Genomic DNA, 144,179 nt, shown 5'->3' on the forward strand with positions numbered 1-144,179 from the left:
TGGTGGACGCTGTGGAGGATCGTGGAGGCGAAATGGACAGGAAACAGCATGGGCAGCATGCATGGATGCCTCTGAGGCTGCCTAATCTTGGGATGGAGCTGGTGGTCCGCTGTCAGGCGAGCTTTCGCCTGTCCAAGCCCCTGTCTCTCGGCTCCTCCCCACCCAAAATGGGCCTGGGGGCCAGAAGCGTTTACTTTGAAAAAATTATAATTTTCAAAGCAGGCGGGGGCTACAAACAGCATTTCTGAGAACCTTTTGTATAAGATCAAGTGTAGTAGTGTTCTTATAAGTAATTGGCTTGGTTATGGCAGGTGAGGGGAATGTAAACAGATGCGCAAGAAGCGCTGAAATAATATCGGTAAATGATAAAAGTTTGGCGGTATATTTTGTGGATAACACAGCAGGGTGGCGACAGAGTTAACAAGTTTGATGTGGAAGCCGTGAAAACAACCCAAAATTCTGCTCGTTTGCTAAGGGGACGATGTATGGAGGCAGCTATATGGACAAATTTGGGAGGCAGCTATGGAGATGATGTGTGGAGGTAGCAATGGAGACAACGTGTGGAGGCAGCTATAAAGACGATGTGTGGAGTCTGCTATGGAGACAATTAAATTTGGATAGAGCCTGTATGTGGCAATCCAAAAAAGTTTTCAAACCAGAGGAGCAGGTAGCTGGTCCTCCAGATAAATTAAATAGATTGAGTTCCTGTATGTGGCAGTCCAAAAAAGTTTTCAAACCAGAGGACCGGGTAGGTGGCCCTCCAGAAAAATTAAATAAATAGAGTACCTGTATGTGGCACTCCCAAAAATTGTTTAAAACAGAGGACCGGGTAGGTGGCCCTCCAGAAAAATTAAATGCATAGAGTACTATAGCTAGAGCCAGTTGGCCCTGGCAAAGAATAGCCAGTTGCTTCTGCTTTAGTGTACAAAGAGGAGGAGAAGGAGGAAAATGAGGAGGAGGAGTGCATACATTATTCAGGTTGAGCTTCTTTCACCTGGTGGAGAACGGAAATCCTGAGAAATCCAGGCTTTATTCATCTTGATAAGCATCAGCCTGTCAGCGTTGTCAGTCGACAGGCGTGTACGCTTATCGGTGATGATGCCACCAGCTGCACTGAAAACCTGCTCAGACAACACGCTAGCGGCAGGGCAGGCAAGAACCTCCAAGGCGTACAGCGCCAGTTCGTGCCACATGTCCAGCTTTGAAACCCAGTAGTTGTAGGGAGCTGTGTGATCATTTAGGACGATGGTATGGTCAGCTACGTACTCCCTTACCATCTTTCTGTAAAGATCAGCCCTACAATGCCGAGACTGGGGACAGGTGACAGTGTCTTGCTGGGGTGACATAAAACTGGCAAAGGCCTTGTAAAGCGTACCCCTGCCAGTGCTGGACAAGCTGCCTTCTCGCCTACTCTCTCTCGCTACTTGTCCCACAGAAGTATGCCCTCTGCCGCTAGCGCTGTCAGAAGGGAAATACTGTTTCAGCTTGTGCACCAGGGCCTGCTGGTATTCATGCATTCTCACACTCCTTTCCTCTCCAGGGATGAGAGTGGAAAGATTTGGCTTGTACCGTGGGTCCAGGAGAGTGAATACCCAGTAATAGGTGCTGGAATAAATTCTTTGAACGTGAGGGTCACGGGATAGGCAGCCTAGCATGAAATCTGCCATATGCATAATTCACTCCCCTCACTGGCCTGACTGTCCATTTCCTCCTCCTACAACTCCTCTTCTTCTGCCTATACACACTGAATAGTGAAGGACTGAGCAATGCTCCCCTCTTCTGTCTCACCAACATTCTTCTCCTCTTCCTCCTCATCCTCCTCCACCTCCTCCGATATGTGCTGTGAAACAGACCTGGGGGTGCTTTGGCTATCAACAAGGGAATCTTCTTCCCCCGTCTCTTGTGACGAGCGCAAAGCTTCCGACTTCATGCTGACCAGAGAGTTTTTCAACAGGCCAAACAGCGGGATGGTGAGGCTGATGATGGCGGCATTGCCACTGACCATCTGTGTTGACTTCTCAAAGTTACTCAGCACCTGACAGATATCAGACATCCACGTCCACTCCTCATTGTAGACTTGAGGAAGCTGACTGACCTGACTACCAGTTCTGGTGGAAGTTGACATGTGGCAGTCTACAATCGCTCTGCGCTGCTGGTAAACTCTGGATAACATGGTTAATGTTGAATTCCACCTGGTGGGCACGTCGCACAACAGTCGGTAAACTGGCAGTTGCAGGCGGCGTTGCGCTGCCCTGAGAGTGGCAGCATCTGTGCTGGACTTCCTGAAATGTGCACAGATGCGGCTCACTTTCGTGAGCAAATCAGACAGATTGGGGTATGTCTTGAGGAATCGCTGAACTATGAGATTTAACACATGGGCCAGGCATGGCACATGTGTCAGTCTGCCGAGTTGCAGAGCCGCCACCAGGTTACGGCCATTGTCACACACAACCATGCCTGGCTTCAGGTTCAGCGGTGCCAGCCACAGATCAGTCTGCGTCGTGATGCCCTGTAATAGCTCTTGGGCGGTGTGCCTTTTATCGCCTAGACTCAGCAGTTTGAGCACCGCCTGCTGTCGCTTAGCGACGGCACTGCTGCTGTGCCTAGAGCTACCGACTGATGGCGCCATGCCCACGGATGGTAATTCGGAGGAGGAGGTGGAGGAAGGGTGGGAGGAGGAGGAGGCATAGTAGGCCTGAGAGACCTGGACAGAGGTAGGACCCGCAATCCTCGGCGTTGGCAGTATATGAGCAGCCCCAGAGTCAGACTCGGTCCCAGCCTCCACCGAGTTAACCCAATGTGCCGTCAGCGATATACAGTGGCCCTGCCCGGCAGCACTCGTCCACGTGTCCGTGGTCAGGTGGACCTTGTCAGAAATGGCGTTGGTCAGGGCACGCATGATGTTGTCTGACACGTGCTGGTGCAGGGCTGGGACGGCACATTGGGAAAAGTAGTGGCGGCTGGGGACCGATTACCGAGGGGCGGCCACCGCCATGAGGTTGCGAAAGGCCTCGGTCTCTACCAGCCTATAGGGCAGCATCTCCAGGCTAAGTAATTTGGAGATGTGGACGTTGAAGGCTTGGGTGTGTGGGTGGGTGGGTTGCACTGTACTTCCTCTTGCGCTCCAGCGTCTGGGGTATGGAGAGCTGAACGCTGCGCATGGAGACATTGGTGGATGCTGTGGAGGATCGTGGAGGTGTGGTTTTCGCACGGGAGGTGTTTGGGCCGGGGTCCTGGGCAGGGGGCTGACTAGCAGAGGGAGCAGATGACACAGGGGAAGGAGCATTGGTGTGCCCGTCCGGAGGTGAACGGCCTTGGTTCCATTGAGTGGGTAGTTTAGCATTCATATGCCTGCGCATACTGGTGGTGGTTAAGCTGGTAGTTGTGGAACCCCTGCTGATCCTGGTGTGGCACAGGTTGCACACCACAGTCAGTCGGTCATCTGTTTCTTTAAAGAACTTCCAGACTTCCGAAAATCTAGCCCTCGCCACGGGAGCTTCACTACGTGAAACATTTTGCGCTGATGCACCAGCTCTGGCCCTGCCTCTCCGTCTGGCCCCACCACTGCCTCTTCCAACCTGTTCTCATCGAGGACTCGCCTCCGTCTCAGAAGCACTGTGTTCACCGGGCCTATCAACCCAGCTTGGGTCTGTCACCTCATCATCCTCAGATCCCTCAGTCTACTCCCCCCTCGGACTTCCTGCCCTGACAACTACTTCACCACTGTCTGACAACCGTGTCTCCTCATCGTCCGACACCTCTTTACACACTTCTTTCACTACGCCAACAATGTCATCATCACCCACAGACTGCGACAGGTGGAAAACCTGGGCATCGGAAAAGAGCTCAGCAGCAACCGGACAAGTGGTTTGTTCCTCAGAGTATGCCGGTTCAAATGCCAAATTTTCCAGGGAGGGGGCAGACAGGGGGGAAGGAGGCTGAGGCGGAGGAGCTGGAGGAGTGCTGATTTCGGTGACATGGGTGGACTGCGTGGAAGACTGACTGGTGGACAAATGGTTAGAAGCATTGTCCGCAATCCATGACATCACCTGTTCGCACTGTTCTGGCCTCAACAGTGCTCTACCACGAGTCCCAGTATTTTGAGACATGAACCTAGGGAGTGTAGCTCTGCGGCGTTCCCCTGCTCCCTCATCAGCAGGTGGTGTCTCACCCCGCCCAGAACCATGGCCTCTGACCCCTGCAGTAGTTGGACGCCCACGCCCTCGTCCTCTACCCCTAGCCTTCGGGTTCAACATTTTCAAAATTAAAGTGTAAACTGTAAATTTTTTTTTTGTGTTTTTTTTGGGTTTTTTAATTTTTTTGTTTTTTTAACAAAACGATGCTATCCTATTGCTATGGCTAGTTTCTAACCTACACTGACAGCACACAACAGGATTTTGTGCTCTGCCTGATAACTTTTAGTTTTGAAAAAAAAAAAAAAGAAAAGAAAAAGCAGACTCTGCCTAATTCAATCAAACCCCTATTAAATTGTCCCACTTAGGTGTTTGAGGTGGATATGTGTGTCACTAAGAGCTAAACAGAATGTTCGCAAGACTCCCTGCAAATTTGTCGCAATATGGTACTAGCTGCACTACTAGTGCCAGCAAGGCCAGCCACAAGCAAATCAACCAAAAATAAAATATATAACGTTATTGTAGCGCTAAGAAGGCCTGTTGGGTTCTCGTATAGCTAGTTTCTAGCCTTAACTGACAGAACACAACTGGATTTTGTGCTGTGCCTGATGACTTTGAGTTATAAAAAAAAAGAAAAGTAAAAAAAAAAAAAAAGCAGACTGTGCCTAATTCAATCAAACCCCTAATAAATTGTCCCACTTAGGTGTTTGAGATGGATATGTGTGTCACTAAGAGCTAAATAGAACCTTCGCAAGTCTCTTTGCAAATTCGTAACAATATGTTACTAGCTGCACTACTAGTGCCAGCAAGCCCAGCCACAAGCAAAGAAAAAAAATATATATTCTAGCCCTAACAAGGGCTGTTGGGTTCTTGTAGAATCACTCCTGCCTAACAGTAAGCTAATATAACACCCTAACGCTATCCCTGCAGCAGCAGCAGCTCTCTCCCTAACGGCATCCAGACAGAGAATGATCCAAGCAGCGCGGGCGGGCAGTCTATTCCAGGCTCACCTGATCAGGCCAGCCAACCACTGCTATCGACGTGTAAGGGTACCACGTCATGCTGGGTGGAGTGCAGAGTCTCCTGGCTTGTGATTGGCTCTGTTTCTGGCCGCCAAAAATCAAAACGGCGGGAGATGCCATTTTCTCGAGCTGACAAAATACTCGTCCGAGCAGCAAGCAGTTTCGAGTACGCTAATGCTCGAACGAGTATCAAGCTCGGACGATTGTGTTTGCTCATCTCTACTCAACAACCAACTGTCTACTTACATCAAGCCAACTTTCTGTCTGTGCATCTTTCTCTTCATGTGAGTCCTTTGTTGACAATGCACTTGAATCAATTAACTCTGTTCACTACTTTTGTCTACAACTATGATACCGTTACAGAGACACATCCCCAAAGATTCAGCGGATGCCGACACCTCGATTTATTGACAAACAAAGAAACTAGATACCAGAGATTTTCTCACAAAGGACGCTATACCAAGTCACTACCTTACTGTACCAAGTCACTGTCTTTCAGACTCTGACTAAAACATGTTGCTGTCCTTCACTAGTTCTCACAGTCACACAAGACCGTTCATACTCCCTGAAGGGAGTGGAATGCACACCTGGCCAGGGCAGGTCTCCGCTGCACGTGCACAAATTGAGCTCTATACCTCTATGGGCATCCCTATTGGCACTAGTCAAACAGTATTATTGACACTATGATAATCTGACAATCACAGAATACCTCCCACTCTAGCATTGCAGATATTTAAGGGTTACTCCTTCCCGTCTCACAGCTTCAGCTAACATCGCAGACTGTCTGACCATCCGTCACTGTCCAGTCACCTTACAAGTGGTTCTTTGCCACAATTACAGTGACCGTACTGTCATATGTGGACATTTAAAGGCAAAGTACATAATATCACACAAGGAAATGACTTTACCCAGTCCATCCAGCCACTGAAACAGAAGTGACAGTAGTCAAGGTGGACAATAAAGTAGACTTATCCTGTGTGCTCTTTGTCAATTCTGGTCACTGGCCGCCTGGACTCCTGCGGAGGTCACCTCGATGGTCAAATGTCCATTCTAGTATGCCGACCCAGGAACGCCAATGTAAATGATCTTTATCTGGGCTTCAACCGCCCTGCAGTTGTAAGATGACTTTCAAATTAACCCTTTTATGGCTCCCGGTACTGGAATGACAGAAGAAACCAAGACACACCATTCTCTTAGAAAATGCAGAATCACAATCTTTATTAGCGAGCAGCCACATATATTAAAAACACATAAAATCAGCTTCATAGGTGGGTGAAAAGGTGATAGAATACTGCAATGCTATAGGCCAGCTGAATATCTCCCCATGAAATAACTTTCCCAAAACATGTAAATGAACTTTACATATTACTTCTCACACAGAGCACTGTCTCCTGTGAAGAAGACTCCGATGGCTCCTCGGTGAGGCCAAAATATAAGATAAGCAGATGCTGAAGCAAAAATATAGGACAAGAGTCAAGGACAGACTGTCTCTCAGCAGATTATACCAAAATTGATGTTTGAATCATGAGATGAATAGACATTTTACAATATAGCTTCTGAGTGGACAACATAAGCTTATTGATTTTCCTATTAAGACCCAGGTGGAGCTAGTTCCATAATTAAGAGTATTAATAACTAATCAAAGTTCATTCTGGTCAACTATCATTATACACAGATCATTATTCATGTTCTCTATGAAATAATATTTATTCAGCACAATCCTCTTAAAGTGAACTAACGGTATTAAGAGGAATAGGCTCTCAATAAGGGGATTGTTAAATATTGTTAAATGTCTCTATTGTTCTATGTATTGGTAAATGTAATGTGATACAGATAACTAGACTTTATGGTGTCAAACTGAATCTTCACAAAATACGCCATTCGGGTGACACCAGAAGGACTCGGGGTATTTCTTATAAAAAGTCTCCTTTATTGGCGTCATCCAGGTTGCAGAATCCAGGATACAAGATACTTGCACAGGTTATCAGTCAGTCTTTCCTTGAGAATATGTTCTGGAGGTGGTTGGGAGGTTTCCATCTTCTCCGGTAGCTCTTCAATTGTCCTTATCCACCTGATGTGTGTTTCATATGTCTGTGAGAGGTGTCCAAGACTTGAGAGCACAGGAGTTCTGGCAGTGAGAGACGTCCAGCTGGCCTAGTTGTCATAGCCTCTCCGTACCAGCCTCTCCATACCAGCCTCTCCATACCAGCCTCTCCGTACCAGCCTCTCCGTACCAGCCTCTCCGTACCAGCCTCTCCGTACCAGCCTCTCCGTACCAGCCTCTCCGTACCAGCCTCTCCGTACCAGCCTCTCCGTACCAGCCTCTCCATAACAGCCTCTTCATACCAGCCTCTCCGTACCAGCCTCTCCGTACCAGCCTCTCCGTACCAGCCTCTCCGTACCAGCCTCTCCGTACAAGCCTCTCCATACCAGCCTCTCCATACAAGCCTCTCCATACCAGCCTCTCCATACAAGCCTCTCCATACCAGCCTCTCCATACAAGCCTCTCCGTACCAGCCTCTCCGTACCAAACTCTCCGTACCAGCCTCTCCATACCAGCCTCTCCATACCAGCCTCTCCATACAAGCCTCTCCGTACCAGCCTCTCCGTACCAGCCTCTCCGTACCAGCCTCTCCGTACCAGCCTCTCCGTACCAGCCTCTCCATACAAGCCTCTCCATACCAGCCTCTCCATACAAGCCTCTCCATACCAGCCTCTCCATACAAGCCTCTCCATACCAGCCTCTCCATACAAGCCTCTCCGTACCAGCCTCTCCGTACAAGCCTCTCCGTACCAGCCTCTCCGTACCAGCCTCTCCGTACCAGCCTCTCCATACCAGCCTCTCCATACAAGCCTCTCCGTACCAGCCTCTCCGTACCAGCCTCTCTGTACCAGCCTCTCCATACCAGCTTCTCCGTACCAGCCTCTCCGTACCAGCCTCTCCGTACCAGCCTCTCCTTACCAGCCTCTCCGTACCAGCCTCTCCGTACCAGCCTCTCCATACCAGCCTCTCCGTACCAGCCTCTCTGTACCAGCCTCTCCATACCAGCCTCTCCATACCAGCCTCTCCATACCAGCCTCTCCGTACCAGCCTCTCCATACCAGCCTCTCCATACCAGCCTCTCCGTACCAGCCTCTCCATACCAGCCTCTTCATACCAGCCTCTCTGTACCAGCCTCTCCATACCAGCCTCTCCGTACCAGCCTCTCCATACGAGCCTCTTCATACCAGCCTCTCCGTACCAGCCTCTCCATACCAGCCTCTCCATACCAGCCTCTCCATACCAGCCTCTCCATACCAGCCTCTCCGTACCAGCCTCTCCATACCAGCCTCTTCATACCAGCCTCTCTGTACCAGCCTCTCCATACCAGCATCTCCGTACCAGCCTCTCCATAACAGCCTCTTCATACCAGCCTCTCCGTACCAGCCTCTCCATACCAGCCTCTCCATACCCGCCTCTCCGTACCAGCCTCTCCATAACAGCCTCTCCGTACCAGCTGCCATGACATTGTCTGTCTAGTGTTGGACATTCTGGGGCTCATATACTAAGGGCTCCGCGGCCGCACTTTCGTCAGGTTTCCCGAATTTTCCCATTTTGCGATGAATTCCGCCGGGATTTTGGTGCGATCGGCGCCGGCTTGCATGCGATGTAATCGGGGGCATGGTGATGGATTCGGAAAAATTGCAGAATTTTTTAAAAAAATTGTGTCGCTTGACACGCACTTACAAGCACCAGGAAGAAGATGGTGAACTCCGGCGGACCTTGGTGCAGTAGCGACATCTGATGGATATCGGGCGCATGACCTTAGTGAATCCCAGCAGGACGTGAATCCACGTCGGACAACACGCCGCGGGATCGTGAATGGACCGGGTAAGTAAATGAGGCCCTCTGTGTCCCTATATATGGTATTCATACATTTAGGCTTGATGTAGTGTACAGCAGCTCATCCCTTACCGGCACAGACTGTGCATGTCAGCAGGGTGCTACCAGTTTAACTCTTAATGGTCTAATACTAATGAATATTGTAGATATATAATATTTAACAGGGATGTATAAGGGGATATAGAATCCATCAAGTACAAAATGTCAAAAGAAAACAAACTCAAAAACACTTGGGTAAGTTGAAGCTTCTAAAGTTATAACCGGATAAAGGGACATGCGCTGGTTTTGAAAAATAGGCCTTGGTCCTCAAGGTGCAAATGAGTTTGGTCACTAAGAGGTTAAGCACTTCATGTTTTTTAAACAAAAGTATTTAACATCTCGAATAACGAGCCCCATTGAAGTCAATGGGAGACTCGAGCATTTTTCAAGGGGACCAAGGCTCTGCACAGGGATGCTTGGCCAAACACCTGGAAACCTCAGAAAAGGATGGAAACACCACGGAAATGGACAGGAAACAGCAGGGGCAGCATGCATGGATGCCTCTGAGGCTGCTTTATCATACCATTATGCCAAAATTATTGGCAACAGCATGGCCATGACAGAGTGACCGAATGAGGCTAGATAGCATCTAAAACATCCAATAATTGACCCTGACACTATAGGGGACGGCATGCAGAGGCAGCGGCAGCAGCGGCAGGCTAGAGAATGTCTCGGCAACATACCCCAAATGGACTCAGGCTTAAAACCAATGGGTGGCAGAGAGGAACCAAAGGAGGTGAGCAAGAAGCGCTCAAATAATATCGGTACATGATAAAAGTTTGCCAGTATATTTTGTGGATTACACAGCAGGGTGGCGACAAAGTTAACAAGTTTGATGTGGAAGCCATGAAAACAACCCAAAATTCTGCCTGACACAGCTCGTTTGATAAGGGGACGATGTATGGAGGCAGTGAACTAGTAGTAGATTAAAGGTGCTGCAGTTAAAACTATGTTAGTTGGATCTTGGGATGGAGCTGGCGCTCCGCTGCCAGGCGAGCTTTCGCCAATCCAAGCCCCTGTCTCTAGGCTACTCCCCAAACAGCACTTCTAAGAACCTTTTGTATAAGATCAAGTGTAGTAGCGTTCTTATAAGTTTAGGATATGGCGGGTGAGGGGAATGTAAACAGATGCGCAAGAAGCGCTAAAATAATATTGGTAAATGATAAAAGTTTGCCAGTATATTTTGTGGATTACACAGCAGGGTGGCGACAAAGTTAACAAGTTTGTTGTGGAAGCCATGAAAACAACCCAAAATTCTGCCTGACACAGCTCGTTTGATAAGGGGACCATGTATGCCTACAGTTCATGCCAGTCGCTGCACTGGCTGCCAGTCTCCTTTCGAATACAGTTTAAAATAATAACCCTCATTCATAAAGCTCTGTATAATGCTGCACCCCCCTAACTCTCCTCTCTTATCTCAGTCTATCGCCCAACCCGTGCTCTTAGATCCGCCAGTGATCTTAGATTAACCTCTACCCTAGTGCGGACCTCCCACTCGCGTCTCCAAGACTTCTCTAGAGCTGCACCAATTCTATGGAATGCTCTGCCCCGGACTATCAGACTAATACCTAACCTCCAAAGTTTCAAACGTGCTCTTAAAACCCATTTCTTTGGGCAAGCCTATAACACTCATTAACTGCATGAAGTTTTAACTCTTCTACTAACCCGTCCTGTGTCGTCCTCCCATCTGTTATCCAGCAACCAACAGGCACCAGACTTCTCTGCAGTCCCATTCACCCTGGACCTGGTATATAAGATGACGGCTAAGTGGTTCAAGCGACAGCAATTCCATTTATTATATTTTGTTCTATTCCCTAAGAAGAATGGCTTGACCATTAAATATTCTTTTACCTCGTGTTACCCCATCATCTTCATAAACCGTAAGCTCTGGCGAGCAGGGACCTCACTCCTGTTGTTCCATACAAATGTTGTGCTCTGTTACATTACATTTGTATTTGTTTCCTATGATTTGTAAAGCGCTACGGAATATGATGGCGCTATATAAATAAAGATTATTATTATTATTATTATGGAGGCAGTAAACTAGTAGTAGATTAAAGGTGCTGCAGTTAAAACTATGTTAGTTGGATCTTGGGATGGAGCTGGCGCTCCGCTTCCAGGCGAGCTTTCGCCAATCCAAGCCCCTGTCTCTAGGCTACTCCCCAAACAGCACTTCTAAGAACCTTTTGTATAAGATCAAGTGTAGTAGCGTTCTTATAAGTTTGGGATATGGCGATTGAGGGGAATGTAAACAGATGCGCAAGAAGCGCTGAAATAATATCGGTAAATGATAAAAGTTTGCCAGTATATTTTGTGGATTACACAGCAGGGTGGCGACAAAGTTAACAAGTTTGATGTGGAATGCCCTGTAATAGCTCTTGGGCGGTGTGCCTATTATCGCCTAGGCTCAGCAGTTTGAGCACCGCCTGCTGTCGCTTAGCGACGGCACTACTGCTGTGCCTAGAGCTACCGACTGATGGCGCCATGCCCACGGAAGGTAATTCGGAGGAGGAGGAGGTGGAGGAGGGGTGGGAGGAGGAGGTATAGTAGTCCTTTGAGACCTGGACCGAGGTAGGCCCCGCAATCCTCGGCGTCGGCAGTATATGACCAGCCCCAGGGTCAGACTCGGTCCCAGCCTCCACCAAGTTAAGTGTAGTAGCGTTCTTATAAGTTTGGGATATGGCGGGTGAGGGGAATGTAAACAGATGCGCAAGAAGCGCTGAAATAATATCCGTAAATGGTAAAAGTTTGGCAGTATATTTTGTGGATTACACAGCAGTGTAATCAACAGATGCGCAAGAAGCGCTGAAATAATATCGGTTAATCATTAAAGTTTGCCAGTATATTTTGTGGATAACACAGCAGGGTGGCGACAAAGTTAACAACTTTGATGTGGAATCCATGAAAACAACCCAAATTTCTGCCTGACACACCTCGTTTGATAAGGGGACGATGTATGGAGGCAGCTATATGGACGACTTTTGGAGGTAGCAATGGAGACAACGTGTGGAGGCTGCTATGGAGACAATTTAATTTGGATAGTGCCTGTATGTGGCAGTCCAAAAAAGTTTTCAAACCAGAGGAGCAGGTAGGTGGCCCTCCAGAAAAATGAAATAGATTGAGTGCCTGTATGTGGCAGTCCAAAAAAGTTTTCAAACCAGAGGAGCAGGTAGGTGGCCCTCCAGAAAAATGAAATAGATTGAGTGCCTGTATGTGGCAGTCCAAAAAAGTTTTCAAACCAGAGGAGCAGGTAGGTGGCCCTCCAGAAAAATTGAATAGATTGAGTGCCTGTATGTGGCACACCCAAAAATTGTTTAAAACAGAGGACCGGGTAGGTGGCCCTCCAGAAAAATTAAATGCATAAAGTACTATAGCTAGAGCCAGTGGGCCCTGTCAAAAAATAGCCAGTTTCCTCTGCTTTAGTGTACAAAGAGGAGGAGAAGGAGGAAAATGAGGAGGAGGAGTGCATAAATTATTCAGGTTGAGCTTCCTTCACCTGGTGGAGATTGGAAATTATGAGAAATCCAGGCTTTATTCATCTTAATAAGCGTCAGCCTGTCAGCGCTGTCAGTCGACAGGCGTGTACGCTTATCGGTGATGATGCCACCAGCTGCACTGAAAACCCGCTCGGACAACACGCTAGCGGCAGGGCAGGCAAGAACCTCCAAGGCGTACAGCGCCAGTTCGTGCCACATGTCCAGCTTTGAAACCCAGTAGTTGTAGGGAGCTGTGTGATCATTTAGGACGATGGTATGGTCAGCTACGTACTCCCTCACCATCTTTCTGTAAAGATCAGCCCTACTCTAAAGAGACTGGGGACAGGTGACAGTGTCTTGCTGGGGTGACATAAAACTGGCAAAGGCCTTGTAAAGCGTACCCCTGCCAGTGCTGGACAAGCTGCCTGCTCGCCTACTCTCCCTCGCTACTTGTCCTGCAGAACTACGCACTCTGCCGCTAGCGCTGTCAGAAGGGAAATACTGTTTCAGCTTGTGCACCAGGGCCTGCTGGTATTCATGCATTCTCACACTCCTTTCCTCTCCAGGGATGAGAGTGGAAAGATTTTGCTTGTACCGTGGGTCCAGGAGAGTGAATACCCAGTAATCGGTGCTGGAATAAATTCTTTGAACGCGAGGGTCACGGGATAGGCAGCTTAGCATGAAATCTGCCATATGCGCCAGAGTCCCAACGCGCAACAATTCACTCCCCTCACTGGCCTGACTCTCCATTTCCTCCTCCTCCAACTCCTCCAACTCCTCTTCTTCTGCCCATACACGCTGAACAGTGAAGGACTGAACAATGGTCCCCTCTTGTGTCTGCCAACATTCTCCTCCTCTTCCTCCTCATCCTCCTCCACCTCCTCCGATATGCGCTGAGAAAGAGACCTGAGGGTGCTTTGGCTATCAACAAGGGATTCTTCTTCCCCCGTGTCTTGTGACGAGCGCAAAGCTTCCGACTTCATGCTGATCAGAGAGTTTTTCAACAGGTCAAGCAGCAGGATGGTGAGGCTGATGATGGCGGCATCGCCACTGACCATCTGTGTTGACTCCTCGAAGTTACTCAGCACCTGACAGATATCAGACATCCACGTCCACTCCTCATTGTAGACTTGAGGAAGCTGACTGACCTGACTACCAGTTCTGGTGGAAGTTGACATCTGGCAGTCTACAATCGCTCTGCGCTGCTGGTAAACTCTGGATAACATGGTTAATGTTGAATTCCACCTCGTGGGCACGTCGCACAACAGTCGGTGAGCGGGCAGTTGGAGGCGGCGCTGCGCTACCCTGAGAGTGGCAGCATCTGTGCTGGACTTCCTGAAATGCGCACAGATGTGGCGCACCTTCGTGAGCAAATCAGACAGATTGGGGTATGTCTTGAGGAAACGCTGAACTATCAGATTTAACACATGGGCCAGGCATGGCGCATGTGTCAGTCTGCCGAGTTGCAGAGCCGCCACCTGGTTACGGCCGTTGTCACACACAACCATGCCTGGCTTCAGGTTCAGCGGTGCCAGCCACAGATCAGTCTGCGCCGTGATGCCCTGTAATAGTTCTTGGGCGGTGTGCCTTTTATCGCCTAGGCTCAGCAGTTTGAGCACCGCCTGCTGTCGCTTAGCGACGGCACTGCTGCTGTGCCTAGAGCTAGCGACTGATGGCGCCATGCCCACGGATGGTAGTTCGGAGGTGGAGGAGGGGTAGGAGGAGGAGGAGTCATAGTAGGCCTGAAAGACCTGGACCAAGGTAGGCCCCGCAATCCTCGGCGTCGGCAGTATATGACCAGCCGCAGGGTCAGACTCGGTCCCAGCCTCCACCAAGTTAACCCAATGTGCCGTCCGCGATATATAGTGGCCCTGCCCGGCAGCACACGTCCACGTGTCCGTGGTCAGGTGGACCTTGTCAGAAACGGCGTTGGTCAGGGCACGGATGATGTTGTCTGACACGTGCTGGTGCAGGGCTGGGACGGCACATCGGGAAAAGTAGTGGCGGCTGGGGACCGAATACCGAGGGGCGGCCGCCGCCATGAGGTTGCGAAAGGCCTCGGTCTCTACTAGCCTATAGGGCAGCATCTCCAGGCTAAGCAATCTGGAGATGTGGACATTAAGGGCTTGGGCGTGCGGGTGGGTTGCACTATATTTCCTTTTCCGCTCCAGCGTCTGGGGTATGGAGAGCTGAACGCTGGTGGATGCTGTGGAGGATCGTGGAGGCGACGATGGGGTTTTTGTGCCAGGGTCCTGGGCAGGGGGCTGACTATCAGCTGACACAGGGGAAGGAGCAGTGGTGTGCACGGCCGGAGGTGAACGGGCTTGGTGCCACTGAGTGGGGTGTTTAGCATTCATATGCCTGCGCATACTGGTGGTAGTTAAGCTAGTAGTGGTGGAACCCCTGCTGATCCTGGTTTGGCAAAGGTTGCACACCACAGTCCGTCGGTCATCCGGTGTTTCCTTAAAGAACCTCCAGACTTCTGAAAATCTAGCCCTCGCCGCGGGAGCCCTCGCCACGGGAGCTTCACTACGTGACACATTTGGCGCTGATGCACCTGCTCTGGCCCTGCCTCTCCGTCTGGCCCCACCACTGCCTCTTCCAACCTGTTCTGGTCGAGGACTCTCCTCCGTCTCAGAAGCACTGTGTTCACCCGGCCTATCAACCCAGCTTGGGTCTGTCACCTCATCATCCTCAGATCCCTCAGTCTGCTCCCCCCTCGGACTTTCTGCCCTGACAACAACTTCCCCACTGTCTGACAACCGTGTCTCCTCATCGTCGGACACCTCTTTACACACTTCTTCCACTACGTCAAGAAGGTCATCATCACCCACAGACTGCGACAGGTGGAAAACCTGGGCATCGGAAAATAGCTCAGCAGCAACCGGACAAGTGGTTTGTGACTGTGGGAAGGGTCCAGAAAACAGTTCCTCAGAGTATGCCGGTTCAAATGCCAAATTTTCCTGGGAGGGGGCAGACTGGGGGGGTGGAGGCTGAGGTGCAGGAGCTGGAGGAGTGCCGATTTCGGTGACATGGGTGGACTGCGTGGAAGACTGACTGGTGGACAAATTGCTTGAAGCATTGTCGGCAATCCACGACATCACCTGTTCGCACTGTTCTGGCCTCAACAGTGCTCTACCACGAGTCCCAGTAACTTCAAACATGAACCTAGGGAGTGTAGCTCTGCGGCGTTCCCCTGCTCCCTCATCAGCAGGTGGTGTCTCACCCCGCCCAGGACCACGGCCTCTGACCCCTGCAGTAGTTGGACGCCCACGTCCCTGCCCTCGTCCTCTACCCCTAGCCCTCGGGTTAAACATTTTGAAAATGAAAGTTATAACTTTAATTTTTTTTTTACTTTTTTGTGTTTTTTTGTGTTTTTTTGTTTTTTTTGTGTTTTTTAGTTTTTAAAACCAAACAATGCTATCCTATTGCTATGGCTATTTTCTAGCCAAGTATGAAAGCACACTGCTATGCCAGATGAGATGACGCTGAGTTATGAAAAAATAAACGTAAAATAAAAAGAAACTGGCAGACTGTGCCTAATTGAAATCCAACCCCTAATAAATTTTCCCACTTTGGTGTTTGAGGTGGATATGTGCGTCACTAAGCGCTAAACACAACGGTAGCAAGTCCCCCTGCAAATTCCTCACAATATGGTACTAGCTGCAAATAAAAAAAAAAAAAGCATAACGTTATTGTAGCCCTAAGAAGGGCTGTTGGGTTCTTGTAGAATCACTCCTGCCTAACACTATTCTAATTGAACACCCTAACGCTTTCCCTGACCAGCAGCAGCTCTCTCCCTAGCGGCATCCAGACAGAGAATGATCCGAGCAGCGCGGGCAGGGGCTAGTCTATTCCAGGGTCACCTGATCTGGCCAGCCAACCACTGCTATCGACGTGTAAGGGTACCACGTCATGCTGGGTGGAGTGCAGAGTCTCCTGGCTTGTGATTGGCTCTGTTTCTGGCCGCCAAAAAGCAAAACGGCGGGAGCTGCCATTTTCTCGAGCGGGCGAAGTATTCGTCCGAGCAACGAGCAGTTTCGAGTACGCTAATGCTCGAACGAGCATCAAGCTCGGACGAGTATGTTCACTCATCTCTAATTATGACTGTACTAAATATCCACTTTATTAGTTCTAAAGAAAAAAGCTGCTCATGTGGAAGGTATAAATTCTGTCAAGTCATCAGAGACATCACAGGAGCATCAGAGACATCAGCACATCCTCAGGTATTGTCCACATTGTAGATGCAGTCACTATGATCCTCTCATTACTAGCGGGTACTTACTGTTGGAGCCATTTTTCAGTTTTCTCCTCCCAGTTGCCACAATTTTTTTTTTTCCATTTTTAAGGCTGGATGAGGTTTTGTCATGTGAGGGATAAGTTGTCATTCACAGTTATGTCAATTAATAGTCTAAGCCTTGCACACGTCATAATTGCATCATTTTCGTTTTAAAGCTTTTCTTTGCTGTTCAATTGACTTCATCCCCTTTATTTTTAGGTTCAATTTAATTATAATTTATAACTTTTTTATTAAGTAGATGTTTTTATTAGAATATAAAATCTAAAACATAACAATTATCACACCAATAAAAATAACATAAAGAATCTTACACAATGGGGCAGATTTACTTACCCGTTCCCGTTGCGATCCCCGCAGTGCGTTGTCCGACATGGATTCGGGTCTGCCGCGATACACTAAGCCCGTGCGCCCGAATTCCTGGATCCGTTGCTTCTGCGCCGAGGTCTGCAGGAGTTCTCCTTCTTCTTCCTGGTGCATGTAAGTGCGTGTCTTGTGACACAATTCTTTTTAAAATTCCGCGGTTTTTCCGAAACCGTCGGGTTTTCCGACGACCACGCCCCTCGTTTTGTGTCGCGTGCAAGCCGGCACCAATGCGACACAATCCGATCGTGTGCGGCAAAAACCCGGGGCAATTCGGTGCACATCGGAATCACAAAACCCGACGGAATCAGACCCTTAGTAAATAAGCCCCAATATTTTCCATTCCCCTCATACAATATTTACAAAAGTCGAAGCACAGAGGAGTTTCTTTTCGGAGTCATAAGAAATGGCGCTGCATACACTTCTCGTAAGTTTAATTGGTGATGTCTTTAGTAATTTGCAACGCGTTTCGATCCTGTACTGGGATCTTCTTCAGGCATTAACCCCTTAAGGACGCAGCCATTTTACAGCTTAAGGCTCAGCCCCATTTTTTGGATTCTGACTTGCTTCGCTTTATATGGTTATAACTTTTGAACTCTGTTACTTATCAAAACGATTCTGGGACTGTTTTTTCCCCACATGTTGTACTTCATTTTAGTGGTAAATGCTGGCTGATAAGTTTTGTGTTTATTTTCCAAAAAAAGAAAAAATGATGAATTTTTTGAAAAATCTCCCTTTTTTTAAATTCAAAATCATTGCGTTTTCAGGCAGATAGATTTACCACCTAAATAAGTTGCTGCATAACATTTCCCATTTGTCTACTTTACATTTTCATAATTTTTGAAATGTCTGGATAATTTATTTTGATGTCGCTCGGCTTCCAAATCGAATAGCGATTTTCCGTATTTTCAGAATTTACTCTTTTGCGGATAAATACAGTTTTGAATGAAATGTTACATATTTAGTATCAAAACCCCCGTATATAATCAACCCATTTTCAAATCTGCCCCCCTCAAACTATCAGAAACAGCTTTTAGGAAGATTGTTAACCCCTTGAGATCTTCATAGTAATTGAATCAAAATGGAGGTGAAATTTAGATTGGTCAAATTGTTCCGGTTATACGTTCATTTAGCCCTAAAATGTACACATTTCCAAAAGATAAAAATAGAAAACCCATCATACAATTTGTTCTGCAATTTCTCCCGAGTGCAGAGACCCCCCACATGTGGCCGTTACTTCTCCCGAGTACAGAGACCCCCCACATGTGGCCGTTACTTCTCCCGAGTGCAGAGACCCCCACATGTGGATGTTACTTGTGTTATGGGGGCACAGCGAGGTGCAGAAGAGAGGGAGGGACCTGCAGCTGCCAGGATTTTAGTTTCCTCTTTGGTCCCTTTTGTAGGCTATAAATTTTCGCTTTTCCGTTATTGGGGTCATGTGAAGGCATTTTTTTTTGCGGGATGAGATGCTTTTTCCAGTGTTGCCATTTTGGGGTTGGTATCTTCTATTGTTGAAAATTTAGAAACTCGTTTTTGAGGGTATGAGTAGAAAAGCTTCAATTCTGTACTGGATGTTTGACTTTTTTTTTTCGTGTTCACCGTTTAGCCTAATAATAATGTTAGCTTTATTCTATGGGACGAAACAATTACGGGGATACCAGACTTGAATATATTTTCTTACATTTTACTAAATCTGTCAAATAAAACCGTAATGTGGGAAAAAATCTATCATTTTTGCATTGCCGTCTTCCAAGTGGCATAACATTGTTACTTTTTTGACTTGGGAGCTGGTTGATGGCTTGTTTTTTGCGGGACATGCTGTACTTTGCAGCAGTATCATTATGGAGTACATATGTTTTTTTGATCACTTTTGATGGAATTTTTTGTAAGATTGAATAGGTAAAAATGTTAATTTTTGGTGGGTTTTCAATAGTTTTTTTTAACGGCGTTCATCGCACGGGTTCAATAATGATTTACTTGTATTCTACGGGTTGTTACGGACGCGGTGATACTATATATGTGGGGTTTTTGTTATGATTTAGACTTTTTTGGGGTTATATGTCTCTTTATATGTTATGGGGCTTATGGGCATTTTTATTGATTTATTACTTTATTTTTTATTGAATAACATTTTTTTTTACTTTTTCACTTTTTCCACCATGGGAAATGACCAAGCAATCATCTGATTGCTTGTTCATGATAATACTCTGCAATAATCATGTATTGCAGGGTATTATCAGTGTTAGCCTGAGCCCAGCACTTCCATAGCAGCGATCGGCGTCCCCCGAAAACGGTTCAGGGGGCCGATCGTGGGGGAAAGACCCCCAGGGGCATGTTAGATGCCGCGGTCGTGCTGACCACGGCATTTAACGGGTTACACACCCGCGATCGGAGCCCACTCCGACCGCGGGTGTTACACTGGGGTGCCGGCACCCCGTGTTTCCCGATGCCGGTTTGGCTCTGATCCAGAGCCGAGCCGGCATATGCGCCGTGGCGGATATATCCGCCACTGAGCGCTAAGTCACTGCTCTCCGTGGCGGATATATCCGCCACGGAGTGTGAAGGGGTTAAAAACCTACATAATCTTGCACTTAAAAGACACATTTTATACAAAACTAAAGTGAAATGACATCAGGTTGTTTGGCGGATTTCCGAAACTTGATTGACAGGTATCCGCAACTAATTGGATGTCTTGTCTTGAGAATTTTTTTCCATTTTTTTCTTATATTTTGTCAATAGTGGTAAAACTTTAATATGTAAGGAATAGAGATGAGCAAGCACTAAAATGCTCGAGTGCTCGTTATTCGAGACAAACTTTTCCTGATGCTCGAGTGCTCGGAACATCTGCAATCTGTTCTTCACTGTGTTCTTTCTGTGCTGTTGGTCCTGCTACAGCCCCGCTCCGCTCCAGCCTCCGCTTCAGCCCCCGCTCTGATCCTCCATGCCCGCTCCAGCCCTGCTCTGCTCCTCCATGCCCGCTCCAGCCCTGCTCTGCTACTCCATGCCCGCTCCAGCCCCGCTCCGATCCTTCATACTCGCTCCAGCCCTGCTCCAATCTTCCATGCCCGCTCCAGCCCCGCTCCTCTCTGTGATGCCCGCTCCTCCATGCCCGCTTTGATCCTCCATGCCCGCTCCAGCTCTGCTCCGCCTGCCCTGCTCCGTGATGCCCGCTCCTCCATGCCCGCTCCGATCCTCCCTGCCCGCTCCTGCTCTGCTCCTCCATGCCCGCTCCAGCCCCACTCCGATCCTACATGCCCTATCCAGCCCCACTCCGATCCTCCATGCCGATCCAGCCCCGCTCCGATCCTCCATGCCCGCTCCAGCCCCGCTCAGCTCTGTGATGCCCACTCCTCCATGCCCGCTCCGATCCTCCATGCCCGCTCCAGCCCGCTCTTCTCCTCCATGCCCGCTCCAGCCCCGCTCCGATCCTTCATGCCCGCTCCAGCCCGCTCTTCTCCTCCATGCCCGCTCCAGCCCCGCTCCGATCCTTCATGCCCGCTCCAGCCCCGCTCCGATCCTCCATGCCCGCTCCAGCCCCGCTCCGATCCTCCATGCCAGCTCCAGCTCCACTCTGTTCCTCCATGCCCACTTCAGCCCCGCTCCAATTCTTTATGCCCGCTCCAGCCCTGCTCCGCTCTGTGATGCCGACTCCTCCATGCCCGCTCCAATCCTCTATGCCCGCTCCAGCCCTGCTCCGCTCCGTGATGCCCGCTCCTCCATGCCCGCTCCAATCCTCCATGCCTGCTCCAGCCCCCGCTCTGCACCTCCATACCCGCTCGGTGATGCCCGTTCCGCTCCTCCATGCCCCTCTCCAGCCCCGCTCCCCTCCACTTCAGCCGCCGCTCCTGCATGCCTGATCCAGCGTCGGCGCTTGTGTCTTTGGCTAAGTGAGCAGATGTTCGGAACATCTGCAATGTGTTCTTCACTTAAATGATCCTGTGTTCACTGTTTTTATTCTATTCTTCATTGTTCTTCACTGTCTTTTCTTAATTAAATGATCGATCTCGAGCAGGGGAAATACTCGTCCCAGCAACGAGCACTTCCGTGTACTCTAATACTCGAACGAGCATCAATACTCGCTCATCTCTAGTAAGGAACCATTTATTGTGAGTGTAAAACCTTTGTGCATATTCTGTTTGTAATAATTGTAGTTTTATGCATTTAAAATGGGGAAAACGATTACCATAATGAAAAGGAAAAAGAGAAAGGAGTTTTTTAAAATTATGTAAACAATCTTTTTAATATATAAAGTGCAAGTGTATATATAAAAGATTAATAAATTAATACAATTAAAAGATACATTTCTAGGGAAATATTTCTATTTTAAACAATAACGTGGACTTAGATCATCTGGCTGTAAATTTCTCAATGACTGGACTGAGAAAGAGGTTCAATGGTCATAGGTAGAGATGAGCGAACATACTCGTCCGAGCTTGATGCTCGTTCGAGCATTAGCGTACTCGAAACTGCTCGTTGCTCGGACGAATACTTCGCCCGCTCGAGAAAATGGCAGCTCCCGCCGTTTTGCTTTTTGGCGGCCAGAAACAGAGCCAATCACAAGCCAGGAGACTCTGCACTCCACCCAGCATGACGTGGTACCCTTACACGTCAATAGCAGTGGTTGGCTGGCCAGATCAGGTGACCCTGGAATAGACTAGCCCCTGCCTGCGCTGCTCGGATCATTCTGTGTCTGGATGCCGCTAGGGAGAGAGCTGCTGCTGGTCAGGGAAAGTGTTAGGCTGTTCTATTAGAATAGTGTTAGGCAGGAGTGATTCTACAAGAACCCAACAGCCCTTCTTAGGGCTACAATAACGTTATACATTTTTTTTTTATTTGCTTGTGGCTGGGCTTGCTGGCACTAGTAGTGCAGCTAGTACCATATTGTGAGGAATTTGCAGGGGGACTTGCTACCGTTGTGTTTAGCTCTTAGTGACACACATATCCACCTCAAACACCAAAGTGGGACAATTTATTAGGGGTTTGATTTCAATTAGGCACAGTCTGCCAGTTTCTTTTTATTTTACGTTTATTTTTTCATAACTCAGCGTCATCTCATCTGGCATAGCAGTGTGCTTTCATAGTTGGCTAGAAAATAGCCATAGCAATAGGATAGCATCGTTTGGTTTTAAAAACTAAAAAACACAAAAAAAAAGTAAAAAAAAAATTAAAGTTATAACTTTCATTTTCAAAATGTTTAACCCGAGGGCTAGGGGTAGAGGACGAGGGCGTGGACGTGGGCGTCCAACTACTGCAGGGGTCAGAGGCCGTGGTCCTGGGCGGGGTGAGACACCACCTGCTGATGAGGGAGCAGGGGAACGCCGCAGAGCTACACTCCCTAGGTTCATCATGTCTCAAGTTACTGGGACTCGTGGTAGAGCACTGTTGAGGCCAGAACAGTGCGAAGAGGTGATGTCGTGGATTGCGGACAATGCTTCTAGCCATTTGTCCACCAGTCAGTCTTCCACGCAGTCCACCCATGTCACCGAAATCAGAACTCCTCCGGCTCCTCCACCTCCGGCTCCTCCACCTCAGCCTCCTTCCCCCCAGTCTGCCCCCTCCCAGCAAAATTTGGCATTTGAAGCGGCATACTCTGAGGAACTGTTTTCTGGACCCTTCCCACAGTCACAAACCACTTGTCCGGTTGCTGCTGGGCAATTTTCCGATGCCCAGGTTTTCCACCAGTCGCAGTCTGTGGGTGATGATGACATTATTGACGTGGTGGAAGAAGTGTGTAAAGAGGTGTCGGACGATGAGGAGACACGGTTGTCAGACAGTGGTGAAGTTGTTGTCAGGGCAGGAAGTCCGAGGGGGGAGCAGACTGAGGGATCGGAGGATGATGAGGTGACAGACCCAAGCTGGGTTGATAGGCCGGGTGAACACAGTGCTTCTGAGACGGAGGCGAGTCCTATAGCAGAACAGGTTGGAAGAGGCAGTGGGGGAGCCAGACGGAGAGGCAGGGCCAGAGCTGGTGCATCAGCGCCAAATGTGGCCCGTAGTCAAGCTCCCGTGGCGAGGGCTAGATTTTCAGAAGTCTGGAGGTTCTTTAAAGAAACACCGGATGACCGACGGACTGTGGTGTGCAACCTTTGCCAAACCAGGATCAGCAGGGGTTCCACCACTACTAGCTTAACTACCACCAGTATGCGCAGGCATATGAATGCTAAACACCCCACTCAATGGCACCAAGCCCGTTCACCTCCAGCCGGGCACACCACTGCTCCTTCCCCTGTGTCATCTGCTAGTCAGCTCCCTGCCCAGGACCACGGCCCAAACACCTCCCGCACGAAAACCCCATCTTCGCCTCCACGATCCTCCACAGCATCCACCAGCGTTCAGCTCTCCATACCCCAGACGCTGGAGCGCAAAAGGAAGTATAGCGCAACCCACCCACACGCCCAAGCCCTCAACGTCCACATCTCCAAGTTGCTTAGCCTGGAGATGCTGCCCTATAGGCTGGTAGAGACCGAGGCCTTTCCAAACCTCATGGCGGCGGCCGCCCCTCGGTATTCGGTCCCCAGCCGCCACTACTTTTCCCGATGTGCCGTCCCAGCCCTGCACAAGCACGTGTCAGAGAACATCATCCGTGCCCTGACCAACGCCGTTTCTGACAAGGTCCACCTGACCACGGACACGTGGACGAGTGCTGCCGGGCAGGGCCACTATATATCGCTGACGGCACATTGGGTTAACTTGGTGGAGGCTGGGACCGAGTCTGACCCTGGGGCTGGTCATATACTGCTGACGCCGAGGATTGCGGGGCCTACCTCGGTCCAGGTCTCAAAGGCCTACTATGCCTCCTCCTCCTCCCACCCCTCCTCCACCTCCTCCTCCTCCTCGTTACCATCCGTGGGCATGGCGCCATCAGTCGGTAGCTCTAGGCACAGCAGCAGTGCCGTCGCTAAGCGACAGCAGGTGGTGCTCAAATTGCTGAGCCTAGACATTAAAAGGCACACCGCCCAAGAGCTATTACAGGGCATCACGGCGCAGACTGATCTGTGGCTGGCACCGCTGAACCTGAAGCCAGGCATGGTTGTGTGTGACAACGGCCGTAACCTGGTGGTGGCTCTGCAACTCGGCAGACTGACACATGTGCCATGCCTGGCCCATGTGTTAAATCTCATAGTTCAGCGTTTCCTCAAGACATACCCCAATCTGTCTGATTTGCTCACAAAGGTGCGCCGCATCTGTGCGCATTTCAGGAAGTCCAGCACAGATGCTGCCACTCTCAGGGCAGCGCAGCGCCGCCTCCAACTGCCCGCTCAACGACTGTTGTGCGACGTGCCCACGAGGTGGAATTCAACATTAACCATGTTATCCAGAGTTTACCAGCAGCGCAGAGCGATTGTAGACTGCCAGATGTCAACTTCCACCAGAACTGGTAGTCAGGTCAGTCAGCTTCCTCAAGTCTACAATGAGGAGTGGACGTGGATGTCTGATATCTGTCAGGTGCTGAGTAACTTTGAGGAGTCAACACAGATGGTCAGTGGCGATGCCGCCATCATCAGCCTCACCATCCCGCTGCTTGGCCTGTTGAAAAACTCTCTGGTCAGCATGAAGTCGGAAGCTTTGCGCTCGTCACAAGAGACGGGGGAAGAAGATTCCCTTGTTGATAGCCAAAGCACCCTTAGGTCTGTTTCTCAGCGCATATCGGAGGAGGTGGAGGAGGATGAGGAGGAAGAGGAGGAGAATGTTGGCGAGACAGAAAAGGGGACCATTGTTCAGTCCTTCACTGTTCAGCGTGTATGGGCAGAAGAAGAGGAGTTGGAGGAGGAGGAAATGGGCAGTCAGGCCAGTGAGGGGAGTGAATTGTTGCGCGTTGGTACTCTGGCGCATATGGCAGATTTCATGCTAGGCTGCCTATCCCGTGACCCTCGCGTTCAAAGAATTTATTCCAGCACCGATTACTGGGTATTCACTCTCCTGGACCCACGGTACAAGCAAAATCTTTCCACTCTCATCCCTGGAGAGGAAAGGAGTGTGAGAATGCATGAATAGCAGCAGGCCCTGGTGCACAAGCTGAAACAGTATTTCCCTTCTGACAGCGCTAGCGGCAGAGGGCGTACTTCTGCGGGACAAGTAGCGAGGGAGAGTAGGCGAGCAGGCAGCTTGTCCAGCACTGGCAGGGGTACGCTTTACAAGGCCTTTGCCAGTTTTATGTCACCCCAGCAAGACACTGTCACCTGTCCCCAGTCTCGGCAGAGTAGGGCTGATCTTTACAGAAAGATGGTGAGGGAGTACGTAGCTGACCATACCATCGTCCTAAATGATCACACAGCTCCCTACAACTACTGGGTTTCAAAGCTGGACATGTGGCACGAACTGGTGCTGTATGCCTTGGAGGTTCTTGCCTGCCCTGCTGCTAGCGTGTTGTCCGAGCGGGTTTTCAGTGCAGCTGGTGGCATCATCACCGATAAGCGTACACGCCTGTCGACTGAAAGCGCTGACAGGCTGACGCTTATCAAGATGAATAAAGCCTGGATTTCTCCGCATTTTCATTCTCCACCAGGTGAAAGAAGCTCAACCTGAATAATGTATGCACTCCTCCTCCTCATTGTCCTCCTTCTCCTCCTCTTTGTACACTAAAGCATAGGAAACTGGCTATTTTTTGCCAGGGCCAACTGGCTCTAGCTATAGTACTCTATGTATTTAATTTTTCTGGAGGGCCACCTACCCGGTCCTCTGTTTTAAGCAATTTTTGGGAGTGCCACATACAGGCACTCAATCTATTTAATTTTTCTGGAGGACCACCTACCTGCTCCTCTGGTTTGAAAACTTTTTTGGACTGCCACATACAGGCACTCAATTTATTAAATTTTTCTGGAGGACCACCTACCTGCTCCTCTGGTTTGAAAACTTTTTTGGACTGCCACATACAGGCACTATCCAAATTAAATTGTCTCCATAGCAGCCTCCACATGTCGTCTTTTTAGCTGGCTCCACACGTTGTCTCCATTGCTACCTCCACACGTCATCGCCATAGCTGCCTCCAAAACTCATCCATATAGCTGCCTCCATACATGGTCTCCGTATCAAACGAACTGTGTCAGGCAGAATTTTGGGTTGTTTTCATGGATTCCACATCAAACTTCTTAACTTTGTCGCCACCCTGCTGTGTAATCCACAAAATATACTGGCAAACTTTTATCATTTACCAATATTATTTCAGCGCTTCTTGGGCATCTGTTTACATTCCCCTCACCCGCCATATCCCAAACTTATAAGAACGCTACTACACTTGATCTTATACAAAAGGTTCTTAGAAGTGCTGTTTGGGGAGTAGCCTAGAGACAGGGGCTTGGATTGGCGAAAGCTTGCCTGGCTGCGGAGCGCCAGCTCCATCTCAAGATCCAACTAACATAGTTTTAACTGCAGCACCTTTAATCTACTACTAGTTCACTGCCTCCATACATCGTCCCCTTATCAAACGAGCTGTGTCGGGCAGAATTTTGGGTTGTTTTCATGGCTTCCACATCAAACTTGTTAACTTTGTCGCCACCCTGCTGTGTAATCCACAAAATATACTGCCAAACTTTTATCATTTACCAATATTATTTCAGCGCTTCTTGCGCATCTGTTTACATTCCCCTCACCCGCCATATCCTAAACTTATAAGAACGCTACTACACTTGATCTTATACAAAAGGTTCTCAGAAGTGCTGTTTGGGGAGTAGCCTAGAGACAGGGGCTTGGATTGGCGAAAGCTCGCCTGGCAGCGGAGCGCCAGCTCCATCTCAAGATCCAACTAACATAGTGTTAACTGCAGCACCTTTAATCTACTACTAGTTCACTGCCTCCATACATCGTCCCCTTATCAAACGAGCTGTGTCAGGCAGAATTTTAAGGTGTTTCACCAGATACATAGTGGAACTCGGCCCATCTGTCGCCGCCATGCTGGAGACCTGAAGTTGCAATCATAGCAGCGCAATATGGATGCCCCATACTGTCGCTCTTAATCATGGAACCATTTCCGTAAAAACAATTAAAAATAGAACCACTATGCTATTCCATTATTCCTAGGTGAAATATTCAAACGACCCGGCCTGCTTTGAAAATTATAATTTTTTCAAAGTAAACGCTTCTGGCCCCCAGGCCCATTTTGGGTGGGGAGGAGCCGAGAGACAGGGGCTTGGACAGGGAAAGCTCGCCTGGCAGCGGACCGCCAGCTCCATCCCAAGATTAGGCAGCCTCAGAGGCATCCATGCATGCTGCCCCTGCTGTTTCCTCCATTTTGCCTCCACGATCCTCCACAGCGTCCACCAATGTCTCATTTCAACTCTCTATACCCCAGACGCTGGAGCACGAGAGGATATGCAGCACATCATCCCCTTATCAAACGAGCTGTGTCAGGCAGAATTTTCAGGTGTTTCACCAGATACATAGTGGAACTCGGCCCATCTGTCGCCGCCATGCTGGAGACCTGAAGTTGCAATCATAGCAGCGCAATATGAATGCCCCATACTGTCGCTCTTAATCATGGAAGTCGTCTCCATGGCTGCCTCCACATGTCGTCCCCTTATCAAAAGAGCTGTGTCAGGCTCATTTTTCGTGTGTTTCACCAGATACGTTATGGAACTTGGTCACTATGTCGCCAACATGCTGTGTTATCGACTAAATATACTGTCAACCTTTTGTTCACATAGGAAATCATTTCACCTCCTTTGGTGAAACCTGAGTCCATTTAGGGTATGTCGCCATGAGACTCTCTAGCCTGCCACTGCTGCCGCTGCCTCTGCATGCCGTCCCCTATAGTGTCAGGGTCAATTATTGGATGTTTTAGATGCTATCTAGCCTCATTCGGTCACTCTGTCATGGTCATGCTGTTGCCCATAATTTTGGCATAATGGTGCAATTAAGCAGCCTCAGAGGCATCCATGCATGCTGCCCCTGCTGTTTCCTGTCCATTTCCGTGGTGCTTCCATCCTTTTCTGAGGTTCCCAGGTGTTTGGCCAAGCTTCCCTGTGCAGACCCTTGGTCCCCTTGAAAAATGCTCGAGTCTCCCATTGACTTCAATGGGGTTCGTTATTCGAGACGAGCACTCGAGCATCGGGAAAAGTTTGTCTCGAATAACGAGTACCCGAGCATTTTAGTGCTCGCTCATCTCTAATCATCTGCTGTCACCTCATACACCTCACACATCATGTACTAGTGTAACCTCAGCAAGTATAACACTGGGGTTACCATGTTATATCATCTGCTGTCACCTCATACACATCACACATCATGTACTAGTGTAACCTCAGCAAGTATAACACTGGGGTCACCATGTTATATCCTCTGCTGTCACCTCATACACCTCACACATCATGTACTAGTGTAACCTCAGCAAGTATAACACTGGGGTTACCATGTTATATCATCTGCTGTCACCTCATACACATCACACATCATGTACTAGTGTAACCTCAGCAAGTATAACACTGGGGTTACCATGTTATATCATCTGCTGTCACCTCATACACATCACACATCATGTACTAGTGTAACCTCAGCAAGTATAACACTGGGGTTACCATGTTATATCATCTCCTGTCACCTCATACACATCACACATCATGTACTAGTGTAACCTCAGCAAGTATAACACTGGGGTTACCATGTTATATCATCTGCTGTCACCTCATACACATCACACATCATGTACTAGTGTAACCTCAGCAAGTATAACACTGGGGTTACCATGTTATATCATCTGCTGTCACCTCATACACATCACACATCATGTACTAGTGTAACCTCAGCAAGTATAACACTGGGGTCACCATGTTATATCATCTGCTGTCACCTCATATACATCACACATCATGTACTAGTGTAACCTCAGCAAGTATAACACTGAGGTTACCATGTTATATCATCTGCTGTCACCTCATACACATCACACATCATGTACTAGTGTAACCTCAGCAAGTATAACACTGGGGTTACCATGTTATATCATCTGCTGTCACCTCATACACATCACACATCATGTACTAGTGTAACCTCAGCAAGTATAACACTGGGGTTACCATGTTATATCATCTGCTGTCACCTCATATACATCACACATCACGTACCAGTGTAACCTCAGCAAGTATAACACTGGGGTTACCCTGTTATATCATCTGCTGTCACCTCATACACATCACACATCATGTACTAGTGTAACCTCAGCAAGTATAACACTGGGGTTACCATGTTATATCATCTGCCGTCACCACATACACATCACACATCATGTACTAGTGTAACCTCAGCAAGTATAACACTGGGGTTACCATGTTATATCATCTGCTGTCACCTCATACACCTCACACATCATGTACTAGTGTAACCTCAGCAAGTATAACACTGGGGTTACCATGTTATATCATCTCCTGTCACCTCATACACATCACACATCATGTAGTAGTGTAACCTCAGCAAGTATAACACTGGGGTTACCATGTTATATCATCTGCTGTCACCTCATACACATCACACATCATGTACTAGTGTAACCTCAGCAAGTATAACACTGGGGTTACCATGTTATATCATCTGCTGTCACCTCATACACATCACACATCATGTAGTAGTGTAACCTCAGCAAGTATAACACTGGGGTTACCATGTTATATCATCTGCTGTCACCTCATACACATCACACATCATGTACTAGTGTAACCTCAGCAAGTATAACACTGGGGTCACCATGGACTGTAGGGATTAACAAACCCAAACCTTAAATTTGGCACTTGACCTTGTACCTTGATCAACCATCCAACCGTTTGGTACTTGACCTTGTACCTTGATCAACCATCCAACCGCTTGGTACTTGACCTTGTGCCTTGATCAACCATCCAACCGTTTGTTACGTGACCTTGTACCCTGATCAACCATCCGGTACTTGACCTTGTACTTTGATAAACCTTCCATCCGTCTGGTACTTGACCTTGTACTTTGATAAATCATCCATCCGTCTGGTACTTGACCGTGTACCTAGACTAACCACCCAGCCACCTGGTACTTGACCGTGTACCTAGACTAACCACCCAACCGTCTGGTACTTGACCGTGTACCTAGACTAACCACCCAACCATCTGGTACTTGACCGTGTACCTAGACTAACCACCCATAAACAGACCGGGAAACTAAATGTTTGGGTAATGTGGGAAGGCCACAGCGTTTATTAACAACTAAGATAAATTATTAAATAATGTTATAAATGAAAACATTTCCCAACTTGCTAGGCCCGCTTGGCATCTTCAAAATCTTGAGAACCGACTTCGCCCGAAATGGCGGCTGCGTCCCTGCAGCCGGCATGTGGGCATCTTCCAGCGCCTTAGGGCCTGTGTAACTTCCGCCTTCGCTGTGACGTCTGTAGGAAAACAGAAGGAAACAGCCAGAACCAAGGAAAGAAAAGCTGAAAAGAAATAATTCTGAGGGCAGGGTGGGAGGGTGACTTCTCGCCTCTTCGTTCCAGGGGGCAGAAGGAAAGAGGCCCCCCCACGTGCTCTCGGACTTTTTAAAACCACCGGGCGGGTCCTTACCCGCCCCCAAACACCACCTCCTGTGACCTCACACAGGAGGAGTAAAGGGGCAAGCCCCACCAGCCTACCAGAAGGCTAGAAACCACCCCCTACAGTCCTCAGCCCCTTCGCTATTTGCTTTGGGGCTTGTTAGACTGTAGGGATTAACAAACCCAAACCTTAAATTTGGTACTTGCCCCTGTACCTTGATAAACCATCCAACCGATTGGCACTTGACCTTGTACCTTGATCAACCATCCAACCGTTTGGTACTTGACCTTGTACCTTGATCAACCATCCAACCGCTTGGTACTTGACCTTGTGCCTTGATCAACCATCCAACCGTTTGGTACTTGACCTTGTACCCTGATCAACCATCCAACCATCCGGTACTTGACCTTGTACTTTGATAAACCTTCCATCCGTCTGGTACTTGACCTTGTACTTTGATAAATCATCCATCCGTCTGGTACTTGACCGTGTACCTAGACTAACCACCCAGCCACCTGGTACTTGACCGTGTACCTAGACTAACCACCCAACCGTCTGGTACCTGACCGTGTACCTAGACTAACCACCCATCAACAGACCGGGAAACTAAATGTTTGGGTAATGTGGGAAGGCCACAGCGTTTATTAACAACTAAGATAAATTATTAAATAATGTTATAAATTAAAACATTTCCCAACTTGCTAGGCCTGCTTGGCATCTTCAAAATCTTGAGAACCGACTTCGCCCGAAATGGCGGCTGCGTCCCTACAGCCGGCATGTGGGCATCTTCCAGCGCCTTAGGGCCTGTGTAACTTCCGCCACGGAGCAGCCTCCTCCCTCCTACCACCGGCTGCGACCCCCCACACGGACCAAGGCCATGGACATCTCAGCCTGCTCCCGCAGGCTGAGAAGGAAATTATTCTAAAATATTAACCTCAATGGAATTGGGATGGACCCCGTCGCATTATAAGAGATGGTGGTTATCCTATGCGTCACTCCACCCAGGGACACCATGTATTGTGATAATCAGGACTTTCCTTGCTCTCTTTATAGCAGCTGTGAATAGGATGCCTGATCCATTAACTGCTCGAAGACATGCCTGCAAAACCCACAAGACTTCCTTCAAGGGTCTAGTTATCCGGGGTGAGATGTGCCTTTTGTGCTACCCAGGATTATCCTTTACCGACTTTAAGTTACTGCATTTACCCAAAACCAGGGACCGAAACCGCAAAAGCTCGCAACTAGTTATGGAAAGTTTTGGACAGTTCCATCTTTCTCTGCACTAAGTCAACCGCCCTATCAAAGGAGACGTACGTAACCGCCACAACCTCCTATATAGCGTCATTGACCGAGGGACCTTTGGGAAAAGACAGGTGGAAGATTAATCTGAACTTTCCGGGCTCCTTTTGGTAACTAAGCCTGGCGGTTCTATAAGGGACCGGCCGTCCTACCCGGGGAAACCTTTCCCGACCTTCTCTAGTGCTAATACTGGATTGAAAGAAATTAAACTGCCGCATTTAACCAACCTTGCGGTGGGCTGGTGGCTAACCTGATGCAGTGGATGGGGGGAGAAGTGCCTTTTGTGCTGCCCAGGATTATCCTTCACTGACATTAACCCCTTAATGCCGAAGCCACTTTTCACCTTCCTTACACGGGCCATTTTTTGAAATCTGCCCTGCGTCACTATAAATGGTTATAACTCCGGAAGCTTTAACAGATCCAAGTGATTTTAAAATTGTTTTCTCGTGACCCCTTGTACTTCATGTTAGTTACAAAATTTTGGTGTTATGTTTTGCATTTAATTAGGAGAAATTCAGATATTTGGTGAAAATTTTGAAAAATTCTCAATTATTTGGTGAAACTTTAGAAAAATTCTCGATTACCGGACTTCAAAATGTTCTACTTCATCCCATACATAGTCAGAACCGCTAAAAATGAAATAACTAACATTCACCGAATGACTAATTTATGTGGACGTGATGCTTTATGCATATTAAATTTTTACAGGATGTTATGGGGCTTTGAATGTTCCGTGCGATTTTCCATATTTTCATAAAAAACGCAAAAACCTGCTATTGCGGGACCTGCTCAGTTTCAGGTCACTTTGAGAGGTCTAAATAAAAGAAAACCCCATAAATTACCCCAATATAGAAAGGACCCCTTGAATGTATGTGAAACAACTTTTGTGAAGTTAGTTAACCCTTTAACTGTTTCACAGGGGTTAAAACAAAAACGGATGCAATTGAAATTTTTTATTTTTTTTTTGACTAAATTAATGTGTTTTTCAAAATGTACAAATTCACAGTGGATAAAATGCCAAAACGCTCCACGAATTTTAATCCCCAATCCCTTCCGTGTATAACAATCCCCCATATGTGGTGGTATTCCGCTGTATGGGCACACGCCAGGGCATGGGGGGGGGGGGGAGCTGCGCCATTCACCGCAGATTATGCATTGTCACTTTTTTTTTTTGGACAATTAAGGGCTTATTCTTTGCATCATGAGATGCACTTTACAAATACTTCATTTTAGTGGGTCTGTAGCTTATTGATGACATTTGATTAACTCTTGAATGTATGGGTGAAAGAAAAATTGTCAATTTTGGTTCCCTTTCTTTTTCTATTTATTGGAGGTCGTACACCGTACACTAAAAATACTATATTATCTTTATTCTATATGTCACTACGATTACGTTAATACCTCATGTATATAGTTTTTTTTTTTTGTTTTTTTTTTGTTTTTACAATTTTACTGAATGAACTAAAATAGAGGAAATCTCATTTGTTTTTGCATCGCCATCTTTTCGGAGACGTAACTTTAATATTTTTTGTTGACAGAGCGAGTTTAGGGCTTATTTTTACGTGTTGAGTTGTTCTTTTCAAGTGATACCATTTTGGCGCTCAATTTTTTTTCTTTTTTTTTTCTTTAAATATGTTTTTATTAAATGTATTAACTCTTATCCCTTTTACAGGTAAGCCTGATCAAGCGATCCACTGATCGCTTATTAAAGCTATTGTTCACCACACACAGTGTAATACAAATGTATTACACTGCGCATGCACGGACCCGGCTCCTGGAAGGAGGATCGCACAGCCCCGGGCACTGGCATTCCCGGGGCTGCGATCCCTAAATGTGTTACCCTGTCCTGCGTTAGCTAAATTCCCTAAGCCCACAGATGTATCCTGACTGGCTTGTAATTGTGTGATCAGTGATCTAATGGACGTGATGACCTCTGTTCTTGTGTGATGAGGTAATGGACGTGATGACCTCTGTTCTTGTGTGATGAGGTAATGGACGTGATGACCTCTGTTCTTGTGTGATGACCTCTGTGTTCTTGTGTGATGACCTCTGTGTTCTTGTGTGATGACCTCTGTGTTCTTGTGTTTGTTTTAAAACTGTTTTTATTAGGTACACAAAAGATCACCGTTACATTTGTCAGTAGCAAAAGGTTTGTACCAGTTTTCTTTTTTCTTTTAAACAAATACCTGAAGAATTCTACCATTAAATGTAACATGAAAGTTTTCATATAAAGCCGACAAAGGTAAAATAACTCGGGAAGGGAGGGGGGAAGGAAGAGGGTTACGTAGGGGAGGAATGGGGGAGGGGATGTGTAAAAGGTAGGTAACTTGAGATGAGAATAGGGTAAGTTTCATTATTAGAGCACCTTGTTTTTATGGGATATCCATGGAGACCAAATGTGTAGGAATTTTTCTCTGGTACCAGAGGACCAGTGTGCCAGTTCCTCAAATCTACATAATTCGTTGACTTTTTCAGTCCATTGCGCTATTGAGGGGGAATTACTAGACTTCCAGTGCCTGGGGATTAGCTTCTTAGCTGCTGTCAGCAGGTGGGTGTGTAGGTGATTGTGTCTCAGTACAAAGCCATTATCAGGGATACCTAATAAAATGGCTTTAGGTGATTTAGGGATAGTCATTGTACAAATTTTCCCGGTTGCCTCCAGGACAGCATCCAAAAAGTTTTCTATTACCGGGCAGGACCACCAAATATGCGTCATGTCCCCTGTGTCTAAGCCACATCTCCAACATGTACTGAGTATGTCTGGATTTATTTTATGTAGCCATAAAGGTGTCTTGTACCATCTAGACTATTTTGTAGTGGTTTTCTTTAATTCTGATGCATCTTGAGTAGCCATTGGAATTACTTATTAGGCCTTCAACATCCTCCTTTGAGAATGGTGTCTGTAGTTCATTTTCCCACTGGTGGACATAGGAAGGGGTCTCTTGCTTACCTAGCCTCAATATTGCATCGTAGCAACTTGACAGGAGTTGTTTATATAAAGGTTTTTTATTAGCTAACGTTAGTAGCCAGTCTGCAGGTTGAGATTTTTGCCAGAAGGAAGTTAAAAATTTGTTGCATATATCTGTGAAGTTACGAATGTGGATGAAGTTTTTGAGTAAGAGCCCTGTCTTCCTAGCTAGGTGGTGTACATCTATGGAATCTGTGTCAGTGAAGAAGGAGGCCACTGAGTAAGGGTGTAGATGTCTCCAGAAGGAATCTGAATGGGGTCTTTCTGGGTAAACCAAGTATGGGAGTAGACTCATAGGAAGTAGTTCAAAGGGTATTCCCCCTGCCCCTAGTTTGTCCTCTGTGTTCTTGTGTGATGAGGTAATGGACGTGACGACCTCTGTGCTCTTGTGTGAGGAGGTAATGGCCGACCACGAGGGGAGGCCACTGAACTCACCGGATGAAGTCTTCGCTGGTGGAGCTGACGTGTCCTGATGAGAAGACTGTGCTTTGTCCTGTTCAGATGGTTGGTGATGTTCAGAAGCTGAAGTGATGCGTTTAGGTGGTTTCTTGATGATGTCATAACTGCGAGGTGGAGCTTGAGAGCCTTGGCTGCCATGACGGGATTACCTCTGGGACTGCAGTGGCTGTAGATGAGCTGAGGATCTGTTTTCGGATTCCTGGCGAGTTGTTGGATGCTTTGATGTCCGCCTGGAGCGCTTGGTCAGGCGGTGAGGGAAGTCTCGGTGACGGGTGCGGGTGTGTGAGTGCGCCACCTCGCGGCCACTGGAACCCGGTGATGATGGGCTGCTGTAGTGTCTGCGACGTCCTCCGTGATGATGATGGCGGCTGTGGCCTGGTGAGAGGAGCTCAGAGCCAGTATCGGCAGCCCGCCTGCGGTATGGCCACTGGGAGTCCATTCTGCTGGGATGTTGCTGCTCCTAGGACGAGGATCTGTTGCTCCGGTCTCTGTGGTGCACCGTGGACATAGAGGTCTCTACCGCATCAAGAGTATGCAGAGAGGACTCGGGGGAGTAGGGAAGGGGAGCTGCCCAGGGGTCCAGAGCTGTGGTGTTGGCTGTGCCGGGGGAGAGGGGGGGAGAGCCTGGGGCTGGCTGGGGAGTAGGCCTGAGGTCTGAGATGGGGCCTAGGGCTGTCAGGGGAGTAAGCCCGAGGCCTGGGATGGGGCCTGGGGCTGTCAGGGGAGTAGGCCCGAGGCCTGGGATGGGGCCTGGGGCTGTCAGGGGAGTAGGCCCGAGGCCTGGGATGGGGCCTGGGGCTGTCTGGGGAGTAGGCCCGAGGCCTGGGATGGGGCCTGGGGCTGTCTGGGGAGTAGGCCCGAGGCCTGGGATGGGGCCTGGGGCTGTCTGGGGAGTAGGCCCGAGGCCTAGGGCTGTCTGGGGAGTAGGGCCGAGGCCTTCAGTCGGCTGTAGGGAAGGCCCGAGGCCTGGTGGGCGGCCCGGGGCTGGCTGGAGCACAGGCCCGAAGCCTGCCGGGAGGCCCTGGCTTGTGAGCCGAGTAGGCCTGAAGCCTGCCGCGTGGTGAAAGGGGGGCCTGTGCGCTGCCAGAATGGCAGGGGGAGAGCCGGACCCGCGACAGAGAGGAGCAGGAGGAGGATCGGTGTCGGGGAGGGCGCCTGGGCTCGCAGTAGGCCCGGACCATAGCGTGGCCGGGCATGGAGGCCGCAGGCATCGGATGGTGCCGGGGTGAGCTGAACGGCAGGGGGAGCGGGATCGCGTGCGCCGCGGAGGTGGGGGGGGCGGCCGTTGCCGGCCGGGTGCCTGGAAGAAACTTCAGGCTGGGGCTTGGTCTGAAGGTAAGGGGACCGGAGCTGTGTGCAGGGGGTGGGGGAGCTCTGGCTGAGCGGGTCGCAGAGCTGGGGTGCGGGGCAGGTGAGCGGGCAGCGGAGATGGGGCGCGGGGCAGGTGAGCGGGCAGCAGCGCTGGGGTGCGGGGCAGGTGAGCGGGCAGCGGAGATGGGGCGCGGGGCAGGTGAGCTGGCAGCAGCGCTGGGGCGCGGGGCAGGTGAGCTGGCAGCAGCGCTGGGGTGCGGGGCAGGTGAGCTGGCAGCAGCGCTGGGGTGCGGGGCAGGTGAGCTGGCAGCAGCGCTGGGGTGCGGGGCAGGTGAGCTGGCAGCAGCGCTGGGGTGCGGGGCAGGTGAGCTGGCAGCAGCGCTGGGGTGCGGGGCAGGTGAGCTGGCAGCAGCGCTGGGGTGCGGGGCAGGTGAGCTGGCAGCAGCGCTGGGGTGCGGGGCAGGTGAGCTGGCAGCAGCGCTGGGGTGCGGGGCAGGTGAGATGGCAGCAGCGCTGGGGTGCGGGGCAGGGGATGCAACGCGCTTACCCTTTGCATACTTCTCAGCAGGGCTCCCACGACGATCCTCCGGGGCAGTCGGTGTCCCACGTGGTCTGGGCGACGCCATCTTCTTCTGGCCCGGGCCGCGCTTCCTGGCTGGTGCAGGTGATGATCTTCCTCAGGGGACGTCCTCCATCTTCTGCCAGCTGCTCCCGTGGAGGAGGTAAGGAGCACTGGGTGGGTGGTGGTGACAGGGTGGCAGGCCGCCGGGCGGGGGTGGTGGCTGTACCCTCCAGGGTGGAAGCCACTGCAGCGGGTTTCGATCCAGGGAGATGGGTGTCCTCTTCAGGGACGTCCGCTTCTTGAACCGACCCCGCAGCAGGGCGCTGCAGGAGGGTATCCAGCATGGCTGAACCCTGCATGGCCGCTTGCTGGATTACTTGTTCTTCTAGGGAAGCCATGCTGGGTATTTGCAGAGGGGTCTCTGACTTCTCGCCTCTTCGGTCCAGGGGGCAGAAGGAAAGAGGCCCCCCCACGTGCTCTCGGACTTTTTAAAACCACCGGGCGGGTCCTTACCCGCCCCCAAACACCACCTCCTGTGACCTCACACAGGAGGGGTAAAGGGGCAAGCCCCACCAGCCTACCAGAAGGCTAGAAACCACCCCCTACAGTCCTCAGCCCCTTCGCTATTTGCTTTGGGGCTTGTTATTATATGTTGTTGTTATCTGCTGTCACCTCATACACCTCACACATCATGTACTAGTGTAACCTCAGCAAGTATAACACTGGGGTTACCATGTTATATCATCTGCTGTCACCTCATACACCTCACACATCATGTACTAGTGTAACCTCAGCAAGTATAACACTGGGGTTACCATGTTATATCATCTGCTGTCACCTCATACACCTCACACATCATATACTAGTGTAACCTCAGCAAGTATAACACTGGGGTCACCATGTTATATCATCTGCTGTCACCTCATACACCTCACACATCATATACTAGTGTAACCTCAGCAAGTATAACACTGGGGTCACCATGTTATATCATCTGCTGTCACCTCATACACCTCACACATCATGTACTAGTGTAACCTCAGCAAGTATAACACTGGGGTCACCATGTTATATCATCTGCTGTCACCTCATACACATCACACATCATGTACTAGTGTAACCTCAGCAAGTATAACACTGGGGTTACCATGTTATATCATCTGCTGTCACCTCATACACATCACACATCATGTACTAGTGTAACCTCAGCAAGTATAACACTGGGGTCACCATGTTATATCATCTGCTGTCACCTCATACACATCACACATCATGTACTAGTGTAACCTCAGCAAGTATAACACTGGGGTCACCATGTTATATCACCTGCTGTCACCTCATACACCTCACACATCATGTACTAGTGTAACCTCAGCAAGTATAACACTGGGGTTACCATGTTATATCATCTGCTGTCACCTCATACACCTCACACATCATGTACTAGTGTAACCTCAGCAAGTATAACACTGGGGTCACCATGTTATATCATCTGCTGTCACCTCATACACCTCACACATCATGTACTAGTGTAACCTCAGCAAGTATAACACTGGGGTTACCATGTTATATTATCTGCTGTCACCTCATACACATCACACATCATGTACTAGTGTAACCTCAGCAAGTATAACACTGGGGTTACCATGTTATATCATCTGCTGTCACCTCATACACCTCACACATCATGTACTAGTGTAACCTCAGCAAGTATAACACTGGGGTTACCATGTTATATTATCTGCTGTCACCTCATACACCTCACACATCATGTACTAGTGTAACCTCAGCAAGTATAACACTGGGGTCACCATGTTATATCATCTGCTGTCACCTCATACACATCACACATCATGTACTAGTGTAACCTCAGCAAGTATAACACTGGGGTTACCATGTTATATCATCTGCTGTCACCTCATACACCTCACACATCATGTACTAGTGTAACCTCAGCAAGTATAACACTGGGGTCACCATGTTATATCATCTGCTGTCACCTCATACACATCACACATCACGTACTAGTGTAACCTCAGCAAGTATAACACTGGGGTTACCATGTTATATCATCTGCTGTCACCTCATACACATCACACATCATGTACTAGTGTAACCTCAGCAAGTATAACACTGGGGTTACCATGTTATATCATCTGCTGTCACCTCATACACATCACACATCATGTACTAGTGTAACCTCAGCAAGTATAACACTGGGGTTACCATGTTATATCATCTGCTGTCACCTCATACACATCACACATCATGTACTAGTGTAACCTCAGCAAGTATAACACTGGGGTCACCATGTTATATTATCTGCTGTCACCTCATACACATCACACATCATGTACTAGTGCAACCTCTGCAAGTATAACACTGGGGTCACCATGTTATATCATCTGCTGTCACCTCATACACATCACACATCATGTACTAGTGTAACCTCAGCAAGTATAACACTGGGGTCACCATGTTATATCATCTGCTGTCACCTCATACACATCACACATCATGTACTAGTGTAACCTCAGCAAGTATAACACTGGGGTTACCATGTTATATCATCTGCTGTCACCTCATACACCTCACATATCATGTACTAGTGTAACCTCAGCAAGTATAACACTGGGGTTACCATGTTATATCATCTGCTGTCACCTCATACACATCACACATCATGTACTAGTGTAACCTCAGCAAGTATAACACTGGGGTTACCATGTTATATCATCTGCTGTCACCTCATACACATCACACATCATGTACTAGTGTAACCTCAGCAAGTATAACACTGGGGTTACCCTATTATATCATCTGCTGTCACCTCATACACATCACACATCATGTACTAGTGTAACCTCAGCAAGTATAACACTGGGGTTACCATGTTATATCATCTGCTGTCACCTCATACACCTCACACATCATGTACTAGTGTAACCTCAGCAAGTATAACACTGGGGTCACCATGTTATATTATCTGCTGTCACCTCATACACCTCACACATCATGTACTAGTGTAACCTCAGCAAGTATAACACTGGGGTTACCATGTTATATCATCTGCTGTCACCTCATACACCTCACACATCATGTACTAGTGTAACCTCAGCAAGTATAACACTGGGGTCACCATGTTATATCATCTGCTGTCACCTCATACACATCACACATCATGTACTAGTGTAACCTCAGCAAGTATAACACTGGGGTCACCATGTTATATCATCTGCTGTCACCTCATACACATCACACATCATGTACTAGTGTAACCTCAGCAAGTATAACACTGGGGTTACCATGTTATATCATCTGCTGTCACCTCATACACATCACACATCATGTACTAGTGTAACCTCAGCAAGTATAACACTGGGGTCACCATGTTATATCATCTGCTGTCACCTCATACACCTCACACATCATGTACTAGTGTAACCTCAGCAAGTATAACACTGGGGTCACCATGTTATATCATCTGCTGTCACCTCATACCCCTCACACATCATGTACTAGTGTAACCTCAGCAAGTATAACACTGGGGTTACCATGTTATATCATCTGCTGTCACCTCATACACATCACACATCATGTACTAGTGTAACCTCAGCAAGTATAACACTGGGGTTACCATGTTATATCATCTGCTGTCACCTCATACACCTCACACATCATGTACTAGTGTAACCTCAGCAAGTATAACACTGGGGTTACCATGTTATATCATCTGCTGTCACCTCATACACCTCACACATCATGTACTAGTGTAACCTCAGCAAGTATAACACTGGGGTCACCATGTTATATCATCTGCTGTCATCTCATATACATCACACATCATGTACTAGTGTAACCTCAGCAAGTATAACACTGGGGTTACCATGTTATATCATCTGCTGTCACCTCATACACATCACACATCACGTACTAGTGTAACCTCAGCAAGTATAACACTGGGGTTACCATGTTATATCATCTGCTGTCACCTCATACACCTCACACATCATGTACTAGTGTAACCTCAGCAAGTATAACACTGGGGTCACCATGTTATATCATCTGCTGTCACCTCATACACATCACACATCATGTACTAGTGTAACCTCAGCAAGTATAACACTGGGGTTACCCTGTTATATCATCTGCTGTCACCTCATACACATCACACATCATGTACTAGTGTAACCTCAGCAGACTGGAGGGCATGCAACAGAACACCTTAGGTAAACCACCTGTAAGGGCACTTTAATTGTTTACCCATAACACAAATATCAGTAAAGTGTAACTTCCAAAATATGACAGACACTTCTTGCTGGGTGGAAAATTAGGTCACAGCTTTATTTATTTATTTTATATATTAACCCGTAATATCCAAAATCAGGCACTTGGAATAGAATCACACATTTTTGAGCTCTGGAAGCTGTATGCCAGCTGGACTCCCAGCTGCCAAGTCGGCCAACCGAGCAATCACCATCTCAAATCTTCCGCCATTCCGCCACCAGCAGATCCGTGTACCCCTACATGGATCTGCGCCCCCACCCAACAAGAAGAAGTGTCTACTCAATACCATCAGAAAAACCCCAGAGGAATATATTCAGGCCCATCTCTTTAAGGTAACACTGTTTGGACACATTACATCTGCATCGTTCCCACTATCTCCCTGTGCCGTACTAGATCACCACACTTATAGTGCATGAAATGGACCATGCCGGAGTTAACCGTATACCCGGCCCACTCCAAAGCAGTAGAATTCCTAGAACCTTGCCAGATAACTCAGGGAACTTTCTTCAAACATTTTTTTCACAATTTCTGGAAGAAGATTGCACACTGGCAAGGCCTGTCTCATTAAGGTCAATAATACAGCCTCTGGGAGGACCTGAATCCATTTTAAGCCCTGTATACACCTCCAAAATACATCTGCCTGTTGAAAAACCCCAAAAACTAGTTCCCGCCAGGGAGACCTGAAATATGTACAAATGACACAGAATGTTGTCATGGGGCAAACATTAACCGGAGAACCTGAAACAATAAGAGGGTAAAAAAGCAATCCCACAATAAATCAGGCAGTGAGCAAAGCATGTAGACCTCCCAAAACTCATAACCTCCACACCTGGGAGGCCGGCTGTAAACCCCTCAGCTGCTGCCCCAATCTGAAAGGAATGGGTGCCCTCATAAGATAAGAAAAGATAGGTAAACCTTTATTAGTCCCACAGTGGGGAAATTCACACCCAGGATTCACATCTTCTTGGGTCCAACCTAAGAACCCCAACATATTTCAAATATCACCTGAAATTAAATATGGGAAAGTGAGGGGAGGAGGCACTTTCATGAACTAAAAAATTGGGACCCAAACCGAGATAACGATAAAATCACCTGAGACACTGTAACCGGGCCAGAGATAGCACCTAGAGACCTGTACAGCTGTACCTGACGATTATCGGGCAACTATTATGCCTATAATAGTATCGTATCGATATACAAACACTTGGGCCTAAGTGAATTATCCCTTAATAAACAGAGGGGGGGAGGGTGGCTGAACGAGAGACAACATCCCTGATACAAATGGTCACAAAACTAGGGGTTAGGCTAAAGGCAAAGGAAAACAAGGTCTTGTATTCTAAGGAGAAAACTGCTGGGTAGCACCTAACCAGGTCATATGACAAGTTGTGAAGAAAATGGCCACCAGGTGGACCCCGGACCTTCCGTAGCCGATATTAGATGCCACTGGTGAAAAGATCTGGAGACTCAAACTGGACAAATTGCAGCCAAAGTATAAAGCACTCAGTACATGTCGGGCCCATTAGGTGATGTTCAACTCCAAACAGCAAAATAGAAGCATTTTACACAAGAGGGAAAGACCCGGAAGGGATGAATAACATTACAACAAGTCAATAACAAATTACAACCCTAAGTTACCACAAATGGGAAGAGATCCAGAAAAGTCAGGTTCTGGTCCGGGACAGAGTCAGATCACTGTGGTGCCCAAGGTTCTCCAGCACACGTCCCCAAATTCCAACCAAAAACCACAGGAGACCCGGCTCTGGCCGTCAGCATGTAATAGCATTGTATGGCAACAAAATCATCACTAAATTGTAAGGTGAACATAAAGACTGGTGATAATATGAATGCGATGTTCTGATATTATAAAACAAGCACAAATGCTGTGAGAGAAAAACTCCCCCAGCGGTGTAACCCTGCGAGCAACAACCACAAAGCCAAAGAGAGAAAACGCACAAAAGACGTGTACAAAGCAATAATAATAGTTAATCCTGCGGCAAATGGCCCGAGCAAAGGCCTCAAGCCTTATCCGGGGGGATATCAAAACTATGCAGGAAAATGTAAACAAAGGGGCACAAACCGCAAAATTACGGGATCTACAGACAAATCATCCAAATAGTAACAGAGCGATAAAAAAGGTGACATATTAGACAACCCCGCCCAGGAAAGAACTAAAATGTTTCCCACTGCAATAACTTTACTTCTCCATGTATAAAATTTTCTCCGTACATGTCCCCCAAGATCCGCAAAAGTACCACACCACAAGATGGCGCTACACAACACCGATCAGCATAGTAATCATATAAAGGAAATGAAGCAATGGTGGGAAGACAAGTATCACAATAATACTCACCGTCCACATAGCTGCTCAATCTGGGGGCACAAACAAGAAACACAAAGCCAAATCAATAACCAACCAGGCCATGGGGACCCCCGGCCGCCTACTGGTGAGGAAACACAACACGAATATAAGGAACATAATATATCTGAGCTTCCTCAGAAAACATCCCGGCATAGACCAACTCTTGGGGAAGGATAGGGGTAAATGAGACAGAACTACCCTGGTTCCTTCTTTGGAACTATCCAAAGGAGAAATGTGCATGTCAAGAAATGGGGAGTGGAGGCTAAAGGGCAGGGGCACCTAAAAGGGGGCCACCACCCTTCCCCGGGAAACTTATTTCTATATATTTTCCAAAGGACACTGGGATGGCCTATTGCAACTGTCCTGAAATACAACCCACACTATTAAACACACATGAAATAAGGAAACAAAACCTAAAAATTGAACACAGTTAACAACCTTAGAAGGATAACCCCAACCCCATGTCTAGAGCACTCACTGCCATCATTTCATCTGCAGGTGCTATCTTAGAAGGATAATAGGAAGCGGGACAGAGACATACAATACGCACATGTGCGCCCCCCACAGAAGAGGCATTAGAGCTTATACTTACAGAGGCAGCGTCCCTTATTGCAGAACCATCAGCTCCGGGTCATAACCAGAACCTGTACATGGTGTCGTATCACCACCAGAAAGGCCACCTGTGTCTTGCGTGAAGAATAAATTGCCTCCCGATATGTGAACATCCCAAAATAACACATTTTCACCCATCACATCTCAAAACAGAGAAAGCCTTGGGGTATTTATTAATAATCTCAGCTCCTTCATGTTAGGGACTTGGGTCCGTGTTGATAGAATGACTTGTTCCTTATCTGCTGTAAGCAGTTCTACTGACAAAGGACCAGATATCAATGTAAGCATTGGCCCATATCCTCTCCCCAATCTATATGGGCTCCATGCGGGCTGCAGTACATTATACACAGTCCTTATGGTCACCTGAGTGCACAGGTGCCGGAGCCGCGCTAATATCTACCAGAGCAGAGGAAACCCGTGTAATAAGGTCATTAGAGTGGGGACTATTCTGTCTCACCATGTAATCGCTCCCACTCCCGCAGCACCTCCATATTGTAGCTCAGCAGTTGGTGCAGGAATAGAAGGACGATCCACAGGAACTGCAGCTGGAACTGAAGTCACTGGAGAAACCAAGCCACGATCCGGGAATGACCCACTGCGGTCCCGCATATGCCGTCCACGGCTTCATGTACCAGTCATCGTCTTAGCGCTCAGGACCCACCGGAGATGATGGGGAGCGCCGCCTTGACGAACTGGACAACCTGGCCGCCGCCTGCGCCAGGTTGAATTAAACTCCGCAGAGCCGCGGCGGGAGCGCCAGCGTAACTCCCGGGCGGAGGAAGGGGATTATGGGTATGAGATCTGTGACCATGGGGAACATCATGGGGTGATACTGAAGTGACCGCAGCCCCTGGCTACAGGGGAGCGACAGAAGAGGCCGACACAGCAAGTGAGGGTTAATTACAGCAGCCCCCTGACTGGGGAGGGCTATACTGACATCTTCTACAAATACAGCACATGAGGGGTTAATTGCAGCAGCTCCCTGACTGGGGAGGGCTGTAGTGACATCTTCTACAAATACAGCACATGAGGGGTTAATTAGAGAAGCTTCCTGCTAAGCAGAAAACTGCAGAGAGAGCCTCTACAGCTGCAGCATGTGAGGGGTTAATCCCAGCAGCCCCCTGACTATGGGGGTGGGGGGGACTGCAGTGGTATCTGCCACAGACACAACTACTGGGGACTTTACTGACCCCCCAGAAACCACCTGAGAAGGTGCAGGGGCATCCTCTGAGGACTGAGCACAACTAGTATGAGCTCCTATTACTACTGTGGGAACTACAGGAGAAATGATGGGAGTGGTAGTGCAGGGAGAGATAATGGGAGTGGTAGTGCAGGGAGAGAGAATAGAAGAGCATGGAGCTGCAGACTCTGAGCAGGGACATGGAGCTGCACATGTGGTTAGTGAAGGAGCAGAGACTAGAGCAGATTTACTACAACTGTGTCTCTGCCTCCAGCTCCATGTATGTGATTACATGAGGAGAAGCAGCTACTGCAGGGTCTCCTCACCTCATGAGAGGCCTGGGGGTGGGGATGGCCGGGGTGAGGCAGGAGCTGGGAGACTACATGGCCTCCTGCCTGGGGATGGAGCAGACACTGGCAGGAGATGATTCCTCACCTTCAGTGTCTGGATGGGGCCTCCATAGATACACAGGGGCCTGAGCCCTGGACACAGCACAGTCCTGCAGCGCACACCAGCCTGACCCCAGGAGAGGGACAGCTTGAGTGTCGCCTAAAAGAGGGAGATATCCTTGAGTGATCAGTCATATATATACCCTCTGGTCCTGTAGGAGGGGAGGACATTATGAGGTAAGCAACAGGGGAGGAGTGAGAACACATCTTAAAGGCACAGATCACCAACCCTCTATTAAAGTGCAATAGTACCCAAACTTTTACCCCTTTGCATCTAATAACATCAGCCCCCAGTCTAGGGGTACCTTCCTTAAACAGTCAGGTGTACCCCACATGTAGTAGATGTGTCCTGCAGTCCTATGTAACAGCACAGATAACACAGTGATATCTCTGAGTACAGATCATGTAGTAGATGTGTCCTGCAGTCCCATGTAACAGCACAGATAACACAGTGATATCTCTCTGAGTACAGATCATGTAGTAGATGTGTCCTGCAGTCCCATGTAACAGCACAGATAACACAGTGATATCTCTGAGTACAGATCATGTAGTAAATGTGTCCTGCAGTCCCATGTAACACCACAGATAACACAGTGATATCTCTGAGTACAGATCATGTAGTAGATGTATCCTGCAGTCCTATGTAACACCACAGATAACACAGTGATATCTCTGAGTACAGATAATGTAGTAGATGTGTCCTGCAGTCCTATGTAACACCACAGATAACACAGTGATATCTCTGAGTACAGATCATGTAGTAAATGTGTCCTGCAGTCCCATGTAACACCACAGATAACACAGTGATATCTCTGAGTACAGATCATGTAGTAGATGTATCCTGCAGTCCTATGTAACACCACAGATAACACAGTGATATCTCTGAGTACAGATAATGTAGTAGATGTGTCCTGCAGTCCTATGTAACACCACAGATAACACAGTGATATCTCTCTGAGTACAGATCATGTAGTAGATGTGTCCTGCAGTCCCATGTAACAGCACAGATAACACAGTGATATCTCTGAGTACAGATCATGTAGTAGATGTGACCTGCAGTCCTATGTAACAGCACAGATAACACAGTGATATCTCTCTGAGTACAGATCATGTAGTAGATGTGACCTGCAGTCCTATGTAACAGCACAGATAACACAGTGATATCTCTCTGAGTACAGATCATGTAGTAGATGTGACCTGCAGTCCTATGTAACAGCACAGATAACACAGTGATATCTCTCTGAGTACAGATCATGTAGTAGATGTGACCTGCAGTCCTATGTAACAGCACAGATAACACAGTGATATCTCTCTGAGTACAGATCATGTAGTAGATGTGACCTGCAGTCCTATGTAACACCACAGATAACACAGTGATATCTCTGAGTACAGATCATGTAGTAGATGTGTCCTGCAGTCCTATGTAACACCACAGATAACACAGTGATATCTCTGAGTACAGATCATGTAGTAGATGTGTCCTGCAGTCCTATGTAACACCACAGATAACACAGTGATATCTCTGAGTACAGATCATGTAGTAGATGTGACCTGCAGTCCTATGTAACACCACAGATAACACAGTGATATCTCTGAGTACAGATCATGTAGTAGATGTGTGCTGCAGTCCTATGTAACACCACAGATAACACAGTGATATATATGAGTACAGATCATGTAGTAGATGTGCCCTGCAGTCCTATGTAACACCACAGATAACACAGTGATATCTCTGAGTACAGATCATGTAGTAGATGTGTCCTGCAGTCCCATGTAACACCACAGATAACACAGTGATATCTCTGAGTACAGATCATGTAGTAGATGTGACCTGCAGTCCTATGTAACAGCACATTGTGAGTCTTGGGCTGTGATGTAGTTGGACACATCTGGGCCGGTTTCTCCTATGGTTCCGGATCTTTTAGTGGAGATGAGGGGAGAATACGGCAGGGACACTCGGATAATGTCTTATAAAGTCGCCCAAACTGAGGTGACACCGGGATAAGGGGGAGGTTTAGTTCTTATATATAGAAAAGTTTATTAATGAATTAGGAAGGTGAATACTTAACCCCATCACTGCCGGATCCTGATGATCTGTATATAAGGGATAAGGAGTCCTGTATGTAGGGGGATGAGGTCCGGGGCGACGCTCCCTATCTCAGGGGGATCGGTCACTCACAGGGGGTAATAAACCTCCTAATAGATAAGTCCCTCAGACATCATCCATCTATCATATTACCTCACACATAAGCGTCTTATAGTCGTTTCTTATATTAACCAATCAAAGCTTAGATATCATATTAATGATCAGTGACAAAATACAAGCTGAGCTCTGATTGGATGCTAGAAGCTGAGCCGTGATTGGCTGCTTTCCCCCCAGTAGATTGCACTTTGATAAATCTTTATGTACATAAGTCTGGATCAGCTCATTGACATTTCCCCCAATCAATAATTGTGTGGGCTGAGGTCACCCAGGACTATATAAGAGGCTCCTATCACCTCTGGGGATACGGCTGGTGAATATCCCTACAGCAAGGTAAGATCTCCCTGATATTAGTTATTAGCACTAGATCTGTATATTATTGGGGGGGGGGGCTGCCCGGATGTAGCAGAGTCTGTAACTACAGATGTAGCAGAGCTGGTAGTGCTGGAATATATCCTGTATACATTGTATCACACAGGTGCAGCTATTAGTAGTAACCTGTGCAGTGTCATGTGTAGGGGTCAGGGTGGTGGGGGGCTCTGGACAGCACTGCTGGGGGCTCTCATACTGGAAGAGCTTTATATACATAAATACAGCACAAGAACCATTCAGGCGCACCGTTTTTGCGCCATTTTTGCGACTAAATGCCAAACTAGCAGCGCAGTAAAAATAACCAGCTTTCCCTCATACATCTTACCAATCCAGATGTTTTGCTGCGCCTAATGATATTCATTACTTGCAACTTTTTCATTTAGGCGCAAAAACGGGCGCAAAAACACTCCAGCCCGAAGGTGGCATTAACTGAGAAGTAGCACTGAGCCCCTTTGCAGAACAGCTCATTTCTAGCAGCAGAGCTCAGCCAGACAGTGCAGACACTAGAACAGATAATACATACATTACATACACTACAGACACTAGTACAGATAATACAGACATTACATACACTGCAGACACTAGTACAGATAATACAGATATTACATACACTACAGACACTAGTACAGATAATACAGACATTACATACACTGCAGACACTAGTACAGATAATACAGACATTACATACACTGCAGACACTAGTACAGATAATACATACATTACATACACTGCAGACACTAGTACAGATAATACACACACTACATACACTGCAGACACTAGTACAGATAATACAGACATTACATACACCGCAGACACTAGTACAGATAATACACACATTACATACACTGCAGACACTAGTACAGATAATACAGACATTACATACACTGCAGACACTAGAACAGATAATACAGACATTACATACACTGCAGACACTAGAACAGATAATACAGACATTACATACACTGCAGACACTAGTACAGATAATACACACACTACATACACTGCAGACACTAGTACAGATAATACAGACATTACATACACTGCAGACACTAGTACAGATAATACAGACATTACATACACTACAGACACTAGTACAGATAATACAGACATTACATACACTGCAGACACTAGAACAGATAATACAGACATTACATACACTGCAGACACTAGAACAGATAATACAGACATTACATACACTGCAGACACTAGTACAGATAATACACACACTACATACACTGCAGACACTAGTACAGATAATACAGACATTACATACACTGCAGACACTAGTACAGATAATACAGACATTACATACACTGCAGACACTAGTACAGATAATACAGACATTACATATCTCTGCAGAAACTAGTACAGATAATACAGACATTACATACACTGCAGACACTAGTACAGATAATACAGACATTACATATCTCTGCAGAAACTAGTACAGATAATACAGACATTAGATACACTGCAGACACTAGTACAGATAATACAGACATTACATACACTGCAGACACTAGAACAGATAATACAGACATTACATACACTGCAGACACTAGAACAGATAATACAGACATTACATACACTGCAGACACTAGTACAGATAATACACACATTACATACACTGCAGACACTAGTACAGATAATACAGACATTACATACACTGCAGACACTAGAACAGATAATACAGACATTACATACACTGCAGACACTAGAACAGATAATACAGACATTACATACACTGCAGACACTAGAACAGATAATACAGACATTACATACACTGCAGACACTAGTACAGATAATACAGACATTACATACACTGCAGACACTAGTACAGATAATACAGACATTAGATACTCTGCAGACACTAGTACATATAATAGATACATTTACAGACAGGAGCTGCAGAATCTATTTACAGTTCATCACCTTCTATTTACAAAACATGCTGCAAAATCTTCAGCTCAAGGCAAGAGAGAAGAGAACTTTGCAGAATGTTGCAGATACTACAGACAAGTGTCCCCCATGTAATTCTGCACAGTATCACCAGTGTGTCTGAGGGGGATACTGTGCAGAATTACAGGGGTGCAGCAGGAGATCAGCACTGGGGGATCCCCCCCCAGGAGAAGCCCCTGCTGAGGAGGTAACTGGGTGCAGGGTGTCACACACCTGGGTGCTGCTGAGGACATCACTGGGTGCAGGGTGTCACACACCTGGGTGCTGCTGAGGAGGTCACTGCGTGCTGGGTGTCACACACCTGGGTGCTGCTGAGGAGGTCACTGGGTGCTGGGTGTCACACACCTGGGTGCTGCTGTGAGTGTCATTCTGGGCTGTGGGAGAAGCAGAGAGGAGCGTGTAGCAGGATCACATGTAAGAGCCTGAATCTAACATTGCGCCTAAACTGTGATAAAGTAAAGTGATTAATAAGAGGCAGGAAATTACCTGATCACAGATGGTTGTAGCTTGTGATAATTCTGGAAAAACAGTGCGCCAGAATTTAGGCGCAACGACTACACTTAGGCGCACAAAAGTGATAAATGTGGCCCTTTATATACATAAATACAGCACAAGAACCAGGATTAGACTTTAGATACAGCACCAGAACTGGTCTCAAATCACAAATACAGTAGAAAAAAAGCTCAGTATATAAATGCATCAGAACCAAGTTCACGGTCCAGACTCAGTATATTAACCCCTTAACGACTTGGCCATTTTGCACCTTCCTGATAAAGCCCTTTTTTTTAAATCTGACACTTTAATATATCCGGGTGATTTTGAGATTGTTTTTTCGTGACACAATGGGGGACGTGTATTATCGTATCTGCGCCTAAAAAAAGGCCGGGATCTTTCGGGGTTTTTTTTTTGGGCGCAGAATTGTAGCGGATCATTTATTGTGAGTTTGCGCCAGAAAGAACAGATATTTCCGACTATCCTGACTCCTCTGTCTTTTTTTGGCGCAAGTGGGCGTGGCCCAACTTTCCACATTATCCGTCACATTTATGTGTATTTTGTCGGCATTTTTAGGCGCAATTTTTGGCGCACAATAGACCAGGAAAAAATTGGTCAGAGATCAAAATTAAAGGACACCTGTCATCAGGTCTGTGTCACTAGTCCTGTCACCTCTACCTGTTGGAGCAGCTCACAAGGATCCCATCCCAGCCTTTATCTAGTTATTTCATACATTATTCATTGTAAAATCATCTATTCTTTATCATGTAAATGAGGCTGGTCACATGGTCAGAGGCAGTGATGTCACCCCTGTTACCCCTCCCCTCTCCTCCCCCTGCTCATGTCTGTGTGTAATGTATAGTAAAGCATGGCTAGTGTGTGTGCTGCATCTGCTGACATGCTGCATCCTCCTAATATACAGGTGAGAGACACAGACATCAGCTACACATGAATCTGACATGTTCTGCTGTAACATGGCTGCCTGGAGCTGCTGTATCTCTCCTATACACACACACACACAGGCTGCAGGGGGCGTGGCCACCAGCCCCAGGAAGCACATCATTATACAGCCTCACATCATTATACAGGCTGTCAGTCAAGCACTGGGGGTGTGGCTGTGCCTCCCACTCATGAATAGAGTGGACAGCTCGAATATGCTAATGCTTCATTGGACATTTCACAGGTCATTTGCATACAGCTTTAGGACCTCATTGCTTAGGTTTACAGGCATGTAGAGGGACAATGAAGGGATAGAGGCAATGCTCTCTAATGGCAGTTTATGAAAATATATTTAGTTTAGGGGGGATATTTTGCATGACGGGTTCTCTTTAAGGCGCAGTCCATGTAAGATTCTGGCGCACATCTCATTGATGTCCGCATTTTTATGCACCACTTCAGTACATCGGGCGGTGCTTTCCGGAGACTGATCTCCAATGCCAACAGTCGTGCTTGCGCCAGAATTAGAAAATCCACCCCCAATTTGCTTCATGTTAGTGGAGAAATTTACGCAATATATTTAGTATTTATTTATGAAAAAAATGGAAATTTGGTGAAAATTTTCCCAAAAAAGTCACTTTTACCCCAAATTTTTCTTAGCCACAAGTGTCAAAAGATGAAACAACCCCACAAAATGTGTAAAACTATTTCTCCCGGATGTAGAATTGCCCCACATGTGCAGATAAAATGTATGGGTACGGAGTAGAGGGAAAGAGGGATGTTTGTCTTTTAGAACCCAGACATTTTTTACATGGGTCAGGATGCATTTGGAGAGCCCTAGTGTTACCAAAACAGAAGAGAACCCCAACAAGTGACACCAATTTTTGGAAAGTACACCCTTGGAGAATTTTTCAAGGTGTAATATGTGGTGCAGTGTAATACAAGTGGTGTAGTGAGCATTTTGAACATATGGGTGGTTTTCCAAATATAATGTGCTATGGATGCCCAAGATGGAAATTGCAATTAATTTTGTAATTTTTATAAGATTTTATTACTCAGGAGTTGTATGGTATATCCTGAAATACTCCTTCATGGAGAGGCCAGGTTTCTCAGGGCAGGTCTCACAATGGTATATAGTGTCCTTCCTAACCAGGGGCGGACTGGGAATTTAAAGTGGCCCTGGAAAAAACTGTAAAAGTGTCCCCATTGTGTGGGCGGGGTCAAAACAAGTAGGCGTGGCCTTGTGATGTGGGTAGAGTTACTAAACTCCATACAAACTGTTAATAGATACTAAAACGAACTACAATAGCTTCTCCAATAAACAAGAATGTAACTACTATAATACTACTGCCCCTAAGTAAAATATATTATAATACTGCCCCCTATGCACAAGAATATAACTACTATAATACTGCCCCCTATGTACAGGAATATAACTACTATAATACTGCCCCCTATGTACAAGAATATAACTACTATAATACTGCCCCTATGTACAGGAATATAACTACTATAATACTGCCCCCTATGTACAAGAATATAACTAATATAATACTGCCCCCTATGTACAGGAACATAACTGCTATAATACTGCCCCCTATGTACAGGAATATAACTACTATAATACTGCCCCTATGTACAAGAATATAACTACTATAATACTGCCCCTATGTACAGGGATATAACTACTATAATACTGCTCCCTATGTACAAGAATATAACTACTATAATACTGCCCCCTATGTACAAGAATATAACTACTATAATACTGCCCCCTATGTACAAGAATATAACTACTATAATACTGCCCCCTATGTACAAGAATATAACTACTATAATACTGCCCCCTATGTACAAGAATATAACTATTATAATACTGCCCCCTATGTACAAGAATATAACTAATATAATACTGCCCCCTATGTACAGGAACATAACTGCTATAATACTGCCCCCTATGTACAGGAATATAACTACTATAATACTGCCCCTATGTACAAGAATATAACTACTATAATACTGCCCCCTATGTACAGGGATATAACTACTATAATACTGCTCCCTATGTACAAGAATATAACTACTATAATACTGCCCCCTATGTACAAGAATATAACTACTATAATACTGCCCCTATGTACAAGAATATAACTACTATAATACTGCCCCCTATGTACAAGAATATAACTAATATAATACTGCCCCCTATGTACAGGAACATAACTGCTATAATACTGCCCCCTATGTACAGGAATATAACTACTATAATACTGCCCCTATGTACAAGAATATAACTACTATAATACTGCCCCCTATGTACAGGGATATAACTACTATAATACTGCTCCCTATGTACAAGAATATAACTACTATAATACTGCCCCCTATGTACAAGAATATAACTACTATAATACTGCCCCTATGTACAAGTATATAACTACTATAATACTGCCCCCTATGTACAAGAATATAACTACTATAATACTGCCCCCTATGTACAAGAATATAACTACTATAATACTGCCCCCTATGTACAAGAATATAACTACTATAATACTGCCCCCTATGTAAAAGAATATAACTACTATAATACTGCCCCCTATGTACAAGAATATAACTACTATAATACTGCCCCCTATGTACAAGAATATAACTACTATAATACTGCCCCTATGTACAGGGATATAACTACTATAATACTGCCCCTATGTACAGGAATATAACTACTATAATACTGACCCCTATGTACAGGAATATAACTACTATAATACTGCCCCTATGTACAGGAATATAACTACTATAATACTGACCCCTATGTACAGGAATATAACTACTATAATACTGCCCCCTATGTACAAGAATATAACTACTATAATACTGCCCCCTATGTACAAGAATATAACTACTATAATACTGCCCCTATGTACAAGAATATAACTACTATAATACTGTCCCCCATGTACAAGAATATTACTATAAAACTGCCCCCTATGTACAAGAATATAACTACTATAATACTGCCCCCTATGTACAAGAATATAACTACTATAATACTGTCCCCCATGTACAAGAATATTACTATAAAACTGCCCCCTATGTAAAAGAATATAACTACTATAATACTGCCCCCTATGTACAAGAATATAACTACTATAATACTGCCCCCTATGTACAAGAATATAACTACTATAATACTGTCCCCCATGTACAAGAATATTACTATAAAACTGCCCCCTATGTACAAGAATATAACTACTATAATACTGCCCCCTATGTACAGGAATATAACTACTATAATACTGCCCCCTATGTACAAGAATATAACTACTATAATACTGCCCCCTATGTACAAAAATATAACTACTATAATACTGCCCCCTATGTACAAGAATATAACTACTATAATACTGCCCCCTATGTACAGGAATATAACTACTATAATACTGCCCCTATGTGCAAGAATATAACTACTATAATACTGCCCCCTATGTACAGGAATATAACTATTATAATACTGCCTCCTATGTACAAGAATATAACTACTATAATACTGCCCCTATGTACAAGAATATAACTACTATAATACTGCCCCTTATGTACAGCAACATAACTGCTATAATACTGCCCCCTATGTACAAGAATATAACTACTATAATACTGCCCCCTATGTACAAGAATATAACTACTATAATACTGCCCCCTATATACAAGAATATAACTACTATAATACTGCCCCCTATGTACAGGAATATAACTACTATAATACTGCCTCCTATGTACAGGAATATAACTACTATAATACTGCCCCCTATGTACAGGAATATAACTACTATAATACTGCCCCATATGCACAGGAATATAACTACTATAATACTGCCCCCTATGTACAAGAATATAACTAATATAATACTGTCCCCCATGTACAAGAATAATACTATAAAACTGCCCCCTATGTACAAGAATATAACTACTATAATACTGCCCCCTATGTACAGGAATATAACTACTATAATACTGCCCCCTATGTACAAGAATATTACTATAATACTGCCCTTTATGTACAGGAATATAACTACTATAATACTGCCTCCTATGTACAGGAATATAACTACTATAATACTGTCCCCTATGTACAGGAATATAACTACTATAATACTGCTCCCTATGTACAGGAATATAACTACTATAATACTGCCCTCTATGTACAGGAATATAACTACTATAATACTGCCCTCTATGTACAAGAATATAACTACTATAATACTGCCCCCTATGTACAGGAATATAACTACTATAATACTGCCCCCTATGTACAGGAATATAACTACTATAATACTGCCCCCTATGTACAAGAATATAACTACTATAATACTGCCCCCTATGTACAGGAATATAACTACTATAATACTGCTCATATGTACAAGTATATAACTACTATAATACTGCCCCCTATGTACAAGAATATAACTACTATAATACTGCCCCCTATGTACAAGAATATAACTACTATAATACTGCCCCCTATGTACAAGAATATAAGAATATAGCTACTATAATACTGTCCCCTATGTAAAGGAATATAACTACTATAATACTGCCCCCTATGTACAGGAATATAGCTACTATTACTAGTAGCCAAACCCCCCCCCCCCCAGTATACAGTCAGCGTGCCACGCCGGTTTACATCCAGCCCACTGTAGTATATATATATATATATATGTATCCGCCCAGTATACAGCCAGACAGCTCCTGCCCCAGTGTACAGCCCCTGCCCCAGTGTACAGCCAGAAATCCCATAGCCCCAGTATACAGCCAGAAAGCCCATAGCCCCAGTATACAGCCAGAAAGCCCATAGCCCCAGTGTACAACCTGCCAGCCCATAGCCCCAGTGTACAGCCAGACAGCCCCTGCCCCAGTATACAGCCCCTGCCCCAGTATACAGCCCCTGCCCCAGTATACAGCCAGACAGCCCATAGCCCCGGTATACAGCCAGAAAGCCCATAGCCCCGGTATACAGCCAGACAGCCAATAGCCCCGGTAAACAGCCAGACAGCCCATAGCCCCGGTATACAACCAGACAGCCCATAGCCCCGGTATACAGCCAGACAGCCCACAGCCCCGGTATACAGCCATAAAGCCCATAGCCCCGGTATACAACCAGAAAGCCCATAGCCCCGGTATACAACCAGAAAGCCCACAGCCCCGGTATACAGCCAGACAGCCCATAGCCCCGGTATACAGCCAGACAGCCCATAGCCCCGGTATACAGCCAGACAGCCCATAGCCCCGGTATACAGCCAGACAGCGAATAGCCCTGGTATACAGCCAGACAGCCCATAGCCCCGGTATACAGCCAGACAGCCCATAGCCCCGGTATACAGCCAGACAGCCCATAGCCCCGGTATACAGCCAGACAGCCCATAGCCCCGGTATACAGCCAGACAGCCCATAGCCCCGGTATACAGCCAGACAGCCCATAGCCCCGGTATACAGCCAGACAGCCCATAGCCGCGGTATACAGCCAGACAGCCCATAGCCCCGGTATACAGCCAGACAGCCCATAGCCCCGGTATACAGCTAGACAGCCCATAGCCCCGGTATACAGCCAGACAGCCCATAGCCCCGGTATACAGCCATAAAGCCCATAGCCCCAGTGTACAACCTGCAAGCCCATAGCCCCGGTATACAGCCAGATAGCCCACAGCCCCGGTATACAGCCAGACTGCCCATAGCCCCGGTATACAGCCAGACAGCCCATAGCCCCAGTATACAGCCAGATAGCCCATAGCCCCGGTATACAGCCAGACAGCCCATAGCACCGGTATACAGCCAGATAGCCCACAGCCCCGGTATACAGCCAGACAGCCCACAGCCCCGGTATACAGCCAGACAGCCCACAGCCCCGGTATACAGCCAGACTGCCCACAGCCCCGGTATACAGCCAGACTGCCCACAGCCCCGGTATACAGCCAGACAGCCCACAGCCCCGGTATACAGCCAGACAGCCCACAGCTCCGGTATACAGCCCATAGCCCCAGTATACAGCCCATAGCCCCAGTATACAGCCCATAGCCCCAGTATACAGCCCACAGCCCTGGTTTACAGCCAGAAAGCCCATAGCCCCGGTGTACAACCTGCCAAGACCCCAAAACTTCATCATCTCTACTGCATCTACAGGGGTACACCTAGAGAATGATGAAGCGGGGTTTTGTGCAAAAAATTGTTGGGCATATAGATTTGGGAGGTCCTCAGAGAAAAAGAATTTGAAAAAAATCTATTTCAGTGAGGCCATCAGTGTCAAAATGAATTCCTGAGCTGCCCACGAACAGATCGGCCAATCAGATGTCTATGGGAGGTGGCATGAAGCCACCAGACATGCCCCCTAAAGATGATGATTGGTGCTGTCCTAGACAGCACAAGTCATCATCCTGTGTTAACCCCTGCATGCCCCCTGATGATGTTTACTGCTGCTATTGGCTGGTCGCATCGACCAGCCAATAGCATCGATCATGAAATGGGGGTTGCCACGAAATTCTTCTGGTCCACGAGTCTGCACACTAGTACGGACTAATGTGTGTCTTTAAGTCACTAGTCCGTAAGTGTGTGTCGTTAAGACTAGTGCACGTCGTTAAGTCACTTTCCGCCGCGCCGTACTAATACTGCACAAGTCGTGAAGGGGTTAATACCATACCCAAGGCCGGCACATAAAATAGCACCAGAACTAAGATTACTACATGAAATGATTAACAGAACCAGGCTGAATACATAGATACAGCACAAGAACCTTGTGCAGACTGTATATATACAGCACCAGGCTTTGTACACTCACCGGCCACTTTATTAGGTACACCATGCTAGTAACGGGTTGGACCCCCTTTTGCCTTCAGAACTGCCTCAATTCTTCGTGGCATAGATACAACAAGGTGCTGGAAGCTCCTCAGAGATGTTGGTCCATATTGACATGATGGCATCACACAGTTGCCGCAGATTTGTCGGCTGCACATCCATGATGCGAATCTCCCGTTCCACCACATCCCAAAGATGCTCTATTGGATTGAGATCTGGTGACTGTGGAGGCCATTTGAGTCCAGTGACCTCATTGTCATGTTCAAGAAACCAGTCTGAGATGATTCCAGCTTTATGACATGGCGCATTATCCTGCTGAAAGTAGCATCAGATGTTACAGGGTACATTGTGCTCATAAAGGGATGGACATGGTCAGTAATAATATATTCCCCACACCATGACACCACCACCACCAGCCTGAACCGCTGATACAAGGCAGGATGGATCCATGCTTTCATGTTGTTGACGCCAAATTCTGACCCTACCATCCGAATGTCGCAGCAGAAATCGAGACTCATCAGACCAGGCAACGTTTTTCCAATCTTCAACTGTCCAATTTCGATGAGCTTGTGCAAATTGTAGCCTCAGTTTCCTGTTCTTAGCTGAAAGGAGTGGCACCCGGTGTGGTCTTCTGCTGCTGTAGCCCATCTGCCTCAAAGTTGGACGTACTGTGCGTTCAGAGATGCTCTTCTGCCTACCTTGGTTGTAACGGGTGGCGATTTGAGTCACTGTTGCCTTTCTATCAGCTCGAACCAGTCTGCCCATTCTCCTCTGACCTCTGGCATCAACAAGGCATTTCCGCCCACAGAACTGCCGCTCACTGGATGTTTTTTCTTTTTCGGACCATTCTCTGTAAACCCTAGAGATGGTTGTGTGTGAAAATCCCAGTAGATCAGCAGTTTCTGAAATACTCAGACCAGCCCTTCTGGCACCAACAACCATGCCACGTTCAGAGGCCACAAATCACCTTTCTTCCCCATACTGATGCTCGGGAGAACTGCAGGAGACTGTCTTGACCATGTCTACATGCCTAAATGCACTGAGTTGCCGCCATGTGATTGGCTGATTAGAAATTAAGTGTTAACGAGCAGTTGGACAGGTGTACCTAATAAAGTGGCCGGTGAGTGTATATTAATACAGCAAAGAACAAGGTTTAAAGTATAAGTGCAGCACCAGAACCAAGCTCATAAATATAGCACCAGAAACAAGCTCAGTATATTAACACAGCGACAGAAGCAGGCTGACCACAGAACTACAGAAAAAGAACCATGATCAGTACAGAAATAGAATCGGGTTCAGAAAGTAAATATCACCAGAAAAAGATCAGACCACACATATAACAGAAGAACCAAGCTCAATTCATATATACAGTACAAGAACCAGGCTCAGTACATACCATTAACTTTGTACATAAATACAGTACTAGAACCAGGCTGAGTACATGATACAGTACCAGAACCAGGCTGAGTACATGATACAGTACCAGAACCAGGCTGAGTACATGATACAGCACCAGAACCAGGCTGAGTACATGATACAGCACCAGAATGACTTGTAATGTACATGTTCCCCAGACCAGCCAGTATTGTATCATTGTAGCAGCGCGGGGGCTATTATATATGACAGGTCCATCTATTAGCGTTACAGCCTCCATTATCAGGACTGATAGTATTACTGGTTCTGTTACCTCCTGGATCAGAGCTGGAATTAGGCGTCACATGATCTGTAGGTGACATTAATGGTGACCAGGATGTAGGAGGGTCTGAGGGATAACATTGTACAAACATTGTAGAAATATAGAGAATATACATAGACCTCGTCTTCTGATATCAGGACATGTTCTCCTCTGCAGGATGAAGCTTCTGCTCCTCGTGGTCCTGGTGTGGACGGCGTCTGATGAGGCTTCTGCAGGTTCAGTAACTTCTCTCCTCAGCCGCTTTATAATTATATCCTCCTCTAATATCAGTGATAAGTAAGCAGGGGCGTAACTAGGATAGGCTGGGCCCCATAGCAGATTTCTGCATGGGGCCCCCCTTCTATATATATATATATCAGGCACACGTCTGGCGCACTGGAGAGGAGAAGAGGTGGTCGCGGTTCACCACTCCCCTCTCCATAGAGAATAGAGCCGCATGGCTGTTCTTACGGCCATAGATGGAGCACGCTCTCTCTCTTTTGCTCGAAACAGTGAGTACTCGTTGTGGTCACCGTACCGAGCCCAGGCGTATAGAAGCTTATGGGGGAAGTATATCCGGCAGCAAATTTGCAGCCAGATATACACCCCCCATATGTTCTTGTGAATGTACCCCTATACAGACATGTTTATACGCAGAGTATATACAAACTCATTCAGTATATACCCACATACAGTACACACATTATATACATATACAATACACACATATATACACATACAGTATACACTGACCATATATACACATATATGCAGGATAAAAACACCATATACACACATGCTGCGTATACATACAGAATATACACACATACAGCAAATTAACACACATTCAGTATATACAGCATACATACTTACCATATACAAAGCATATACAAAAACACACATACATCATATATATATATATATACTTAAATGTGCACATATATATGCTTATATAAATACAGTATCTGCTTCTATGCATTTATACACAGTATATACATATATATACACTGTAGATGCATATATACACATATATATAGTATTAAAACATATACACAGTATATACATAAATATACACATAATATGCATATATACACATATACACAGTATATATACATAAATACACACAGAATATGCATATATAAATAATATATACACATATACACAGTATATATACAGTATATACACAAATACACACAGTATATACATATACACAGTATATATACAGTATATACATAAATATACACATAATATGCATATATACACATATACACAGTATATATACATAAATACACACAGAATATGCATATATAAATAGTATATACACATATACACAGTATATACATATATATACACAGTACATACATATATATACACAGTATATATACAGTATATACATAAATACACACAGAATATGCATATATAAATAGTATATACACATATACACAGTATATACATATATATACACAGTACATACATATATATACACAGTATATATACAGTATATACATAAATACACACAGAATATGCATATATAAATAGTATATACACATATACACAGTATATACATATATATATACACAGTACATACATATATATACACAGTATATATACAGTATATACATAAATACACACAGAATATGCATATATAAATAGTATATACACATATACACAGTATATACATATATATATACACAGTACATACATATATATACACAGTATATATACAGTATATACATAAATACACACAGAATATGCATATATAAATAGTATATACACATATACACAGTATATACATATATATATACACAGTACATACATATATATACACAGTATATATACAGTATATACATAAATACACACAGAATATGCATATATAAATAGTATATACACATATACACAGTATATACATATATATACACAGTACATACATATATATACACAGTATATATACAGTATATACATAAATACACACAGAATATGCATATATAAATAGTATATACACATATACACAGTACATACATATATATACACAGTATATATACAGTATATACATAAATACACACAGAATATGCATATATAAATAGTATATACACATATACACAGTATATACATATATATACACAGTACATACATATATATACACAGTACATACATATATATACACAGTATATATACAGTATATACATAAATACACACAGAATATGCATTTATAAACAGTATATACATATATACACAGTATATATACAGTACATACATATATACACACAGTTTATGCATATAAGTACATATATACACACAGATAAATACATCTTTATATACTTACCTTTCAAGAAGTTTGGGGGCTGTATTGGCGTCAGGTGGGTGCCCGGTGCCATTCAGACGGCACGGGGGGGGGGGGGCGCGAGCGGGGGGGGGGGGACGAGGGTGGGCGAGCGGGGGAGGGGGGGCGAGTGCGAGCGGGGGGGCCAAAACGAGCGGGGGGGGGGCGAGACAGGGGGGGGGCGAGTGCGAGCAAAGATGTAGCGGGTGGGTCAGAGATGTAGAGGGCGGGTCATTGAGATGAGCGGGCGGGTTATTAAGATCAGCGGGCGTGTCAGGGGGATGAGAGGCTGGAGATCCAGGAAAGAGTTGGGCAGACCAGGAGAGATGTGGGCGGTGGCCGGGACACAGTGGGAGGGGCCCGGGGGCACGATACGGCAGGCACCCGGCAGTGCAGCCTCCCCTGCCGTGGCAAAGCACTAGTCTGCAGGGAGTGGGACCGTGCATCCCCGGGCCCCTGAACCTCACGGGCCCCGTAGCAACCGCTACGGCTGCTACGGCGGTAGTTACGCCACTGTAAGTAAGATATGTGGGAGGAGCGGTGGGAGAGGAGCAGCACAACATCTGGTTTGGAGTCTCTTAGTGGTTGGGTCTTGTCTGGGGTCTCTGTTCTTTGGTCTGGGGTCTCTGTTCTTTGGTCTGGGGTCTCTGTTCTTTGGTCTGGGGTCTCTGTTCTTTGGTCTGGGGTCTATACTTGTTAAGGACATCTGATCCTGGTTCTCTAATCTGTGCTCTGGTTTGGTGGTCGGAGTTTATACAATGGCTGATCCTGGGTCTATATTCATTCCTTGGTTTGGGGTCTAGAGTATCTGATCGTTAGTCTTTTTTTATTTTGTGATCTGGTTTGGGGGCTGAATTCATTTAGCGGATCTTTTCCTGGTCTCATAATAATCTGTGTCCTAGGATCCTTATTTTATAGGGTGTTTGGGGTCTACCTTTATTTTTTTGGTTTGGGGGTCTGTACTTATGTTATCTGATATTGGGTCTCCTTTCAGTTTGTGATCTGGTTTGGGGTCTGTATTTGTTTAGGGCTTCTTAACCTCTCACTTTTTATTTTTTCATTTTGGGTGTCTTAATATCTTCATTAAAACCTACCACTTGAAGTGGCAGGTTTCTGATGGAAATACCGGGCACCAGCTCAGGGTGAGCTGGTGCCGGAGCTTATTTTCGTTAGCGTTTTAGACCGCGGTATCGCAGTTTAAAACACTTTTTAAACTGTATAGCCGGCGCAGGCTTCACTTCCTATGTAGCCGCGCGCACGGTAAGCGCCGAGCGCGTACCTGCCTGCGCCGGCTATAAAGTTTAAAAAGTGTTTTAAACTGCGATACCGCGGTTTAAAACACTAACGAAAATAAGCTCCGGCACCAGCTCACCCTGAGCTGGTGCCCGGTATTTCCATCAGAAACCTGCCACTACAAGTGGTAAAGAGAAAAAATATCCTTCATCTAACTGCTTAAGCCTAAAAGTAGATCGCAATTCACATGTAAGATCAACAAATTTCACTGTATTCCACACTATATTTAAAACTATAAATATAAATGCATCTTTTTTCTATTTCTATATGAATATATAAAAACCATGTTAATTGTTATATCTATTCTAAACACAAGCCTCGGTTTCATGCATTACGTCTTCTCCGAACTGCTACGGATATGACGTTAATCAGCCAACAGGTGCATGCAGGTAATTTAAATGACTTACAACTAGAGATGAGCGAACACTAAAATGCTCGGGTACTCGTTATTCGAGACGAACTTTTCCCGATGCTCGAGTGCTCGTCTCGAATAACGAACCCCATTGAAGTCAATGGGAGACTCGAGCATTTTTCAAGGGGACCAAGGCTCTGCACAGGGAAGCTTGGCCAAACACCTGGGAACCTCAGAAAAGGATGGAAACACCACGGAAATGGACAGGAAACAGCAGGGGCAGCATGCATGGATGCCTCTGAGGCTGCATAATCGCACCATTATGCCAAAATTATGGGCAACAGCATGGCCATGACAGAGTGACAGAATGAAGCTAGATAGCATCTAAAACATCCAATAATTGACCCTGACACTATAGGGGACGGCATGCAGAGGCAGCGGCAGCAGGCTAGAGAGTGTCATGGCGACATACCCTAAATGGACTCAGGCTTCAAACCAATGGGTGGCAGAGAGGAACCAAAGGAGGTGAGCAAGAAGCGCTCAAATAATATCGGTACATGATAAAAGTTTGCCAGTATATTTTGTGGATTACACAGCAGGGTGGCGACAAAGTTAACATGGAAGCCATGAAAACAACCCAAAATTCTGCCTGACACAGCTCGTTTGATAAGGGGACGATGTATGGAGGCAGTGAACTAGTAGTAGATTAAAGGTGCTGCAGTTAAAACTATGTTAGTTGGATCTTGGCATGGAGCTGGCGCTCCGCTGCCAGGCGAGCTTTCGCCAATCCAAGCCCCTGTCTATAGGCTACTCCCCAAACAGCACTTCTAAGAACCTTTTGTATAAGATCAAGTGTAGTAGCGTTCTTATAAGTTTAGGATATGGCGGGTGAGGGGAATGTAAACAGATGCGCAAGAAGCGCTGAAATAATATCCCTAAATGGTAAAAGTTTGCAAGTATATTTTGGGGATTACACAGCAGGGTGGCGACAAAGTTAACAACTTTGATGTGGAATGCCCTGTAATAGCTCTTGGGCGGTGTGCCTTTTATCGCCTAGGCTCAGCAGTTTCAGCACCGCCTGCTGTCGCTTAGCGACGGCACTGCTGCTGTGCCTAGAGCTACCGACTGATGGCGCCATGCCCACGGATGGTAATTCGGAGGAGGAGGAGGTGGAGGAGGGGTGGGAGGAGGTATAGTAGGCCTTTGAGACCTGGACCGAGGTAGGCCCCGCAATTCTCTGCGTCGGCAGTATATGACCAGCCCCAGGGTCAGACTCGGTCCCAGCCTGCACCAAGTTAAGTGTAGTAGCGTTCTCATAAGTTTGGGATATGGCGGGTGAGGGGAATGTAAACAGATGCGCAAGAAGCGCATGATGCGCATGGAGCTGGCGTTCCGCTGCCAGGCGAGCTTTCGCCAATCCAAGCCCCTGTCTCTAGGCTACTCCCCAAACAGCACTTCTAAGAACTAAGATCAAGTGTAGTAGCGTTCTTATAAGTTTAGGATATGCCGGGTGAGGGGAATGTAAACAGATGCGCAAGAAGCGCTGAAATAATATCCCTAAATGGTAAAAGTTTGCCAGTATATTTTGTGGATAACACAGCAGGGTGGCGACAAAGTTAACAACTTTGATGTGGAATCCATGAAAACAACCCAAATTTCTGCCTGACACACCTCGTTTGATAAAGGGACGATGTATGGAGGCAGCTATATGGACGACTTTTGGAGGTAGCAATGGAGACAACGTGTGGAGGCTGCTATGGAGACAATTTAATTTGGATAGTGCCTGTATGTGGCAGTCCCAAACATTTTTCAAACCAGAGGAGCAGGTAGGTGGCCCTCCAGTAAAATGGGATAGATTGAGTGCCTGTATGTGGCAGTCCCAAAAATGTTTCAAACCAGAGGAGCAGGTAGGTGGCCCTGCAGTAAAATGGAATAGATTGAGTGCCTGTATGTGGCAGTCCCAAAAATGTTTCAAACCAGAGGAGCAGGTAGGTGGCCCTGCAGTAAAATGGAATAGATTGAGTGCCTGTATGTGGCAGTCCCAAAAATTGTTCAAACCAGAGGAGCAGGTAGGTGGCCCTGCAGTAAAATGGAATAGATTGAGTGCCTGTATGTGGCAGTCCCAAAAATTGTTCAAACCAGAGGAGCAGGTAGGTGGCCCTGCAGTAAAATGGAATAGATTGAGTGCCTGTATGTGGCAGTCCCAAAAATGTTTCAAACCAGAGGAGCAGGTAGGTGGCCCTGCAGTAAAATGGAATAGATTGAGTGCCTGTATGTGGCAGTCCCAAAAATGTTTCAAACCAGAGGAGCTGGTAGGTGGCCCTGCAGTAAAATGGAATAGATTGAGTGCCTGTATGTGGCAGTCCCAAAAATTGTTCAAACCAGAGGAGCAGGTAGGTGGCCCTGCAGTAAAATGGAATAGATTGAGTGCCTGTATGTGGCAGTCCCAAAAATTGTTCAAACCAGAGGAGCAGGTAGGTGGCCCTGCAGTAAAATGGAATAGATTGAGTGCCTGTATGTGGCAGTCCCAAAAATTGTTCAAACCAGAGGAGCAGGTAGGAGGCCCTGCAGTAAAATGGAATAGATTGAGTGCCTGTATGTGGCACTCACAAAAATTGTTTCAAACAGAGGACCGGGTAGGTGGCCCTCCAGAAAAATTAAATGCATGAAGTACTATAGCAAGAGCCAGTGGGCCCTGTCAAAAAATAGCCAGTTTCCTCTGCTTTACTGTACAAAGAGGAGGAGAAGGAGGAAAATGAGGAGGAGGAGGAGGAGTGGATCAATTATTCAGGTTGAGCTTCCTTCACCTGGTGGAGATTGGAAATTCTGAGAAATCCAGCCTTTATTCATTTTAATAAGCGTCAGCCTGTCAGCGCTGTCAGTCGACAGGCGTGTACGCTTATCGGTGATGATGCCACCAGCTGCACTGAAAACCCGCTCGGACAAGACGCTAGCGGCAGGGCAGGCAAGAACCTCCAAGGCGTAGAGCGCCAGTTCGTGCCACATGTCCAGCTTTGAAACCCAGTAGTTGTAGGGAGCTGTGTGATCATTTAGGACGATGGTATGGTCAGCTACGTACTCCCTCACCATCTTTCTGTAAAGATCAGCCCTACTCTGCCGAGACTGGGGACAGGTGACAGTGTCTTGCTGGGGTGACATAAAGCTGGCAAAAGCCTTGTAAAGCGTACCCTTGCCAGTGCTGGACAAGCTGCCTGCTCGCCTACTCTCCCTCGCTACTTGTCCCGCAGAACTACGCACTCTGCCGCTAGCGCTGTCAGAAGGGAAATACTGTTTCAGCTTGTGCACCAGGGCCTGCTGGTATTCATGCATTCTCACACTCCTTTCCTCTCCAGGGATGAGAGTGGGAAGATTTTGCTTGTACCGTGGGTCCAGGAGAGTGAACACCCAGTAATCGGTGCTGGAATAAATTCTTTGAACGCGAGGGTCACGGGATAGGCAGCCTAGCATGAAATCTGCCATATGCGCCAGAGTACCAACGCGTAAGAATTCACTCCCCTCACTGGCCTGACTGTCCATTTCCTCCTCCTCCAACTCCTCCAACTCCTCTTCTTCTGCCCATACACGCTGAACAGTGAAGGACTCAACAATGGTCCCCTCTTGTGTCTCGCCAACATTCTCCTCCTCTTCCTCCTCATCCTCCTCCACCTCCACCTCCTCCGATATGCGCTGAGAAACAGACCTCAGGGTGCTTTGGCTATCAACAAGGGAATATTCTTCCCCCGTCTCTTGTGACGAGCGCAAAGCTTCCGACTTCATGCTGACCAGAGAGTTTTTCAACAGGCCAAGCAGCGGGATGGTGAGGCTGATGATGGCGGCATCGCCACTGACCATCTGTGTTGACTCCTCAAAGTTACTCAGCACCTGACAGATATCAGACATCCACGTCCACTCCTCATTGTAGACTTGAGGAAGCTGACTGACCTGACTACCAGTTCTGGTGGAAGTTGACATCTGGCAGTCTACAATCGCTCTGCGCTGCTGGTAAACTCTGGATAACATGGTCAGTGTTGAATTCCACCTCGTGGGCACGTCGCACAACAGTCGGTGAGCGGGCAGTTGGAGGCGGCGCTGCGCTGCCCTGAGAGTGGCAGCATCTGGGCTGGACTTCCTGAAATGCGCACAGATGCGGCGCACCTTCGTGAGCAAATCAGACAGATTGGGGTATGTCTTGAGGAAACGCTGCACTATCAGATTTAACACATGGGCCAGGCATGGCACATGTGTCAGTCTGCCGAGTTGCAGAGCCGCCACCAGGTTACGGCCGTTGTCACACACAACCATTCCCGGCTTGAGGTTCAGCGGTGCCAGCCACAGATCAGTCTGCGCCGTGATGCCCTGTAATAGCTCTTGGGCGGTGTGCCTTTTGTCGCCTAGGCTCAGCAGTTTGAGCACCGCCTGCTGTCGCTTAGCGACGGCACTGCTGCTGTGCCTAGAGCTACCGACTGATGGCGCCGTGCCCACGGATGGTAGTTCGGAGGAGGAGGTGGAGGAGGGGTGGGAGGAGGAGGAGGCATAGTAGGCCTGAAACACCTGGACCGAGGTAGGCCCCGCAATCCTCGGCGTCGGCAGTATATGAGCAGCCCCAGGGTCAGACTCGGTCCCAGCCTCCACCAAGTTAACCCAATGTGCCGTCAGCGATATATAGTGGCCCTGCCCGGCAGCACTCGTCCACGTGTCCGTGGTCAGGTGGACCTTGTCAGAAACGGCGTTGGTCAGGGCACGGATGATGTTGTCTGACACGTGCTGGTGCAGGGCTGGGACGGCACATCGGGAAAAGTAGTGGCGGCTGGGGACCGAATACCGAGGGGCGGCCGCCGCCATGAGGTTGCGAAAGGCCTCGGTCTCTACTAGCCTATAGGGCAGCATCTCCAGGCTAAGCAATCTGGAGATGTGCACATTAAGGGCTTGGGCGTGCGGGTGGGTTGCACTATATTTGCGTTTCCGCTCCAGCGTCTGGGGTATGGAGAGCTGAACGCTGGTGGATGCTGTGGAGGATCGTGGAGGCGACGATGGGGTTTTTGTGCCAGGGTCCTGGGCAGGGGGCTGACTAGCAGCTGACACAGGGGAAGGAGCAGTGGTGTGCACGGCCGGAGGTGAACGGGCTTGTTGCCACTGAGTGGGGTGCTTAGCATTCATATGCCTGCGCATACTGGTGGTAGTTAAGCTAGTAGTGGTGGAACCCCTGCTGAGCCTGGTTTGGCAAATGTTGCACACCACAGTCCGTCGGTCATCTGGTGTTTCCTTAAAGAACCTCCACACTTCTGAAGATCTAGCCCTCGCCGCAAGAGCCCTCACCACGGGAGCTTCACTAGTTGACAGTGGCGCTGATGCACCAGCTCTGGCCCTGCCTCTCCGTCTGGCCCCACCACTGCCTCTTCCAACCTGTTCAGGTCGAGGACTCTCCTCCGTCTCAGAAGCACTGTGTTCACCCGGCCTCTCAACCCAGCTTGGGTCTGTCACCTCATCATCCTCCGATCCCTCAGTCTGCTCCCCCCTCGGACTTCCTGCCCTGACAACAACTTCCCCACTGTCTGACAACCGTGTCTCCTCATCGTCGGACACCTCTTTACACACTTCCACTACGTCAAGAAGGTCATCATCACCCACAGACTGTGACTGGTGGAAAACCTGGGCATCGGAAAATTGCTCAGCAGCAACCGGACAAGTGGTTTGTGACTGTGGGAAGGGTCCAGAAAACAGTTCCTCAGAGTATGCCGGTTCAAATGCCAAATTTTCCTGGGAGGGGGCAGACTGGGGGGGAGGAGGCTGAGGTGCAGGAGCTGGAGGAGTGGGGATTTCGGTGACATGGGTGGACTGCGTGGAAGACTGACTGGTGGTGGACAAATTGCTCGAAGCATTGTCAGCAATCCACGACATCACCTGTTCGCACTGTTCTGGCCTCAACAGTGCTCTACCACGAGTCCCAGTAACTTCAGACATGAACCTAGGGAGTGTAGCTCTGCGGCGTTCCCCTGCTCCCTCATCAGCAGGTGGTGTCTCACCCCGCCCAGGACCACGGCCTCTGACCCCTGCAGTAGTTGGACGCCCACGTCCCCGCCCTCGTCCTCTACCCCTAGCCCTCGGGTTAAACATTTTTAAAATGAGAGTTATAACTTTTTTTTTTTTTTTACTTCTTTTTGTTTTTTTTGGTGTTTTTTTGTGTTTTTTTTTTTTTTTGTGTTTTTTGTTTTTTTTTGAGTTTTTAAAACCAAACAATCCTATCCTATTGCTATGGCTATTTTCTAGCCAAGTATCAAAGGAAGCACACTACTATGCCAGATGAGATGACACTGAGTTATTGCCTAATAGAAATCCAACCCCTACTGAATTTTGCCACTTCGGCCTTTGCTATGGATATGTGCGCCACTAAGCGCAGAACACAGCGGTCGCAAGTCTCACTACAAATTGCTCAGAATTGGCAAGTACATGCACTGCAGAAACTACAGCCACCAGCAGATCAACCAGAAATCAAATATATAGAACGCTACTGTAGGCTTCAAGAAGCTGTTTGTATTCTCCTATGGCTATTTTCTAGCCAAGTATCAAAGGAAGCACACTACTATGCCAGATGAGATGACACTGAGTTATTGCCTAATAGAAATCCAACCCCTACTGAATTTTGCCACTTCGGCCTTTGCTATGGATATGTGCGCCACTAAGCGCAGAACACAGCGGTCGCAAGTCTCACTACAAATTGCTCAGAATTGGCAAGTACATGCACTGCAGAAACTACAGCCACCAGCAGATCAACCAGAAATCAAATATATAGAACGCTACTGTAGGCTTCAAGAAGCTGTTTGTATTCTCCTATGGCTATTTTCTAGCCAAGTATCAAAGGAAGCACACTACTATGCCAGATGAGATGACACTGAGTTATTGCCTAATAGAAATCCAACCCCTACTGAATTTTGCCACTTCGGCCTTTGCTATGGATATGTGCGCCACTAAGCGCAGAACACAGCGGTCGCAAGTCTCACTACAAATTGCTCAGAATTGGCAAGTACATGCACTGCAGAAACTACAGCCACCAGCAGATCAACCAGAAATCAAATATATAGAACGCTACTGTAGGCTTCAAGAAGCTGTTTGTATTCTCCTATGGCTATTTTCTAGCCAAGTATCAAAGGAAGCACACTACTATGCCAGATGAGATGACACTGAGTTATTGCCTAATAGAAATCCAACCCCTACTGAATTTTGCCACTTCGGCCTTTGCTATGGATATGTGCGCCACTAAGCGCAGAACACAGCGGTCGCAAGTCTCACTACAAATTGCTCAGAATTGGCAAGTACATGCACTGCAGAAACTACAGCCACCAGCAGATCAACCAGAAATCAAATATATAGAACGCTACTGTAGGCTTCAAGAAGCTGTTTGTATTCTCCTATGGCTATTTTCTAGCCAAGTATCAAAGGAAGCACAGTACTATGCCAGATGAGATGACACTGAGTTATTGCCTAATAGAAATCCAACCCCTACTGCATTTTGCCACTTCGGTCTTTGCTATGGATATGTGTGCCACTAAGAGCTAAACACAACGGTAGCAAGTCCCCCTGCTAATTCCTCACAAAATGGTAAAAGATGCAAATTAAAATAAAAAAAGTAGAACGTTATTGTAGCCCTAAGAAGGGCTGTTGGGTTCTTTGAGAATCACTCCTGCCTAACAGTAAGCTAATAGAACACCCTAACGCTTTCCCTGACCAGCAGCAGCTCTCTCCCTAGCGGCATCCAGAGACAGAATGATCCGAGCAGCGCGGGCAGCGGCTAGTCTATCCCAGGGTCACCTGATCTGGCCAGCCAACCACTGCTATCGACGTGTAAGGGTACCACGTCATGCTGGGTGGAGTGCAGAGTCTCCTGGCTTGTGATTGGCTCTGTTTCTGGCCGCCAAAAAGCAAAACGGCGGGAGCTGCCATTTTCTCGAGCGGGCGAAGTATTCGTCCGAGTAACGAGCAGTTTCGAGTACCCTAATGCTCGACCGAGCATCAAGCTCGGACGAGCATGTTCGCTCATCTCTACTTACAACCATTTGTTTTTAACTTTTCACCATGAGTAAGGCTTAGGTACAAGCCGAAACGCGTAGGTGGCTCGCCTACATGCTCACTGCACAGATTTTTTAATGTGAGAAGAATAAACGCTATCTTTTATTGGATGTGCCACGTCTACTTCGTTTTTGGTTTCACTACAAGTGGTAGGTTTCCTTTAATCTTGGATCTTTATTTGTTTAGGTTGTTTGATCATTTGTCTCCATTTATTTTGTTGCCTGGTTTGGGGTCTGAATTTAGACAAGGTGCCCATTACCAGATCTATATTTATTCTGTGGTTTTGGGGTCTGTACTTATTTTATCTGATATTGGGTCTCCTCTTCTTTCCTGATCTGCTTTGGGGTCTCTATTTGTTGATGGTGTCTGATCCTTAATCTCTATTTATTCCCGGGTCTGGTTTGGGGTCTGTATCTGTTACGATTGTCGGATCTTGGTTCTCTCTTTATTCTGCCATCTGGGGTCTGTATTAGTTGTGATGTCCATCTAGAATCTGTATCCATCTAATGTTTGGCTGATGGGGTCATTTCCATCCCCTGAGACTGAGGCCATGACCCGTGTAATTCCTGTGTCCATGGATGATGATGTTACTTTATATCTCTCTTTAGATGCAGAAAACGTCACAGATATTGAGAAACCTGATCTGATCATGAAAAAAGCAGACGTGGACTCCTCCTCAATCCAAGAAAAATGTAAATTACAAAAATGCTTAAATCAATTTAACCCCTTAATGACCTTAACGGCTTGTTTTTTGCATAATAAATTGCACTTCATAGTAACAGTATTTAATATTCCATGCCGTGTACTGGGAAGCGGGAAAAAAGCCAAATGTTGTGAAATTGGTGAAAAAAACCCATTTTCTTGTGGGCTTGGATTTTACAGCTTTCACTGTGCACCACAAATGACGAGTCTACTTTATTCTTTGGCTCGGTGCGATCACGGAGATAAAACATTTGTGTAGGTTTTATAATGTTTTTATACATTTACAAAAATTAAAACCTCCTGTACAAAAAAATTATTCTTTATTTTGCCATCTTCTGGCGCTAATAACTTTTTCATACTTCGTTGCACGGAGCAGTGGGTGGTGTCATTTTTACAGCCTTTTTATTGAATATTTTATCAAAATTTTTTAGCATATTTTGATAGATCGGACATTTTGGGAAGCGACGATACCAACATGTTTTTGATTTTTACTGTTTATATTTATATCAGTTCTTGGGAAAGGAGGGTGATTGGAATTTTTAGGTTTAATTTTATTTTATTTTACTTATTTATTAATATTTTTCCAGACCCCCTGGGGTACTTTAACCTTAGTTTGTGTAATTGAGCCTTCCATATACTGTTATACTATAGTATGGCAGTATATGGGGATTTTCCACACCATCTATTACAATGTGCAAATCACACATTGTAATAGATGGGGAAAAAATTAGACAGCCTCGGGTCTTTGTACGGCTGTCATGGCAACCAATCGCCACCCCCCTGGTGACTTCACAGGGGGCAGTGATCAAATCCAACATGGCAGCACCCATGCACCACCAGGATGGAAATGAGTCAGGCATCTTTGTCGGAGGCATTTACAGGGTTTGCAAGCAAACGCCCACCTTGTATGGAGAGGGTGCAGCCCATGAACCCTCTCCCCACACCCGCAGCTGACGTGTAAAGGTGTATTATGTCCTCAGTTTTTCTTGGTGGTCTGGTGGTCAGGAAATGAGGGGTTTGTTTGTGTTAATCAATTGTCAATTAAGCTGAAAGTAGGGAATTTATGTCCATGTCTATTATGTAACAATGACTTGAATACGTTTTAGTTAACAGGTAAAAAAAATCTAAATTTGTGTTAGTGTTCAAATAGTTATGGACCTATCTGTACACCTCTATATAGCCCTATAGAGGACACAGCGATGGTCCAGGATTCATGATGCTGTTTGTCCATCTCTATGTATAACTGAAGTTCACTTTTCATGTCTCCTCTTCCTTTGATAGATAAGAATCTCGCTCTTCATGGTCGACCCACAATGTCATCCATTCATAAGGATAGCGATTGGGGCTATTTGGGAATGGCAGTAAATGGAATAGATGGAAACCCAGACACCGACTTGTATCACGGATCGTGTTTTCACACAAACAAAGAAATGTCTCCCTGGTGGAGGGTGGACCTGCTAGAGTCCTACACAATTCACTACATAACAGTCACTAACAGAGATGCCTACGGGAGCAGGATTAATGGTGCAGAAATCCTTGTCGGATACTCTTTGACCAACAATGGAAACAGCAATCCAAGGTGAGCCTCAGCCCTTATTGCTGTCCAGGCTTTGTTAACATTTTTTTACTTATTTAACTTGTCACAGGTGCTCCTCCGACCCACATCCCGGGTTGCAGACGCACCCATGCTCCTCTCCGTGCCCCCGGAACCCCGGGACTGCTCTCATCTTTCTTCGATCCAGCGCTTACGGAGATTTAAAGGGCCAGCATGCCAATAATTCATAGTATCATAGTATCATAGTATATTAGGCTGGAAAAAGACGCAAGTCCATCAAGTCCAACGTAAGAATTAAATAAATGTTTTATCCCCATAACCCGTGATATTTTTTCTCTCCAGAAAGGCATCCAGGCCTCTCTTGAACATGTACATAGAGTCCGCCATAACAACCCCCTGCGGCAGAGAGTTCCATAGTCTCACTGCTCTTACAGTAAAGAACCTTTGTCTATGGTGATGGTAGAATCGCCTCTCCTCTAGGCGTAGAGGATGTCCCCTGTGTATGGTGATGGTAAAATCGCCTCTCCTCTAGGTGTAGAGGATGTCCCCTGTGTATGGTGATGGTAGAACCACCTCTCCTCTAGGCGTAGAGGATGCCCCCTGTCTATGGTGATGGTAGAACCTCCTCTCCTCTAGGTGTAGAGGATGCCCCCTGTCTATGGTGATGGTAGAACCCCCTCTCCTCTAGGCATAGAGGATGCCCCCTTGTCCTGGTCACAGGCCTAGGTATAAAAAGATCTTTGGAGAGATCCTTCTACTGTCCGTTCAGGTACATTGTAATGAGGTCTCCCCTCAGCCGTCTTTTTTCTAAACTGAATAATCCCAAATTTTGTAATCTGTCATTGTATTCTAATCCCCCCATTCCCCTAATAATCCTGGTTGCTCTCCACTGCACCCGTTCCAGTTCTAATATATCCTTTTTATACACTGGTGCCCAAAACTGTACACAATATTCCATGTGTGGTCTGACCAGGGATTTGTATAAGGGCAAAACTATGGGGGATACGCTATCGTGCGCCAGCGTATGATAGCCCCGCCGCTACAAATTCGCAGCCCAATACATGAAGAGGCTTCTGCATCTTCATGTAACGGACTGCCAGTTGCGCAGCGTTTATCCTACGCCAGGCAGGGCCTGGCGTACAAAGAAACGCAACCAGCAACTTTTCACGTATGAAAAGTCGCCGGCAGCAGCGAGTGCGCAGGTGCGGGGACAGTAACGCCCCGCGCCGGCCCACTCCCGTCCGGTCGCGCCCCCCGCTCGGCCGGCCGCGCCGCCCCTTCACGCCCCACTGGCGTGAAGGTGGCGGATTGGGGAAAATAATCGCAAAAGCTAGCAATAAGCTAGCATTTGCGATTATTTCAGGGCCTCTGCGCCACTGGCGGTGCGCAGAGGTCCTGATAAATATCCCCCTATGTCTTTATCATGAGAATCTATTCCTCTCTTGATACATCCCATAATTTTATTTGCTTTAGCAGCAGCCGCCTGGCTCTGGTCACTAAAATTAAGTTTACCATCCACCAATACCCCCAAGTCCATTTCAGCTCCAGTTTTACCAAGTAATTGACCGTTTAGAACATAACTATACTTTTTGTTTCCAAGTGCATAACTTTACATTTATCTACATTAAACCTCATCAACCATTTCTCTGCCCACTCCACAAGCTTCCCCAATCCCTCTGTAATGCTAAACTATCGACCTCAGTATTTATTACTTTACGCAGTTTAGTATCATCTGCAAATATTGAAACTTGACTGTGTAAACCCACTACAAGGTCATTAATAAAAATATTAAAAAGAAGAGGCCCCAATACTGACCCCTATGGCACTCCACTGGTAAGGTCAACCCAATCTGAGAATGTGCCATTAATGACCACCCTCTGTTTTCTATCACTAAGCCAATTACTTACCCAAATACACAGATTTTCTCCTATTCCCAGCAGTCTCATTTTATATACCAACCTTTTATGTGGCACGGTGTCAAATGCCTTTGAAAAGTCCAGATATACAACATCCACAGCGTCCCCCAGATCCAGTCTTGAATTTACCTCCCCGTAGAAACCAATCAGATTAGTCTGACAGGACCGATCTCTCATAAACCCATGCTGACGCTGGGTTATAAGGTTGTGCACAGTGAGATACTCGAGGACAGCATCTCTAACAAACCCCTCAAATATTTTCCCCACCACAGCAGTTAGACTCACGGGTCTGTAGTTTCCAGGATCGCTATTTGATCCTTTTTTGTATATTGGTACCACATTTGCTATGCGCCAGTCCTGTGGAACATAACCAGTCCTCAGTGAATCTTCAAATATTAAAAATAACGGTCTGTCTATCACGATACATAGTTCATGCAGAACCCGGGGGTGTATGCCATCTGGCCCCGGTGATTTATCTATCTTAGTGGTTGCGAGGCGGCGCCGTACCTCTTCCTGGGTTAAACTGTTGACATTCCAAAAAGAAATTACATTATTCCTCATTGTGTCTCCACCAGGGGATTTTCCTGGGTAAAGACAGTTGAGAAAGGGACATTCAGTAGATTGGCCCTTTCCTCATCTCCTTCCCCCATGACCCCCATGTTATTTCTAAGGGGACCCACACTCTCTGTTTTTAGTTTCTTATCATTTATATACTTGAAAAATAATGTGGGATTATTTTTGCTCTCCCTGGCAATTTTTCTCTCAGTCTCTATTTTTGCAGCCTTTATCTGCTTTTTACAGGATTTATTTTTCTCTCTATAATCCTGTAATGCCTCATTGCTACCTTCACGTTTTAGCACCTTAAACGCCTTATCTTTCTCGCTTATTGCTTTCCTTACAAGACTAGTTAGCCACATAGGCTTTTTCATGTTCCTCTTATGCTTTTTCCCATTAGGTTTGTGTTTCTCACAGGACTTTTTCAGAATATATGAGAAAAAGTCCCATTTTGGGGGGGGGCTTTTGTCTTTGAGAACATTATCCCAGTCTATGCCTTTAAGGTCTTCCCTTAGTTGCTAAAAATTTGCCCTCCTGAAGTTTAGAGTGTTGGTTGCCCCTTCCCTAACGTTCTTAGTAAAGCGTAATACAAAATCAATGATATTATGATCACTATTCCCCAGGTTCCCCCCAACCTGTAGTTTTGATACCCTAATTGGTGCTGACCAGCTGCCAATTCTGTTAAATTCCCTGCCAGATCTTTGTGCCTCAAAGCTTTAGAAAGCTTTATCTCTATGCCTTACGACTGTTTGTTGAATTCCCGTTGTGACCCCGGTTCCGCTCCTGACTTCGCTCCTCCACTGCCTGCCTTGGCCTTTTGCCTTGCTCCTGACTCCAATCCTGTGCCGCCGGTTCTGACCTCCTGCCTGTCCCTGACCATGATGCTGTATCACGATTCTGTACTTCGCCTTGGCCTCCACCGCAACAAAGTCTCGCCTGTGGAGCGACCCGTTGGTACCACGCCACAGCAAGTCCAACCCGCTTTGTGACTGGCTCTGGTGAAAGCCGGGTGCCACTTACATTTCGTTCCCAGGTGTCGTCTTACACCATTGTCCACGGTGGTACAGAGGATCCACTACCACTGATCCTGAGAGTAAGATCTGGCCATGGATCCCGACAAGGCTCCGCTTCCTGAACTGGCTGATCTTACCACCATTGTGGTCCAGCAGTCTCAACAGTTTGCCGTGCAAGGACAGCAGCTCACCTCAACTCACCGCAAGAATTCACCGCCACCCTGCAGCATTTATTGGCTACTCTGCACCAGCATCCAGTACTGCCGGTACCACTCATTACTATGGCTGCATTGTCTACTGCTGAACCCAGGCTGCATCTTTCCATGCCCTCCAAATATGATGGTGTTATGCAGTAGTTATGCAGCGGCTTCATTACTTAGTGCCCCCTACATATCGAGCTGATGCCTTCACAGTTTGCCACAGAATGGGCTAAGGTAGCTTTCATGATCAGCCTCCAGGAAAGCCCTGGCATGGGTTACTCCCCTCTGGGACAGGAACGATCCAGTCACGGCTACTCTCACCACGTTCCTTTCTGAATTCCGGTCTGTCTTTGAGGAACCTGCCCAGGCGTCTTCTGCTGAGACCGCACTGCTGAAGCTGAGTCAAGGGGACTCCTCTGTCGGAGACTGCGCGGTCCAGTTCAGTACTTTAGCCTCCGAGCTGGATAGGAATGAGGCGGCCTTGCTTGCTACTTTTAAAAAAGGACTGTCTGGTCAGATCAAAGATGCCTTGTCTGCACCGGACCTGCTGTCTACGCTGAGTGGTCTCATCTCTCTGGCCACTCAGATTGACATCCGGTCTACTGAGCATTTTGAGGAGCAAAGTCTGGAAAAACCACAAGTCAGTACCCGACGTCTGCCCCGCCTGGCTCCAGTCTTCCAAAGACCACTTCAGCCATCTTCCGTGTCTGCTGAAGAGGAGCCCATGCAGGTGGATAGAGCTTGTCTGTCTTCCAAAGAGCATTCCAGACTAAGACAGGAGAACCTCTGCCTCTATGTGCCAGCCCGGAGCACTTTCTTATGTCTTCTCCCAGCTCCTGCTCCCGTCCGGCCTGGCGTGCGCTCACCGCTGATTGGCGCAGGCACTTCCAAGATCCCTTATAGGCCGGCTGTTCCCAGGATTCCCGGCCGGATCTTTGAGCTACCTTGCCTTAGTGAAAGCTTCCTGTGCTCCCTACGTTTATTCCTTGTTCCTGCTCTGCTGTATTCCTGTTGTGACCTCAGACCTGACTTTTGACTTCTGTATCTCTGCCACCTGCCCCGACTGTCTGTCTGTACCTGACCACGTGCCTGGACACCGATTCTGTACCACAACCTTGGCTTCCCCCGCGGGCTAGTCGCATCTGTGGAACGACCTGGTGCCACCCTACCGCAGCAAGACCATCCCGCTTTACGGCGGACTCTGATGAAGACCAGGTTCCACTTAGATTCTGGTCCCAGGTGTCGGCTAGTACCATCTCCCGCGGTGGTCCAGAACCCTGACAACCATTAGATGCAATGAAACCTTTTTACCGATTCCTCGCTATTTTAGTGCCAAGAGGCATGAGATTTTTCAATTTAAATACATTATGATAGAACAAGTGCCACCCTCCAGACGAGGGGGTAATATTAAACAATTATTGAGGCGTTGTGAGGCTTATTGGATTCCTCTACTTGACACACTGGAACTCCATATGATATTATGATATTGCAAACATATAGTAACTAAAATGTTTTTGTTTTCACTATATTATAATAAATATGACTTGAACATGGTTACAATATAATTTTTATTCTTTGCATTGATAATTGTGCAATTTGATGTATATTTTTACCTTTAGACACGGACTGTGAAGTATTTCACCTATTGAGCCTCCCTCTTGGTTACATCACATCCCAGCTGAAGTGTGCCTGAGGGTGTGATGTCATTAGTAGGAGATTTACTTGCCTTATATAATGAAGTGTCTTTATGTATGTTGATATCAGTTGACAAAGGCTTGTGGACGGGCCCGAAACGCGTCCTGATCCGGCTCCTTCTTTGTCTTTTTTACAAAAGAAGGAAGAAGAATCACTAAGCAGTGAGTGCCAGGATTTTTTCTTTCTACTGGTAACCACATACGGCACTGAGTTACCATTCAACAAGACAAGTAATAGATCAAAATTTGTGGCAGATTATATTTTTATAAGGTAACACCAAAAAATATCTTATATGTAAAAACAAATATTTTTTCAACTTTAAGCCTCTAACCTCTTTTAAAGCAAATAACTGTGAACACATTTTTTTTTAAAAAAAGCATTTCTCTTGAAAAATAAAGCCATAAAAATAATTCCCAAAAAATAAAACGTTAGAGACATAAAAAGTACACAAAAAATTGGACAAAACCTGAATGTGGAAATCACTGTGAGCCTGAAGCAGTTAAAGAACTTACGCAAATGTGAGGCAATTCAGGACACTGAGAGGAGGTTGGTGACAGACATTTCCTCCTCCCGATGTATATCAGTAATAGTAGAGCAGGGAGCGATGGCCTGGTATATGTATATATGTGTGATACGGACACTTACCTGTCATCCTTTCTGTCACAGGTGTGCTCTGGTGACTTCTCTCCCAGATGGAGCGACTCAGACTTATCAGTGCGGAGCAATGGTCGGGAGATACGTCAATATCGTTTTGGCTGGACAGACTGAGGTTCTTCACCTGTGTGAGGTTCAGATCTTTGGAGAGCAATCACCGGAGGTTAAAATCTGATGATAAAATAATGACAGCAATATAGTAACAACCCCAATAATCACTGCACATATAACTGCAAGATATCATGAAATAAAAGCTTCCGCACATTCTCCGCCTGCTGTGTCATTTTTCACCTTTCAGGGTCCTGCTCGACAAAAAGTCAGACATTGCTTCTTGGGATTAAGGATGTGTTCCTCACTGTATGGGGGTAGTGTCCCTCTCTGTATGGGGGTAGTGTTCCTCACTGTATGGCGGTAGTGTTCCTCACTGTATGGGGGTAGTGTCCCTCACTGTATGGGGGTAGTGTCCCTCACTGTATGGGGGTAGTGTCCCTCACTGTATGGGGGTAGTGTCCCTCACTGTATGGGGGTAGTGTCCCTCACTGTATGGGGGTAGTGTCCCTCTCTGTATGGGGGTAGTGTCCCTCACTGTATGGGGGTAGTGTCCCTCACTGTATGGGGGTAGTGTCCCTCACTGTATGGGGGTAGTGTCCCTCACTGTATGGGGGTAGTGTCCCTCTCTGTATGGGGGTAGTGTCCCTCACTGTATGGGGGTAGTGTCCCTCACTGTATGGTGGTAGTGTTCCTCACTGTATGGAGGTAGTGTTCCTCACTGTATGGAGGTAGTGTTCCTCACTGTATGGAGGTAGTGTCCCTCACTGTATGGGGGTAGTGTCCCTCACTGTATGGGGGTAGTGTCCCTCACTGTATGGGGGTAGTGTCCCTCACTGTATGGGGGTAGTGTCCCTCACTGTATGGGGGTAGTGTCCCTCACTGTATGGGGGTAGTGTCCCTCACTGTATGGGGGTAGTGTCCCTCACTGTATGGGGGTAGTGTCCCTCACTGTATGGGGGTAGTGTCCCTCACTGTATGGGGGTAGTGTCCCTCACTGTATGGGGGTAGTGTCCCTCACTGTATGGGGGTAGTGTCCCTCACTGTATGGGGGTAGTGTCCCTCACTGTATGGGGGTAGTGTCCCTCACTGTATGGGGGTAGTGTCCCTCACTGTATGGGGGTAGTGTCCCTCACTGTATGGGGGTAGTGTCCCTCACTGTATGGGGGTAGTGTCCCTCACTGTATGGGGGTAGTGTCCCTCACTGTATGGGGGTAGTGTCCCTCACTGTATGGGGGTAGTGTCCCTCACTGTATGGGGGTAGTGTCCCTCACTGTATGGGGGTAGTGTCCCTCACTGTATGGGGGTAGTGTCCCTCACTGTATGGGGGTAGTGTCCCTCACTGTATGGGGGTAGTGTCCCTCACTGTATGGGGGTAGTGTCCCTCACTGTATGGGGGTAGTGTCCCTCACTGTATGGGGGTAGTGTCCCTCACTGTATGGGGGTAGTGTCCCTCACTGTATGGGGGTAGTGTCCCTCACTGTATGGGGGTAGTGTCCCTCACTGTATGGGGGTAGTGTCCCTCACTGTATGGGGGTAGTGTCCCTCACTGTATGGGGGTAGTGTCCCTCACTGTATGGGGGTAGTGTCCCTCACTGTATGGGGGTAGTGTCCCTCACTGTATGGGGGTAGTGTCCCTCACTGTATGACTGCTCAAATAATAAACACTTACTAACCCGGAGCCGGATTGGCCCCTTTAATACCGCATACCCCAAATATAAATAACCAAACAGAAACCATTGCTTAACCATTCTCAATTGTGGGTCGACTCGGGGTCGGCCACAGCTTTATTGAAACCATTGATAATTTAACCATTTCTTTGTTTGAATATATACACACTTTTAACCATTCCACTTTACATAACACCAGATAACACCCTGTATGCCTGCCATATGTAAGGGCATGTAGGGCAGTGTTACCCCTAAAAAACCACCACGGAGGAGGTCATGTATCCACAACTACATGACCCTCCGACCCCCAGCCAACCAAAAACCACACCATATCCATTCCAACCTGGTGTCCGAAAGATGGACGCCAACAGGTAACAGCAAACAATCACTGGTGCCCACCAGCTGATGTAATACATCACTCTTCCAAACAAATTGTGACACCCAGGTATTGTCACATCCACTATTGCTGCATCTCTAGCCCCGTACCATACAGCTTTCATGATTATGTCCTACCACACCAACTCCCGGTAGAGAAAGAAAAACGTAAATCGCTCCAGGTCGGGCTGGATTAGTGTAATTTGTCGCCTAAGGCGAATGTAGCAGATGACGACGCCCCTTAAATGATGACTACTGAATAATGGCCGATTATCGTAACCTCAAGCTGTTTTTTGCAAGCAGTGCAGGACCCGGAGACCTCACCCACAGATGTTGGTACCATAGAAGCCCAAGGTTCCACCACCCAGATGGATATTCACGCGCTGATCTGCCCAATAGACACACAAGTGTCCTAGCATTCACATGCTGGAGTGAAAACCTGAAAAAGATAATGCATTAGCAAAGAAGCAAAATTAAAGTGACATAACCTTCAAAACAATTAGAACGCCAGCACCTTATCCATCCCACCCCTGAAACTAGCTGTAAGTGCAGCGCCAATTTTAAGAGGGTTCCTTAGAAGGAGCCCAACTGCACTAAAACCCTTCATAAAACCGCAGCAAATTGTAAACAACTCGCAGGAAACTGATTTACAGGAGCAAAACCCAATCCCACGCACACAAACTTTGAAATACAAGGAAACCTCAATTACATGACAAGTCTCACCCCAAAAAAGGCCATAAGGACAGCCCAATACCCTTATTGAGTTATTTGACACAATGACATCTACATAAAGCCAGGGCCAGGAACAGGCAGGGCCGGCGCTATGGGTAGGCAAAGGTGGCAATTGCCCAGGGCCCCCAGGGAGAAAGGGGAGAATCTCTTCTTTCAAATGAATCTTGAATTTTGTTTCTAGGTGCTATGGATCCAGAGATATTCAGGTTTAAAGTGAGAATATCAGGTGCCATTTTTATATATAAATATCACTTCCGACGGCAGTTTAACAGTTAATATCTCCGTTTTTCTGCATTTTAGAAACACAAATTTAGATTCATATAAAAGAGGAGACTCTCTTCTTTCATAGGAAAAAAGAAGTGAGGTTCTATGAGTCACAGAACCAGAGATACAGCCCCCTGAAGTGTCTCCCCCATCTCCAGATTCTTAGCCATCAGGCTGCAGGGAGTATTAGCTGCACCTCAAAGATAATGGAAATATTCACTTTATATGTTACTAGTACTACATTTTGAGAAGGGATAATATCAACTAATATTCATGTTTTTAACCCTTCTCTATGCAAATCTAAGAACACACTTTGGGCCACATGTATCAATCGTTTTTTTCTGTTGTTTTTGCGCCTTTTCATTCAGGCGCACCATTTTTTGTGCCATTTTTGCGACTAAATGTGACTAAATACTAGCTGCGCAGCAAAAAATAACCAGCTTTCCCTCATTTATCCTAGCAATCCAGATGTTTTGATGCGCCTAATGATATTCATCACTTGCGACTTTTCATTTAGGCGCAAAAACGGGCGCAAAAACACTCCAGCCCGGAGCTGGCGTTAACTGAGAAGAAAGCACTGAGCCCCTTTGCAGAACAGCTCATTTCTAGCAGAAAAGCTCATCCAGACACTGCAGACACTAGAACAGATCATACAGACATGAGATACTCTGCAGACACTAGTACAGATAATACAGACATGAGATACTCTGCAGACAGGAGCTGCAGACTCTATTTACACTTCATCACCTTCTATTTACAAAACATTCTGCAGAATCCTGAGCTCAAAGCAAGAGAGAAGAGAACGTTACAGAATGTTGCACATAGTACTGACAGGTGTCCCCCATGTAATTCTGCACAGTATCACCAGTGTTTCTGAGGGGGATACTGTACAGAATTACAGGGGAGCAGCAGGAGATCAGCACTGGGGGATCCCCTCCAGGAGAAGCCCCTGCTGAGGAGGTCACTGGGTGCAGGGTGTCACACACCTGGGTGCTGCTGAGGAGGTCACTGCGTGCTGGGTGTCACACACCTGGGTGCTGCTGTGGGTGTTATCTTCATTCTGGGCTGTGGGAGAAGCAGAGAGGAGCTTGTAGCAGGATCACATGTAAGTGCCTGAATCTAACGTTACGCCGAAACTGTGCCAAAATTGCGCCTAAACTGTGTTAAAGTAAAGTGATTAATAAGAGGCAGGAAATTAACTTATCACAGATGGTTGTAGCTTGTGATAATTCTGGCAAAACAGTGCACCAGAATTTAGGCGCAAATACTACACTTAGGCGCACAAAAGTGATAAATGTGGCCCATTCTCTCTTATTCCCTTTTATTTTGTGATAGTTATTTTTTGTTGGGAAAATTGACTGATACGATGAACATTCGATCCTCTTCGCCTAATGTGACTACACCACGACCAGAACATGTCCATAAAGTTATATTGAACACCAAAAACACACACATGTCCTGGTATAAAGTTTTTATTTCCCATCATCCTCCATTATTACACCTGTGTTATGAGGGTCTCACTCTCATTCTTATGAAGCGCGGAGGGTTCTGTTATTGTGCAGCTAATACAATGGCGCACATCTAAAAGTGACTTTTATTATCTCATTAGAGGGGTTTATGGATATATAGTTATTTATTTGGGTTACCATTGTGTAAGGAACAGACAATGATAGATCTGTGTGAATTTTCTGCAGTTCCCTTTGCTGCATGTTTTGGTGAATATGCACATGTGGAGTCTGTATGATCCCCTCACATCTTACTGTTTTAGGAAAGTATATTTTCTTTATATAAGTATTCTGGATTTGTACATATTTTAGAGGAAATTTTGAATGTTAATTGCCAAATGCATCGCCTAGTTGTCTGCTTTCAAAATTCTATAGGTTTTATGGCGCCTTTACTTTTTATTCTGTTTTATTGCTATATTTTGCAGGTTGTGACTGTCTAAAAATGTCTAGCTGAAAAGCAGATCTCTAGTTATTACAGTTTTAGTGATATTATGTGGATTTATTCATGTGAACATATCAATATGGGACATGGGACACATGTCCATGTATTACATTTAGGAGATGTGAAGGTAAATATTTTCTGTTTGGATCAAATTTTTTGCCATCAAAGTCAAATTTTAAGTATTTTTAATAAAATTTTTCAATTTGAATCAAAATTGCATGAAGGCGCCTATGTCTATAAAATCTTTGATGCAATTTTGAAAATGGGGCAAGTGTCTGCTTTCAGAAAATATCGGTCCCCCTCCCCAAATTATTTGGAGTGTGGGAGGAAACCGGAGGACCCGGAGGAAACCCACGCAGACACAGAGAGAACATACAAAATCTTTGCAGATGTTGACCAGCGCTGCAAGGCTGTAGTGCTAATCACAGAGCCACCATGCTGCCCATAAATCTCCCTATCATCTATCTATCTCCTATAAAATTCTCCCATATTACAGTTTGTTTTACCATACTAAAGGAGCCTCTTGCTGACTGTGACTGGTCATAAAATAGTTTTATTTTGGGGCCCCACTTTTAGTTTTGCCCAGGGCCCCACTTTGTCTAGAACCGGCCCTGGGAACAGGCATCAGCCCTGTGGGAGATTTGGCCCAGTAGAGACCGTGGTAGCGGGGTGCTGTGATGCAGTTCAAGACAGTGACACCAAGGTTTAGTCCAAAACAGGTCTAGCCTGCGTTTATTGTAGCAGCAAAATAAAACAGCCTTTACATTCAGGCATTAAATAAACAAAAATCCTACCCGTCAGGGTGCTAACTATACAGGTATTCCACTAACTCACCACTATACAAAATCACTTGGCTGCTCCAGGCACAGAGGTCAGGGCTGTTTTCTCTCCAGCCTCCTTCCAGAGAAAGACAACACTTCCAGCTCTGCTGAGCGGTTTAAAAAAAAAGACTGATTGGGCTGCTCCCATCACCTGTGTCCAAGGTGCTGGACACCCAACCTCAGCACTAAGGCCTTGCATAATAGGAAAACCTAGGGGAAACATACCGCCCATCCACAGTTAACCCCTTCAGTGTCTCACAGCCCCTACAACACAACTGTCCGCTATGATCAACAAAAATAGCTCTAAAAACCTCAATGGTGCTAATGATCCAGGGAGATTACACCCATTGTGGACATGGAGCCCCTACTAGCAAAAACCCCCCCATCGTCATAACCTGACATACAGAAACCAGAAGGCCCAAGACTGACCACGTTGCAAAAGCGACTCAAAGACGCACAAACAGGATGACAAGACAGCGCAAGGCATTGTAACTGCTCCCCCCTCTCTTAGGCAAAATACCATCTCCAAAATAAATTTCCATACCACTAAAATAGGATTCAGCTGAAGAGGGGACAACCTAAAGACAGTGAAGGAAACAAAAGAAAATAAGCAGGTAACTTCAATGAGGAGAGTCACAAGGACCAACCAGTAACCAGAGAAGAGGACCCCTATACCACCAGATCCACACCAAAAAGGTACTAAAAACCACTTAACAACAAATGAAGCAGCCCACCGATAAACACGATCTAATAAGAAACCCCAAGGTGGAAAAGCAAAAGGAAGATGCCCCAACTAAGGGCATAGTGGTAATCGTGGCCCAAAGCCACACATAAGTAACCTCATAATCCAGAATAATTTACTTCAATTATGTGATCTCATTAATGAATGGCTGGTCCATTGTACCAGTGCTGCCACCTCCTGTGTCCTACTCCTCATAGATTGTAAGCTCTTGTGATTATTGTACCAGTCCCATAATGATCTGCATCACCCCTTCTCCTCATTGACTAAGTTCTTGGGGGGCAAGCCCTCACTCATTGTATCACGTGGCTACGATATTTCACTGTTATGTCTTATTTTATTTGTAAGGCTGCTAAATGAAGGGTAGAAAATACAACCTGTGAAGTGTATTAAAAAGGCTGCAAGCTCTTGTGCGCAGGGTCCTTATTCCTATTGGTCCTTCTGACCCTGCAACGTCTTATTTTGTCCTTATAAGTAGGTAATGATCTGTAAGACGCTGTGGAATATGACAATGCGCTCTATAAATACGTATTATTAAGAACTTGTATATATGCGCCATGAGTTGTACAGCGCTATGGAATATGATGGAACATATAAATACAGATTTATTATTAGTACTAATGTCCCAACCAACACCAGGACTTTCACCTCCTCCTAAATCACATCTCAGCCTGTCAAATCCCCGTGAGAAGGGGAGAAACTGATCAGGACATTTTCCGTGTAATATCGCAACCAAAAACTGGTAAACTTGAATATAATTATGGCCATAATTTCGGGTGTTTTGATTTAATTAATGACACTGCACTCAGAATGGCGCCGCTTGTAAGCAATCGCCAAATCCACAGACAACAGGACCAAATGTCCACATGCTGGTTATGTAGGATCTAGACCTGATGTTATCAGTCAGGTGAGCGCTGAGAGGAGAAACATCACAGAAATAAGTCTCACTAATGCTAGGACTGGTAGGGGTGATAATAGATGTGACGCTTCAGCAAACTACCTCTCTTTTGAAAGTGTTTGCCCCATACCTGCAAACGCCATCCCCAAAGGTGAACTACAAGACACAAAATTGCAAATTAAGACAAAGACCCCCAATCCTGCTGCAGAGGAACTCACCAACAGGTGCGGGAGCTACTGGTGCTCTGATCACAGCCGTGTGGACCACGAGAGGCACCGGAGGTATCGGAACGCGGCATGACGACCTAGAGGAGCCGCTGCGAGATCGGAGGCTATGGAGGCTGAGGGAACGACCGTGGAACGGAGTGCCGCCATCGGATTTTAAAGACCTAGATATGGAAGAGCTGCGCCAATCCCCAGACTGGCATCGCCAGTAGGAGTGGGTTGCAGTGCACTTCTTGATAGCCCGTAGGCGTATAGCCGTGGGGCTAGGGACTGCAGGCAGTCAGGGGTCAAGGAGAGGTGAATGGTAATGCATCCCCTTTAAGGGTTAATTGTTTGGCGGGCTGTGGGCTACGTGACTGTGGGCTGGGCGATTATTAGCCACACCTGGGGGTTGGGTTTAGGTTTTAAAAGAGGGCCGGTGATCCCACTCACCCTCTTCCAGGAAATCTTCTTCTTCTGCGAGGACCATGGCTTCTGATGACGCCGTTCGGCAACGACTCCGCACCGAGGGCTCTGCCTGGCTGGCCTCTTTACAAGCGGAGGCCCAGGCTGGATCACCCCCGGCGACAACTTCGCCCGCTCCGGACGTGCGCCGCTCTGGTAGGCAGACGCGGCCGCCGCAGCGCTTGTCCCCCTCAGCGCAGGCAGCCGCGCGTACCCCAGTAGTGCCCACCTCCCAGTCCTGCGCCTCTCCTCCTGATCCGGTCGGGAGGCGCGATCCCCCTGCGACACCGCGGCCGGTGGTCGCGGCTAGGAGAGGGGAGTCTCCCAACTTTGTTCCCCCGACTCCGGTGCCGGCTGCTCATATGACTGGCCGGGGCCGGCGGCCTTTACCTAGCGCCGGCGCCGGAAAACGAGGGGTTAACCCCTCCTGTTCCCGCGGCGCCGGCATGAGCTGTGTAGCATCACGCACCACAGCTAGTGATAGGGTGCACCCTGGCTCTGCTTCTTCCTCTCCCCCGGCCTTAGCTGATGTGCCAGGCCTGAGGGCAGCTGGTTCACTACTGCCCACCCAGCCCCAGGCCTTGGCTGTTAACCCCCCTTCCAGGCGACCAGCTGCTTTAGTATTTAATCACCCTCCTTCATCCGCTATAGGGACGGCTGATCATGATGATGGTGGCTCAGAGGAAGAACTCCTGGGATCTGATCTTGCGCCACTGGATCCGCGGACACTGGTGGTTCCGGCCCCACTAGTGGCACCCATGATGGCTGGGGAGCTTGGCCCTGGTTACATGCTAGCCCCAGGGTCCCGCCGGGCTTCCTCTGTGCTGTCCAGGGTCAGCTCCAGTTCCAGCCGACGCTCTGCCTCCTCCAGGCGTCGGGCGGCTTCCCGCTCGCGTTCTGGGCGGAGCAAGCGGCGTCGGTCACGTGATGGTCGGTCATCGTCCAGGTCGGGGTCTTCACGCTCCTCTCGGCGCGCATCTTCAGACTCCTCCAGGACTCCTTCTCCAAAGAGGCGGCATAGCGGGAGCAGGTCCCGCCGCGGTTCCACTGGTTCGGTTCGCTCCCGCAGGGATATTGCGCCTGCACCTTCGGCTACAACTTCCGCAGCAGAGACGTCAGCAGTGGTACCTTCTCCGGCGACTGGTGAGTCAGCCTGCTTGCAGGCTTGGGGTGGGTCGGGTTCTGATGCTGCTTTGTTATCATCTATCAGGTCATTACTGGGGTCACCGGCTGCGGTGGTTCCGGCCACTCAGTCGCTGTCCACTCAAGGAAAACCCACGGCTGAAGCATCCACATCCACGTTTACCCCGTCAATAACCGCTTTCAGAGATAACTATTTTTGCGGTGTTTCTCCTCTGGGCTATCATCTTTCTGATGACACAAAGGACAAGATTTACCGCAATGATTATGTGGATATCTGGTCCTTGGTGTCTGTGAATTCGGTGACAGTTGACAAGGAAAGACGTGTTGAACGTGGTGTTGAGAAAAAGCCGAAAGTGGCAAAAACGTTCCACAATTGGATTCAGGCTTTTTCTGTGTTGGGTTGCGTCCTGACACAGAAGTCGCCGGATAAGGCGCCTCAGTTGTTTGTATATTTGGATGTTATTTTTAATGCTTTCCGGGCTCATGGTGGTACTGCATGGTGGAGGTATGATGAGGAGTTCAGGAGGCGGCTGGCTCAAAAGCCTGAGGTTGGATGGGATAGTAAAGCCACGGATGTATGGCTCAGAATTATGTCGAGTTCAAAACCCTTTCCAGCAGCCGCCTCCTCCTCTTCCTCATTCTCAACCCCGCTTGGTTCCCTGGGGCCGGGGGCGGCCCGAAGGTCGGGAACATGCTGGATGTATAACGAGGGCCACTGTCGTTTCTACGGGTCATGTAAATTCAGACATGAGTGCTCCAATTGCGGGGGAGCACATCCTTCCATCCGCTGTTCCCGGCCGGCAGTTACGGCCCCCCGCCCTCAGAGTGTCGGTAGGCCAGAGGACTCCGGTACGCGTATTAGAGATGCTGCCGTGGCTCGCCCAGTATCCCAAGAGGGCGGAAGCCGCCCTACTTAGGACAGGTTTTTCCTTTGGTTTCTTTATCCCATTTCTCCCAAGTGACTCTCCAGTTTTTTCAAAGAACTTAAAATCAGTTTTGGAGCTTCCAGATGTCGCTCGTGGTAAGATAGCCAAGGAAGTAGTATTGGGTAGAATGGCAGGACCATTCCAGGGTTTACCTTTTCCTAATTTGCGGGTTTCTCCCCTCGGGGTTGTGCCGAAGAAGGAGCCTGGAAAGTTCAGGCTCATACATCACCTGTCCCATCCAAAAGGATCTTCGGTGAATGATGGTATTAGTAAGGATTTAGTGTCCGTGTCTTACGCCTCTTTTGATAAGGCTATCAGCCTTGTTTGCACAGCAGGCCAGGGGGCCCTGATGGCAAAATCTGATATAGAGTCTGCCTTCAGGCTCCTCCCAGTACATTCTGATTGTTTTCATTTATTGGGTTGCCAGCTGGACGGCGAGTTTTACTACGACATGTGTTTGCCTATGGGCTGTTCTATTTCCTGTTACTATTTTGAGGTCTTTAGCACCTTTTTGGAGTGGGTCCTCAGACAGGATACGTCCTCCTCGCTGGTAACCCATTATTTGGACGACTTTTTATTTGTAGGCCCCCGGGAATCAGGTCATTGCTCATTCCTATTAACTTCCTTTTGCCATATTGCACAGCGTTTTGGGGTACCTTTGTCAGCCGAAAAGACCGAAGGGCCATGTACTGTTCTGTCCTTTTTGGGAATTGAAATAGATTCAGTGGCAATGGAGTTTCGGCTACCCTGCGAAAAGCTAGCTAAATTGCGTTCGGCATTGGCAACTTGCCTAACAATCCAGAAAGCCTCTCTACAGCAGATTCAATCATTGTTGGGGTCGTTGGTCTTTGCGTGCCGCATTATGCCAATGGGTCGGGTTTTTTCAAGAAGGCTCTCCTTGGCTACTGCCGGAGTTCGCGCTCCACATCACCGTATCCGCTTGACTAAGGGAATCAAAGCAGATTTGCGAGTATGGGACAATTTTCTAGAAAATTATAATGGGCGGACATGCTGGCGGGAGGCGGAAATAGCCAGCCCAGACTTACAGTTGTTCTCTGACGCTGCGGGAGGTTCGGGTTTCGGTGTATTGCTAGGCTCCACGTGGTGCGCTGAATGCTGGCCGCCGAATTGGCGGGAACGGGGTTAGTGTGCGAACTTGACGCTTTTAGAATTTTTTCCCATTGTAGTGGCTGTGGAATTATGGGGAGGCCGGCTGGCGAACAAATCCGTGGTGTTTTGGACGGACAATATGAGCGTAGTGCAGGTGGTGAACGGGCTTTCGTCATCCTCTCTCCCAGTTCTGTGTTTATTGCGTCGTTTTGTGCTACGTTGTCTTCAGTTTAACATTTCTTTTAGAGCCAAACATGTACCAGGGGTTGAGAACAGAGTTGCTGATGCCCTTTCTCGTTTTAATTGGCAGGTATTTCGGGCTCTATGCCCTTTGGCGGACGCGGAGGGGACCCCATGCCCAGGCTCCCTGTGGTCCACCCTGGAGGCCAACTTTTCCCTTTGATCCGGTCGTCTGTCGCCCCATCTACCTGGGCAGCGCATGGTAAATCATGGGGGGAGTGGTGCAAGGTAGCTGGGGACTCGGGTTTTTCAACAGGGGCAACTCGTTTGGAGGTTACATTGCGTTATTTAGAAGGTTTAAGGGAGCAAGGGTTGTCTGGTTTGTGCGCACAACGGCGGTTAGTGGGTGTTGCCTTTTTCTTAAAGCTTTACGGGTGGGCGGATGTAACTCAGAGTTTCTTCATTAAGCAGGTCATAAAAGGCTGGAAGAAGGATTCAGTGCGGCGGGAGTCCCGCCGTCCGGTTTCCTATTCTATTCTTATCCGCTTATTGCCTCAGTTGGAAACCTTGTGTCAGGATGCCTTTGAGGCCACCTTATTCCATGCTGCCTTTGTACTAACATTTTTTGGGGCCCTTCGAATATCCGAATTGGTTCCTCCAAGTAAGACAAAATCGGGGGGGCTTCTGTTTGAGGATGTCTTTGTATCGGCTGGGGGTCTGCGCTTTAGGATCCGTAGGTCAAAAACGGATGTATTCGGGCGAGGCTGTTGGGTGTCGTTGCGTCCGGTTGGAGGTTTGGCATGCCCGGTCGCTGCAGTTGAACGTTATTTGACTGTAAGGGCGGGTGGGATTCAATTTCTGGCGCATGCTGATGGTTCTCCTCTCACTCGCTTTCAATTTACTATAATTTTCAAAAAAGCGCTGGCTGCCGTCGGACTCCCTCCGGGTGAGTTTGGCACCCACTCATTCAGAATAGGGGCAGCTACTACTGCAAGCGAATTGGGGCTTCCTGACGCGGAAGTTCAGAGGATTGGGCGGTGGAAATCTGAATGCTTTGCTGGCTATATTCGCCCCGATTTGCTTATTAATTGATTTTGTTTTTCCTTCCTAAATCCCCTACCCCATTTCCCTCTTTTCTTTAGATGCTCGGCCAACAATATGGATCCTGGGACACTCATTCATCTATTGGGCCGAGCAACGGGCCATGGTGCGTCCGGGTGGAAGGTCACTCGGGTTTTTCAACGCGGATGTCCGATGGCGTGGAATTAAGGGCCTGCGATGGTTACAAGCCTTGCCTGAAATGGTGGACATCAGTCGCTACTCAGAGTCCCCCTCAATACTTGTTTTGCATCTCGGGGGTAATGATTTATGCACCGTACGCTTGGGAGAATTGATCCCATTGATCCAATCTGATTTGGAAAGGTTTTCTTCTTTCTTTTCACGTTTTGTTCTAGTGTGGTCGGAGATCATTCCCAGGGCAATCTGGGAAGGGGCCAGGGATGGTGCAGGCATTGAAAGAAGCAGGAGATTGCTGAATACTAAAGTATCACGCTTTGTGCGTGAGAGAGGGGGTGTTGTGGTCAGGCACAGGGAATTGGAGGGTGACAATCGTGGTATGTTGCTACCTGACGGTGTCCATTTAACGGATATAGGATTGGACATCTTCCTATCCGGTCTTCAGGACGGGATTGAAAGGGCTATGTCCCTTCTAGTGGGGGGTCGGAGAGGCATGTAGGGGTACATGCTCTCCTCCTTGGCGGTTTTCTAGAAGGGGGTGAGGACCTACATGCCCTCTAATGAGGCTGGCATTTCAGGTGCCCCGGTTATATGTTCTTGATATGTTCTTGATATTAAAGAGTTAACAAAGTTGCTACTCTAAGAGTAGAGTTTAAAGAGTTAAATTATTTTAATGAAGCTGTGGCCGACTCCCTGATGTCATACCATAAGTTTAAATACAATACTTGTGTCTGAGTTTTTATTTAAAGGGGATGTAGGGGTGGGTAAGGTTAGGGTACACGGTTATGCATGCAGTCCATGAAAACGCAGGAGGATATAACCGAGTCCCAGGTCATAGGATTTTAAAGACCTGGTGACCTGGATGTGGAAGAGCTGCGCCAATCCCCAGACTGGCATTGCCAGTGGGAGTGGGTTGCAGTACACATCCTAAAATCGCAAGAGTATATAACAGTGCCCCACATCACCAGTTAGCATGGTGCACCCTGGGATGGAGGAAGTTGGGGAGCATAAGCTGCCCATAGGAAGGGGGGGGGAGCAGGTCTTCATCCGGGACCTCAAAATCTATAGGGTATGATGGGGGGGGGTTACTCATAGCTGGGGCAAGGGGCTAGAGACTCCTAGCAGCAGCAGAAGCCCCTGCCCTGTGGCACCACATGTGAGGGAAGGATCCAGCAGCCAGAGTAGGGAGCTGGGGATCCATAACTGCAGCTAAGCATCTACGCTGCAGCACTGCAAGGGTTAAATATGCTGCTAGAAGCAGAGGGCAGTGAGGCTGGGGGAGGGTCAGTGTGCTGCTCAGGGCACTGTAAGTGAAGGTGCCAGGGCAGGAGATTTACTATAGATAAGCCCTGGCAGGACTATGGGGCCCATGTGGTGGGTGCATGTACAGTAGTACAAGCAGCTGCTGGGGATCTACTAGAGCTACTCCCTGTCTGGCAGCACAATGGAGGTGATGTGGTGTGTGCATGTACAGTAGTACAAGCAGCTGCTGGGGCTGGGGATGCACTAGAGCTACTCCCTGCCTGCCAGCACTATAGGGGCAATGGGGTGAGTGCAAGAACTATAGCTATAGGGACCATGTGGTGAGTGCATGTACAGTAGTACAAGCAGCTGCTGTGGCAGGGGACAGGCTCATTACAGCTACTGCCAAACGGCCCTGATGATAGGGGAGAAGTGGCAGGAGGCAGCCATACCTGGAGCAACTGAGCAGGCCATGGCTTGTCTCTGCAGGGGAGGTGGTGGGACAAGGTCCTGCCTGGTCCCTGCACCACAGCTACAGCAGGCAGAGGTGCAGGGGGGCCAGCCAGGAGCAGGGCTGTGGGTGCAGAGCTTGTGTGCTCTGCCAGAGAGAGGACTCGGTGGTGACTTCCTACCAGAGCCTGGAGCAGGGCTGTAGGAGCCAGTACAGCAGGGGGAAGCAGCCATGGTGGTTTCCATCAGGAGTGACGCAGCCATGCTGAACCCTCGACCTGCAGACGACGGCGCATCCTCAGACAGCACAGAACACGCGGGAAAACCGATGAAAAAGAGGCTGAGTCACTGCTATTCACAGTATTTAAGCATGTGCCCACCTCTTGCAACACCCAGGTTACTAGCCACGCCCCCAGCACATCCCTCTGATGAATTAAGATGAGAGAGGGTAGAGCAACCTCCAATTAAAGGGGCCACACACCTTTTATTGTATCCAGACTGTTAGCCACCTTTGAGCGGTCATTAGCCCAACGGCTATACGCCTAGGGGCTATCAAGTACTAGTGTAACCTCAGCCAGTATAACACTGGGGTTACCATGTTATATCATCTGCTGTCACCTCATACACATCACACATCATGTACTAGTGTAACCTCAGCAAGTATAACACTGGGGTTACCATGTTATATCATCTGCTGTCACCACATACACATCGCACATCATGACTGCAGGGATTAACAAACCCAAACCTTAAATTTGGTACTTGCCCCTGTACCTTGATAAACCATCCAACCGTTTGGTACTTGACCTTGTACTTTGATAAACCATCCAACCGTCTGGTACTTGACCTTGTACTTTGATCAACCATCCAACCGTTTGGTACTTGACCTTGTACCTTGATAAACCTTCCATCCGTCTGATACTTGACCGTGTACCTAGACTAACCACCCAACCGTCTGGTACTTGACCGTATACCTAGACTAACCACCCAACCGTCTGGTACTTGACCGTGTACCTAGACTAACCACCCAACCGTCTGGTACTTGACCGTGTACCTAGAATAACCACCCATCAACAGACCGGGAAACTAAATGTTTGGGTAATGTGGGAAGGCCACAGCGTTTATTAACAACTAAGATAAATTATTAAATAACGTTATAAATTTAAACATTTCCCAACTTGCTAGGCCCGCTCGGCATCTTCAAAATCTTGAGAACCAACTTCGCCCGAAATGGCGGCTGCGGCCCTGCAGCCGGCATGTGGGCATCTTCCAGCGCCTTAGGGCCTGTGTAACTTCCGCCTTCGCTGTGACAACTGTAGGAAAACAGAAGGAAACAGCCAAAACCAAGGAAAGAAGTGCTGAAAAGAAATAATTCTGAGGGCAGGGTGGGAGGGTGACTTCTCGCCTCTTCGGTCCAGGGGGCAGAAGGAAAGAGGCCCCCCCACGTGCTCTCGGACTTTATAAAACCACCGGGCGGGTCCTTACCCGCCCCCAAACACCACCTCCTGTGACCTCACACGGGAGAAGTAAAGGGGCAAGCCCCACCAGCCTACCAGAAGGCTTGAAACCACCCCCTACAGTCCTCAGCCCCTTCGCTATTTGCTTTGGGGCTTGTTAGACTGCAGGGATTAACAAACCCAAACCTTAAATTTGGTACTTGCCCCTGTACCTTGATAAACCATCCAACCGTTTGGTACTTGACCTTGTACTTTGATAAACCATCCAACCGTTTGGTACTTGACCTTGTACTTTGATAAACCATCCAACCGTTTGGTACTTGACCTTGCACCTTGATCAACCATCCAACCGTCTGGTACTTGACCTTGTACCTTGATAAACCTTCCATCCGTCTGATACTTGACCGTGTACCTAGACTAACCACCCAACCGTCTGGTACTTGACCGTGTACCTAGACTAACCACCCAACCGTCTGGTACTTGACCGTGTACCTAGACTAACCACCCAACCGTCTGGTACTTGACCGTGTACCTAGAATAACCACCCATCAACAGACCGGGAAACTAAATGTTTGGGTAATGTGGGAAGGCCACAGCGTTTATTAACAACTAAGATAAATTATTAAATAACGTTATAAATTTAAACATTTCCCAACTTGCTAGGCCCGCTTGGCATCTTCAAAATCTTGAGAACCAACTTCACCCGAAATGGCGGCTGAGGCCCTGCAGCCAGCATGTGGGCATCTTCCAGCGCCTTAGGGCCTGTGTAACTTCCGCCACGGAGCAGCCTCCTCCCTCCTACCACCGGCTGCGACCCCCCACACGGACCAAGGCCATGGCCTTCTCAGCCTGCTCCTGCAGGCCGAGAAGGAAAATATTCGAAAAATATACACCTCAATGGAATTGAGATGGACCCCGTCGCATAATAAGAGATGGTGGTTATCCCCCGCAGATTCTCATAATAAGAGATGGAGGTTATCCCCCGCAGATTCTCATAATAACAGATTGCGGTTATCCCCTGCAGATTCTCATGCCTATACGCCACTCCTCCCAGGGACATATGTATTGTGATAATCAGGACTTTCCTTGCTCTCCTTAAGGCAGCTGTGAATAGGATGTCCGACCCATTAACTACTCGAAAACATAACTGCAAAACCCACAAGACTTCCTTGAAGGGACTAGTTATCCGGGGTGGGATGTGCCTTTTACGCAACCCAGGATTATCCTTTACCGACTTTAAGTTACTGCATTTACCCAAAACCAGGGACCGAAACCGCAAAAGCTCGCAGCTAGTTATGGAAAGCTTTGGACACTTCCATCTTTCTCTGCACTAAGTCAACCGCCCTATCAAATGAGACGTACGTAACCGCCACAACCTCCTCCTATATAGTGTCATTGACCGAGGGACCCTTGGGAAAAGACAGGTGGACGATTAATCTGAACTTTCTGGGCTCCTTTTGGGAACTAAGCCTGATGGTTCTATAAAGGGACCGGCCGTCCTACCCGGGGAAACCTCATTCCCGACCTTCTCCAGTGCGAATACTGGATTGAATGAAATTAAACTTCCGCATTAACAAACATTGCGATGGGCTGGTGGCTAACCTGATGCAGTGGATGGGGTGAGAAATGCCTTTTGTGCTGCCCAGGATTATCCAACTGACATTAACCCCTTAACGCCGAAGCCACTTTTCACCTTCCTGACACAGGCCATAATTTTTTTTTTTTTTTTTTTTTAACTGCCCTGTGTCACTATAAATGGTTATAACTTTGAAACGCTATAACATATCCAAGTGATTTTAAAATTGTTTTCTCGTGACCCCTTGTACTTCATGTTAGTTGAAAATTTTGGTGGTATGCTTTGCATTTATTTATGAGAAAATCAGATATTTGGTGAAAATTTGGAAAAATTCTCGATTTTTGAACTTCAAAATGTTCTACTTTATCCCATACATAGTCATAACCGCAAAAACAAACTTAGTAACTAACATTCACCGAATGTCTTCTTTATGTCTCCATGGTTTTTATGCATACTCTGATTTTTGTAGGATGTTCTGGGGTTTTGAACGTTAGGTGCGATTTTACACATTTTCCTAAAAAACGCAAAATCCTGCTAATGAGGGACCTGCTCAGGTTTCAAATCACTGAGAGGCCTAAATAATGGTAAAACCCCATAAATTACCCCATTATAGAAACTACGACCCTCAATGTATGTGAAACAACTTTTATGAAGTTCGTTAACCCTTTAATTGTTTTACAGGGGTTAAAACAAAATCGGATACAATTTTGAAAGTACATATTTTTGGCTAAATTAATGTGTTTCTCAAAAATGTACAAATTTTCAGTGGATAAAATACAAAAACGCTCCACAAAATTTGATCCCCAATCTCTCCCGCGTATAATAATCCCCCATATGTGGTGGTGACTGCTGTATGGGCACACGCCAGGGCATCGAAGGGAAGCTGCGCCATTCAGAGCAGGATATGCATTGTCACTGTTTATTGGCTACACAATCTTTTTTTTTTTTTTTTTTTTTGGCAATTTGGACATATAAGGGCTTATTTTTAGCGACATAAGATGCACTTTACAAATACTTCATTTTAGTGGGTCATTAGCTTATTGATGAGATTTTATTAACTCTTGAATGTATGGGTGAAAAGAAAATTGTCAAGTTTGGTTTCCTTCCTTTTTGTATTTTTTTGAAGAGATTTTATGAAAAATTTAAATTTTTGGCGAGTTTTTCGGGTTTTGATTTTACGGCGTGCACCGAGCGGGACCATAATGTTTACAAGTTATTGCACGGGTTGCTAAGGACGCGACAATATCAAATTATTTGGGTTTTTTTTTTTATTTTTTTTATTACCGGTAAGCTTGATCAAGCAATCCATTGATCGCCTGTTCAAGCTATTCTTCACTTTACACAGTGTAATATACGTATTACACTGCACATGCTCAGTTTGTTACAGCCAGGTCCTGCCAGAAGGCACGGACCTGGGTCCTGGAAGGAGGATCGCGCAGCCCCGGGCACTGGCAGTCCCCGGGCTGCGATCCCTAAATGCGTTACCACACAAATAGGTCCGGGGCTGAGGCAGGAGTATTACGCGTAATTATGTAAAGACGTGGACACCCTCATCTTCTACTCTGACCCCCTATCATAGGATCGTTCCTTATCCACCGTAACGTGGTCGACATTAAGGAGCGACCATATGACAATATACTGCCATTTCTAATCTTCTCTTTCGTCTCTTCGAGAAAATAAGTACCTAGGGGAGCTACCCTGCAGAACATGGTGTCCCTAAATGTGTTACCCTGTCCTGCGTTAGCTAACTTCCCTAAGCCCACAGGTGTATCCTGACTGCCTTCTAATTGTGTGAGTAGTGATCTAATGGACGTGATGACCTCTGTGCTCTTGTGTGATGAGGTAATGGACGTGATGACCTCTGTGTTCTTGTGTGAGGTGGTAATGGACGTGATGACCTCTGTGTTCTTGTGTGAGGAGGTAATGGCCGACCACGAGGGGAGGCCACTGAACTCACCGGATGAAGTCTTCGCTGGTGGAGCTGACGTGTCCTGATGAGAAGACTGTGCTTTGTCCTGTTCAGATGGTTGGTGATGTTCGGAAGCTGAAGTGATGCATTGAGGTGTTTTCTTGATGATGTCATAACTGTGAGGTGGGGCTTGAGAGCCTTGGCTGCCATGACGGGATGACCTCTGTGACTGCGGTGGCTGTAGATGAGCTGAGGATCTGTTTTCGGATTCCTGGTGAGTTGTTGGATGCTCTGATGTCCGGCTGGAGCGCTTGGTCAGGCGGTGAGGGGAGTCTCCGTGCCATTGTCGGTAGTCTCGGTGACCGGTGCGGGCGTGTGAGTGCGCCGCCTCGGGGCCACTGGAACCCGGTGATGATGGGCTGCTGTAGTGTCCGCGGCGTCCTCCGTGATGAAGATGGCGGCTGCGGTCTGGTGAGACGAGCTCAGGGCCAGTATCGGCAGCCCGCCTGCGGTATGGCCTCTGAGACCCTGCTGTGCCGTTGCTGCTTGTAGGACGTGGATCTGTGGCTCCTGTGTCTGTGGTGCACCGTGGGCATAGAGGTCTCTACCGCATCAAGAGTATGCAGAGAGGACTCAGGGGGAATAGGAGGGGAGAAGGGAAGGGGAGCTTCCCAGGGATCCAGGACTGTGGTGTTGGCTGGGCCGGGGGGCATGGTGGGGAAGGGGGGAGGGAGGGCGCCGGGACCCAGGCTGGTGATCTGCTGTGTGGGTGGGGGGTATGTGACAGGAGGGGGGGGGGCTGGGGCTGCCTGGGGAGTAGGCCCGAGGCCTGGGGCTGTCTGGGGAGTAAGCCCAGGCCCTGGCAGGAGAGTAGGCCCGGGCCCTGGGGCTGGCATGAAAGTAGGCCCGGGCCCTGGGGCTGGCTTGAGAGTAGGCCCGGGCCCTGGGGCTGGCTTGAGAGTAGGCCCGGGCCCTGGGGCTGGCTTGAGAGTAGGCCCGGGCCCTGGCTGTGAGGTAGGCCTGAGGCCGGCTATGAGTAGGCCCGAGGCCTGGTAGCAGGCCCAGGGCTGGATGGAGTGTAGGCCCGAGGCATACCGGAAGGCCCGGGCCTGGATAGCGAGTAGGCCTGAAGCCTGCCGCGCGGCGGGGGAGGGTCCCTGGGGGTGCCGGAAGGACTGTGGGAGGGCCGGCCCGCGAGAGAGGGGATGGGGAGGAGGATCGCTGCCGAGAAGGGCGCCTGGGCTCATCATAGGCCCGAACCGGAGCGTGGCCGGACGCGTAGGCCGCAGGCTCCAATTGGCACCGGATGAGAGGTGAGCGCTGGGGGAGCGGGAGCGCGGGCGCCGCGGAGGTGTGTGTGTGTGTGGGGGGTCGCTTTGCCGGCCGGATGCTCAGAAGGCCGCACATCGGTGCTGGGTGAAATTTCAGGCCGGGGTCTGGCCTGGAGGTGAGGAGACCGGAGCTGGGAGCAGGGGGGGAGCGGGGAAGGGAGCGCTGGTGCGACATAATGGCAGGGTGGGAGGATGAGCGGGCAGCAGCGCTGGGGTGCAGAGCAGGGGAGCGGGCAGCAGCGCTGAGATGAAGGGCAGAGCAGTGGGCAGCAGCGCTGGGATGAAGGGCAGGGGAGCGGGCAGGGGATGGAAAGCGCTTACCCCTTGTGGCCTTCACAGCAGGGATCCCACGACGATCCTCCGGGGCAGTCGTTGTCCCACGTGGTCTGGGCGACGCCATCTTCTTCTGGCCCGGGCCGCGCTTCCTGACTGGTGCAGGTGATGATCTTCCTCAGGGGACGTCCTCCATCTTCTGCCAGCTGCTCCCGTGGAGGAGGTGAGGAGCACTGGGTGGGTGGTGGTGACAGGGTGGCGGGCCGCCGGGCGGGGGTGGTGGCTGTACCCTCCCGGATGGAAGCCACTGCAGGGGGTTTCGATCCAGGGAGATGGGTGTCCTCTTCAGGGACGTCCACTTCTTGAACCGACCCTGCAGCAGGGCGCTGCAGGAGGGTATCCAGCATGGCTGAACCCTGCATGGCCGCTTGCTGGATTACTTGTTCTTCTAGGGAAGCCATGCTGGGTATTTGCAGAGGGGTCTCTGACTTCTCGCCTCTTCGGTCCAGGGGGCAGAAGGAAAGAGGCCCCCCCACGTGCTCTCGGACTTTATAAAACCACCGGGCGGGTCCTTACCCGCCCCCAAACACAGCCTCCTGTGACCTCACACGGGAGGAGTAAAGGGGCAAGCCCCACCAGCCTACCAGAAGGCTTGAAACCAACCCCTACAGTCCTCAGTCCCTTCGCTATTTGCTTTGGGGCTTGTTAGTACTAGTGTAACCTCAGCAAGTATAACACTGGGGTTACCATGTTATATCATCTGCTGTCACCTCATACACCTCACACATCATATACTAGTGTAACCTCAGCAAGTATAACACTGGGGTTACCATGTTATATCATCTGCTGTCACCTCATACACATCACACATCATGTACTAGTGTAACCTCAGCAAGTATAACACTGGGGTTACCATGTTATATCATCTGCTGTCACCTCATACACCTCACACATCATGTACTAGTGTAACCTCAGCAAGTATAACACTGGGGTTACCATGTTATATCATCTGCTGTCACCACATACACATCACACATCATGTACTAGTGTAACCTCAGCAAGTATAACACTGGGGTTACCATGTTATATCATCTGCTGTCACCTCATACACATCACACATCATGTACTAGTGTAACCTCAGCAAGTATAACACTGGGGTTACCATGTTATATCATCTGCTGTCACCTCATACACATCACACATCATGTACTAGTGTAACCTCTGCAAGTATAACACTGGGGTTACCATGTTATATCATCTGCTGTCACCTCATACACCTCACACATCATGTACTAGTGTAACCTCAGCAAGTATAACACTGGGGTCACCATGTTATATCATCTGCTGTCACCACATACACATCACACATCATGTACTAGTGTAACCTCAGCAAGTATAACACTGGGGTTACCATGTTATATTATCTGCTGTCACCACATACACATCACACATCATGTACTAGTGTAACCTCAGCAAGTATAACACTGGGGTTACCATGTTATATTATCTGCTGTCACCACATACACATCACACATCATGTACTAGTGTAACCTCAGCAAGTATAACACTGGGGTCACCATGTTATATTATCTGCTGTCACCACATACACATCACACATCATGTACTAGTGTAACCTCAGCAAGTATAACACTGGGGTCACCATGTTATATCATCTGCTGTCACCTCATACACATCACACATCATGTACTAGTGTAACCTCAGCAAGTATAACACTGGGGTTACCATGTTATATCATCTGCTGTCACCTCATACACATCACACATCATGTACTAGTGTAACCTCAGCAAGTATAACACTGGGGTCACCATGTTATATCATCTGCTGTCACCTCATACACATCACACATCATGTACTAGTGTAACCTCAGCAAGTATAACACTGGGGTCACCATGTTATATCATCTGCTGTCACCTCATACACTTCACACATCATGTACTAGCGTAACCTCAGCAAGTATAACACTGGGGTCACCATGTTATATCATCTGCTGTCACCTCATACACATCACACATCATGTACTAGTGTAACCTCAGCAAGTATAACACTGGGGTTACCATGTTATATCATCTGCTGTCACCTCATACACCTCACACATCATGTACTAGTGTAACCTCAGCAAGTATAACACTGGGGTCACCATGTTATATCATCTGCTGTCACCTCATACACATCACACATCATGTACTAGTGTAACCTCAGCAAGTATAACACTGGGGTTACCATGTTATATCATCTGCTGTCACCTCATACACATCACACATCATGTACTAGTGTAACCTCAGCAAGTATAACACTGGGGTTACCATGTTATATCATCTGCTGTCACCTCATACACATCACACATCATGTACTAGTGTAACCTCAGCAAGTATAACACTGGGGTCACCATGTTATATCATCTGCTGTCACCTCATACACATCACACATCATGTACTAGTGTAACCTCAGCAAGTATAACACTGGGGTTACCATGTTATATCATCTGCCGTCACCACATACACCTCACACATCATGTACTAGTGTAACCTCAGCAAGTATAACACTGGGGTTACCATGTTATATCATCTGCTGTCACCACATACACATCACACATCATGTACTAGTGTAACCTCAGCAAGTATAACACTGGGGTTACCATGTTATATCATCTGCTGTCACCTCATACACATCACACATCATGTACTAGTGTAACCTCTGCAAGTATAACACTGGGGTTACCATGTTATATCATCTGCTGTCACCTCATACACCTCACACATCATGTACTAGTGTAACCTCAGCAAGTATAACACTGGGGTCACCATGTTATATCATCTGCTGTCACCACATACACATCACACATCATGTACTAGTGTAACCTCAGCAAGTATAACACTGGGGTTACCATGTTATATTATCTGCTGTCACCACATACACATCACACATCATGTACTAGTGTAACCTCAGCAAGTATAACACTGGGGTTACCATGTTATATTATCTGCTGTCACCACATACACATCACACATCATGTACTAGTGTAACCTCAGCAAGTATAACACTGGGGTCACCATGTTATATCATCTGCTGTCACCTCATACACATCACACATCATGTACTAGTGTAACCTCAGCAAGTATAACACTGGGGTTACCATGTTATATCATCTGCTGTCACCTCATACACATCACACATCATGTACTAGTGTAACCTCAGCAAGTATAACACTGGGGTCACCATGTTATATCATCTGCTGTCACCTCATACACATCACACATCATGTACTAGTGTAACCTCAGCAAGTATAACACTGGGGTCACCATGTTATATCATCTGCTGTCACCTCATACACTTCACACATCATGTACTAGCGTAACCTCAGCAAGTATAACACTGGGGTCACCATGTTATATCATCTGCTGTCACCTCATACACATCACACATCATGTACTAGTGTAACCTCAGCAAGTATAACACTGGGGTTACCATGTTATATCATCTGCTGTCACCTCATACACCTCACACATCATGTACTAGTGTAACCTCAGCAAGTATAACACTGGGGTCACCATGTTATATCATCTGCTGTCACCTCATACACATCACACATCATGTACTAGTGTAACCTCAGCAAGTATAACACTGGGGTTACCATGTTATATCATCTGCTGTCACCTCATACACATCACACATCATGTACTAGTGTAACCTCAGCAAGTATAACACTGGGGTTACCATGTTATATCATCTGCTGTCACCTCATACACATCACACATCATGTACTAGTGTAACCTCAGCAAGTATAACACTGGGGTCACCATGTTATATCATCTGCTGTCACCTCATACACATCACACATCATGTACTAGTGTAACCTCAGCAAGTATAACACTGGGGTTACCATGTTATATCCTCTGCTGTCACCACATACACCTCACACATCATGTACTAGTGTAACCTCAGCAAGTATAACACTGGGGTTACCATGTTATATCATCTGCTGTCACCTCATACACATCACACATCATGTACTAGTGTAACCTCAGCAAGTATAACACTGGGGTCACCATGTTATATCATCTGCTGTCACCTCATACACATCACACATCATGTACTAGTGTAACCTCAGCAAGTATAACACTGGGGTTACCATGTTATATCCTCTGCTGTCACCACATACACCTCACACATCATGTACTAGTGTAACCTCAGCAAGTATAACACTGGGGTTACCATGTTATATCATCTGCTGTCACCTCATACACATCACACATCATGTACTAGTGTAACCTCAGCAAGTATAACACTGGGGTTACCATGTTATATCATCTGCTGTCACCTCATACACATCACACATCATGTACTAGTGTAACCTCTGCAAGTATAACACTGGGGTTACCATGTTATATCATCTGCTGTCACCTCATACACATCACACATCATGTACTAGTGTAACCTCAGCAAGTATAACACTGGGGTCACCATGTTATATCATCTGCTGTCACCACATACACATCACACATCATGTACTAGTGTAACCTCAGCAAGTATAACACTGGGGTCACCATGTTATATCATCTGCTGTCACCTCATACACCTCACACATCATGTACTAGTGTAACCTCTGCAAGTATAACACTGGGGTCACCATGTTATATCATCTGCTGTCACCACATACACATCACACATCATGTACTAGTGTAACCTCTGCAAGTATAACACTGGGGTTACCATGTTATATCATCTGCTGTCACCTCATACACCTCACACATCATTTACTAGTGTAACCTCAGCAAGTATAACACTGGGGTCACCATGTTATATCATCTGCTGTCACCTCATACACATCACACATCATGTACTAGTGTAACCTCAGCAAGTATAACACTGGGGTTACCATGTTATATCATCTGCTGTCACCTCATACACATCACACATCATGTACTAGTGTAACCTCAGCAAGTATAACACTGGGGTTACCATGTTATATCATCTGCTGTCACCTCATACACCTCACACATCATGTACTAGTGTAACCTCAGCAAGTATAACACTGGGGTCACCATGTTATATCATCTGCTGTCACCTCATACACATCACACATCATGTACTAGTGTAACCTCAGCAAGTATAACACTGGGGTTACCATGTTATATCATCTGCTGTCACCTCATACACATCACACATCATGTACTAGTGTAACCTCAGCAAGTATAACACTGGGGTCACCATGTTATATCATCTGCTGTCACCTCATACACCTCACACATCATGTACTAGTGTAACCTCAGCAAGTATAACACTGGGGTTACCATGTTATATCATCTCCTGTCACCTCATACACCTCACACATCATGTACTAGTGTAACCTCAGCAAGTATAACACTGGGGTCACCATGTTATATCATCTGCTGTCACCACATACACATCACACATCATGTACTAGTGTAACCTCAGCAAGTATAACACTGGGGTTACCATGTTATATCCTCTGCTGTCACCACATACACATTACACATCATGTACTAGTGTAACCTCAGCAAGTATAACACTGGGGTTACCATGTTATATCATCTGCTGTCACCTCATACACATCACACATCATGTACTAGTGTAACCTCAGCAAGTATAACACTGGGGTTACCATGTTATATCATCTGCTGTCACCTCATACACATCACACATCATGTACTAGTGTAACCTCAGCAAGTATAACACTGGGGTCACCATGTTATATCCTCTGCTGTCACCACATACACATCACACATCATGTACTAGTGTAACCTCAGCAAGTATAACACTGGGGTTACCATGTTATATCATCTGCTGTCACCTCATACACATCACACATCATGTACTAGTGTAACCTCAGCAAGTATAACACTGGGGTTACCATGTTATATCATCTGCTGTCACCTCATACACATCACACATCATGTACTAGTGTAATCTCAGCAAGTATAACACTGGGGTTACCATGTTATATCCTCTGCTGTCACCACATACACATCACACATCATGTACTAGTGTAACCTCAGCCAGTATAACACTGGGGTTACCATGTTATATCATCTGCTGTCACCTCATACACATCACACATCATGTACTAGTGTAACCTCAGCAAGTATAACACTGGGGTCACCATGTTATATCATCTGCTGTCACCACATACACATCACACATCATGTACTAGTGTAACCTCAGCAAGTATAACACTGGGGTTACCATGTTATATCATCTGCTGTCACCTCATACACATCACACATCATGTACTAGTGTAACCTCAGCAAGTATAACACTGGGGTTACCATGTTATATCATCTCCTGTCACCTCATACACATCACACATCATGTACTAGTGTAACCTCAGCAAGTATAACACTGGGGTCACCATGTTATATCATCTGCTGTCACCTCATACACATCACACATCATGTACTAGTGTAACCTCAGCAAGTATAACACTGGGGTCACCATGTTATATCATCTGCTGTCACCACATACACATCACACATCATGTACTAGTGTAACCTCAGCAAGTATAACACTGGGGTCACCATGTTATATCATCTGCTGTCACCTCATACACATCACACATCATGTACTAGTGTAACCTCAGCAAGTATAACACTGGGGTCACCATGTTATATCATCTGCTGTCACCTCATACACATCACACATCATGTACTAGTGTAACCTCAGCAAGTATAACACTGGGGTCACCATGTTATATCATCTGCTGTCACCTCATACACATCACACATCATGTACTAGCGTAACCTCAGCAAGTATAACACTGGGGTCACCATGTTATATCATCTGCTGTCACCTCATACACATCACACATCATGTACTAGTGTAACCTCAGCAAGTATAACACTGGGGTTACCATGTTATATCATCTGCTGTCACCTCATACACCTCACACATCATGTACTAGTGTAACCTCAGCAAGTATAACACTGGGGTCACCATGTTATATCATCTGCTGTCACCTCATACACATCACACATCATGTACTAGTGTAACCTCAGCAAGTATTATATATATATATATATATATATATATATTATATATAAGTATATATACTGGAGATATAGGCATGCTTCCGAAAAAGGATATACCTTTTTTTCTAGACCACACAGTTCGTATTCAAGAATTGATTACCTTGTTGTAGACTCACTGCTGGTTGACCAGGTGGTTGATATAGAAATATTATCAATCACATGGTCTGATCCTGCACCAATCACAATGTCATTAAAACTATTAGATCACTATAAGAACTTTTCTAACTGGAGAATGCATAGCGAGATCCTTTATAAATTCAAATCAGAGATTGAAGGCAAATTAGAAGATTTCTTCGTGACTAATAATCTTGAAAACAAAGCCACATTGTGGTGCGCGCATAAGATGGCAATGCGATGGGAAATAGTATTATTACAAAGTAAAGAAAGTCTAAAACTAGGCTGCAAGCTTTGCTGCATCAACTGAGAGGCTTGGAAGATCAACACACAAGAGAGGTGGATAATGTCATATTTGACAAAATAGAAGATATAAGATATGAAATAAAAACAATATTAATAAATGATTATGCAAATCAGCTTAAGCAAACTAAGGCCTGCACATATGCTACGGGAAACAAAGCTTCCAAGCTTCTCAGTAATGCAATAAACCAACGGAAAGTGGCCAATGTTATAGAGAAAATATTGAATGAAAAAGGGGAACTGCTGTTTGATCCACAGGCAATATTGGAGGTCTTTAGAAACTATTATTCGTCATTATACAACTTGAAGGAAGCAGTAGAGTATAAGGATCCACCGGAGGAAAAAATAAAAAAATTCCTCTTGTCTGCATGTCTACCTAGACTCGATAACCAGCTAAATCAAGAGCTAAATAGACCTATTAGTAGGGAGGAAGTAATAGATGTAATAAAAAGGCTGAAAAAATCAAAAGCCCCTGGCCCAGACGGGATAATGAATGAATATTACATATTATTTAGTGAGACACTAATTCCGTATCTGACTGTCCTTTTTAATAAATTTCTTGAGGGTGAGGTTATCCCTGAAGAAATGCAGGAAGCTAAAATTATTATGATTCATAAAAGTGGGAAAAATCCTTGTATTCCATCAAATTATAGGCCAATCTCACTTTTAAACTTTAAAATCTTTTCATCTATATTAGCTAGGAGAATGTCGGCTGTATTATATAGATCAGTGGTGGCGAACCTATGGCACGGGTGCCAGAGGTGGCACTTAGAGCCCTTTCTCTGGGCACCCAGCACAGAATTTACCAGATAGGACTCAAGGCTTCCTCCTGCAGTCCAAGACATGCTATGATCAGTGCTCTTTTAAAGTGACACCTACTTGGCTGCCAGGACTACAGGAGGAGTGAGAGGGTATGAACAGAGATGGATAATCATTGGAGCCCTTGCTTTGGGGCCCCCTGATTCTTCCTCTTCAGGGGACACTGAAAGGAAGCTACAATCCAAATGTCTCCTGTGTTCTATTGTATTGGTGTCCTCAGGACGCCAATACGATTGAAACTTGTGGTACAGCAGAAATCAATAGGTTACTGCTCAAATTGTCATGTTGGCACTTTGCAACATTAAAAGTGGGTTTTGGTTGTAATTTGGGCACTCTGTATCTAAAAGGTTCGCCATCACTGATATAGATTATTGTCACCTGATCAGGTTGGTTTTATTAGAGGGAAGCAGACAAGAGACGCAACAAGAAGACTGCTTAATCTGGTCCAGATAGCAGACGCCTCGAGGGCCCCCAGTGCAGTCCTGTCATTAGATGCTGAAAAAGGTTCCTTTATGCATCATTGGAAAACTTTGGATTTAGTGGACGCTATTTGAACGCAATAATGTGGTTATACAGCAAGCCATCGGCAACAGTAACAAATGCAGGGTTTCACTCTACTAAGTTTTACCTTTCGAACGGTACTCGACAGGGGTGTCCCCTGTCACCCCTTATGTCCCCTGTCACCCCTTATGTCCCCTGTCACCCCTTATGTCCCCTGTCACCCCTTATGTCCCCTGTCACCCCTTATCTTCAATCTATATATTGAGTCGCTTGCACAAACTATCAGATTGGATAGCAAAATCAAGGGAATTACTACTAAGTCAGGTATCTATACTATTGGATTATATACAGACGACGTGATTATTACCTGCCAAGATCCAATGAGATCTATGTCTACATTGAGGGAGGTTCTAGACGAATATGCAGAGGTCTCCCTCTATAAATTGAACGAAAAAAAGTCTCAGATTATCTTGATTCATACTTCCAAGATCGAAAGCCTTGCAATAAAAACTACCTTTAAATTTGTTTGGCCTACGAAGGGAATAGAGTATTTAGGAGTTTTAAACGATAAATCGATTGAAAAAAATTATTAAGCTAAATTCGAAAAAACTTATGATAAAGTTAACAGGGGAACTGGATAAATTTGCTAGATTACCCTTCTCGTGGGTGGCAAGAACTAATTTAGTAAAAATGTATCTTATACCGCACTTTCTATATCTGGTGAGATGGATACCAGTTAGGTTTCCTCTGGAATATTGGAGACAACTACAAAAATTTGTTTCTTAAATTTATATGGGCAGGTAAGGCGTCGCGGATAAATAGAAAAACAATGATAACATCAATAGAGAAAGGTGGGTTGGGAGTCCCCGATATTGTATTATATCATAAGGCGGCAATTATTGAGCAAATTAAGTGTTTCTGGGACAATAAATATAATAACGTTTGGACCAAAATAGAAGACGCAGAAATTGGCCCGGTTACAGTAAAGGGGGCCATTTTATTAAAATACTTGGCCTCATTTAGGTTAGAACCTTTCTTACGAACAACAAAGGATCTCTTGTATACTTGGAATAAAAAAAAACAAAGAGAATTTGCGTATGAATATTAATTATGGAGATATCAAATTGGAATTTCTGAAGGAACTAGGTCTAAACCTTCATTTACATCTGTGGGAAAAATTAGGCATTAGGACATTAGAGAATTTAATTGCCAATGGGGCGCTGATCCCTCTCTCCACATTATGCAAAGATGAGCTGTTATTTAATAGACTGTTTATGCAATATTTAGGTCTAAAGAGCTGAGTCATCAAAAACAATCTATTGAAGAGGATAAGGGAAAATCCATCGGAATGCTCCAAGTTTAATAAATTCCTATATGGGACGGATACATTGAAGGGAGGAATCTCTATGGTTTATACTGAGTGCCAAAAAAAACTGGGCTATATGATAAATTGGGAGAAGGATTTGGGGAATTCATTCTCACTGAGCCAGTGGCAACTAGCCGTTTTACGACCATATAAAATATATTATTGCATAAACCACATTGAGAATCTTCGTAAGCTACAGACAAGATGCTACGTATCTCCATAGCGACTAGCAACATTTTCTGAGTCAGAAAGTGACAGCTGTTGGCGCTGTAAAGAGAAGGGAGCAAACTTATTACATATTTGGTGGAACTGCAGCAGTATTAAAACTTTTTTGGGGGAAGTCCAGAATCTGATCAAGCAGATCTGGTGCCCACTAATTGAGCTAAGTCCGGAACTTGCTCTTCTGAATTTAAATATGGAGATAATCCCGCCAGAATGCAGATGGGCTGTAGCTAGAATGCTAGCAGAAGCAAGAAAAGCCATAGCATTATTCTGGAAAAAGCCAAAATGCCCAGATTTAAAGTCAGTTATGAGGAATCTTAGGCGAATCTATCAATATGAGAAAATTTTGAACGAGAAAGCCATCTTAATAACAACCAACTTTGATAGTAAATGGGAAAAATGGATAATATATGCATCGAACAATGATATATTCTTATAAAAGTTTAAAGCCTTCTATATAATTGATTTTCTATTCTTATTTTTGTTTAATTATTATTATTATTTTTTTTTCTCCTCTCCCTCCTCTTTCTCCTCTTCTTCTTTTTCTGCTGTTTCTCAAGTGCCTATGAGATATTAAAATCTCATGCCTTAATAGGGAATAGACATATTTATGTCTGTAAAGTAGCTGCATTATGTAAAATATTACCTAAATAGATTCACGATATAGAAACACGTTTTGATGGAACCTTATATTTGCTATGATGTACTGATATAAGTATAAATGTAATATTAAAATCTTAATAAAAAAGAATTATAAAAAAAAAAAAAAAAAAAAGACTTTCAGGAAGAGTGGACCTTGGCAAAGTAACTGGGAAGGTCCTTTTGAAATCATTGATACCATGGGTCATGTAATGATTCTGGTACAAAGAGCTCCAAATGCAGTGAAAAATACTCGCAGGCAGCAGAAATTGTGGCTACGTGTTGATCAATGTAAATTGTATGTGCCTAAATAATGATACTGCTTGTCTTTGCAGGGAATGAAACTCTTCATGGAACCCGAAATCTGTATCATCCAAAGATGGGTCCGGGAAAGAAGTTGTTTCATAATTGGATCATCGCTACTGCTGATGTGTTTCACTGTTGTTGTCCACATGGAACTTTTCAAGACTAATTTCATCAATTACAATCAGGACACTGCATTAATAAAAAGAGAAAGAAGAGGATACAATTTGGAAGATTTTATTGAAGAACGAACCCCAGATGATGCTAGAGACATTTCCGGAAGTCTTTGTATGGGTTTTGGGGCAAAATGTTGTGTTGAGATACATTTTGTACATGACACACACATACAACTCAATGCACAAGCAGGTCCCAGACCAATAGTTACACAATTGCAGGGAACATTTATACACAACAATAGGACCGGTACATGGGAATGTACGCTAACAGATGTTTTATCATGGAGTATACTGATAAGAGGGAATGAATCAGCTATATGGAATGGAGACATCACAAATAATATGATTTCTCTAGGAAAAGTGGGAAGATCTCGTGATGAAATTTGGTTTTATACTCAAAATTATGTACAAATTATGGATCCATCAATTCTTCCAATTACAGGAAAGGATGAGGAAGATTGGGTAACAAGTTGGAAATTTCTAATTATAAGAGAACCTGTCAAAGTTGATGTATCCATAAGTTTTACAGTTTCCAATACAATTAGGCCAGAAGTACAAGTTGTCCCTAAAGTGGTTATTATGCAGGAAGGAACAGATACTTTATATTTAAAATGCAACACTAGGTTAGATCTACCTAATCTATCTAGATTCTAACTTGGACCAACAAAGGTCAAAATGGGAATGTTAAATGGCTTGATAAAAAGTTTATATTTTATCAAGATCAACCATCTCCCAGTGATTCAGGGATATATCAGTGTTCCATATTAATTATGAATAATAACAAGCAATGTGCATCTGTGAATGTCACTGTGGTCATCCACAGATAGAGCTTGTACAGGGGTTACATTTAATCCATCTAGTCCTTTCCAGATTAACCACTTCCAGTCTAAGCCTCTTTTAAGAGATGGAAAATTTGTAACAATAATGTGGACCTATAATATCTCAGACTGGAAAATATCCTCTAGGTATCCCGAGTGTGGAAAACATCTTGTTAACATGGAAGAAGGTCTAGAACGGTGGTTTTGGAAGAGTATTACAAATAAATCAAGAGCTAAGAGAGGAATTACAGAAGTTATTTTAGGAGGAATTGGGACTTTAGAAAGTTTGATTAACACAATGAACATTAATTCATTACAATCTGATCTGAAAACCATAGGTTACCTCTAGAGATGAGCGAGCACTAAAATGCTCAGGTACTCGTTATTCGAGACGAAATTTTCCCGATGCTCGAGTGCACGTCTGGAATAACGAACCCCATTGAAGTCAATGGGAGACTCGAGCATTTTTCAAGGGGACCAAGGCTCTGCACAGGGAAGCTTGGCCAAACACCTGGGAACCTCAGAAAAGGATGGAAACACCACGGAAATGGACAGGAAACAGCAGGGGCAGCATGCATGGATGCCTCTGAGGCTGCTTAATCGCACCATTATGCCAAAATTATGGGCAACAGCATGGCCATGACAGAGTGACCGAATGAGGCTAAATAGCATCTAAAACATGCAATAATTGACCCTGACACTATAGGGGACGGCATGCAGAGGCAGTGGCAGCAGCTGCAGGCTAGAGAGTGTCATGGCGACATACCCTAAATGGACTCAGGTTTCACCAAAGGAGGTGAGCAAGAGGCGCTGAAATGATTTCCTTTGTGAACAAAAGGTTGACGGTATATTTAGTCGATAACACAGCATGGTGGCGACATAGTGACCAAGTTCCATAACGTATCTGGTGAAACACCCGAAAAATGAGCCTGACACAGTTCTTTTGATAAGGGGACGACATGTGGAGGCAGCCATGGAGACGACTTTCATGATTAAGAGCGACAGTATGGGGCATCCATATTGCGCTGCTATGATTGCAACTTCAGGTCTCCAGCATGGCGGCGACAGATGGGCCGAGTTCCACTATGTATCTGGTGAAACACCTGAAAATTCTGCCTGACACAGCTCGTTTGATAAGGGGACGATGTATGGAGGCAGTGAAGTAGTAGTAGATTAAAGGTGCTGCAGTTAAAACTATGTTAGTTGGATCTTGGGATGGAGCTGGCGCTCCACTGCCAGGCGAGCTTTCGCCAATCCAAGCCCCTGTCTCTCGGCTACTCCCCAAACAGCACTTCTAAGAACCTTTTGTATAAGATCAAGTGTAGTAGTGTTCTTATAAGTTTGGGTTATGGAGGGTGAGGGGAATGTAAACAGATGCGCAAGAAGCGCTGAAATAATATCGGTAAATGATAAAAGTTTGCCAGTATATTTTGTGGATTACACAGCAGGGTGGCAACAAAGTTAACAAGTTTGATGTGGAAGCCTTGAAAACAACCCAAAATTCTGCCTGACACAGCTCGTTTGATAAAGGGACCATGTATGGAGGCAGTGAAGTAGTAGTAGATTAAAGGTGCTGCAGTTAAAACTATGTTAGTTGGATCTTGGGATGGAGCTGGCGCTCCGCTGCCAGACGAGCTTTCGCCAATCCAAGCCCCTGTCTCTCGGCTACTCCCCAAACAGCACTTCTAAGAACCTTTTGTATAAGATCAAGTGTAGTAGTGTTCTTATAAGTTTGGGTTATGGCGGGTGAGGGGAATGTAAACAGATGCGCAAGAAGTGCTGAAATAATATCGGTAAATGATAAAAGTTTGCCAGTATATTTTGTGGATTAGACAGCAGGGTGGCGACAAAGTTAACAAGTTTGATGTGGAAGCCATGAAAACAACCCAAAATTCTGCCTGACACAGCTCGTTTGATAAAGGGACCATGTATGGAGGCAGTGAAGTAGTAGTAGATTAAAGGTGCTGCAGTTAAAACTATGTTAGTTGGATCTTGGGATGGAGCTGGCGCTCCGCTGCCAGGCGAGCTTTCGCCAATCCAAGCCCCTGTCTCTCGGCTACTCCCCAAACAGCACTTCTAAGAACCTTTTGTATAAGATCAAGTGTAGTAGTGTTCTTATAAGTTTGGGTTATGGCGGGTGAGGGGAATGTAAACAGATGCGCAAGAAGCGCTGAAATAATATCGGTAAATGATAAAAGTTTGCCAGTATATTTTGTGGATTACACAGCAGGGTGGCGACAAAGTTAACAAGTTTGATGTGGAAGCCATGAAAACAACCCAAAATTCTGCCTGACGCAGCTCGTTTAAAAAGGGGACGATGTATGGAGGCAGCTATATGGACGACTTTTGGAGGCAGCTATGGCGATGACGTGTGGAGGTAGCAATGGAGACAACGTGTGGAGGAAGCTAAAAAGACAACGTGTGGAGGCTGCTATGGAGACAATTTACAGGCTAAGCAGTTTGGAGATGTGGACGTTGAGGGCTTGGGCGTGTGGGTGGGTTGCACTATACTTCCTTTTGCGCTCCAGCGTCTAGGGTATGGAGAGCTGGATGCTGTGGAGGATCGTGGAGGCGAAGATGGGGTTTTCGCATGGGAGGTGTTTGGGCCGGGGTGCTGGGCAGGGGGCTGACTAGCAGATGACACAGGGGAAGGAGCAGTGGTGTGCCCGGCCGGAGGTGAACGGGCTCGGTGCCATTGAGTGGGGTGTTTAGCATTCATATGCCTGCGCATACTGGTGGTAGTTAAGCTAGTAGTGGTGGAACCCCTGCTGATCCTGGTTTGGCACAGGTTGCACACCACAGTCCGGCGGTCATCCGGTGTTTCTTTAAAGAACCTCCAGACTTCTGAAAATCTAGCCCTCGCCACGGGAGCTTGACTACGTGAAACATTTGGCGCTGATACACCAGCTCTGGCCCTGCCTCTCCGTCTGGCCCCACCACTGCCTCTTCCAACCTGTTCTGGTATAGGAATCGCCTCCGTCTCAGAAGCACTGTGTTCACCCGGCCTATCAACCCAGCTTGGGTCTGTCACCTCATCATCCTCCGATCCCTCAGTCTGCTCCCCCCTCGGACTTCCTGCCCTGACAACAACTTCACCACTGTCTGACAACCGTGTCTCCTCATCGTCCGACACCTCTTTACACACTTCTTCCACTACATCAATAATGTCATCATCACCCACAGACTGCGACCGGTGGAAAACCTGGGCATCGGAAAATAGCTCAGCAGCAACCGGACAAGTGGTTTGTGACTCTGGGAAGGGTCCAGAAAACAGTTCCTCAGAGTATGCCAGTTTAAAAGCCAAATTTTGCTGGGAGGGGGCAGACTGGGGGGAAGGAGGCTGAGGTGGAGGAGCTGGTGGAGTGCTGATTTCGGTGACATGGGTGGACTGCGTGGAAGACTGACCGGTGGACAAATGGCTAGAAGCATTGTCCGCAATCCACGACATCACCTCTTCGCACTGTTCTGGCCTCAACAGTGCTCTACCACGAGTCCCAGTAACTTGAGACATGATGAACCTAGGGAGTGTAGCTCTGCGGCGTTCCCCTGCTCCCTCATCAGCAGGTGGTGTCTCACCCCGCCCAGGACCATGGCCTCTGACCACTGCAGTAGTTGGACGCCCACGTCCACGCCCTCGTCCTCTACCCCTAGCCCTCGGGTTAAACATTTTCAAAATTAAAGTGTAAACTGTAATTTTTTTTTTTGTTTTTTTGTGTTTTTTTTGTGGTTTTCTTTTTTAAACAAAACGATGCTATATCCTGTTGCTATGGCTAGTTTCTAACCTACACTGACAGCACACAACTGGATTTTGTACTGTGCCTGATGACTTTGAGTTATAAAAGTAAATAAACGTTAAAAAAAATAAATCAGCAGACTGTGCCTAATTCAAATCAAACCCCTAATAAATTGTCCCACTTCGGTGTTTGAGGTGGATATGTGTGTCACTAAGAGCTAAACCCAACGGTCGCAAGTCTCCCTGCAAATTCCTCACAATATGGTACTAGCTGCACTACTAGTGGCAGCAAGCCCAGCCACAAGCAAACCAAAAAAAAGGAAAATATAACGCTGTTGTAGGCCTAAGTAAGCCGTTGGCGTTCTCCTATGGCTATTTTCTAGCCTACACTGAAAGCACACTGCTTTGCCAGATTACTTTGAGTTATAAAAAGAAATAAACGGGAGAAATCGTCGAAGGAGGTTTAATTGGGCAGGAAGGCAGGGCCTTTTGACACCCCGCCGTGTCCACACCTTCGCATTTCACCACTAGGTGTCGTGCCGAAAAAGGAGCCTAACAAGTTTAGGCTCATCCATCATTTGTCGTATCCGCAGGGGATTCAGTTAATGATGGGATCGGTGAGGAGCTGTTGGTACAGAAGTGACACCCGTGGTGTTGATGGCAAAGACGGACATAGAAGCGGCTTTTCGCTTGTTACCCGTACATCCCGATTCATTCCATTTGTTGGGATATACATGGGAAGGAAAGATTTTCATTGATCGTTGTTTCCCCACGGGGTGTTCTTTGTCTTGCTCATATTTTGAAAGTTTTAGTTCTTTTATCATATAGGTGGTGAAGGTGGAGTCTTGTGTGGATCATGTGTCAGGTTCCCTGGGTTTTGGGGTCCTTTTTCAGGAGCGGTGGTTGCCTGAAGCATGGCCGGAAGCGTGGGTAGCGTCGGGCTTCACCTGCAATTTGGCATTTCTATAATTACTCCCCATTGTGGTTGTGGTAGTGATATGGGCACATTTGTTTGCTGGCCTGCGCATTCGGATGCATTGGAACAATCAGGCGGTAGTGCAGTGCATTAACCACCAGACAGCAACATCGTCTCCTGTTGTGAACTTGTTGCGTTTTTTGGTGCTGAAATGTTTGTCGCATAATATTTAGTTTTGTGCAAGGCATGTACCGAGGGTTAGGAACTGTGTCGCTGATTCCCCCTCTCGTTTTCAGTGGAATAAGTTCCGGCTGTTGGCACCAGGGGCGGATCGTCTTCCCCACTCCTGCCCTTCTCCATTGTGAGGCCTGTCGTTTAGACTGTCTTCGATTGCGTGAAGCTGTCGGTGGCACAAGCTACCTGTAAGACGTACGTGGTGGTTTGGCGGGAGAGGGAGGCTTTTAGTGCAAAGGTTGGTGGTCTGGGTTTGGACAGATTTGTTGCCAGAGTGGTTTTTTTCATGTCTAAGCAGTTTGAGAATAAGGTGCCTCTGGCTACGGTAACGGTGTTAAGAAAAATGTTGTCGTTATTCAGGTGTCAAAGGGTTATAGGAAGTAGTTTCCTCAACATCGGAATACCTGTATACTCACGTCAATTGCTTTGCTGTCACCGCTGGTGGAGGCGTCGCCGAGATTGTGCTGTTCATCACTCGGTTGTTTTCGGCAGTGTTTTCATTGGCTTTTTTTCGAAAATGGCGTGTATACCTGACTGAATAAGAAGGGTTTCACACAGACTGTTGTTATCCATAGTTTTTCTCAGGAATAAAAGGGATAAAAACATGCACTTTAGGAAGGGGTGGAGTTTCTGTTTCCCAAGATGCAGAGTTTTCTCCTATCCTCCCCTTTCACTTTGGGGTATAAAAGGGGGAAGTGGTCTAGGGCCTGGCCTCTTTGAACTTCACCTCAAGCTTGGCAACAGCTGTGAGCAGAATTGGAGACTGTTTTCCTGGGGCGCTTCCCTGCCAGGTATCATGGGCGACCCCCTCTTCATGGCCCTGCGGGACGTTAGGAGGGAGGGTGTAGGCTGGCTGTCCCAAATAGTGTCCCCTGATCCACCCGCACCTGCGGCGGTTATGCCTGAACCACCCCCCGTTATGCTCGGCGGTCCGCATTGGACAGGTTTCCTCTGGTTCCCTCCCTGCCCCCTCCCCGGCCTCTACACCCCAGCTGGCAGGAGTCCACATGGATTCAGTATTTTGTGCAGTCAGCCCCCCCCGGGTTCACACTTGGATCAGGAGGTTAAAGAAAAGATTTGGACCAATGCCTATGTGGACATTTGGACCCTAGTTACGACGGATCAGCACACCGTGGATAAAGAGAGGATGGTTTGGTCTGAGAAACCCCAGGACCGTTAGCCTAGAGTCGCAAAAACCATCAATAATTGGCTGCAAGCCTTTATGGTGCTTGGTTGCGTTATGGGACAAAAGCACCCGGAGCGCTGCGCTGAGCTTATCACATATATGGACGTGATATATTCCTCATATAAAACCCACGGGGGTGCTGGTTGGTGGCGTTACGATGAGGATTTTCATAGACACTTAGCTTTAAAACCGGATATCAGGTGGGGGGTAAAAGCCACGAATGTGTGGCTACGTTTTATGGTTTCTCCGAAGCCTCCCTTTCAGCTGATGGCCACTTCCCCATCGGCAGCTGCAGCTACTGGGGGAGTGGCCATTCGTAGACCCTGAGGGTGCGGTCACACGTCGCGTTTACCGCATGCGTTAAAAAACGCATTGGAATAGCTGGAGAGTGATTTGCCTAATTAAACACCTCTTAACACTTGTGTTTACAAAACGCATGCGTTAACCGCGATGTTAACGCATGCGTTAACAATGCGTTAACAACCGCATGCGTTAACCGCGATGTTAACGCATGCGTTAACAATGCGTTAACGGTTGCGTTTTGTAAACACAGGTGTTAGCAGCTGTTTAATTAGGCAAATCACTCTCCAGCTATTGCAATGCGTTTTTAAACGCATGCGGTAAACGCGACGTGTGACAGCACCCTGAGCCTGTTGGCTCTTCAACGAAGGCCATTGTAAATTTTTCGGCTTGTGCAAATACAAGCACAAATGTTCCGCCAGCGGTGGTTCTCATGCCGCCTCCCGCTACCGCGACCTCCTGTTAAATCAGGAAGAACAGTCGCACATGGGCACGAACAGAAGGACCCCGGTGAGCGTAGCCGCGATGGGGCCTTGGCTAGACAGGTACCCCAATAAGTCAGATGCTTCCACGCTGCACAGTGGTTTTACGCATGGTTTCTTTATCCCCTTCTCTTTGGAGAGGTCTGGGTTTTTCGAGGACAATTTGAGGTCTGCCTGCGAATTTCCTGATGTCCTCAGGGATAAGGTTTATAAGGAAGTTAGTTTGGGGCGCATAGTTGGCCCGTTTTCCTCCCCCCATTTTACTAATTTTCGGGTGTCCCCCTGGGTGTGGTGCCAAAGGAGGAACCGAGCAAGTATCGCCTGATACATCACTTGTTGTTCCCAAAGGGCTCCTCTGTGAATCGGGTCATCGCTCTGTTATCGAGTATCTTGACAATTTTCTTTTCATTGGCCCTGCTGATAGCCCAGTGTGTTCTTTTTTGTTGTCTACTTTCCGTTTCCTTATGCAGCTATTTGGGGTCCCCTTATCGGAGGAAAAGACGGAGGGTCCCAGGCCGGTGATTACTTTTCTTGGGATAGAGCTTGATTCGGTGTCCATGGTCTTTTGCCTTCCCAGGGAAAAGCTTGAGTGCTTGCTGGATTTGGTGGATGGTTTTTGTTCTGTACGCAAGGTCACGCTGTGGCCGGTCCAATCCCTGCTCGGAATGCTGGTTTTTGCGTGCAGAATGATGCCCATGGGGCGTGTTTTTCCCGCCGCTTGTCCCTTGCCACTAGAGGTGCGACTAAGCCTAATCATCACATTAGGATTACTCGTTCTCTTCGTGAGGATTTGATGGTGTGGCAACGTTTTTTGTGGTTTGTTGTATTAACAAGTTGTCTTCTTCTTCCCTCCCAGTGCTATCCCTTCTCCGCCATCTGGAGCTACATTGCTTACAATACAATATTGTTTTCAGATCTCGCCATGTCCCGGGCGTTTTGAATTCTATCGCTGACTCTTTATCTCAGTTTCATTGGCAGGAATTCTAGTCCCTTCTGCCTTCGTCCCTCCCTGCTGTGGGACTTGATCCAGGTTTGATGTCTTCGGGGAGGGTGTCGTTGGCCCCGACGACGTGGCAGCAATATGGTAAGGCTTGGGAGACCTGGCTAGCTATTGCTGGGGAGAGACTGGTGTCCACTAGGGAGTCGGATCGTCTTGATGTGGCATGCAGATATTTGTTCATCCTGCGGGACAATCGGGTCTTGGGAACGGTGGCGCAGAGGCGTCTTGCTGGCATCTCCTTCCATTTCCAATTGTTGGGGTGGAAGGATGTCACCAAGGTTTTTGTAGTTCGTCAAACATTGATGGGTTGGAAACGGGAGGGAGTGTCGGACGAATGTCGCCGCCCGGTATCCTTTACTTTGCTCTGCTCACTAGTCCAGGCATGTGCGGTGGTATGCTCATCCGAGCATGAGTCTTTACTTTTTTCCTAGGCTTTTAGTTTTTCCTTTTTCAGTGCCTTCCGCATCGGGGAGCTGGTGCCCCCTTCCTCCTCCCGCCCTGGCGGCCTTTTGAGGAGGGATGTGGTCCTGGGCCCTGATGTGGTCCGCATACGAGTGCGTAAATCTAAGACGGATATATATGGGAAGGGCTCTTGGGTTCGTTTGCAGGCAGTCTCTGGCCCCGCCTGCCCCTTTGCGCTTGCGTTTTCTGGCGCCTCCCTTAGTAGCTGAGCGTTTCTTCGTGCATGAGGGGTGTTCCCCCCTTTCTCATTTTCAATTTTCCTTGTTGTTTAAAAATGCCTTGAGGTTTCTGGTGTGACCCCTTCGGAGTATGGTACATATTCATTTCATATTGGTGCAGCTACTGAAGCGGCTAGGGCGGGTATCCCTGATTCGGAAGTGATGCGCATAGGGCAGTGGCGCTCCTCTTGCTTTTCTAGGTACATCCGGCCGGACCTTCTACAGTGATCTGTTTAGGTGCTGCTCAGCAGCAACGCCCGATGCCGTCTGTTTGGTTGTTGGGGTTTTCTGGGCTGCACAAAGAGCTGAGATACAGCCTGGCAGCAGGAATCTTGGTTTCCGAGGGGTTAACGTGCTTTGGAGAGGAATTGAGGTGGTTTCAGGTCCTTCCGGAAGTGGTTAACATCAGTGTTTCTGCAGCTGGTCCAGTTATACAGCGTTTATTACTAGTGGGAATGATTTATGTCTTACTAGGGCGGCAGAATTGCTCACGCTAATGCGATCGGATATTGAGAGGCTTACCTCCTTCTTCCTGGAAATGATACTAGTGTGGTCCGAGATATTTCCGAGGGTGGTATGGCAATGGGCCAGGGACTCAGGGGCTGAAGACCGCGCTAGGCCAATAGTTAATGCTCGTATGGCCAGATTCGTGAGATCCCGTTTTGGTGTAGTGGTTCGCCATAGGCAGCTGGAGGGGGATAATGCAAACTTGATGAGAGAGGATGGAGTTCACTTGAATGACATTGGCCTTGACATTTTCTTGTCGGGCCTCCAGGACGGCATAGAGCAAGCTTTGTTCCTGTTGGGTGGCTGTTACGTCTTTGCCTGTATCGTCTTCTGTCCGCGGTATGCGGCTTAGAAGGCGTTGAGGTTGTTCAGTGTTCCTGTGTGTGAACTGGGACTGAGATTGCTGCATGGTTTATTGTTGCACCACACCCTTTTCCCTGCAGTCTAGCAACAGTTAACCTGCTGTGAATGACAGATCTCTCCTCCAGTCACCTTGAGGGGAGGTTCCCCAGTCACCTATATTACTTCCCAGCACAGGTTCCTCAGCGCTGGTAATATTCGTATTTTCAGCTCCCCAGTCCTTTCAGCGTTTTGTTCTTATATTGACTTCTCTGGCATTCTGACTTTGGCTTTCGTTACTTACCTCGGCTCTCGCTTTCTGATTCTGCTTATATATTGCTCTCTCCGTTGTGACCCGGTTTACCTGACTTCGCTACCTTTGTGTATTGTTTGTTTGTCGTGTTCTTTGTCTGCACTGTGGCCTAGGAAGGGATCGTCTTCGTGGTTGTCCCGTATCAATAGGATACCGGAGGCAAGTAGGCAGGTGACAGCATTGGGGGGCTCAGACTTAGGGCTCACTGTCTGGTTTGTTGTCCCTGTATCCCCGAGCCATCATTACATTATTACCAGCCTTTTAAAAATCCTTAGTTTGCTACGTCTTCCGGATCCGCCAGGATGAGCTCCATCCCGGATCTTGTGCATCGCATGGAAGGCCTAGCAGGCATTGTGGCTGATCTGGCTAACCAGGTCCATGTTCTAACTCAGTTTAGAGCAGAGACCCCTGCCACGTCTCCTGCTGCTCCGCAACCTCCACTCCCCAGTATTAACAAGGTAAAAATGTTACTCCCGGATCGATTCTCAGGTGATAGAGAGAAATTTGAGACTTTCAGGGAATCCTGTTTGCTTTATTTTCGGGTTAACCCGTTATACTCCCAAACTCAAATGGTGGGGGTGGTTATTTCCTTACTCCAGGGGGATCCCCAGGCATGGGCCCTGAAACTACCTCCAGCCGCAGAGGAGTGGTCCTCTTTGGAACGCTTTTTTCAATCCTTGGGGGCCATATACTCAGAACCCGATCATGTTGGGCTTGCGGAGTCCAGTTTGCTGTCTCTTTCGCAGGGTACCCGCTCTGCGGAGGAATACTGCATGGAATTCCGCAAACACTGCGTAACCTTGAACTGGTGTGAACCGTCCTTGAAAGCCCTTTTCAGAAAAGGCCTGTCAGAACCTGTAAAGGATGCCTGGATTGGTCATCCTGATCCAAACTCACTGGAGCAAACCATGGCCTTAGCAGTCCGCATTGATCGTCGCCTACGGGACAGACGAAAAGATAGAGTAGATGCGAGTCACTCCTCCGGGTCACCTTTACTTTCTCCTAAAAACTCTGTCTCTCCTATATCTGAACAAGAACCTATGCAGTTGGGCACGGCGAGAGCCAAAACCCGGAAAGAGCATCGCCAGAAGAATCGTCTTTGCTTTTACTGCGGTGAATCTGGACACTTCCTGAGAGGCTGCCCTACCAGACCCAGGCCACAGGCGGAAAACTTCAGCGCCTGAGTGATAATCGGGAGTGTCACTCAGGCGCACAGGTATCTTCCGACTCTGTATCTAAAATGTTGTTGCCAGTGTCTCTGTTTGCTAATGATAAGTCTATATCTGGACAAGCTATGGTTGATTCTGGATCCGTTGCTAATTTTATTGACTCTGCTTTTGTTTCAGCCCTAGGGCTGGAGTTGGTTAACCAGAATCCTCCTGTCCTGGTTGTGGGGACAGATTCTACCCCTTTAAGGGGGGGTAGAGTTTGTTTCAGAACTCCACAGATAACCATGCAGGTTGGTGCTATCCACACCGAACGGGTAGTGTTTTTTGTTTTAAAAAACTTGTCCGCTGATGTCATTTTGGGGTTTCCATGGTTATCTGTACACAATCCTGTATTTAATTGGACCACTGGAGAACTGGTTAAATGGGATCCGCTGTGTTCCTCCCATTGTAATACGCTGTTCCTCTCTAAATGTCAGTCAGAGGAAGAAACTCTGCCTGAATTTATCTCTGATTTCTCTGATGTTTTTGATAAAAAGACTGCCGAGTCCCTGCCTCCTCATAGGCATTATGACTGTGGGATCGATCTCATTCCCGGGTCTAAATATCCCAAGGGAAGGATTTTTAATTTGTCTTCCCCAGAACGAGAGGCTATGCGAGAGTATATACAAGAGAGCCTTCAAAAGGGTCATATACGATCCTCGAATTCCCCTATGGGGGCTGGTTTTTTCTTTGTTGGGAAAAAAGATGGTGGACTTAGACCCTGTATTGATTACCGTGAACTGAATAACATCACTGTCAAAAACCAATACCCTCTTCCTCTTATCCCTGATTTGCTTAACCAGGTAGTGGGTGCCCGCTGGTTCTCCAAAATTGACCTCCGTGGGGCCTACAACCTGATTCGCATCAAAAAGGGGGACGAGTGGAAAACTGCTTTTAATACCCCCGAAGGACACTTTGAATATTGTGTGATGCCCTTCGGGTTGTGTAATGCACCAGCAGTATTTCAAGAATTTGTGAATGATATTTTTCGTGATATCCTGGGTCAATATGTAGTAGTCTATCTGGATGATATTCTGATTTTTTCCCCTGACTGGTCAACCCATATCCGACAGGTCAGGGATGTTCTCTCTAGATTACGTAAGAATTCCTTATGTGCTAAGTTGTCTAAGTGTCTGTTTGGGGTCCAAAAGATTACTTTTTTGGGTTATATCATCACCCCTAAATCTTTTTGTATGGATCCACTCAAGGTCACGGCTATCGAGAAATGGGAACGTCCCAACACTCTTAAAGCCCTTCAGCGGTTTTTAGGGTTTGCCAACTATTACCGCAAATTTATTAAGAATTTTTCTGTTGTGGCTAAGCCGTTGACGGATCTCACTAAAAAGGGTGCTGATCTGACCAATTGGACTCCAGAGGCGGAGCAAGCATTTGCACAGCTTAAAAGATGTTTTGTAACCGCGCCAGTTTTGACTCAACCTGATTTGAATCACCCTTTTGTAGTTGAAGTTGATGCATCCGAAGTAGGGGTGGGAGCAGTGTTATCTCAGGGATCAAAGTCTCTCACTAACCTAAAACCTGTAGCGTTCTTCTCCAGGAAGTTCTCCTCTGCCGAACATAATTATGATGTGGGTAACAGAGAGCTTTTGGCCATAAAATGGGCATTCGAGGAATGGAGACACTTCCTAGAAGGAGCTAAACATCCCATAACTGTGATTACTGACCATAAAAACCTGTTATACTTAGATAATGCTAAACGACTGTCCCCCAGACAAGCTCGCTGGGCACTCTTCTTTACTCGTTTTAATTTTGTTGTTACTTACCGTCCAGGCACTAAGAATATCAAAGCTGATGCTCTATCACGTAGCTTTGGTAACGACAGTACCCCAGAGGTTGTCCCAGATAAGATTCTATCGCCTGGTATTGTGTTATCTGCTATTGACCATGACCTCGCCACCGCTATCTCGAACTCTCAAGATATTGCGCCTAGTAATCTTCCTATGGGTAAATTGTTTGTGCCACATAATCTTCGGCTCCGGGTCTTGGAGGAGATCCATTGCTCTGTGCTCGCCGGACATCCTGGTATTGCAGGCACTAAGTATCTCTTAGAAAGGTTGTACTGGTGGCCCTCGTGGTCACGTGACGTTCAGGAGTTCGTAGCAGCATGTGATATATGTGCCAGGTCTAAGGTGCCCAGAAGAGTACCAGAGGGACTTCTCCAACCTCTCTCTCTGCCTAAAAAACCCTGGACTCATATCTCCATGGACTTCATAACTGACTTACCTGTCTCTGAAGGGAAGACTGTCATTTGGGTGGTTTGTGACCGATTCTCGAAAATGTGTCATTTAGTACCCCTCAGGAAATTACCCAGTGCTAAATTATTGGCCTCATTGTTCATAAACAATATTTTGCGTCTTCATGGTATACCAGAAAATATTGTCTCTGATCGGGGGATACAGTTTGTCTCTAAATTCTGGAGAGAATTTTGCGGTCAATTGGGAATCTCTCTTTCGTTTTCTTCCGCTTTCCATCCTGAGACTAATGGGCAGACAGAGAGACTTAACCAATCGCTTGAACAGTTCTTAAGATGCTTTATTTCCGATAACCAGGAGAAATGGAGATCCTTCCTCCCGCTCGCCGAATTTGCCTTAAATAACAGGGTTAGTACCTCATCTAAAATGTCGCCGTTCTTTTGTAATTACGGGTTCAACCCAAAGTTTTCGTCCTGCCAAGACATTGAGTCTGTTAACCCTTCCGCTGAAGCAACGTTCCAAAGGCTGAGCTCAGTCTGGGCACGGGTTCTGTCGAACCTGGTGAAAGCCCAAGATACCCAACGGCGTCAGGCTAATAAAAAACGATCTCCTGGTCCTGAATATAATGTGGGGGAACGAGTGTGGCTATCTACTAGAAATTTGCGTCTCAGAGTGCCATCTGGGAAATTTGCTCCTCGATTCATTGGGCCATACACGATTAATGAAATTATTAATCCTGTCTCTTTTAGGTTACAATTACCTAGCTCTCTTCGCATTCATAATGTTTTTCACAAATCTCTTCTGAAAAAATATATCCCTCCCGTGTTACCCGTGACTAAACCACCAGCTCCTGTGGTGGTCCAAGGTGAACTAGAGTTTGAGGTAGAAAAGATTTTGGATTCCCGCAGGGTACAAAACTCTGTCCAATATCTGGTCCATTGGAAGGGTTATGGCCCGGAACATCGTACCTGGGTCTCTGGTAAAGATCTCCATGCTCCACGTCTCCTCAACATATACCACCGCCAAAATCCTTCTAAACCAGGTGGGAATAATGAGGGTCCAGTGGCCCCTCATAAAAGGGGGGGTACTGTTACGTCTTTGCCTGTATCGTCTTCTGTCCGCGGTATGCGGCTTAGAAGGCGTTGAGGTTGTTCAGTGTTCCTGTGTGTGAACTGGGACTGAGATTGCTGCATGGTTTATTGTTGCACCACACCCTTTTCCCTGCAGTCTAGCAACAGTTAACCTGCTGTGAATGACAGATCTCTCCTCCAGTCACCTTGAGGGGAGGTTCCCCAGTCACCTATATTACTTCCCAGCACAGGTTCCTCAGCGCTGGTAATATTCGTATTTTCAGCTCCCCAGTCCTTTCAGCGTTTTGTTCTTATATTGACTTCTCTGGCATTCTGACTTTGGCTTTCGTTACTTACCTCGGCTCTCGCTTTCTGATTCTGCTTATATATTGCTCTCTCCGTTGTGACCCGGTTTACCTGACTTCGCTACCTTTGTGTATTGTTTGTTTGTCGTGTTCTTTGTCTGCACTGTGGCCTAGGAAGGGATCGTCTTCGTGGTTGTCCCGTATCAATAGGATACCGGAGGCAAGTAGGCAGGTGACAGCATTGGGGGGCTCAGACTTAGGGCTCACTGTCTGGTTTGTTGTCCCTGTATCCCCGAGCCATCATTACAGTGGCGGTCGGAGTTCAGTATAGGAGTATACTGCCCTCCTTGTGGCAGAATAAAGAGACAAGTGTGTTACAAGGTGGACGACTTGCCAGTCGGGAGTCCGGCTGGGTATACCGATTCTGGTGGTGGTGTGCAAATAATATCAACCGTTTGTGCCTTATAAACCTGATGGCTGAAGTTGCCAAGCTGTTTTTGCCACAAGGATGTGGCATTAAATATGCTGTGACCGTTTTACACCCAACAACAAACCTCTGCCTGCGTTATATAGAAGGGGGTTGGTGGTTTTGTTAATACTGTTGGAAAAGTGCAATTCATAGTTATTAAGTGTTATGGTGGTTTACTACCAATAGTCTTTCGAGTGAGTGAATTGGAGAGTAGAGCATCCAAGTCGGGGGTTTACAGTTTTAGAATGTTATATTGCATCATGACAGATGGTTTGTCATTTGCCTCGCTCTAAGACAGATCAAGGGGTGAAGGGTTCTAAAGTAGTCTTGTTTTAGTTGGGGGGTTCGAGGGTCTACCCGGTTGATACCTTAGAGTTACTTGGCGGTAAGGCCTAGTGGTCATGTAGGCTTATTGGTGCATCATGATGGCTTAGCGTTTTCACAGTTTCAGTTTACGGCAGTGTTTAGGAAAGCACTAGCTTTATTGGGTCATCAGCCTTCAGAGTTTGCAGCCACGGAGGTGTCGCAATGCAGTTTGCCAGCACAAGTGATTAAACAGATTGGTAGATGGAAGTCAGGCAGATTCTGATGTTTGTCCTTCTCATGTTGTGTGATGTGTGAATGTAATACATGTTATTTTGTTGTGTTTTATTTTGTAGATCCTGCTACATGCTTCGTTTGAATTGTAGGTCATTCCTACGTGTTCTGGGGAGCCAAGAGGGCTGAAGTCCCCCCACAGTGTAGGCAGTTGGGTTTTGCAAGGTTGGATGCATTTGTCCGATGGTTGGGGGTGAGGGGCATGTTGTGGGGATCATTACTTGGGCACATTCATTATTATGCCTAGATGGATGATGTGCCGGACATTTTAGTGATCCACTGGGGGGGAAATGATTTGGGGTTGCGAACCTCTGTTGATATAAGAAGAGACTTAAAGTTTGACATCTTTAATTTGCAATTAATATATGTATCCTGGTATGATTGTCAGAAATGGTCAGAAATGATCCCTAGAATTTCTTGGAGGCAGGTGGGCATAGGTTGTTCAAGCAACATATTTGTCAGTCTCCCGGACTGGTGAGGTGCGGCAGGAGGCACATAGTTCTAGTTACCCTCTGAGACCTTGTCATTATGGTCTGTATTTTGAATTTTGTTAATAATAAGCCCTAAAACGACTAGAGAAGGGGTGGAGGACTGTAGGGGGTGGGTTTAAAGCCTTCTGGTAGGTTTAGGCTTGGCCCTTTACTCCTTCCGTGTGAGGTCACCGAAGGCGGTCTTTGGTCTAAGGATCCGCCTGGGGGTTTTATAAAGTTCGAGAGCACGTGGGGGGGCCTCTTTCCTTCTGCCCCCTGGACGGAAGAGGCGAGAAGTCACCCTCCCACCCTGCCCTCTGATTTGGTTCTTTTCAGTTTCTTCTTTCCTCGGTTTTGGATGTTTCCTTCTGTCTTCCTTCAGTTGTCACAGCAAAGGCGGAAGTTACACAGGCCCTAAGGCGTTGGAAGATGCCCACATGCCGGCTGCCGGGCTGCAGCCGCCATTTCGGGCGAAGTTGGCTCCCAAGTTTCAGAAGAAGCCAAGAGGGCCTTGCAAGTTGTTAAATGTTTTAAGTTATAATGTTGTTTAATAATTTATTTTCAATAGTAGTCTTTTAATAGTAGTCTAACTTGTAGGCACAAAGGTCAAGGACCAGATTTAAGGTAGGGTTGTCAATCCCTGCAGTCTTACCTGTTATTTATGTTGTTCAAAAAATTGGGCTGCTGTGTCATTACTGTTTCCAACATCACCGAGGTTTTCACAAGGAAAGAACTAACAGATGGCGGTTAATTTTTGAGATTCTTAAGCCAAGGTTAATAAATAGCTGTGACCTTTTCTGCCCAACAGGAAGCCTCGTGTCATTTCTTTCAGGTAGTTATGGGAAGTTAGTGCAACATAGCCCACCAGGGCCTAGCCTTTTCTTGGGGCGTGGGGTTAGCCGGGGCCCAGAAAACCGGAGTGGCTGGCGGTTGCGGCCTAGGGACGCTGATGTCACAGTGATTGGTATGGGGACCGGAGGGCTGTCCTACAGCCTGGCAGGTCTCCAGCAGGTGCTGTGTGAAAGAAAATGTAGAGGGAGAGGTTGATGTACTAGTTCTCCTGGGGCAACGCCTGAGTGTTTGTAATATATCTCCCTGGGTGATGGATGGGGTGCCCTTGGTGGTGTTACAGCCTTATCCAGGGATCAGACGGAGGCAACATTGTGCAAAATAATTCACGTTTCTTTATTGGAACAACTGCAGGCAACGGCCTAAACGATTCTGGTAAAGATTACTGGACATTCCGGATTACTGGAGTAGTCATGGAGACTGTTCCTCAGGAATGATGCACCAGCCTGGTAGTAGATGCAGGCTGGGATGGAGCTGTGTCCAATCTGTGGATGCTGCAGCTATGAGTCCTGGGTTTTGCTGTGTGTCTAAAGCTACATTCACAGGACCGTATGATTTCTCCAGTTCTGTATTTACAGGCCGTTATAGGTATATATATGTGACGTTTTTCATCCATATGCAGCGCGTATGTAACCCGTATTTTATATTTCATAGACTTCTAGGTCATACGGAACTGAAATACGGGAGAAAATAGGACATGCTTTATATTTTTATACAGCTAGTATACGGTAAGGTACGCTACGGTGTCAAAAAAGGCAATATAAATGGTTGGATGTATTGTCCAATGAAATGAATGTGGCCATATGTAACCCGTAAAAAAACTGTACGGATACAGCCGTTTTCATACACTGTCTCTCTGTGACAGGATCTGCTCTCTAGTGAGAGCTGAGGCCTGGGTGGCCTGTGGTTAGAGCATGTGCTCTAAGATCTGATCTTGTGGTAAGACCTGGGCCTAAGAGACTTAGCCCCTCCCTGTCCAGGTGTTTTGTTAACCTGGTCAGGTATCAGGTGGTGGCTATTCTCCAATCACACTCCAGCTTACGTAGGGGAATACAATTGGATGACAATTCACATATACTTAACCCTTGCCTGTTCAGGCAGAATCTACAGCTGCTAATACCTAGTGTTCAGGTTCTGGAACCTTCCTGGAGGGTTTGCGACTCCCTCTGTCAGCTCCTAACCTGGAGAGGGCACCTGTTCGCAACTACTCCTCTGTCCATGTATTGGCAGGTGTGTTGCATTTTGTAACTCTGTTGGTTTAATGTTATGGGTATGGGGTGGGATTTACCGAAAATGCCTTATAAGCGGAGTTAGGTGGTTAATGTTTACTACCTCAAAGTCTGATGACACTGTTGCCCCTTGGATCATTGACTTTGTGTTTGTCTTTGGCGTTGTTTTGGGCCATTATTTAGAATTTTGCAATACAGCCATTGCCAAAAGTTTTTAGAATGATACAAATGTTAATTTCTACAAAGTCTACTGCATCAGGTTTTATAATGGCAATTTGTAATACTCCAGAATGTTATAAAGAGTGATCAGCTTAACAGCAATTAATTGCAAAGTCAATATTTGCCTAGAAAATGAACTTTTTCCCCAAAAACACATTTCAACTTCATTGCAGGCCTGCCTGAGGGTGATGCCACACATGGCATTTTTAGTTCGTTTTTCCCAATTATCTTAATAAACAGGTTGTAAGCAGCCAAACACATGGTAAACGGCCAAAAACTGACTTAAAACGGATGTTTAAAAACGGACCAAAAACGCCATGTGTGGCATCACCCTTAAAAGGAGCAGCTAACATGGTTTCAGTGATTGCTCCAGTAACACAGGTGTGAGTGTTGATGAGGACAGGGTTGGACACTTTAAAAGGAGGCTGGTGCTTGGCATCATTGTTTCTCTTCTGTTACCCATGGTTATCTCTAAAGAACTTATGCTCAATCATCAAGAGACGGGGGGACAAACAAAAACCAACAAATTGTTACACAATGCAGCAGTGATTGTGCAGGAATGGACGGTGATCAGTCAGGATCTGGTGCAGGAGGTGAGTGAGAGCTGCCAGGGAGAATTGCAGAGGTCCTGAAGAAGAAGGAGAGGTCCTGCAGATACTGACTCACTGCAGTAACTCCTTCTAACTGTCCATAAAAGCTTCTGTTCCCCATAATATGATTGCACTTGTATTTCTGTATGTGATAAAAACATCTGACAAACCAGAGGGCAACACATCATGTGACAATAGAAGATTTGTGTCATTCCCAAAACTTATGGCCATGACTGTACACTGGATTTTCGCAGAATTCATGAATGATGAAGCAGATATATAAAAATACTACAGAAGTTTGCTGGTATTATTTTCTTGTGGTCTTGGCTCTTCTGTACATTTTGTATAGGGAGCGGCGTGTCTCCTCCTCAGGCGGAGATGAGTAGAGTGAAGCTGTAATGGTGAATTGTTGCTCATGATGTCGGTGAGTCCTCGATCTATAAGTATCAGCAGGTTCTTTATGGTTCTACGGCCAAGAGTGAAATTCTATACCATCAGAAGCTTCACCACTTCTCTTTTCTAAGAGTCAGAAAGTATAAGAACCATGAACAATAGTGACTGCATTTTCAATTCAACAGAATTAATGTAAACACCAGATAAATGGGGCTACATGATGGTTCTTATCGTTTCTGACTCTTATTGTAACCAAATAACAATATTGGAAAGGAGAAGTGGTGAAGCTTCTGATGTTAGAGAATTTTACTCTTGGCCGTAGAACCATAAAGAACCTGCTGATACTTTTAGGTTGAGGACTCACCGACAACATGAGCAACAATTCACCATCGGCCATAAGTTTCCTCGGTATTAATCCACCTCCATCCGACTGAGACCCAACAATCTGCAGAACCCACCCGAGAAGAAGCCTGATCCCTACACAGAATATTCACCTGCAGGCCACAGAGAAGCAGGAGACACAAGGGAACAATTGGAGCCAATTTCAATACAAATGTTATTTATTTGCTTCGTCCATTCTGCGGAAATCCAGTGTATAAGGAATCCCTCAATGTCACAAAACGAAGCCAAAGTAAAGAACACAGAGGTAAAGCCAAATACAAGGTCACTGATCCGGAGGCGACAGTGTCATCAGACTTCTCTGGAACTAATAATCTGATCATGTAAATTAATCATTTAGAAAACTTTATCAAGATAAGATCCAGCTGGTATTACACCCCCCACAGACCGTCCCAAATGTATTCAGATAATATTCAGTGATCGCTCATGTTTTAATTGCAGCCAAAATTAAAATTGCCAAATATTGGAAAAACCCCGCCCCTCCGCCTCTCGCAGAATCAGCTCAATAAAGGAAAACTGTTTATACGAAAAAAACTATCGCTCACTGCCGACATAAGATCCCGAATAGTCTAAACAACTGGGATATATGGCTAAGCCCGACGTATAATACTATGAATGTATAAATATACAATATCTATACGCTCGTCACAATATTTATACAATCACACTTGTCCCCAACTTGTAGTTCTCTTAAATATTTGTTCTTATATTTTCTTTTCTCATTGATATTCCCTGAAATAATTCTACTTAGACCAATGGAAAACATACAGGGGGTCATTTATTACAGATCCCTTATCTGTGTAATACATGGGTCCTGCAGTCCTATGTAACACCACAGATAACACAGTGATATCTCTGAGTACAGATCATGTAGTAGATGTGTCCTGCAGTCCTATGTAACACCACAGATAACACAGTGATATCTCTGAGTACAGATCATGTAGTAGATGTGACCTGCAGTCCTATGTAACACCACAGATAACACAGTGATATCTCTGAGTACAGATCATGTAGTAGATGTGTCCTGCAGTCCTATGTAACACCACAGATAACACAGTGATATCTCTCTGAGTACAGATCATGTAGTAGATGTGTCCTGCAGTCCTATGTAACACCACAGATAACACAGTGATATCTCTGAGTACAGATCATGTAGTAGATGTGCCCTGCAGTCCTATGTAACACCACAGATAACACAGTGATATCTCTGAGTACAGATCATGTAGTAGCTGTGTCCTGCAGTCCTATGTAACACCACAGATAACACAGTGATATCTCTCTGAGTACAGATCATGTAGTAGATGTGACCTGCAGTCCTATGCAACAGCACAGATAACACAGTGATATCTCTGAGTACAGATTCACTAGCCCCAAATCAAATAGAGAAGGGGCGGGGGACTGTAGGGGGATTTTATTTAATTTTAATGGATGCAGAAGGAGGCGATTGGCCCCTCTTTTTTGGGCAGTAACTAAAGGAGGTGGGGGGCCGGCTTGCAGAGCCCGCCCCATGGTTTTAAAAGCATTGGGGGCACGTGGGGGGGTCCTCTTTCCTTCTGCCTGGACCAAGCGGCGAGAAGTCAGGACCTTCCTAGCAGTGCGCTCTTTTTGCCTACCCTCAAGATGGCATCTTTGGAGGCCCAGGTGCTGGAAAGAGTGGATTCGGAGGGGTATGCATGGCTTGATGCCCTGCTTCAGAAACGCGCGGCTGCATCAGCCCCTCTCCTGCAGCGCGCCCCAGAAGATGCATCCGATATGCCGGCCACTACCCTGCCCATCCAGCCCACCCAGTGCTCCTCACCTCACACCATAGAAGAATCTCCGGCTGAAGATGAAGAAGTGATCCCCTGCAGTGTGCCAGCCCTTGGAGAAGAAGAGGAGCAGCTGGATGCCGAGCGCGGGAGGCCCGTGCGAAGAATCCGAGCACCAGACCGTCTCAGCCCAGGATCTCCTCCATCCAGCAGGCGGCGCGGCCCGGCACAGAAGAAGAAGACTGCAACCCCGGCGCTGAGCCCAGCAACAAGGCCGAAGACCACAAGGGATCAGCGTGGGACGGACCCCGACGCTTCCCCAGGTAAGCGGCGCATCGATGCGCCATTTTCCCCGAACCGCCCCCCCCCTACCACCTCCGGAGGCCTAAGGCCTCGGCCAGGCCTCAGGCCTCGGCCTATATTAATCATCCAGCCCCGTCCAAACTCACGGCTCCGGCCAGGCCCCTGGCCCCGTCCAGGCCTCCGGTGATGCTCCCGGCCGGGCCCCAAGCCACGCGGCATGCCCCGGTCGCGGCCAGGCCTGAGGCCTCTGGCAGGCCTCGGCCTCAATAAATTCCCCGCCCCCGATCAGGCCTCCGGCACGTAATCCCCCGCTCCCCGCGAGGCTCCCGGCCGGGCCCCAGGCCACGCGGCATGCCCCGGCCGCGGCCAGGCCTGAGGCCTCGGGTAGGCCTCAGGCCTCGGCCTCAATTAATTCCCCGCCCCCGACCAGGCCTCCGGCCCGGAGCAATCCCCCGCCCCCCGCGATGCTCCCGGCCGGGCCCCAGGCCACGCGGTATGCCGCGGCCAGGCCTGAGGCCTCGGGTAGGCCTCAGGCCTCGGCCTCAATTAATCCCCCGGCCCCGACCAGGCCTGCGGCCTGGAGCAATCCCCCGACCCCGGCCATGCTCCCGGCAGCGTCCCAGGCCACGGGCCATGCCCCGGTCCCGGGCAGGCCCGAGGCCTCTGGCAGGCCTCAAGCCTCGGCCTCTAGTTACAACCCACCCCCGTCCAGTCCCCGGTCAAAATCCCACACCCTGGCCTGGATCAGGCCTCCAGCCTCCCCCCCCCCCCTCCCCCAGGTGCAGGCCTGAGACCCAGAGCAGGCCTCAGGCCTCCAACAGGCCCACAGCTTCCCCCCCCCCCAAGGGCAGGCCACAAGCTTGCACCCCCCATCCCCCCCCCCTTTACAGGTCCCGGTCTCTCACCCCCCCTCTCCCAATCCAAGAGGCCCAACGGCCTACCCACCCGCACGGTTCCCCATCCCTAAGCAGGTCCCCCTCCCCCCAGCTCCCTAACTCATTTCATGCCACCCACCATTATGTTGATGGTACACCTCTCCCGGCTGCAGTTCGCAGGGACTCCAGGCGTACATCCCCTAGGGACCGTCACGGCAGCTCCTTTACCCCTCAGAGGCCATACCACAGTCATAGGGGCGATACTGGCTCTGAGCTCTCCTCCGCAGGTCACAGCCGCAGAAGACGTCACCGTTACCACTACGACGGGTACCAGAGCTCCTCCTCGTCAGGTTCAAGCGGCCGCTATGCGGCGCGCTTTCACGATCAGACTCACCATTCCCGGGATGCACATCGCCGGCAGGGATCGTCTCGCTACCAGCCCAAGCGTTCCAGAAGGGCTTCTAGCCACCGATCACCGAGAGCATCTATGAGCAGACCATCGCCTCCAGCTTCTCTCCAGCCCAACGCCCACGACCAGAGGCCTTCAGCTACGGCCTCACCGAAGTCCATGGAAGGAGAACGAAGATCTTCACCTGCTGCCTCAGCCACTCGTCCACCGCAGCTCAACCCATCAGCGCAACCAGCGCAGACGACAGCATCCGGTGAGTTCAGTGGTCTTCCTTCATGGTCGACCATTACCTCTCACAAAGACACAACAAACATGATCACTTCTGTCAAATCCTTCCTAGCACAGTTAGAGGGTAGCCAGGCTAACCTGGGGGGAGGAGTCGCAGGTCAGGTTAGCACCAATCCAGGGGGAGGGGATGCACCTCAGGCTAGCGCTAACCCAGGGTCGGGGATTACTTTTAAGGACACTATGTTCTGCGCAGTTTCCCCCTTAGGTACCTATGTACCGGAGGAGTTAAAAGAAAAAATTAGGAAGGGCGATTATGTGGACATATGGTCCCTGTTAAATGTCGATCATATGACGGTCGACAAGGAACGTTCATTTGAAAAGGGGTCTGACAAAAAGCTCAAAGCGTCTAGAACCCTAAACAATTGGCTCCAGGCGTTTTCAATCTTAGGTTATATCATAACCCAAAAATCCCCAGCCACCGCACCTGACCTGTTTGTGCACAATAATCAGCGGTTTTAAACTTCACGGGGGATCGGCCTGGTGGCGCTACGATGAAGAATTTCGTCGTAGTCTCCCACTCAACCCTAACATAGGATGGGCTTCCAGAGCCACTGACGTGTGGCTTCAGCTCATACTAGCGCAGCGCACGCAACGCCCCTTTCTCGGGCCCTCCACAGGGTCATCGCAACAGCTTGCCCCTGCGTCACAAAAACCTACCGGTGCATGCTGGCTCTACAATGAGGGCCACTGCAGATACTACTCCTCGTGCAAATTTAGGCACGAATGTTCTATCTGTGGGGGAAATCATTCAGCCATGCGTTGTTTCAGACGTAACAAAGGTAATACCGCCCCCTCCCAACCCGAGAACGCCGGTGAACGCTCTGTTGCTAGGCCCCTGGCTAAAGCTCTACCCAAAGAGACAGGAAGCAAAGCTTCTTGAGGATGGTTTTCTCTACGGGTTTTACATCCCCCATCAGCCTGCTTCAGCGGTCTTCAAATGTGGCAATTTAATTTCAGTTCGTGAAAATCCCGAGTTAGCATTGGAAAAAGTTCACAAGGAAGTTAATTTAGGTAGGATGGCTGGCCCTTTTTCAGAACCCCCATATCACAATTTACGTATTTCACCCCTTGGCCTCGTACCCAAAAAGGAATCTGGCAAATTTAGACTGATCCATCACCTTTCATTCCCCAAGGGATCATCAGTTAACGACGCTATATCAAAGGATGCTGCAGCGGTCTCGTATGTTTCTTTTGATAGGGCGGTTAGCTTGGTTAGACAGGCTGGCCCAGGTGCCTTAATGGCAAAATCGGATATCGAGTCCGCATTTAGATTGCTCCCAGTACACCCCGATTGTTTCCATCTGCTGGGTTGCTGCCTAGAAGAAAAATTCTATTACGATATGTGCCTCCCCATGGGCTGCTCCATTTCGTGCTATTATTTCGAACTTTTTAGCACGTTTTTGGAATGGCTCTTGGGATATGAAACAGGAATTTACTCCACTACGCACTACCTGGACGATTTTTTGTTTGTTGGTCAACGGGACTCCAATACCTGCTCTCTTTTACTCGAGACTTTTACATCCTTGGCTAAGTTTATTGGTGTCCCCTTGTCACCTGACAAAACAGTCGGCCCAGTAACCATTTTGTCTTTCTTGGGCATTGAATTAAATACCGTAGAAATGACGTTCAAATTACCTGAGGAGAAAGTATCCCGTCTCCGTATGGAGATTGAATCAATTGTATGTAAAAAGAAAGCAACCTTGCACCAGTTTCAGGTCCTCCTGGGCCTGCTGAACTTTGCTTGCAAAGTCATACCCATGGGCCGCGCATTCTCCCGGAGGCTGTCCCTAGCCACAAAAGGTACCCAAAACCCTAATCATTTTATTAGAGTTACCAAACCCCTGAAGGAGGATCTCTCAATTTGGCAGGTGTTCCTTCAGGATTTCAACGGTTTTGGCATCCTTCAAGAAATAGAGGCTGATAGCCCTTCCCTAGGCCTTTTTGTCTCTTCTTGTCCCTCACATGGTTTTGCTGCCATCTATGGTAAAAAATGGTGCAGGGGTTCTTGGCCCACAGAATGGTTACAATTAGGAGGTACGAATAACTTAACTCTCCTGCAGCTTTTCCCTGTAGTGGTAGCCTTAGATCTTTGGGCCCCTCTCTTGGCAAACAATCGGATTCGTCTGTGGTCTGGTAATAAGGCGGTAGTACAGGCCCTTAACAGCCTTTCCTCACCCTCTTACCCGGTGCTTGCGTTGCTCCGTCACTTAGTCCTTAGATGCCTACAAACTAATATTTGGCTCAGAGCAAGGCATGTCTCTGATGCGGCGAACGACATGGCTAATGCCCTGTCTTGTTCCCAATTGCAGTTATTCAGGGAGCTCCACGGGTCACCAGACGAGGTAGGGACGGATTGCCTGCAGCACTTATGGAAGCTGGTCGGGAACAGCTTGTACAACTGATGAGGAAGTCTTTATCCGAAGCAACGTGGCAAAAATATTCAGCAGCTTGGAACCAGTGGTTAATCTTCTCTGGCGGTACCATACCCGCGGAGAAATCCCTCCTCCTCAATTACACGCTTGATTGGCTAGCCTCTTTAAAAAATCAAGGTGCTTCATTTCACAAGGCAAAAGTTAGTTTAGCGGGGTTAGCATTCATGTTAAATTTGCATGACTGCCCAGATATTACAAAATCATTCCTGTTAAAACAATTGTTAAAAGGATGGAAACGGATGGGGTCAACACAAGATTCGCGTAGACCGGTATCACTTCCCCTGCTAAATCGGATCATCGGGACTTTGGATGGGGTTTGCAGCTCAGCCTTTGAGGCTTCCTTATTCAAAGCGGCTTTCTCCATGTCTTTTTTCGGGGCCCTTCGTATCGGAGAGTTAGTCCCTTTTAGCAGCACTAAACAGGGTGGGTTACTGCAGTCGGACGTTATTCCCTCCCCATCCTCCGTTAAAATACGCATTCGCTACTCCAAAACAGACATATTTGGCAGAGGCACTTGGTTGTACATCTTGCCTTTGGGTTCTGACCCCTGCCCTGTCTTCCATGTATGGAATTTTGCGCAGCTTTGCCCAGCGGGTTCCAAAAATTTCCTAGTACACGAATCGGGTGCCCCTCTTACACGTTTTCAATTCTATTCTGTTTTCAAAAAAACTCTCACCCTGTTAGGCCTGGACCCAAAAGAATTCGGAACCCACTCATTCCGCATCGGTGCGGCGACTACCGCCCACTCTTGTGGAATGAGTGCCGATGCCATAAAATCTCTCGGCCGTTGGAAATCCGATTGCTTTAAATCCTACATTCGGCCAGATCTCAACCCCTTGTTTTAATTAGCCTTCCTCTTTTCAGGTGCTGTCAGGCATGTTTGGATAGTGGGCCACTCATATATTCATTGGGCCGAGCGGAGAGCTGCGGTGCGGCCATGCGGACGGAACTTAGGCCTATCTAACGCAAAGGTGCACTGGCGCGGCACTCGCGGCATGATGTGGTCCCAGGTCCTGGCTGAGGTAGCTGAGATCAGTAGAAACTGTCAGGAACAGGCGGTCGTCATTTTGCACGCTGGAGGTAATGACCTCGGCCGCGTAAAAGTAGGGGAACTGATCTCCCTTATGAAGCAGGACCTCTCTCGCTTCCCTTCGCTATTTAGGTCAATGGCGTTGGCATGGTCTGAGGTTATACCCCGATGCCACTGGAGAGGAGCCAGCGATCACGAAGGAATTGAAAGGGCTAGGAAAATCCTAAATATTAGGATTTCAAAACATGTAGCTTCTCTAGGAGGAGTGTCTTTTCGGCATAAAGACTTGGAAGGGGACAACCGGCATTTGTTAATTGGGGATGGAGTTCATCTGAATGCTATCGGGATGGATATTTTTTTGTTGGGCCTTCAGGAGTTGGCGGAGAAAGCTATGGCTTTGGCATGTGTGGGGGGTCGCAGCCGGCGTTAATAATTTTTAAAGCGGCTGCTCCTGTGGCGGAGTTTTTCACATGCCCGTAGGCAGAAGGAAGGCCCCCACATGACGTCTGCCGTCCAGCAGCCGACATTTCGGGCGAAGGTTTTTTCTATGAAGAATTGTTTTCTTGTTTTTCAATTTTTTGCACTTTAATATGTTTTGTTAATTATTATCTAAGGTTTTTTCAAAAAAATAAATGCTGTGGCCTACCCACATACCCACAACAATTTAATGGTCCCTGTCATTCAATAAAGATTTGTTTTGGAGGTTGGCAAATCCCCGGGTCAAGAGCATCGGTTTTGATGGTGCTGGTCTACAAGTCCCTACAGTCCATGTAGTAGATGTGACCTGCAGTCCTATGTAACACCACAGATAACACAGTGATATCTCTGAGTACATATCATGTAGTAGATGTGACCTGCAGTCCTATGCAACACCACAGATAACACAGTGATATCTCTGAGTACAGATCATGTAGTAGATGTAACCTGCAGTCCTATGTAACACCACAGATAACACAGTGATATCTCTGAGTACAGATCATGTAGTAGATGTGTCCTGCAGTCCTATGTAACACCACAGATAACACAGTGATATCTCTGAGTACAGATCATGTAGTAGATGTGACCTGCAGTCCTATGTAACACCACAGATAACACAGTGATATCTCTGAGTACAGATCATGTAGTAGATGTGACTTGCAGTCCTATGTAACAGCACATTGTGAGTCTTGGGCTGTGATGTAGTTGGACACATCTGGGCCGGTTTCTCCTATGGTTCCGGATCTTTTAGTGGAGATGAGGGGAGAATACGGCAGGGACACTCGGATAATGTCTTATAAAGTCGCCCAAACTGAGGTGACACCGGGATAAGGGGGAGGTTTAGTTCTTATATATAGAAAAGTTTATTAATGAATTAGGAAGGTGAATACTTAACCCCATCACTGCCGGATCCTGATGATCTGTATATAAGGAGTCCTGTATGTAGGAGGCTGAGGTCCGGGGCGACGCTCCCTATCTCAGGGGGATCGGTCACTCACAGGGGGGTAATAAACCTCCTAATAGATAAGTCCCTCAGACATCATCCATCTATCATATTACCTCACACATAAGCGTCTTATAGTCGTTTCTTATATTAACCAATCAAAGCTTAGATATCATATTAATGATCAGTGACAAAATACAAGCTGAGCTCTGATTGGATGCTAGAAGCTGAGCCGTGATTGGCTGCTTTCCCCCCAGTAGATTGCACTTTGATAAATCTTTATGTACATAAGTCTGGATCAGCTCATTGACATTTCCCCCAATCAATAATTGTGTGGGCTGAGGTCACCCAGGACTATATAAGAGGCTCCCATCACCTCTGGGGATACGGCTGGTGAATATCCCTACAGCAAGGTAAGATCTCCCTGATATTAGTTATTAGCACAGGATCTGTATGTTATGGGGGGAGCTGCCGGATGTAGCAGAGTCTGTAACTACAGATGTAGCAGAGCTGGTAGTGCTGGAATATATCCTGTATACATTGTATCACACAGGTGCAGCTATTAGTAGTAACCTGTGCAGTGTCATGTGTAGGGGTCAGGGTAGTGGGGGGCTCTGGACAGCACTGCTGGGGGCTCTCATACTGGAAGAGCTTTATATACATAAATACAGCACAAGAACCATTCAGGCGCACCGTTTTTGCGCCATTTTTGCGACTAAATGCCAAACTAGCCGCGCAGTAAAAATAACCAGCTTTCCCTCATCCATCTTACCAATCCAGATGTTTTGCTGCGCCTAATGATATTCATTACTTGCAACTTTTTCATTTAGGCGCAAAAACGGGCGCAAAAACACTCCAGCCCGAAGGTGGCATTAACTGAGAAGTAGCACTGAGCCCCTTTGCAGAACAGCTAATTTCTAGCAGCAGAGCTCAGCCAGACACTGCAGACACTAGAACAGATAATACATACATTACATACACTGCAGACACTAGAACAGATAATACATTAGTACAGATAATACAGACATTACATACACTGCAGACACTAGTACAGATAATACAGACATTACATACACTACAGACACTAGTACAGATAATACAGACATTACATACACTGCAGACACTAGAACAGATAATACAGACATTACATACACTGCAGACACTAGTACAGATAATACAGACATTACATACACTGCAGACACTAGAACAGATAATACAGACATTACATACACTACAGACACTAGTACAGATAATACAGACATTACATACACTGCAGACACTAGAACAGATAATACAGACATTACATACACTGCAGACACTAGTACAGATAATACAGACATTACATACACTGCAGACATTAGTACAGATAATACAGACATTACATACACTGCAGACACTAGTACAGATAATACAGACATTACATACACTGCAGACACTAGAACAGATAATACAGACACTACATACACTGCAGACACTAGAACAGATAATACAGACATTACATACACCGCAGACACTAGTACAGATAATACAGACATTACATATCTCTGCATACACTAGTACAGATAATACATACATTACATACACTACAGACACTAGTACATATAATACAGACATTACATACACTGCAGACACTAGTACAGATAATACAGATAATACACACATTACATACAC

The 144,179-nt window shown here is 46.8% G+C and overlaps 1 protein-coding gene across 1 annotated transcript; it reads left to right on the forward strand.

Moving 5' to 3' along the window:
• Positions 1-16,744: 16,744 nt before the first annotated feature.
• Positions 16,745-81,249, forward strand: LOC140122764 (fucolectin-like). The gene is made up of 6 exons (XM_072143960.1): positions 16,745-16,779; positions 37,300-37,453; positions 60,841-60,899; positions 73,301-73,384; positions 74,676-74,973; positions 80,995-81,249. Exons 3-6 carry the CDS (start codon positions 60,842-60,844, stop codon positions 81,155-81,157), a joined length of 603 nt encoding a protein of 200 aa, XP_072000061.1. The 5' UTR covers positions 16,745-16,779; positions 37,300-37,453; position 60,841; the 3' UTR covers positions 81,158-81,249.
• The last annotated feature ends 62,930 nt before the right edge of the window (positions 81,250-144,179 follow it).

This window comes from Engystomops pustulosus, chromosome 3 (assembly GCF_040894005.1).
Source record: "Engystomops pustulosus chromosome 3, aEngPut4.maternal, whole genome shotgun sequence".
Lineage (NCBI taxonomy): Eukaryota > Metazoa > Chordata > Amphibia > Anura > Leptodactylidae > Engystomops > Engystomops pustulosus.

Bases quoted from the DNA above. Each gene is read 5' to 3' on its own strand.
- LOC140122764 (XM_072143960.1), top strand. From the start codon at position 60,842: ATGAAGCTTCTGCTCCTCGTGGTCCTGGTGTGGACGGCGTCTGATGAG. The intron at 60,900-73,300 runs GTTCAGTAACTT...ATCTCTCTTTAG, and splicing joins GTCTGATGAGGCTTCTGCAG to ATGCAGAAAACGTCACAGAT. The intron at 73,385-74,675 runs GTAAATTACAAA...TTCCTTTGATAG, and splicing joins CTCCTCAATCCAAGAAAAAT to ATAAGAATCTCGCTCTTCAT.